Source organism: Saimiri boliviensis, chromosome 7 (assembly GCF_048565385.1).
Source record: "Saimiri boliviensis isolate mSaiBol1 chromosome 7, mSaiBol1.pri, whole genome shotgun sequence".
Taxonomy (NCBI): domain Eukaryota; kingdom Metazoa; phylum Chordata; class Mammalia; order Primates; family Cebidae; genus Saimiri; species Saimiri boliviensis.
The window spans coordinates 104280560-104424738 of NC_133455.1; positions in this window are offsets into that span (position 1 = coordinate 104280560).

Sequence of the window (144179 nt, forward strand, 5' to 3'; positions counted from 1 at the left end):
ACACATCAGTTTATCTTTGGAAGTTGAAAACACACATTGACAACCATTCTGCTAGATAGCTCCGTTTTGGTTTTAGAGCTAGATATTTCTCTTTACAGCCTGTTCTCCCTTAAACTCTGGAATCTCCAAACGCAGCTTTTAGAAGAAACGTGTTTCTACCTCGCTGAATCTAAACATAGATGCAACTTCCTAAAAGGTACCAACACACAGAAAATCTGTTTGTAGGAAGCGGGTTTTCTGTGTTTTAAACGCATTCTTAATGCTAACTCTTATATGCGTCTCTAGATCTGGAAATGACTGTTTCTACATTCCCCAAAGAGAGGGTTTTTAAACTGCTGCAAACACACATCAGTTTAACTCTAGAAGTTGAAAACACACAATGACAACCATTCTGCTAGATAGCTCCGTTTTGGTTTTAGAGCAAGATATTTCTCTTTACAGCCTGTTCTGTTTTCCACTCTGGAATTTCCAAACGAAGCTTTTAGAAGAAACGTGTTTCTACCTTGGTGAATCTAAACATAGATGCAACTTCCTAAAGGGAACCAACACACAGAAGATCAGTTTGTAGGAAGCGGGTTTTCTGCGTTTTAAACGCATTCCTCCTGTAACACTTATATGCGTCTCTAGGGCTGGAAATCACTGTTTCTACATTCTCCAAAGAAAGGGTTTCTGAACTGCTGCAAACACACATCAGTTTAACTCTGGAATTTGAATACACACATTGACAACGATTCTGCTAGATAGCTCCGTTTTGGTTTTAGAGCAAGATATTTCTCTTTACAGCTTGTTCTCTTTTCCAATCTGGAATGTCCAAATGCAGCTTTTAGAAGAAACGTGTTGCTACCTTGGTGAATCTAAACATAGATGCAACTTCCTAAAGGGAACCAACACACATAATATCAGTTTGTAGGAAGCGGGTCTTCTGTGTTTTAAACGCATTCTTACTGCTAACTCCTACATGCGTCTCTAGATCTGGAAATGACTGTTTCTACATTCTCCAAAGAAAGGGTTTCTGAACTGCTGCAAACACACATCAGTTTATCTCTGGAAGTTGAAAACACACATTGACAACCATTCTGCTAGATAGCTCCGTTTTGGTTTTAGAGCAAGATATTTCCCTTTAGAGCCTGTTCTCCCATAAACTCTGGAATGTCCAAACGCAGCTTTAAGAAGAAACGTGTTTCTACCTCGCTGAATGTAAACATAGATGCAACTTCCAAAAAGGAACCAACACACAGAGGATCAGTTTGTAGGAAGCGGGATTTTTGTGTTTTAAACGCATTCTTACTGCTAACACTTATATGCGTCTCTAGGGCTCGAAATGACTGCTTCTACATTCTCCAAAGAAAGGGTATCTGAACTGCTGCAAACACACATCAGTTTAACTCTGGAAGTTGAATACACACATTCACAACCATTCTGCTAGATAGCTCCATTTTGGTTTTAGAGCAAGGTATTTCTCTTTACAGCCTTTTCTCCCATGCACTCTGGAATGTATAAACGCAGATTTTAGAAGAAACGTGTTTCTACCTCGCTGAATGTAAACATAGATGCAACTTCCTAAAAGGAACCAATACACAGAAGATCAGTTTGTAGGAAGCGGGTTTTTTGTGTTTTAAACGCATTCTTACTGCTAACACTTATATGCGTCTCTAGGGCTCGAAATGACTGCTTCTATATTCTCCAAAGAAAGGGTTTCTGAACTGCTGCAAACACACATCAGTTTAACTCTGGAAGTTGAAAACACACATTGACAACCATTCTGCTAGATAGCTCCATTTTGGTTTTAGAGCTAGATATTTCTCTTTACAGCCTGTTTTCCCATACACTCTGGAATGTCCAAACGCAGCTTTTACAAGAAACCTGTTTCTAACTCGCTGAATCTAAACATAGATGCAACTTCCTAAAAGGAACCAACACACAGAAGATCAGTGTGTAGGAAGCAGGTCTTCTGTGTTTTAAACGCATTCTTACTGCTAACTCTTATATACGTCTCTAGATCTGGAAACGACTGTTTCTACATTCTCCAAAGAAAGGGTTTCTGAACTGCTGCAAACACACATCAGTTTAACTCTGGAAGTTGAAAACACACATTGACAAACATTCTGCTAGAAAACTCCGTTTTGGTTTTAGAGCAAGATATTTCCCTTTAGAGCCTGTTCTCCCATAAACTCTGGAATGTCGAAACGCAGCTTTAAGAAGAAACGTGTTTCTACCTCGCTGAATGTAAACATAGATGCAACTTCCAAAAAGGAACCAACACACAGAAGATCAATTTGTTGGAAGCGGGTTTTTTGTGTTTTAAACGCATTCTTACTGCTAACACTTATATGCGTCTCTAGGGCTCGAAATGACTGCTTCTACATTCTCCAAAGAAAGGGTTTCTGAACTGCTGCAAACACACATCAGTTTAACTCTGGAAGTTGAAAACACACATTGACAACCATTCTGCTAGATAGCTCCATTTTGGTTTTAGAGCTAGATATTTCTCTTTACAGCCTGTTTTCCCATACACTCTGGAATGTCCAAACGCAGCTTTTAGAAGAAACCTGTTTCTAACTCGCTGAATCTAAACATAGATGCAACTTCCTAAAAGGAACCAACATACAGAAGATCAGTGTGTAGGAAGCGGGTCTTCTGTGTTTTAAACGCATTCTTACTGCTAACTCTTATATGCGTCTCTAGATCTGGAAATGACTGTTTCTACATTCTCCAAAGAAAGGGTTTCTGAACTGCTGCAAACACACATCAGTTTAACTCTGGAAGTTGAATAAACACATTGACAAACATTCTCCCAGATAGCTCCGTTTTGGTTTTAGAGCAAGGTATTTTTCTTTACAGCCTGTTTTCCTATCCACTCTGGAATGTCCAAACGCAGCTTTTAAAAGAAACGTGTTTCTACCTCGCTGAAACTAAACATAGATGCAACTTCCTAAAGGGAAACAACACACAGAAAATCAGTTTGTAGGAAGCGGGTCTTCTGTGTTTTAAACGCATTCTTACTGCTAACTCTTATATGCGTCTCTAGATCGGGAAATGACTGTTTCTACATTCTCCAAAAAAAGGGTTTCTGAACTGCTGCAAACACACATCAGTTTAACTCTGGAAGTTGAAAACACACATTGACAATCAATCTGTTAGATAGCTCCGTTTTGGTTTTAGAGCAAGATATTTCCCTTTAGAGCCTGTTCTCCCATAAACTCTGGAATGTCCAAACGCAGCTTTAAGAAGAAACGTGTTTCTACCTCGCTGAATGTAAACATAGATGCAACTTCCAAAAAGGAACCAACACACAGAAGATCAGTTTGTAGGAAGCGGGTTTTTTTGGGTTTTAAAAGCATTCTTACTGCTAACACTTATATGCGTCTCTAGGGCTCGAAATGACTGCTTCTACATTCTCCAAAGAAAGGGTTTCTGAACTGCTGCAAACAAACATCAGTTTAACTCGGGAAGTTGAAAACACACATTGACAACCATTCTGCTAGATAGCTCCATTTTGGTTTTAGAGCTAGATATTTCTCTTTACAGCCTGTTTTCCCATACACTCTGGAATGTCCAAACGCAGCTTTTAGAAGAAACCTGTTTCTAACTCGCTGAATCTAAACATAGATGCAACTTCCTAAAAGGAACCAACACACAGAAGATCAGTGTGTAGGAAGCGGGTCTTCTGTGTTTTAAACGCATTCTTACTGCCAACTCTTATATGCGTCTCTAGATCTGGAAATGACTGTTTCTACATTCTCCAAAGAAAGGGTTTCTGAACTGCTGCAAACACACATCAGTTTAACTCTGGAAGTTGAATAAACACATTGACAAACATTCTCCCAGATAGCTCCGTTTTGGTTTTAGAGCAAGGTATTTTTCTTTACAGCCTGTTTTCCCATCCACTCTGGAATGTCCAAACGCAGCTTTTAGAAGAAACGTGTTTCTACCTCGCTGAAACTAAACATAGATGCAACTTCCTAAAGGGAAACAACACACAGAAAATCAGTTTGTAGGAAGCGGGTCTTCTGTGTTTTAAACGCATTCTTAATGCTAACTCTTATAAGCGTCTCTAGATCGGGAAATGACTGTTTCTACATTCTCCAAACAAAGGGTTTCTGAACTGCTGCAAACACACATCAGTTTAACTCTGCAAGTTGAAAACACACATTGACAACCATTCTGCTAGATAGCTCCGTTTTGGTTTTAGAGCTAGATATTTCTCTTTACAGACTGTTCTCCCTTAAACTCTGGAATCTCCAAACGCAGCTTTTAGAAGAAACGTGTTTCTACCTCGCTGAATCTAAACATAGATGCAACTTCCTAAAAGGTACCAACACACAGAAAATCTGTTTGTAGGAAGCGGGTTTTCTGTGTTTTAAACGCATTCTTAATGCTAACTCTTATATGCGTCTCTAGATCTGGAAATGACTGTTTCTACATTCCCCAAAGAGAGGGTTTCTAAACTGCTGCAAACACACATCAGTTTAACTCTAGAAGTTGAAAACACTCATTGACAAGCATTCTGCTAGATAGCTCCGTTTTGGTTTTAGAGCAAGATATTTCTCTTTACAGCCTGTTCTCTTTTCCACTCTGGAATGTCCAAACGCAGCTTTTAGAAGAAACGTGTTTCTACCTTGATGAATCTAAACATAGATGCAACTTCCAAAAGGGAACCAACACACAGAAGATCAGTTTGTAGGAAGCGGGTTTTCTGTGTTTTAAACGCATTCCTACTGCTAACTCTTATATGAGTCTCTAGATCTGTAAATGATTTTTTCTACATTCTCCAAAGAAAGGGTTTCTAAACTGCTGCAAACACACATCTGTTGAACTCTGGAAGTTGAAAACACACACTCAAAACCATTCTGCAAGATAGCTCCTTTTTGGTTTTAGAGCAAGATATTTCTCTTTACAGCCTGTTCTCTTTTCTACTCTGGAATGTGCAAACGCAGCTTTTAGAAGAAACGTGTTTCTACCTTGGTGAATCTAAACATAGATGCAACTTCCTAAAGGGAACCAACACACAGAAGATCAGTTTGTAGGAAGCGGGTCTTCTGTGTTAAACGCATTCTTACTGCTAACTCTTATATGCGTCTCTAGATCTGGAAATTACTGCTTCTACATTCTCCAAAGAAAGGGTTTCTGAACTGCTGCAAACACACATCAGTTTAACTCTGGAAGTTGAATACACACATTGGCAATCATTCTGCTAGATAGCTCCGTTTTGGTTTTGAGCAAGGTATTTCTCTTTACAGCCTGTTCTCCCATGCACTCTGGAATGTATAAACGCAGCTTTTAGAAGAAACGTGTTTCTACCTCGCTGAATGTAAACATAGATGCAACTTCCTAAAAGGAACCAAAACACAGAAGATCAGTTTGTAGGAAGCTTGTTTTTTGTGTTTTAAACGCATTCTTACTGCTAACACTTATATGCGTCTCTAGGGCTGGAAATGACTGTTTCTACATTCTCCAAAGAAAGGGTTGCTGAACTGCTGCAAACACACATCAGTTTAACTCTGGAAGTTGAAAACACACATTGACAATCATTCTGCTAGATAGCTCCGTTTTGGTTTTAGAGCAAGATATTTCCCTTTAGAGCCTGTTCTCCCATAAACTCTGGAATGTCCAAACGCAGCTTTTAGAAGAAACGTGTTTCTACCTCGCTGAATGTAAACATAAATGCAACTTCCAAAAAGGAACCAACACACAGAAGATCAGTTTGTAGGAAGCGGGATTTTTGTGTTTTAAATGCATTCTTACTGCTAACACTTATATGCGTCTCTAGGGCTCGAAATGACTGCTTCTACATTCTCCAAAAAAAGGGTTTCTGAACTGCTGCAAACACACATCAGTTTATCTCTGGAAGTTGAAAACACACATTGACAACCATTCTGCTAGATAGCTCCATTTTGGTTTTAGAGCTAGATATTTCTCTTTACAGCCTGTTTTCCCATACACTCTGGAATGTCCAAACGCAGTTTTTAGAAGAAACCTGTTTCTAACTCGCTGAATCTAAATATAGATGCAACTTCCTAAAAGGAACCAACACATAGAAGATCAGTGTGTAGGAAGCGGGTCTTCTGTGTTTTAAACGCATTCTTACTGCTAACCCTTATATGCGTCTCTAGATCTGGAAATGACTGTTTCTACATTCTCCAAAGAAAGGGTTTCTGAACTGCTGCAAACACACCTCAGTTTAACTCTGGAAGTTGAATAAACACATTGACAAACATTCTCCCAGATAGCTCCGTTTTGGTTTTAGAGCAAGGGATTTTTCTTTACAGCCTGTTTTCCCATCCACTCTGGAATGTCCAATGGCAGCTTTTAGAAGAAACGTGTTTCTAACTTGGTGAATCTAAACATAGATGCAACTTCCTAAAGGGAACCAACACACATAATATCAGTTTGTAGGAAGCGGGTCTTCTGTGTTTTAAACGCATTCTTACTGCTAACTCTTATATGCGTCTCTAGATCGGGAAATGACTGTTTCTACATTCTCCAAAGAAAGGGTTTCTGAACTGCTGCAAACACTCATCAGTTTAACTCTGGAAGTTGAATACACACATTGACAACGATTCTGCTAGATAGCACCGTTTTGGTTTTAGAGCAAGGTATTTCTCTTTACAGCCTGTTCTCCAATCCACTCTGGAATGTCTAAACGCAACTTTTAGAAGAAACGTGTTTCTACCTCTCTGAATGTAAACACAGATGCAACATCCAAAAAGGAACCAATTCACAGAAGATCAGTTTGTAGGAAGCGGGTTTTTTGTGTTTTAAATGCATTCTTACTGCTAACACTTATATGCGTCTCTAGGGCTTGAAATAACTGTTTCTACATTCCCCAAAGAGAGGGTTTCTAAACTGCTGCAAACACACATCAGTTTAACTCTAGAAGTTGAAAACACACATTGACAACCATTCTGCTAGATAGCTCCGTTTTGGTTTTAGAGCAAGATATTTCTCTTTACAGCCTGTTCTGTTTTCCACTCTGGAATGTCCAAAGGCAGCTTTTAGATGAAACGTGTTTCTACCTTGGTGAATCTAAACATAGATGCAACTTCCTAAAGGGAATCAACACACAGAAGATCAGTTTGTAGGAAGCGGGTTTTCTGTGTTTTAAACGCATTCCTACTGCTAAGTCTTATATGAGTCTCTAGGTCTGGAAATGATTGTTTCTACATTCTCCAAGGAAAGGGTTTCTGAACTGCTGCAAACACACATCAGTTTAACTCTGGAAGTTGAATACACACATTCACAACCATTCTGTAAGAGAGCTCCGTTTTGGTTTTAGAGCAAGGTATTTCTCTTTACAGCCTTTTCTCCCATGCACTCTGGAATGTATAAACGCAGCTTTTAGAAGAAACGTGTTTCTACTTCGCTGAATGTAAACATAGATGCAACTTCCTAAAAGGAACCAATACACAGAAGATCAGTTTGTAGGAAGCGGGTTTTTTGTGTTTTAAACGCATTCTTACTGCTAACACTTATATGCGTCTCTAGGGCTCGAAATGACTGCTTCTACATTCTCCAAAGAAAGGGTTTCTGAACTGCTGCAAACACACATCAGTTTAACTCTTGGATTTGAATAAACACATTGACAAACATTGTCCCAGATAGCTCCGTTTTGGTTTTAGAGCAAGGTATTTTTCTTTACAGCCTGTTTTCCCATCCACTATGGAATGTCCAAACGCAGCTTTTAGAAGAAACGTGTTTCTACCTCGCTGAAACTAAACATAGATGCAACTTCCTAAAGGGAAACAACACACAGAAAATCAGTTTGTAGGAAGCGGGTCTTCTGTGTTTTAAACGCATTCTTACTGCTAACTCTTATATGCGTCTCTAGATCGGGAAATGACTGTTTCTACATTCTCCAAAGAAAGGGTTTCTGAACTGCTGCAAACACACATCAGTTTAACTCTGGAATTTGAATACACACATTGACAACGATTCTGCTAGATAGCACAGTTTTGGTTTTAGAGCAAGGTATTTCCCTTTACAGCCTGTTCTCCAATCCACTCTGGAATGTCCAAACGCAACTTTTAGAAGAAACGTGTTTCTACCTTGGTGAATCTAAACATAGATTCATCTACCTAAAGGAACCAACACACAGAAGATCAGTTTGTAGAAAGCGGGTTTTTTGTGTTTTAAACGCATTCTTACTGCTAACACATATATGCGTCTCCAGGGCTGGAAATGACTGTTTCTACATTCTCCAAAGAAAGGGTTTCTGAACTGCTGCAGACACACATCAGTTTAACTCTGGAAGTTGAAAACACACATTGACAATCATTCTGCTAGATAGCTCCGTTTTGGTTTTAGAGCAAGATATTTCTCTTTACACCCTGTTCTCCCTTCCACTCTGGAATGTCCAAACGCAGCTTTTAGAAGAAACCTGCTTCTACCTTGGTGAATCTAAACATACATGCAACTTCCTAAAGGGAACCAACACACATAATATCAGTTTGTAGGAAGCGGGTCTTCTGTGTTTTAAACGCATTCTTACTGCTAACTCTTATATGCGTCTCTAGATCTGGAAATGACTGTTTCTACATTCTCCAAAGAAAGGGTTTCTGAACTGCTGCAAACACACATCAGTTTAACTCTGGAAGTTGCATATGGACATTGACAACCATTCTGCTAGATAGCTCCGTTTTCGTTTTAGAGCAAGGTATTTCTCTTTACAGCCTGTTCTCCCATCCAGTCTGGAATGTCCAAACGCAGCTTTTAGAAGAAACGTGTTTCTAACTCGCTGTATCTAAACTTAGGTGCAACTTCCTAAAAGGTACCATCACACAGAAAATCAGTTTGTAGTAAGCGGGTTTTTTGTGTTTTAAACGCATTCTTACTACTAACTCTTATATGCGTCTCTAGATCTGGAAATGACAGTTTCTACATTCTCCAAAGAAAGGGTTTCTGAACTGCTGCAAACACACATCAGTTTAACTCTGGCAGTTGAAAACACACATTGACAATCATTCTGCTAGATAGCTCCGTTTTGGTTTTAGAGCAAGATATTTCCCTTTAGAGCCTGTTCTCCCATAAACTCTGGAATGTCCAAACGCAGCTTTAAGAAGAAACGTGTTTCTACCTCGCTGAATGTAAACATAGATGCAACTTCCAAAAAGGAACCAACACACAGAAGATCAGTTTGTAGGAAGCGGGTTTTTTTGGGTTTTAAAAGCATTCTTACTGCTAACACTTATATGCGTCTCTAGGGCTCGAAATGACTGCTTCTACATTCTCCAAAGAAAGGGTTTCTGAACTGCTGCAAACAAACATCAGTTTAACTCGGGAAGTTGAAAACACACATTGACAACCATTCTGCTAGATAGCTCCATTTTGGTTTTAGAGCTAGATATTTCTCTTTACAGCCTGTTTTCCCATACACTCTGGAATGTCCAAACGCAGCTTTTAGAAGAAACCTGTTTCTAACTCGCTGAATCTAAACATAGATGCAACTTCCTAAAAGGAACCAACACACAGAAGATCAGTGTGTAGGAAGCGGGTCTTCTGTGTTTTAAACGCATTCTTACTGCCAACTCTTATATGCGTCTCTAGATCTGGAAATGACTGTTTCTACATTCTCCAAAGAAAGGGTTTCTGAACTGCTGCAAACACACATCAGTTTAACTCTGGAAGTTGAATAAACACATTGACAAACATTCTCCCAGATAGCTCCGTTTTGGTTTTAGAGCAAGGTATTTTTCTTTACAGCCTGTTTTCCCATCCACTCTGGAATGTCCAAACGAAGCTTTTGGAAGAAACGTGTTTCTACCTCGCTGAAACTAAACATAGATGCAACTTCCTAAAGGTAAACAACACACAGAAAATCAGTTTGTAGGAAGCGGGTCTTCTGTATTTTAAACGCATTCTTACTGCTAACTCTTATATGCGTCTCTAGATCGGGAAATGACTGTTTCTACATTCTCCAAAGAAAGGGTTTCTGAACTGCTGCAAACACACATCAGTTTAACTCTGGAAGTTGAATACACACATTCACATCCATTCTGTTAGAGAGCTCCGTTTTGGTTTTAGAGCAAGGTATTTCTCTTTACAGCCTGTTCTCCCATGCACTCTGGAATGTATAAACGCAGCTATTAGAAGAAACGTGTTCCTATCTCGCTGAATGTAAACATAGATGCAACTTCCTAAAAGGAACCAATACACAGAAGATCAGATTGTAGGAAGCGGGTTTTTTGTGTTTTAAACGCATGCTTACTGCTAACACTTATATGCGTCTCTAGGGCTGGAAATGACTGTTTCTACATTCTCCAAAGAAAGGGTTTCTGAACTGCTGCAAACACACATCAGTTTAACTCTGGAAGTTGAAGACACACATTGACAATCATTCTGCTAGATAGCTCCGTTTTGGTTTTAGAGCAAGATATTTCTCTTTACAGCTTGTTCTCTTTTCCACTCTGGAATGTCCGAACGCAGCTTTTAGAAGAAACGTGTTTCTACCTTCCTGAATCTAAACATAGATGCAACTTCCTAAAGGGAACCAACACACATAATATCAGTTTGTAGGAAGCGGGTCTTCTGTGTTTTAAACACATTCTTACTGCTAACTCATATATGCGTCTCTAGATCTGGAAATGACTGTTTCTACATTCTCCAAAGAAAGGGTTTCTGAACTGCTGCAAACACACATCAGTTTAACTCTGGAAGTTGAATATGCACATTGACAACCATTCTGCTAGATAGCTCCGTTTTGGTTTTAGAGCAAGGTATTTCTCTTTACATCCTGTTCTCCCATCCAGTGTGGAATGTCCAAACGCAGCTTTTAGAAGAAACGTGTTTCTAACTCGCTGAATCTAAACTTAGGTGCAACTTCCTAAAAGGTACCATCACACAGAAAATCAGTTTGTAGGAAGCGGGTTTTTTTGTGTTTTAAACGCATTCTTACTACTAACTCTCATATGCGTCTCTAGATCTGGAAATGACTGTTTCTACATTCTCCAAAGAAAGGGTTTCTGAACTGCTGCAAACACACATCAGTTTAACTCTGGAAGTTGAAAACACACATTGACAATCATTCTGCTAGATAGCTCCGTTTTGGTTTTAGAGCAAGATATTTCCCTTTAGAGCCTGTTCTCCCATAAACTCTGGAATGTCCAAACGCAGCTTTAAGAAGAAACGTGTTTCTACCTCGCTGAATGTAAACATAGATGTAACTTCCAAAAAGGAACCAAAACAGAGAAGATCAGTTTGTAGGAAGCGGGTTTTCTGTGTTTTAAACGCATTCCTAATGCTAACTCTTATATGCGTCTCTAGATCTGGAAATGACTGTTTCTACATTCTCCAAAGAAAGGGTTTCTGAACTGCTGCAAACACACATCAGTTTAACTCTGGCAGTTGAAAACACACATTGACAATCATTCTGCTAGATAGCTCCGCTTTGGTTTTAGAGCAAGATATTTCCCTTTAGAGCCTGTTCTCCCATAAACTCTGGAATGTCCAAACGCAGCTTTAAGAAGAAACGTGTTTCTACCTCGCTGAATGTAAACATAGATGCAACTTCCAAAAAGGAACCAACACACAGAAGATCAGTTTGTAGGAAGCGGGTTTTTTTGGGTGTTAAAAGCATTCTTACTGCTAACACTTATATGCGTCTCTAGGGCTCGAAATGACTGCTTCTACATTCTCCAAAGAAAGGGTTTCTGAACTGCTGCAAACAAACATCAGTTTAACTCGGGAAGTTGAAAACACACATTGACAACCATTCTGCTAGATAGCTCCATTTTGGTTTTAGAGCTAGATATTTCTCTTTACAGCCTGTTTTCCCATACACTCTGGAATGTCCAAACGCAGCTTTTAGAAGAAACCTGTTTCTAACTCGCTGAATCTAAACATAGATGCAACTTCCTAAAAGGAACCAACACACAGAAGATCAGTGTGCAGGAAGCGGGTCTTCTGTGTTTTAAACGCATTCTTACTGCCAACTCTTATATGCGTCTCTAGATCTGGAAATGACTGTTTCTACATTCTCCAAAGAAAGGGTTTCTGAACTGCTGCAAACACACATCAGTTTAACTCTGGAAGTTGAATGAACACATTGACAAACATTCTCCCAGATAGCTCCGTTTTGGTTTTAGAGCAAGGTATTTTTCTTTACAGCCTGTTTTCCCATCCACTCTGGAATGTCCAAACGAAGCTTTTGGAAGAAACGTGTTTCTACCTCGCTGAAACTAAACATAGATGCAACTTCCTAAAGGGAAACAACACACAGAAAATCAGTTTGTAGGAAGCGGGTCTTCTGTGTTTTAAACGCATTCTTACTGCTAACTCTTATATGCGTCTCTAGATCGGGAAATGACTGTTTCTACATTCTCCAAAGAAAGGGTTTCTGAACTGCTGCAAACACACATCAGTTTAACTCTGGAAGTTGAATACACACATTCACAACCATTCTGTTAGAGAGCTCCGTTTTGGTTTTAGAGCAAGGTATTTCTCTTTACAGCCTGTTCTCCCATGCACTCTGGAATGTATAAACGCAGCTATTAGAAGAAACGTGTTCCTATCTCGCTGAATGTAAACATAGATGCAACTTCCTAAAAGGAAACAATACACAGAAGATCAGTTTGTAGGAAGCGGGTTTTTTGTGTTTTAAACGCATTCTTACTGCTAACACTTATATGCGTCTCTAGGGCTGGAAATGACTGTTTCTACATTCTCCAAAGAAAGGGTTTCTGAACTGCTGCAAACACACATCAGTTTAACTCTGGAAGTTGAAGACACACATTGACAATCATTCTGCTAGATAGCTCCGTTTTGGTTTTAGAGCAAGATATTTCTCTTTACAGCTTGTTCTCTTTTCCACTCTGGAATGTCCGAACGCAGCTTTTAGAAGAAACGTGTTTCTACCTTCCTGAATCTAAACATAGATGCAACTTCCTAAAGGGAACCAACACACATAATATCAGTTTGTAGGAAGCGGGTCTTCTGTGTTTTAAACGCATTCTTACTGCTAACTCATATATGCGTCTCTAGATCTGGAAATGACTGTTTCTACATTCTCCAAAGAAAGGGTTTCTGAACTGCTGCAAACACACATCAGTTTAACTCTGGAAGTTGAATATGCACATTGACAACCATTCTGCTAGATAGCTCCGTTTTGGTTTTAGAGCAAGGTATTTCTCTTTACATCCTGTTCTCCCATCCAGTCTGGAATGTCCAAACGCAGCTTTTAGAAGAAACGTGTTTCTAACTCGCTGAATCTAAACTTAGGTGCAACTTCCTAAAAGGTACCATCACACAGAAAATCAGTTTGTAGGAAGCGGGTTTTTTGTGTTTTAAACGCATTCTTACTACTAACTCTCATATGCGTCTCTAGATCTGGAAATGACTGTTTCTACATTCTCCAAAGAAAGGGTTTCTGAACTGCTGCAAACACACATCAGTTTAACTCTGGAAGTTGAAAACACACATTGACAATCATTCTGCTAGATAGCTCAGTTTTGGTTTTAGAGCAAGATATTTCCCTTTAGAGCCTGTTCTCCCATAAACTCTGGAATGTCCAAACGCAGCTTTAAGAAGAAACGTGTTTCTACCTCGCTGAATGTAAACATAGATGCAACTTCCAAAAAGGAACCAAAACAGAGAAGATCAGTTTGTAGGAAGCGGGTTTTCTGTGTTTTAAACGCATTCCTAATGCTAACTCTTATATGCGTCTCTAGATCTGGAAATGACTGTTTCTACATTCTCCAAAGAAAGGGTTTCTGAACTGCTGCAAACACACATCAGTTTAACTCTGGCAGTTGAAAACACACATTGACAATCATTCTGCTAGATAGCTCCGTTTTGGTTTTAGAGCAAGATATTTCCCTTTAGAGCCTGTTCTCCCATAAACTCTGGAATGTCCAAACGCAGCTTTAAGAAGAAACGTGTTTCTACCTCGCTGAATGTAAACATAGATGCAACTTCCAAAAAGGAAACAACACACAGAAGATCAGTTTGTAGGAAGCGGGTTTTTTTGGGTTTTAAAAGCATTCTTACTGCTAACACTTATATGCGTCTCTAGGGCTCGAAATGACTGCTTCTACATTCTCCAAAGAAAGGGTTTCTGAACTGCTGCAAACAAACATCAGTTTAACTCGGGAAGTTGAAAACACACATTGACAACCATTCTGCTAGATAGCTCCATTTTGGTTTTAGAGCTAGATATTTCTCTTTACAGCCTGTTTTCCCATACACTCTGGAATGTCCAAACGCAGCTTTTAGAAGAAATCTGCTTCTAACTCGCTGAATCTAAACATAGATGCAACTTCCTAAAAGGAACCAACACACAGAAGATCAGTGTGCAGGAAGCGGGTCTTCTGTGTTTTAAACGCATTCTTACTGCCAACTCTTATATGCGTCTCTAGATCTGGAAATGACTGTTTCTACATTCTCCAAAGAAAGGGTTTCTGAACTGCTGCAAACACACATCAGTTTAACTCTGGAATTTGAATAAACACATTGACAAACATTCTCCCAGATAGCTCCGTTTTGGTTTTAGAGCAAGGTATTGTTCTTTACAGCCTGTTTTCCCATCCACGCTGGAATGTCCAAACGAAGCTTTTGGAAGAAACGTGTTTCTACCTCGCTGAAACTAAACATAGATGCAACTTCCTAAAGGGAAACAACACACAGAATATCACTTTGTAGGAAGCGGGTCTTCTGTGTTTTAAACGCATTCTTACTGCTAACTCTTATATGCGTCTCTAGATCGGGAAATGACTGTTTCTACATTCTCCAAAGAAAGGGTTTCTGAACTGCTGCAAACACACATCTGTTGAACTCTGGAAGTTGAAAACACACACTCACAACCATTCTGCTAGATAGCTTCTTTTTGGTTTTAGAGCAAGATATTTCTCTTCACAGCCTGTTCTCTTTTCCACTCTGGAATGTGCAAACGCAGCTTTTAGAAGAAACGTGTTTCTACCTTGGTGAATCTAAACATAGATGCAACTTCCTAAAGGGAACCAACACACAGAAGATCAGTTTGTAGGAAGCGGGTCTTCTGTGTTTTAAACGCATTCTTACTGCTAAATCTTATCTGTGTCTCTAGGGCTGGAAATGTCTGTTTCTACATTCTCCAGAGAAAGGGTTTCTGAACTGCTGCAAACACACATCAGTTTAACTCTGGAAGTTGAAAACACACATTGACAATCATTCTGCTAGATAGCTCCGTTTTGGTTTTAGAGCAAGATATTTCCCTTTAGAGCCTGTTCTCCCATAAACTCTGGAATGTCCAAACGCAGCTCTAAGAAGAAACGTTTTTCCACCTCGCTGAATGTAAACATAGATGCAACTTCCAAAAAGGAACCAAAACAGAGAAGATCAGTTTGTAGGAAGCGGGTTTTTTGTGTTTTAAACGCATTCTTACTGCTAACACTTATATGCGTCTCTAGGGCTCGAAATGACTGCTTCTACATTCTCCAAAGAAAGGGTTTCTGAACTGCTGCAAACACACATCAGTTTAACTCTGGAAGTTGAAAACACACATTGACAACCATTCTGCTAGATAGCTCCATTTTGGATTTAGAGCTAGATATTTCTCTTTACAGCCTGTTTTCCCATACACTCTGGAATGTCCAAACGCAGCTTTTAGAAGAAACCTGTTTCTAACTCGCTGAATCTAAACATAGATGCAACTTCCTAAAAGGAACCAACACACAGAAGATCAGTGTGTAGGAAGTGGGTCTTCTGTGTTTTAAACGCATTCTTACTGCTAACTCTTATATGCGTCTCTAGATCGGGAAATGACTGTTTCTACATTCTCCAAAGAAAGGGTTTCTGAACTGCTGCAAACACACATCGGTTTAACTCTGGAAGTTGAATAAACACACTGACAAACATTCTCCCAGATAGCTCCGTTTTGGTTTTAGAGCAAGGTATTTTTCTTTACAGCCTGTTTTCCCATCCACTCTGGAATGTCCAAACGCAGCTTTTAGAAGAAACGTGTTTCTACCTCGCAGAAACTAAACATAGATGCAACTTCCTAAAGGAAAACAACACACAGAAAATCAGTTTGTAGGAAGCGGGTTTTCTGTGTTTTAAACGCATTCTTAATGCTAACACTTATATGCGTCTCTAGATCTGGAAATGAATGTTTCTACATTCTCCAAAGAGAGGGTTTCTAAACTGCTGCAAACACACATCAGTTTAACTCTAGAAGTTGAAAACACACAATGACAACCATTCTGCTAGATAGCTCCGTTTTGGTTTTAGAGCAAGATATTTCTCTTTACAGCCTTTTCTGTTTTCCACTCTGGAATGTCCAAACGCAGCTTTTAGAAGAAACGTGTTTCTACCTTGGTGAATCTAAACATAGATGCAACTTCCTAAAGGGAACCAACACACAGAAGATCAGTTTGTAGGAAGCGGGTTTTCTGTGTTTTAAACGCATTCCTACTGCTAACTCTTATCTGAGTCTCTAGGTCTGGAAATGATTGTTTCTACATGCTCAAAAGAAAGGGTTTCTAAGCTGCTGCAAACACACATCTGTTGAACTCTGGAAGTTGAATACACACATTCACAACCATTCTGCTAGATAGCTCCCTTTTGGTTTTAGAGCAAGATACTTCTCTTACAGCCTGTTCTCTTTTCCACTCTGGAATGTCCAAACGCAGCTTTTAGAAGAAACGTGTTTCTACCTTGGTGAATCTAAACATAGATGCAACTTCCTAAAGGGAACCAACACACATAATATCAGTTTGTAGGAAGCGGGTCTTCTGTCTTTTAAACGCATTCTTAATGCTAACTCTTATATGCATCTCGAGATCTGGAAATGACTGTTTCTACATTCCCCAAAGAGAGGGTTTCTAAACTGCTGCAAACACACATCAGTTTAACTCTGGAAGTTGAATATGCACATTGACAACCATTCTGCTAGATAGCTCCGTTTTGGTTTTAGAGCAAGGTATTTCTCTTTACAGCCTGTTCTCCGATCCAGTCTGGAATGTCCAAACGCAGCTTTTAGAAGAAACGTGTTTCTAACTCGCTGAATCTAAACTTAGGTGCAACTTCCTAAAAGGTACCATCACACAGAAAATCAGTTTGTAGGAAGCGGGTTTTTTGTGTTTTAAACGCATTCTTACTACTAACTCTTATATGCGTCTCTAGATCTGGAAATGACTGTTTCTACATTCTCCAAAGAAAGGGTTTCTGAACTGCTGCAAACACTCATCAGTTTAACTCTGGAAGTTGAAAACACACATTGACAATCATTCTGTTAGATAGCTCCGTTTTGGTTTTAGAGCAAGATATTTCCCTTTAGAGCCTGTTCTCCCATAAACTCTGGAATGTCCAAACGCAGCTTTAAGAAGAAACGTGTTTCTACCTCGCTGAATGTAAACATAGATGCAACTTCCAAAAAGGAACCAACACACAGAATATCAGTTTGTAGGAAGCGGGTTTTTTGTGTTTTAAACGCATTCTTACTGCTAACACTTATATGCGTCTCTAGGGCTCGAAATGACTGCTTCTACATTCTCCAAAGAAAGGGTCTCTGAACTGCTGCAAACACACGTCAGTTTTACTCTGGAAGTTGAAAACACACATTGACAACCATTCTGCTAGATAGCTCCATTTTGGTTTTAGAGCTAGATATTTCTCTTTACAGCCTGTTTTCCCATACACTCTGGAATGTCCAAACGCAGCTTTTAGAAGAAACCTGTTTCTAACTCGCTGAATCTAAACATAGATGCAACTTCCTAAAAGGAACCAACACACAGAAGATCAGTGTGTAGGAAGCGGGTCTTCTGTGTTTTAAACGCATTCTTACTGCTAACTTTTATATGCGTCTCTAGATCTGGAAATGACTGTTTCTACATTCTCCAAAGAAAGGGTTTCTGAACTGCTGCAAACACACATCAGTTTAACTCTAAAAGTTGAATAAACACATTGACAAACATTCTCCCAGATAGCTCCGTTTTGGTTTTAGAGCAAGGTATTTTTCTTTACAGCCTGTTTTCCCGTCCACTCTGGAATGTCCAAACGCAGCTTTTAGAAGAAACGTGTTTCTACCTCGCTGAAACTAAACATAGATGCAACTTCCTAAAGGGAAACAACACACAGAAAATCACTTTGTAGGAAGCGGGTCTTCTGTGTTTTAAACGCATTCTTACTGCTAACTCTTATATGCGTCTCTAGATCGGGAAATGACTGTTTCTACATTCTCCAAAAAAAGGGTTTCTGAACTGCTGCAAACACACATCAGTTTAACTCTGGAAGTTGAATACACACATTGACAACGATTCTGCTAGATAGCACCGTTTTGGTTTTAGAGCAAGGTATTTCTCTTTAAAGCCTGTTCTCCAATCCACTCTGGAATGTCCAAACGCAACTTTTACAAGAAAAGTGTTTCTACCTCGCTGAATGTAAACACAGATGCAACATCCTAAAAGGAACCAATTCACAGAAGATCAGTTTGTAGGAAGCGGGTTTTTTGTGTTTTAAACGCATTCTTACTGCTGACACTTATATGCGTCTCTAGGGCTGGAAATGACTGTTTCTACATTCTCCAAAGAAACGGTTTCTGAACTGCTGCAAACACACATCAGTTTATCTCTGGAAGTTGAAAACACACATTGACAACCATTCTGCTAGATAGCTCCGTTTTGGTTTTAGAGCTAGATATTTCTCTTTACAGCCTGTTCTCCCTTAAACTCTGGAATTTCCAAACGCAGCTTTTAGAAGAAACGTGTTTCTACCTCGCTGAATCTAAACATAGATGCAACTTCCTAAAAGGTACCAACACACAGAAAATCTGTTTGTAGGAAGCGGGTTTCCTGTGTTTTAAACGCATTCTTAATGCTAACTCTTATATGCGTCTCTAGATCTGGAAATGACTGTTTCTACATTCCCCAAAGAGAGGGTTTCTGAACTGCTGCAAACACACATCAGTTTACCTCTGGAAGTTGAATACACACATTGACAACCATTCTGCTAGATAGCTCCGTTTTGGTTTTAGAGCAAGATATTTCTCTTTACAGCCTGTTCTCTTTTCCACTCTGGAATGTCCAAACGCAGCTTTTAGAAGAAACGTGTTTCTACCTTGGTGAATCTAAACATAGATGCAACTTCCTAAAGGGAACCAACACACAGAAGATCAGTTTGTAGGAAGCGGGTTTTCTGTGTTTTAAACGCATTCCTACTGCTAACTCATATATGAGTCTCTAGATCTGGAAATGATTTTTTCTACATACTCCAAAGAAATGGTTTCTAAACTGCTGCAAACACACATCTGTTGAACTCTGGAAGTTGAAAACACACACTCACAACCATTCTGCTAGATAGCTCCTTTTTGGTTTTAGAGCAAGATATTTCTCTTTACAGCCTGTTCTCTTTTCCACTCTGGAATGTGCAAACGCAGCTTTTAGAAGAAACGTGTTTCTACCTTGGTGAATCTAAACATAGATGCAACTTCCTAAAGGGAACCAACACACAGAAGATCAGTTTGTAGGAAGCGGGTCTTCTGTGTTAAACGCATTCTTACTAACTCTTATATGCGTCTCTAGATCTGGAAATGACTGTTTCTACATTCTCCAAAGAAAGGGTTTCTGAACTGCTGCAAACACACATTAGTTTAACTCTGGAAGTTGAATATGCACATTGACAACCATTCTGCTAGATAGCTCCGTTTTGGTTTTAGAGCAAGGTATTTCTCTTTACAGCCTGTTCTCCCATCCAGTCTGGAATGTCCAAACCCAGCTTTTAGAAGAAACGTTTTTCTAACTCGCTGAATCTAAACTTAGGTGCAACTTTTTAAAAGGTACCATCACACAGAAAATCAGTTTGTAGGAAGCGGGTTTTTTGTGTTTTAAACGCATTCTTACTACTAACTCTTATATGCGTCTCTAGATCTGGAAATGACTCTTTCTACATTCTCCAAAGAAAGGGTTTCTGAACTGCTGCAAACACACATCAGTTTAACTCTGGAAGTTGAAAACACACATTGACAATCATTCTGCTAGATAGCTCCGTTTTGGTTTTAGAGCAAAATATTTCCCTTTAGAGCCTGTTCTCCCATAAACTCTGGAATGTCCAAACGCAGCTTTAAGAAGAAACGGGTTTCTACCTCGCTGAATGTAAACATAGATGCAACTTCCAAAAAGGAACCAACACACAGAAGATCAGTGTGTAGGAAGCGGGTCTTCTGTGTTTTAAACGAATTCTTACTGCTAACTCTTATATGCGTCTCTAGATCTGGAAATGACTGTTTCTACATTCTCCAAAGAAAGGGTTTCTGAACTGCTGAAAACACACATCAGTTTAACTCTGGAAGTTGAATAAACACATTGACAAACATTCTCCCAGATAGCTCCGTTTTGGTTTTAGAGCAAGGTATTTTTCTTTACAGCCTGTTTTCCCATCCACTCTGGAATGTCCAAACGCAGCTTTTAGAAGAAACGTGTTTCTACCTCGCTGAAACTAAACATAGATGCAACTTCCTAAAGAGAAACAACACACAGAAAATCAGTTTGTAGGAAGCGGGTCTTCTGTGTTTTAAATGCATTCTTACTGCTAACTCTTATATGCGTCTCTAGATCGGGAAATGACTGTTTCTACATTCTCCAAAGAAAGGGTTTCTGAACTGCTGCAAACACACATCAGTTTAACTCTGGAAGTTGAATACACACATTGACAACGATTCTGCTATATAGCACCGTTTTGGTTTTAGAGGAAGGTATTTCTCTTTACAGCCTGTTCTCCAATCCACTCTGGAATGTCCAAACGCAACTTTTAGAAAAAACGTGTTTCTACCTTGGTGAATCTAAACATAGATGCATCTACCTAAAGGAACCAACACAAAGCATATCAGTTTGTAGAAACGGGTTTTTTGTGTTTTAAACGCATTCTTACTGCTAACAATTATATGCGTCTCTAGGGCTGGAAATCACTGTTTCTACATTCTCCAAAGAAAGGGTTTCTGAACTGCTGCAAACACACATTAGTTTAACTCTGGAAGTTGAAAACACACATTGCCAACCATTCTGCTAGATAGCTCCGTTTTGGTTTTAGAGCAAGATATTTCTCTTTACAGCTTGTTTTCTTTTGCACTCTGGAATGTCCAAACGCAGCTTTTAGAAGAAACGTGTTTCTACCTTGGTGAATCTAAACATAGATGCAACTTCCTAAAGGGAACCAACACACATAATATCAGTTTGTAGGAAGCGGGTCTTCTGCGTTTTAAACGCATTCTTACTGCTAACTCTTATATGCGTCTCTAGATCTGGAAATGACTGTTTCTACATTCTCCAAAGAAAGGGTTTCTGAACTGCTGCAAACACACATCAGTTTAACTCTGGAAGTTGAATATGCACATGGACAACCATTGTGCTAGATAGCTCCGTTTTGGTTTTAGAGCAAGGTATTTCTCTTTACAGCCTGTTCTCCCATAAACTCTGGAATGTCCAAACGCAGCTTTAAGAAGAAACGTGTTTCTACCTCGCTGAATGTAAACATAGATGCAACTTCCAAAAAGGAACCAACACAGAGAAGATCAGTTTGTAGGAAGCGGGTTTTTTGTGTTTTAAATGCATTCTTACTGCTAACACTTATATGCGTCTCTAGGGCTCGAAATGACTGCTTCTACATTCTCCAAAGCAAGGGTTTCTGAACTGCTGCAAACACACATCAGTTTAACTCTGAAAGTTGAATAAACACATTGACAAACATACTCCCAGATAGCTCCGTTTTGGTTTTAGAGCAAGGTATTTTTCTTTACAGCCTGTTTTCCCATCCACTCTGGAATGTCCAAACGCAGCTTTTAGAAGAAACCTGTTTCTAACTCGCTGAATCTATACATAGATGCAACTTCCTAAAAGGAACCAACACACAGAAGATCAGTGTGTAGAAAGTGGGTCTTCTGTGTTTTAAACGCATTCTTACTGCTAACTCTTACATTCGTCTCTAGATCTGGAAATGACTGTTTCTACATTCTCCAAAGAAAGGGTTTCTGAACTGCTGCAAACACACATCAGTTTATATATGGAAGTTGAATAAACACATTGACAAACATTCTCCCAGATAGCTCCGTTTTGGTTTTAGAGCAAGGTATTTTTCTTTACAGCCTGTTTTCCCATCCACTCTGGAATGTCCAAACGCAGCTTTTAGAAGAAACGTGTTTCTACCTCGCTGAAACTAAACATAGATGCAACATCCTAAAGGGAAACAACACACAGAAAATCAGTTTGTAGGAAGCGGGTCTTCTGTGTTTAAAAACGCATTCTTACTGCTAACTCTTATATGCGTCTCTAGATCAGGAAATGAATGTTTCTACATTCTCCAAGAAAAGGGTTTCTGAACTGCTGCAAACACACATCAGTTTAACTCTGGAAGTTGAATACACACATTGACAACGATTCTGCTAGATAGCACCGTTTTGGTTTTAGAGCAAGGTATTTCTCTTTACAGCCCGTTCTCCAATCCACTCTGGAATGTCCAAACGCAACTTTTAGAAGAAAAGTGTTTCTACCTCGCTGAATGTAAACACAGATGCAACATCCTAAAAGGAACCAATTCACAGAAGATCAGTTTGTAGGAAGCCGGTTTTTTGTGTTTTAAACGCATTCTTACTGCTAACACTTATATGCGTCTCTAGGGCTGGAAATGACTGTTTCTACATTCTCCAAAGAAAGGGTTTCTGAACTGCTGTAAACACACATCAGTTTATCTCTGGAAGTTGAAAACACACATTGACAACCATTCTGCTAGATAGCTCCGTTTTGGTTTTAGAGCTAGATATTTCTCTTTACAGCCTGTTCTCCCTTAAACTCTGGAATCTCCAAACGCAGCTTTTAGAAGAAACGTGTTTCTACCTCGCTGAATCTAAACATAGATGCAACTTCCTAAACGGTACCAACACACGGAAAATCTGTTTGTAGGAAGCGGGTTTTCTGTGTTTTAAACGCATTCTTAATGCTAACTCTTATATGCGTCTCTAGATCTGGAAATGACTGTTTCTACATTCCCCAAAGAGAGGGTTTCTAAACTGCTGCAAACACACATCAGTTTAAATCTAGAAGTTGAAAACACACATTGACAACCATTCTGCTAGATAGCTCCGTTTTGGTTTTAGAGCAAGGTAGTTCTCTTTACAGCCTGTTCTCCAATCCACTCTGGAATGTCCAAACGCAGCTTTTAGAAGAAACGTGTTTCTACCTCTCTGAATGTAAACACAGATGCAACATCCTAAAAGGAACCAATTCACAGAAGATCAGTTTGTAGGAAGCGGGTTTTTTGTGTTTTAAACGCATTCTTACTGCTAACACTTATATGCGTCTCTAGGGCTGGAAATGACTGTTTCTACATTCTCCAAAGAAAGGGTTTCTGGACTGCTGCAAACACACATCAGTTTATCTCTGGAAGTTGAAAACACACATTGACAACCATTCTGCTAGATAGCTCCGTTTTGGTTTTAGAGCAAGATATTTCTCTTTACAGCCTGTTCTCTTTTCCACTCTGGAATGTCCAAACGCAGCTTTTAGAAGAAACGTGTTTCTACCTTGGTGAATCTAAACATAGATGCAACTTCCTAAAGGGAACCAACACACAAAAGATCAGTTTGTAGGAAGCGGGTTTTCTGTGTTTTAAACGCATTCCTACTGCTAACTCTTATATGAGTCTCTAGGTCTGGAAATGATTGTTTCTACATTCTCCAAAGAAAGGGTTTCTGAGCTGCTGCAAACACACATCTGTTGAACTCTGGAAGTTGAAAACACACACTCACAACCATTCTGCTAGATAGCTCCTTTTTGGTTTTAGAGCAAGATATTTCTCTTTACAGCCTGTTCTCTTTTCCACTCTGGAATGTGCAAACGCAGCTTTTAGAAGAAACGTGTTTCTACCTTGGTGAATCTAAACATAGATGCAACTTCCTAAAGGGAACCAACACACAGAAGATCAGTTTGTAGGAAGCGGGTCTTCTGTGTTTTAAACGCATTCTTACTGCTAACTCTTATATGCGTCTCTAGATCTGGAAATTACTGCTTCTACATTCTCCAAAGAAAGGGTTTCTGAACTGCTGCAAACACACATCAGTTTAACTCTGGAAGTTGAAAACACACATTGACAATCATTTTGCTAGATAGCTCCGTTTTGGTTTTAGAGCAAGATATTTCTCTTTACACCCTGTTCTCCCTTCCACTCTGGAATGTCCAAATGCAGCTTTTAGAAGAAACGTGTTTCTACCTTGGTGAATCTAAACATAGATGCAACTTCCTAAAGAGAACCAACACACATAATATCAGTTTGTAGGAAGCGTGTCTTCTGTGTTTTAAACGCATTCTTACTGCTAACACTTATATGCGTCTCTAGATCTGGAAATGACTCTTTCTACATTCTCCAAAGAAAGGGTTTCTGAACTGCTGCAAACACACATCAGTTTAACTCTGGAAGTTGAATAAACACATTGACAAACATTCTCCCAGATAGCTCCGTTTTGGTTTTAGAGCAAGGTATTTTTCTTTACAGCCTGTTTTCCCATCCACTCTGGAATGTCCAAACGCAGCTTTTAGAAGAAACGTGTTTCTACCTCGCTGAAACTAAACATAGATGCAACTTCCTAAAGGGAAACAACAGACAGAAAATCAGTTTGTAGGAAGCGGGTCTTCTGTGTTTTAAACGCATTCTTACTGCTAACTCTTATATGCGTCTCTAGATCGGGAAATGACTGTTTCTACATTCTCCAAAGAAAGGGTTTCTGAACTGCTGCAAACACACATCAGTTTAACTCTGGAAGTTGAATACACACATTGACAACGATTCTGCTAGATAGCACCGTTTTGGTTTTAGAGCAAGGTATTTCTCTTTACAGCCTGTTCTCCAATCCACTCTGGAATGTCCAAACGCAGCTTTTAGAAGAAACGTGTTTCTACCTCTCTGAATGTAAACACAGATGCAACATCCTAAAAGGAACCAATTCACAGAAGATCAGTTTGTAGGAAGCGGGTTTTTTGTGTTTTAAACGCATTCTTACTGCTAACACTTATATGCGTCTCTAGGGCTGGAAATGACTGTTTCTACATTCTCCAAAGAAAGGGTTTCTGGACTGCTGCAAACACACATCAGTTTATCTCTGGAAGTTGAAAACACACATTGACAACCATTCTGCTAGATAGCTCCGTTTTGGTTTTAGAGCAAGATATTTCTCTTTACAGCCTGTTCTCTTTTCCACTCTGGAATGTCCAAACGCAGCTTTTAGAAGAAACGTGTTTCTACCTTGGTGAATCTAAACATAGATGCAACTTCCTAAAGGGAACCAACACACAAAAGATCAGTTTGTAGGAAGCGGGTTTTCTGTGTTTTAAACGCATTCCTACTGCTAACTCTTATATGAGTCTCTAGGTCTGGAAATGATTGTTTCTACATTCTCCAAAGAAAGGGTTTCTGAACTGCTGCAAACACACATCTGTTGAACTCTGGAAGTTGAAAACACACACTCACAACCATTCTGCTAGATAGCTCCTTTTTGGTTTTAGAGCAAGATATTTCTCTTTACAGCCTGTTCTCTTTTCCACTCTGGAATGTGCAAACGCAGCTTTTAGAAGAAACGTGTTTCTACCTTGGTGAATCTAAACATAGATGCAACTTCCTAAAGGGAACCAACACACAGAAGATCAGTTTGTAGGAAGCGGGTCTTCTGTGTTTTAAACGCATTCTTACTGCTAACTCTTATATGCGTCTCTAGATCTAGAAATTACTGCTTCTACATTCTCCAAAGAAAGGGTTTCTGAACTGCTGCAAACACACATCAGTTTAACTCTGGAAGTTGAAAACACACATTGACAATCATTCTGCTATATAGCTCCGTTTTGGTTTTAGAGCAAGATATTTCTCTTTACACCCTGTTCTCCCTTCCACTCTGGAATGTCCAAATGCAGCTTTTAGAAGAAACGTGTTTCTACCTTGGTGAATCTAAACATAGATGCAACTTCCTAAAGAGAACCAACACACATAATATCAGTTTGTAGGAAGCGTGTCTTCGGTGTTTTAAACGCATTCTTACTGCTAACACTTATATGCGTCTCTAGATCTGGAAATGACTCTTTCTACATTCTCCAAAGAAAGGGTTTCTGAACTGCTGCAAACACACATCAGTTTAACTCTGGAAGTTGAATAAACACATTGACAAACATTCTCCCAGATAGCTCCGTTTTGGTTTTAGAGCAAGGTATTTTTCTTTACAGCCTGTTTTCCCATCCACTCTGGAATGTCCAAACGCAGCTTTTAGAAGAAACGTGTTTCTACCTCGCTGAAACTAAACATAGATGCAACTTCCTAAAGGGAAACAACACACAGAAAATCAGATTGTAGGAAGCGGGTCTTCAGTGTTTAAAACGCATTATTACTGCTAACTCTTACATGCGTCTCTAGATCTGGAAATGACTGTTTCTACATTCTCCAAAGAAAGGGTTTCTGAACTGCTGCAAACAGACATCAGTTTAACTCTGGAAGTTGAATCCACACATTGACAACGATTCTGCTAGATAGCACTGTTTTGGTTTTAGAGCAAGGTATTTCTCTTTACAGCCTGTTCTCCAATCCACTCTGGAATGTCCAAACGCAACTTTTAGAAGAAAAGTGTTTCTACCTCGCTGAATATAAACACAGATGCAACATCCTAAAAGGAACCAATTCACAGAAGGTCAGTTTGTAGGAAGCGGGTTTTTTGTGTTTTAAACGCATTCTTACTGCTAACACTTATATGCGTCTCTAGGGCTGGAAATGACTGTTTCTACATTCTCCAAAGAAAGGGTTTCTGAACTGCTGCAAACACACATCAGTTTATCTCTGGAAGTTGAAAACACACATTGACAACCATTCTGCTAGATAGCTCCGTTTTGGTTTTAGAGCTAGATATTTCTCTTTACAGCCTGTTCTCCCTTAAACTCTGGAATCTCCAAACGCAGCTTTTAGAAGAAACGTGTTTCTACCTCGCTGAATCTAAACATAGATGCAACTTCCTAAAAGGTACCAACACACAGAAAATCTGTTTGTAGGAAGCGGGTTTTCTGTGTTTTAAACGCATTCTTAATGCTAACTCTTATATGCGTCTCTAGATCTGGAAATGACTGTTTCTACATTCCCCAAAGAGAGGGTTTCTAAACTGCTGCAAACACACTTCAGTTTAACTCTAGAAGTTGAAAACACACATTGGCAACCATTCTGCTAGATAGCTCCGTTTTGGTTTTAGAGCAAGATATTTCTCTTTACAGCCTGTTCTCTTTTCCACTCTGGAATGTCCAAACGCAGCTTTTAGAAGAAACGTGTTTCTACCTCGCTGAATATAAACATAGATGCAACTTCCTAAAAGGAACCAATACACAGAAGATCAGTTTGTAGGATGCGGGTTTTTTGTGTTTTAAACGCATTCTTACTGCTAACACTTATAGGCGTCTCTAGGGCAGGAAATGACTGTTTCTACATTCTCCAAAGAAAGGGTTTCTGAACTCCTGCAAACACACATCAGTTTAACTCTGGAAGTTGAAAACACACATTGACAATCATTCTGCTAGATAGCTCCGTTTTTGTTTTAGAGCAAGATATTTCTCTTTACACCCTGTTCTCCCTTCCACTCTGGAATGTCCAAACGCAGGTTTTAGAAGAAACGTGTTTCTACCTTGGTGAATCTAAACATAGATGCAACTTCCTAAAGGGAACCAACACACAGAAGTTCAGTTTGTAGGAAGCGGGTCTTCTGTTTTAAACGCATTCTTACTGCTTACTCTTATATGCGTCTCTAGATCTGGAAATTACTGCTTCTACATTCTCCAAAGAAAAGGTTTCTGAACTGCTGCAAACACACATTAGTTTAACTCTGGAAGTTGAATACACACATTGGCAACCATTCTGATAGATATCTCCGTTTTGGTTTTGAGCAAGGTATTTCTCTTTACAGCCTGTTCTCCCATGCACTCTGGAATGTATAAATGCAGCTTTTAGAAGAAACGTGTTTCTACCTCGCTGAATGTAAACATAGATGCAACTTCCTAAAAGGAACCAATACACAGAAGATCAGTTTGTAGGAAGCGGGTTTTTTGTGTTTTATACGCATTCTTACTGCTAACACTTATATGCGTCTCTAGGGATGGAAATGACTGTTTCTACATTCCCCAAAGAGAGGGTTTCTAAACTGCTGCAAACACACATCAGTTTAACTCTAGAAGTTGAAAACACACATTGACAACCATTCTGCTAGATAGCTCCATTTTGGTTTTAGAGCAAGATATTTCTCTTTACAGCCTGTTCTGTTTTCCACTCTGGAATGTCCAAACGCAGCTTTTAGAAGAAACGTGTTTCTACCTTGGTGAATCTAAACATAGATGCATCTACCTAAAAGAACCAACACACAGAAGATCAGTTTGTAGAAAGCGGATTTTTTGTGTTTTAAACGCATTCTTACTGCTAACACTTATATGCGTCTCTAGGGCTGGAAATCACTGTTTCTACATTCTCCAAAGAAAGGGTTTCTGAACTGCTGCAAACACACATCAGTTTAACTCTGGAAGTTGAAAACACACGTTGCCAACCATTCTGCTAGATAGCTCCGTTTTGGTTTTAGAGCAAGATGTTTCTCTTTACAGCTTGTTCTCTTTTCCACTCTGGAATGTCCAAACGCAGCTTTTAGAAGAAACGTGTTTCTACCTTGGTGAATCTAAACATAGATGCAACTTCTTAAAGGGAACCAACACACATAATATCAGTTTGTAGGAAGCGGGTCTCCTGTCTTTTAAACGCATTCTTACTGCTAACTCTTATATGCGTCTCTAGATCTGGAATTGACTGTTTCTAAATTCTCCAAAGAAAGGGTTTCTGAACTGCTGCAAACACACATCAGTTTAACTCTGAAAGTTGAATATGCACATTGACAACCATTCTGCTAGATAGCTCCGTTTTGGTTTTAGAGCAAGGTATTTCTCTTTACAGCCTGTTCTCCCATCCAGTCTGGAATGTCCAAACGCAGCTTTTAGAAGAAATGTGTTTCTAACTCGCTGAATCAAAACTTAGGTGCAACTTCCTAAAAGGTACCGTCACACAGAAAATCAGTTTGTAGGAAGCGGGTTTTTTGTGTTTTAAACGCATTCTTACTACTAACTCTTATACGCGTCTCTAGATCTGGAAATGACTGTTTCTACTTTCTCCAAAGAAAGGGTTTCTGAACTGCTGCAAACACACATCAGTTTAACTCTGGAAGTTGAAAACACACATTGACAATCATTCTGCTAGATAGCTCCGTTTTGGTTTTAGAGCAAGATATTTCCCTTTAGAGCCTGTTCTCCCATAAACTCTGGAATGTCCAAACGCAGCTTTAAGAAGAAACGTGTTTCTACCTCGCTGAATGTAAACATAGATGCAACTTCCAAAAAGGAAACAACACACAGATGATCAGTTTGTAGGAAGCGGGTTTTCTGTGTTTTAAACGCATTCTTACTGCTAACACTTATATGCGTCTCTAGAGCGCGAAATGACTGCTTGTACATTCTCCAAAGAAAGGGTTTCTGAACTGCTGCAAACACACATCAGTTTAACTCTGGAAGTTGAAAACACACATTGACAACCATGCTGCTAGATAGCTCCGTTTTGGTTTTAGAGCTAGATATTTCTCTTTACAGCCTGTTTTCCCATACACTCTGGAATGTCCAAACGCAGCTTTTAGAAGAAACCTGCTTCTAACTCGCTGAATCTAAACATAGATGCAACTTCCTAAAAGCAACCAACACACAGAAGATCAGTGTGTGGGAAGAGGGTCTTCTGTGTTTTAAACGCATTCTTACTGCTAACTCTTATATGCGTCTCTAGATCTGGAAATGACTGTTTCTACATTCTCCAAAGAAAGGGTTTCTGAACTGCTGCAAACACACATCAGTTTAACTCTGGAAGTTGAATAAACACATTGACAAACATTCTCCCAGATAGCTCCGTTTTGGCTTTAGAGCAAGGTATTTTTCTTTACAGCCTGTTTTCCCATCCACTCTGGAATGTCCAAACGCAGTTTTTAGAAGAAACATGTTTCTACCTCGCTGAAACTATACATAGATGCAACTTCCTAAAAGGTACCAACACACAGAAAATCTGTTTGTAGGAAGCGGGTTTTTTGTGTTTTAAACGCATTCTTACTACTAACTCTTATATGCATCTCTAGGCCTAGAAATGACTGTTTCTACATTCTCCAAACAAAGGGTTTCTGAACTGCTGCAAAAACACATCAGTTTAACTCTGGAAGTTGAAAACACACATTGACAACCATTCTGCTAGATTGCTCCGTTTTGGTTTTAGAGCAAGATATTTCTCTTTACACCCTGTTCTCCCTCCCACTCTGGAATGTCCAAACGCAGATTTTAGAAGAAACGTGTTTCTACCTTGGTGAACCTAATCATAGATGCAACTTCCTAAAGGGAACCAACACACCGAAGATCAGTTTGTAAGATGCGGGTCTTCTGTGTTTTAAACGCATTCTTACTAAAAACTCTTACATGTGTCTCTAGATCTGGAAATGACTGTTTATACATTCTCCAAAGAAAGGGTTTCTGAACTGCTGCAAACACACATCAGTTTAACTCTGGAAGTTGAAAACACACATTGACAACCATTCTGCTAGAGAGCTCCGTTTTGGTTTTAGAGCTAGATATTTCTCTTTACAGCCTGTTCTCCCTTAAACTCTCGAATGTCCAAACGCAGCTTTTAGAAGAAACGTGTTTCTACCTCGCTGAATCTAAACATAGATGCAACTTCCTAAAAGGTACCAACACACTGAAAATCAGTTTGTAGGAAGCGGGTTTTCTATGTTTTAAACGCATTCTTACTGCTAACTCTTATATGCGTCTCTAGATCTGGAAATTACTGTTTCTACATTCTCCAAAGAAAGGGTTTCTGTCAGTTTAATTCTAGAAGTTGAAAACACACATTGACAACCATTCTGCTAGATAGCTCCGTTTTGGTTTTAGAGCAAGATATTTCTCTTTACAACCTGTTCTCTTTTCCACTGTGGAATGTCCAAACGCAGCTTGTAGATGATACGTGTTTCTACCTTGATGAATCTAAACATAGATGCAATTTCCTAAAGGGAACCAACACACAGAAGATCAGTTTGTAGGAAGCGGGTCTTCTGTGTTTTAAACGCATTCTTACTGCTAACTCTTATATGTGTCTCTAGGGCTGGAAATGTCTGTTTCTACATTCTCCAAAGAAAGGGTTTCTGAACTGCTGCAAACACACATCAGTTTAACTCTGGAAGTTGAAAACACACATTGACAACCATTCTGCTAGATAGCTCCGTTTTGGTTTTAGAGCAAGATATTTCTCTTTACACCCTGTTCTCCCTTCCACTCTGGAATGTCCAAACGCAGCTTTTAGAAGAAACGTGTTTCTACATTGGTGAATCTATACAAAGATGCAACTTCCTAAAGGGAACCAACACACAGAAGATCAGTTTGTAGGAAGCGGGTCTTCTGTGTTTTAAACGCATTCTTACTGCTAACTCTTATATGCGTCTCTAGGGCTGTAAATTACTGTTTCTACATTCTCCAAAGAAAGGGTTTCTGAACTGCTGCAAACACACATCAGTTTATTTCTGGAAGTTGAATACACACATTGACAACCATTCTGCTAGATAGCTCCGTTTTGGTTTTAGAGCAAGGTATTTCTCTTTACATGCTGTTCTCCCATGCACTCTGGAATGTCCAAACGCAGCTTTTAGAAGAAACGTGTTTCTACCTCGCTGAATGTAAACATAGATGCAACTTCCTAAAAGGAAACAATACACAGAAGATCAGTTTGTAGGAAGCGGGTTTTTTGTGTTTTAAACGCATTCTTACTGCTAACTCTTATATGCGTCTATAGATCTGGAAGTGACTGTTTCTACATTCTCCAAAGAAAGGGTTTCTGAACTGCTGCAAACACATCAGTTTAACTCTGGAAGTTGAAAACACACATTGTCAACCATTCTGCTAGATAGCTCCGTACTGGTTTTAGAGCTAGATATTTCTCTTTAGAGCCTGTTCTCCCATCCACTCTGGAATGTCCAAACGCAGCTTTTAGAGGAAACGTGTTTCTAACTCGCTGAATCTAAACTTAGATGCAACTTCCTAAAAGGTACCAACACACAGAAGGTCAGTTTGTAGGAAGCGGGTTTTTTGTGTTTTAAACGCATTCTTACTACTAACTCTTATATGCATCTCTAGGCCTGGAAAAGACTGTTTCTACATTCTCCAATGAAAGGGTTTCTGAACTGCTGCAAACACACATCAGTTTAACTCTGGAAGTTGAAAACACACATTGACAACCATTCTGCTAGACAGCTCCGTTTTGGTTTTAGAGCAAGATATTTCTCTTTACACCCTGTTTTCCCTTCCACTCTGGAATGTCCAAACGCACCTTTTAGAAGAAACGTGTTTCTACCTTGGTGAACCTAATCATAGATGCAACTTCCTAAAGGGAACCAACACACAGAAGATCAGTTTGTAAGAAGCGGGTCTTCTGTGTTTTAAACGCATTCTTACTAATAACTCTTATATGTGTCTCTAGACCTGGAAATGACTGTTTCTACATTCTCCAAAGAAAGGGTTTCTGAACTGCTGCAAACACACATCAGTTTAACTCTGGAAGTTGAAAACACACATTGACAACTATTCTGCTAGATAGCTCCGTTTTGGTTTTAGAGCTAGATATTTCTCTTTACAGCCTGTTCTCCCTTAAACTCTGGAATGTCCAAACGCAGCTTTTAGAAGAAACGTGTTTCTACCTCGCTGAATCTAAACATAGATGCAACTTCCTAAAAGGTACCAACACACAGAAAATCAGTTTGTAGGAAGCGGGTTTTCTGTGTTTTAAACGCATTCCTACTGCTAACTCTTATATGCCTCTCTAGATCTGGAAATGACTGTTTCTACATTCTCCAAAGAAAGGGTTTCTGAACTGCTGCAAACACACATCAGTTTAATTGTAGAAGCTGAAAACACACATTGACAACCATTCTGCTAGTTAGCTCGGTTTTGGTTTTAGAGCAAGATATTTCTCTTTACAACCTGTTCTCTTTTCCACTCTGGAATGTCCAAACGCAGCTTTTAGATGAAACGTGTTTCTACCTCGCTGAATGTAAACGTAGATGCAACTTCCTAAAAGGAACCAATACACAGAAGATCAGTTTGTAGGAAGCGGGTTTTCTGTGTTTTAAACGCATTTTTTCTGCTAACACTTATATGCGTCTCTAGGGCTGGAAATGACTGTTTCTACATTCTCCAAAGAAAGGGTTTCTGAACTGCTGCAAACACATCAGTTTAACTCTGGGAGTTGAAAACACACATTGACAACCATTCTGCTAGATAGCTCCGTTTTGGTTATAGAGCCAGATATTTCTCTTTACAGCCTGTTCTCCCATCCACTCTGGAATGTCCAAACGCAGCTTTTAGAGGAAACGTGTTTCTAACTCGCTGAATCTAAACTTAGATGCAACTTCCTAAAAGGTACCAACACACAGAAAATCAGTTTGTAGGAAGCGGGTTTTCTGTGTTTTAAACGCATTCCTACTGCTAACTCTTATATACGTCTCTAGATCTGGAAATGACTGTTTCTACATTCTCCAAAGAAAGGGTTTCTACACTGCTACAAACACACATCTGTTTAACTCTGAAGTTGAAAACACACATTGACAACCATTCTGCTAGTTAGCTCCGTTTTGGTTTTAGAGCTGGATATTTCTCTTTACAGCCTGTTCTCCCATCCACTCTGGAATGTCAAAACGCAGCTTTTAGAAGAAACCTGTTTCTACCTCGCTGAATCTAAACATAGATGCAACTTCCTAAAAGGTACCAACACAAAGAAAATCAGTTTGTAGGAAGCGGGTTTTCTGTGTTTTAAACGCATTCTTACTGCTAACTCTTATATGCGTCGCTAGATCTGGAAATGACTGTTTCTACGTTTTCCAAAGAAAGTGTTTCTGAACTGCTGCAAACACACATCAGTTTAACTCTTGAAGTTGAAAACACACACTCACAAACATTCTGCTAGATAGCTCCGTTTTGATTTTAGAGCAAGATATTTCTCTTTACATCCTGTTCTCTTTTCCACTCTGGAATGCCCAAACGCAGCTTTTAGAAGAAACGTGTTTCTACCTTGGTGAATCTAAACATAGATGCAACTTCCTAAAGGGAACCAACACACAGAAGATCAGTTTGTAGGAAGCGGGTCTTCTGTGTTTTAAACGCGTTCTTACTGCTAACTCTTATATGCGTCTCTAGATCTGGAAATGACTGTTTCTACATTCTCCAAAGAAAGGGTTCCTGAACTGCTGCAAACACACATCAGTTTAACTCTGGAAGTTGAAAACACGTTGACAACCATTCTGCTAGATAGCTCTGTTTTGGTTTTAGAGCAAGATATTTCTCTTTACACCCTTTTCTCCCTTCCACTCTGGAATGTCCAAACGCAGCTTTTAGAAGAAACGTGTTTCTACCTTGGTGAATCTATACAAAGATGCAACTTCCTAAAGGGAACCAACACACAGAAGATCAGTGTGTAGGAAGCGGGTCTTCTGTGTTTTAAACGCATTCTTACTGCTAACTCTTATATGCGTCTATAGATCTGGAAGTGACTGTTTCTACATTCTCCAAAGTAAGGGTTTCTGAACTGCTGCAAACACACATCAGTTTAACTCTGGAAGTTGAATACACCCATTGACAACCATTCTGCTAGATAGCTCCGTTTTGGTTTTAGAGCTAGATATTTCTCTTTACATGCTGTTCTCCCATGCACTCTGGAATGTCCAAACGCAGCTTTTAGACGAAACGTGTTTCTACCTCGCTGAATGTAAACATAGATGCAACTTCCTAAAAGGAAACAATACACAGAAGATCAGTTTGTAGGAAGAGGGATTTTTGTGTTTTAAACGCATTCTTACTGCTAACTCTTATATGCATCTCTAGGGATGGAAATGACTGTTTCTACATTCTCCACAGAAAGGGTTTCTGAACTGCTGCAAACACATCAGTTTAACTCTGGAAGTTGAAAACACACATTGACAACCATTCTGCTAGATAGCTCCGTTTTGGTTTTAGAGCTGGATATTTCTCTTTACAGCCTGTTCTCCCATCCACTCTGGAATGTCAAAACGCAGCTTTTAGAAGAAACGTGTTTCTACCTCGCTGAATCTAAACATAGATGCAACTTCCTAAAAGGTACCAACACAAAGAAAATCAGTTTGTAGGAAGCGGGTTTTCTGTGTTTTAAACGCTTTCTTACTGCTAACTCTTATATGCGTCGCTAGATCTGGAAATGACTGTTTCTACATTTTCCAAAGAAAGGGTTTCTGAACTGCTGCAAACACACATCAGTTTAACTCTGGAAGTTGAAAACACACACTCACAAACATTCTGCTAGATAGCTCCGTTTTGGTTTTAGAGCAAGATATTTCTCTTTACATCCTGTTCTCTTTTCCACTCTGGAATGTCCAAACGCAGCTTTTAGAAGAAACGTGTTTCTACCTTGGTGAATCTAAACATAGATGCAACTTCCTAAAGGGAACCAACACACAGAAGATCAGTTTGTAGGAAGCGGGTCTTCTGAGTTTTAAACGCGTTCTTACTGCTAACTCTTATATGCGTCTCTAGATCTGGAAATGACTGTTTCTACATTCTCCAAAGAAAGGGTTTCTGAACTGCTGCAAACACACATCAGTTTAATTCTAGAAGTTGAAAACACACATTGACAACCATTCTGCTAGATAGCTCCGTTTTGGTTTTAGAGCAAGATATTTCTCTTTACACCCTGTTTTTCCTTCCACTCTGGAATGTCCAAACGCAGCTTTTAGAAGAAACGTGTTTCTAACTTGGTGAACCTAATCATAGATGCAACTTCCTAAAGGGAACCAACACACAGAAGATCAGTTTGTAAGAAGCGGGTCTTCTGTGTTTTAAACGCATTCTTACTAATAACTCTTATATGTGTCTCTAGATCTGGAAATGACTGTTTCTAAATTCTCCAAAGAAATGGTTTCTGAACTGCTGCAAACACACATCAGTTTAACTCTGGAAGTTGAAAACACACGTTTACAACTGTTCTGCTAGATAGCTCCGTTTTGGTTTTACAGCTAGATATTTCTCTTTACAGCTTTTTCTCCCTTAAACTCTGGAATGTCCAAACGCAGCTTTTAGAGGAAACGTGTTTCTACCTCGCTGAATCTAAACATAGATGCAACTTCCTAAAAGGTACCAACACACAGAAAATCAGTTTGTAGGAAGTGGGTTTTCTGTGTTTTAAACGCATTCCTACTGCTAACTCTTATATGCCTCTCTAGATCTGGAAATGACTGTTTCTACATTCTCCAAAGAAAGGGTTTCTGAACTGCTGCAAACACACATCAGTTTAATTCTAGAAGCTGAAAACACACATTGACAACCATTCTGCTAGTTAGCTCCGTTTTGGTTTTAGAGCAAGATATTTCTCTTTACAACCTGTTCTCTTTTCCACTCTGGAATGTCCAAACCCAGCTTTTAGATGAAACGTGTTTCTACCTTGGTGAATCTAAACATAGATGCAATTTCCTAAAGGGAACCAACGCACAGAAGATCAGTTTGTAGGAAGCGGGTCTTCTGTGTTTTAAACGCATTCTTACTGCTAACACTTATATGTGTCTCTAGGGCTGGAAATGACTGCTTCTACATTCTCCAAAGAAAGGGTTTCTGAACTGCTGCAAACACACATCAGTTTAACTCTGGAAGTTGAATACACACATTGACAACCATTCTGCTAGATAGCTCCGTTTTGGTTTTAGAGCAACGTACTTCTCTTTACAGCCTGTTCTCCCATGCACTCTGGAATGAATAAACGCAGCTTTTAGAAGAAACGTGTTTCTACCTCGCTGAATGTAAACATAGATGCAACTTCCTAAAAGGAACCAATACACAGAAGATCAGTTTGTAAAAAGCGGGTTTTCTGTGTTTTAAACGCATTCTTTCTGCTAACACTTATATGCGTCTCTAGGGCTGGAAATGACTGTTTCTACATTCTCCAAAGAAAGGGTTTCTGAACTGCTGCAAACACATCAGTTTAACTCTGGGAGTTGAAAACACACATTGACAACCATTCTGCTAGATAGCTCCGTTTTGGTTTTAGAGCTAGATATTTCTCTTTAGAGCCTGTTCTCCCATCCACTCTGGAATGTCCAAACGCAGCTTTTAGAGGAAACGTGTTTCTAACTCGCTGAATCTAAACTTAGATGCAACTTCCTAAAAGGTACCAACACACAGAAAATCAGTTTGTAGGAAGCGGGTTTTCTGTGTTTTAAACGCATTCCTACTGCTAACTCTTATATGCGTCTCTAGATCTGGAAATGACTGTTTCTACATTCTCCAAAGAAAGGGTTTCTAAACTGCTACAAACACACATCAGTTTAACTCTGAAGTTGAAAACACACATTGACAACCATTCTGCTAGTTAGCTCCGTTTTGGTTTTAGAGCTGGATATTTCTCTTTACAGCCTGTTCTCCCATCCACTCTGGAATGTCAAAACGCAGCTTTTAGAAGAAACGTGTTTCTTCCTCGCTGAATCTAAACATAGATGCAACTTCCTAATAGGTACCAACACAAAGAAAATCAGTTTGTAGGAAGCGGGTTTTCTGTGTTTTAAACGCATTCTTACTGCTAACTCTTATATGCGTCGCTAGATCTGGAAATGACTGTTTCTATATTTTCCAAAGAAAGGGTTTCTGAACTGCTGCAAACACACATCAGTTTAACTCTGGAAGTTGAAAACACACACTCACAAACATTCTGCTAGATAGCTCCGTTTTGGTTTTAGAGCAAGATATTTCTCTTTACATCCTGTTCTCTTTTCCACTCTGGAATGTCCAAACGCAGCTTTTAGAGGAAACGTGTTTCTACCTTGGTGAATCTAAACATAGATGCAACTTCCTAAAGGGAACCAACACACAGAAGATCAGTTTGTAGGAAGCGGGTCTTCTGTGTTTTAAACGCGTTCTTACTGCTAACTCTTATATGCGTCTCAAGATCTGGAAATGACTGTTTCTACATTCTCCAAAGAAAGGGTTTCTAAACTGCTGCAAACACACATCAGTTTAATTCTAGAAGTTGAAAACACACATTGACAACCATTCTTCTAGATAGCTCCGTTTTGGTTTTAGAGCAAGATATTTCTCTTTACACCCTGTTTTCCCTTCCACTCTGGAATGTCCAAACGCACCTTTTAGAAGAAACGTGTTTCTAACTTGGTGAACCTAATCATAGATGCAACTTCCTAAAGGGAACCAACACACAGAAGATCAGTTTGTAAGAAGCGGGTCTTCTGTGTTTTAAACGCATTCTTACTAATAACTCTTATATGTGTCTCTAGATCTGGAAATGACTGTTTCTACATTCTCCAAAGAAATGGTTTCTGAACTGCTGCAAACACACATCAGTTTAACTCTGGAAGTTGAAAACACACATTGACAACCATTCTGCTAGATAGCTCCGTTTTGGTTTTAGAGCTAGATATTTCTCTTTACAGCCTGTTCTCCCTTAAACTCTGGAATGTCCAAACGCAGCTTTTAGAAGAAATGTGTTTCTACCTCGCTGAATCTAAACATAGATGCAACTTCGTAAAAGGTACCAACACACAGAAAATCAGTTTGTAGGAAGCGGGTTTTCTTTGTTTTAAACGCATTCCTACTGCAAACTCTTATATGCCTCTCTAGATCTGGAAATGACTGTTTCTACATTCTCCAAAGAAAGGGTTTCTGAACTGCTGCAAACACACATCAGTTTAATTCTAGAAGCTGAAAACACACATTGACAACCATTCTGCTAGTTAGCTCCGTTTTGGTTTTAGAGCAAGATATTTCTCTTTACAACCTGTTCTCTTTTCCACTCTGGAATGTCCAAACGCAGCTTTTAGATGAAACGTGTTTCTACCTTGGTGAATCTAAACATAGATGCAATTTCCTAAAGGGAACCAACGCACAGAAGATCAGTTTGTAGGAAGCGGGTCTTCAGTGTTTTAAACGGATTCTTACTAATAACTCTTATATGCGTCTCTAGATCTGGAAATGACTGTTTCTACATTCTCCAAAGAAAGGGTTTCTGAACTGCTGCAAACACACATCAGTTTAACTCTGGAAGTTGAAAACACACATTGACAACCATTCTGCTAGATAGCTCCGTTTTGCTTTTAGAGCAAGATATTTCTCTTTACAGCCTGTTCTGCCTTCCACTCTGGAATGTCCAAACGCAGCTTTTAGAAGAAACGTGTTTCTAACTCGCTGAATCTAAACATAGATGCAACTTCCTAAAGGGAACCAACACACAGAATATCAGTTTGTAGGAAGCGGGTCTTCTGTGTTTTAAACGCATTCTTACTGCTAACTCTCATATGCGTCTTTAGATCTGGAAATGACTGCTTCTACATTCTCCAAAGAAAGGGTTTCTGAACTGCTTCAAACACACATCAGTTTAACTCTGGAAGTTGAATACACACATTGACAACCATTCTGCTAGAAAGCTCCGTTTTGGTTTTAGAGCAACGTACTTCTCTTTACAGCCTGTTCTCCCATGCACTCTGGAATGTATAAACGCAGCTTTTAGAAGAAACGTGTTTCTACCTCCCTGAATGTAAACATAGATGCAACTTCCTAAAAGGAACCAACACACAGAAGATCAGTTTGTAGGAAGCGGGTCTTCTGTGTTTTAAACGCATTCTTACTGCTAAATCTTATATGTGTCTCTAGGGCTGGAAATGTCTGTTTCTACATTCTCCAGAGAAAGGGTTAATGAACTGCTGCAAACACACTTCAGTTTAACTCTGGAAGTTGAAAACACACATTGACAACCATTCTGCTAGATAGCTCCGTTTTGGTTTTAGAGCAAGGTATTTCTCTTTACATGCTGTTCTCCCATGCACTCTGGAATGTCCAAACGCAGCTTTTAGAAGAAACGTGTTTCTACCTCGCTGAATGTAAACGTACATGCAGGTTCCTAAAAGGAAACAATACACAGAAGATCAGTTTTTAGGAAGCGGGTTTTTTGTGTTTTAAACGCATTCTTACTGCTAACACTTATATGCGTCTCTAGGGCTGGAAATGACTGTTTTTACATTCTGCAAAGAAAGGGCTTCTGAACTGCTGCAAACACACATCAGTTTATCTCTCGAAATTGAAAACACACATTGACAACCATTCTGCTAGATAGCTCCGTTTTGGTTTTAGAGCTAGATATTTCTCTTTACAGCCTGTTCTCCCATCCACTCTGGAATGTCCAAACGCAGCTTTTAGAGGAAACGTGTTTCTAACTCGCTGAATCTAAACTTAGATGCAGCTTCCTAAAAGGTACCAACACACAGAAGATCAGTTTGTAGGAAGCGGGTTTTTTGTGTTTTAAACGCATTCTTACTACTAACTCTTATATGCATCTCTAGGCCTAGAAATGACTGTTTCTACATTCTCCAAACAAAGGGTTTCTGAACTGCTGCAAAAACACATCAGTTTAACTCTGGAAGTTGAAAACACACATTGACAACCATTCTGCTAGATTGCTCCGTTTTGGTTTTAGAGCAAGATATTTCTCTTTACACCCTGTTCTCCCTCCCACTCTGGAATGTCCAAACGCAGCTTTTAGAAGAAACGTGTTTCTACCTTGGTGAACCTAATCATAGATGCAACTTCCTAAAGGGAACCAACACACCGAAGATCAGTTTGTAAGATGCGGGTCTACTGTGTTTTAAACGCATTCTTACTAATAACACTTACATGTGTCTCTAGATCTGGAAATGACTGTTTCTACATTCTCGAAAGAAAGGGTTTCTGAACTGCTGCAAACACACATCCGTTTAACTCTGGAAGTTGAAAACACCCATTGACAACCATTCTGCTAGAGAGCTCCGTTTTGGTTTTAGAGCTAGATATTTCTCTTTACAGCCTGTTCTCCCTGAAACTCTCGAATGTCCAAACGCAGCTTTTAGAAGAAACGTGTTTCTACCTCTCTGAATGTAAACACAGATGCAACATCCTAAAAGGAACCAATTCACAGAAGATCAGTTTGTAGGAAGCGGGTTTTTTGTGTTTTAAACGCATTCTTACTGCTAACACTTATATGCGTCTCTAGGGCTGGAAATGACTGTTTCTACATTCCCCAAAGAGAGGGTTTCTAAACTGCTGCAAACACACATCAGTTTAACTCTGGAAGTTGAATACACACATTGGCAACCATTCTGCTAGATAGCTCCGTTTTGGTTTTAGAGCAAGGTATTTCTCTTTACAGCCTGTTCTCCCATGCAATCTGGAATGTATAAACGCAGCTTTTAGAAGAAACGTGTTTCTACCTCGCTGAATGTAAACATAGATGCAGCTTCCTAAAAGGAACCAATACAGAGAAGATCAGTTTGTAGGAAGCGGGTTTTTTGTGTTTTAAACGCATTCTTACTGCTAACGCTTATATGCGTCTCTAGGGCTGGAAATGACTGTTTCTACATTCTCCAAAGAAAGGGTTTCTGAACTGCTGCAAACACATCAGTTTAACTCTGGAAGTTGAAAACACACATTGTCAACCATTCTGCTATATAGCTCCGTATTGGTTTTAGAGCTAGATATTTCTCTTTACACCCTGTTCTCCCATCCACTCTGGAATGTCCAAACGCAGCTTTTAGAGGAAACGTGTTTCTAACTCGCTGAATCTAAACTTAGATGCAACTTCCTAAAAGGTACCAACACACAGAAGATCAGTTTGTAGGAAGCGGGTTTTTTGTGTTTTAAACGCATTCTTACTACTAACTCTTATATGCATCTCTAGGCCTGGAAATGACTGTTTCTACATTCTCCAAAGAAAGGGTTTCTGAACTGCTGCAAACACACATCAGTTTAACTCTGGAAGTTGAAAACACACATTGACAACCATTCTGCTAGATAGCTCCGTTTTGGTTTTAGAGCAAGATATTTCTCTTTACACCCTGTTTTCCCTTCCACTCTGGAATGTCCAAACGCAGCTTTTAGAAGAAACGTGTTTCTCCCTTGGTGAACCTAATCATAGATGCAACTTCCTAAAGGGAACCAACACACAGAAGATCAGTTTGTAAGAAGCGGGTCTTCTGTGTTTTAAACGCATTCTTCCTAATAACTCTTATATGTGTCTCTAGATCTGGAAATGAGTGTTTCTACATTCTCCAAATAAAGGGTTTCTGAACTGCTGCAAACACACATCAGTTTAACTCTGGAAGTTGAAAACACACATTGACAACCATTCTGCTAGATAGCTCCGTTTTGGTTTTAGAGCAAGATATTTCTCTTTACAACCTGTTCCCTTTTCCACTCTGGAATGTCCAAACGCAGCTTTTAGATGAAACGTGTTTCTACCTTGGTGAATCTAAACATAGATGCAATTTCCTATAGGGAACCAACACACAGAAGATCAGTTTGTAGGAAGCGGGTCTTCTGTGTTTTAAACGCATTCTTATTGCTAACTCTTATATGTGTCTCTAGGGCTGGAAATGTCTGTTTCTACATTCTCCAGAGAAAGGGTTTCTGAACTGCTGCAAACACACATCAGTTTAACTCTGGAAGTTGAAAACACATTGACAACCATTCTGCTAGATAGCTCCGTTTTGGTTTTAGAGCAAGATATTTCTCTTTACACCCTGTTTTCCCTTCCACTCTGGAATGTCCAAATGCAGCTTTTAGAAGAAACGTGTTTCTACCTTGGTGAATCTATACAAAGATGCAACTTCCTAAAGGGAACCAACACACAGAAAATCAGTTTGTACGAAGCGGGTCTTCTGTGTTTTAAACGCATTCTTAATGCTTACTCCTATATGCGTCTATAGATCTGGAAGTGACTGTTTCTACATTCTCCAAAGAAAGGGTTTCTGAACTGCTGCAAACACACATCAGTGTATCTCTGGAAGTTGAATACACCCATTGACAACCATTCTGCAAGATAGCTCCGTTTTGGTTTTAGAGCATGGAATTTCTCTTTACATGCTGTTCTCCCATGCACTCTGGAATGTCCAAACGCAGCTTTTAGAAGAAACGTGTTTCTACCTCGCTGAATGTAAACATAGATGCAACTTCCTAAAAGGAAACAATACACAGAAGATCAGTTTGTAGGAAGTGGGATTTTTGTGTTTTAAACGCATTCTTACTGCTAACACTTATATGCGTCTCTAGGGCTGGAAATGACTGTTTCTACATTCTCCAAAGAAAGGGTTTCTGAACTGCTGCAAACTCACATCAGTTTAATTCTAGAAGTTGAAAACACACATTGACAACCATTCTGCTAGATAGCTCCGTTTTGGTTTTAGAGCAAGATATTTCTCTTTACAACCTGTTCTCTTTTCCACTCTGGAATGTCCAAACGCAGCTTTTAGATGAAACGTGTTTCTACCTTGATGAATCTAAACATAGATGCAATTTTCTAAAGGGAACCAACACACAGAAGATCAGTTTGTAGGAAGCGGGTCTTCTGTGTTTTAAACGCATTCTTACTGCTAACTCTTATATGTGTCTCTAGGGCTGGAAATGTCTGTTTCTACATTCTCCAGAGAAAGGGTTTCTGAACTGCTGCAAACACACATCAGTTTAACTCTGGAAGTTGAAAACACACATTGACAACCATTCTGCTAGATAGCTCCGTTTTGGTTTTAGAGCAAGATATTTCTCTTTGCACCCTGTTCTCCCTTCCACTCTGGAATGTCCAAACGCAGCTTTTAGAAGAAACGTGTTTCTACCTTGGTGAATCTATACAAAGATGCAGCTTCCTAAAGGGAACCAACACACAAAAGATCAGTTTGTAGGAAGCGGGTCTTCTGTGTTTTAAACGCATTCTTACTGCTAACTCTTATATGCGTCTCTAGATCTGGAAGTGACTGTTTCTACATTCTCAAAGAAAGGGTTTCTGAACTGCTGCAAACACACATCAGTTTAACTCTGGAAGTTGAATACACACATTGACAACCATTCTGCTAGATAGCTCCGTTTTGGTTTTAGAGCAAGGTATTTCTCTTTACATGCTGTTCTCCCATGCACTCTGGAATGTCCAAACGCAGCTTTTAGTAGAAACGTGTTTCTACCTCGCTGAATCTAAACATAGATGCAACTTCCTAAAAGGAAACAATACACAGAAGATCAGTTTGTAGGAAGCGGGTTTTTTGTGTTTTAAACGCATTCTTACTGCTAACACTTATATGCGTCTCTAGGGCTGGAAATGACTGTTTCTACATTCTCCAAAGAAAGGGTTTCTGAACTGCTGCAAACACATCCGTTTAACTCTGGAAGTTGAAAACACACATTGGCAACCATTCTGCTAGATAGCTCCGTTTTGGTTTTAGATCTTGATATTTCTCTTTACAGCCTGTTCTCCCATCCACTCTGTAATGTCCAAACGCAGCTTTTAGAGGAAACGTGTTTCTAACTCGCTGAATGTAAACTTAGATGCAACTTCCTAAAATGTACCAAAACACAGAAGATCAGTTTGTAGGAAGCTGGTTTTTTGTGTTTTAAACGCCTTCTTACTACTAACTCTTATATGCGTCTCTAGGGCTCGAAATGACTGTTTCTACATTCTCCAAAGAAAGGGTTTCTGAACTGCTGCAAACACACATCAGTTTAGCTCTGGAAGTTGAAAACACACATTGACAACCATTCTGCTAGATAGCTCCGTTTTGGTTTTAGAGCAAGATATTTCTCTTTACACCCTGTTCTCCCTTAAACTCTGGAATGTCCAAACGCAGCTTTTAGAAGAAACGTGTTTCTACCTCGCTGAATGTAAACATAGATGCAACTTCCTAAAAGCAAACAATACACAGAAGATCAGTTTGTAGGAAGCGGGTCTTCTGTGTTTTAAACGCATTCTTACTGCTAACTCTTATATGCGTCTATAGATCTGGAAGTGACTGTTTCTACATTCTCCAAAGAAAGTGTTTCTGAACTGCTGCAAACACACATCAGTTTAACTCTGGAAGTTGAAAACACACATTGACAACCATTCTGCTAGAGAGCTCCGTTTTGGTTTTAGAGCTAGATATTTCTCTTTACATGCTGTTCTCCCATACACTCTGGAATGTCCAAACGCAGCTTTTAGATGAAACGTGTTTCTACCTCGCTGAATCTAAACATAGATGAAACTTCCTAAAAGGAAACAATACACAGAAGATCAGTTTGTAGGAATCGGGATTTTTGTGTTTTAAACGCATTCTTACTGCTAACACTTATATGCATCTCTAGGGATGGAAATGACTGTTTCTACATTCTCCAAAGAAAGGGTTTCTGAACTGCTGCAAACACATCAGTTTAACTCTGGAAGTTGAAAACACACATTGACAACCATTCTGCTAGATAGTTCCGTTTTGGTTTTAGAGCTGGATATTTCTCTTTACAGCCTGTTCTCCCATCCACTCTGGAATGTCCAAACGCAGCTTTTAGAAGAAACGTGTTTCTACCTCGCTGAATCTAAACATAAATGCAACTTCCTAAAAGGTACCAAACACAAAGAAAATCAGTTTGTAGGAAGCGGGTTTTCTGTGTTTTAAACGCGTTCTTACTGCTAACTCTTATAAGCGTCGCAAGATCTGGAAATGACTGTTTCTACATTTTCCAAAGAAAGGGTTTCTGAACTGCTGCAAACACACATCAGTTTAACTCTGGAAGTTGAAAACACACACTCACAAACATTCTGCTAGATAGCTCCGTTTTGGTTTTAGAGCAAGATATTTCTCTTTACATCCTGTTCTCTTTTCCACTCTGGAATGTCCAAACGCAGCTTTTAGAAGAAACGTGTTTCTACCTTGGTGAATCTAAACATAGATGCAACTACCTAAAGAGAACCAACACACAGAAGATCAGTTTGTAGGAAGCGGGTCTACTGTGTTTTAAACGCGTTCTTACTGCGAACTCTTATATGCGTCTCTAGATCTGGAAATGACTGTTTCTACATTCTCCAAAGAAAGGGTTTCTGAACTGCTGCAAACACACATCAGTTTAATTCTAGAAGTTGAAAACACACATTGACAACCATTCTGCTAGATAGCTCCGTTTTGGTTTTAGAGCAAGATATTTCTCTTTACACCCTGTTTTCCCTTCAACTCTGGAATGTCCAAACGCAGCTTTTAAAAGAAACGTGTTTCTAACTTGGTGAACCTAATCATAGATGCAACTTCCTAAAGGGAACCAACACGCAGATCAGTTTGTAAGAAGCGGGTCTTCTGTGTTTTAAACGCATTCTTACTAATAACTCTTATATGTGTCTCTAGATCTGGAAATGACTGTTTCTACATTCTCCAAAGAAATGGTTTCTGAACTGCTGCAAACACACATCAGTTTAACTCTGGAAGTTGAAAACACACATTGACAACCATTCTGCTAGATAGCTCCGTTTTGGTTTTAGAGCTAGATATTTCTCTTTACAGCCTGTTCTCCCTTAAACTCTGGAATGTCCAAACGCAGCTTTTAGAAGAAACGTGTTTCTACCTCGCTGAATCTAAACATAGATGCAACTTCCTAAAAGGTACCAACACACAGAAAATCAGTTTGTAGGAAGCGGGTTTTCTGTGTTATAAACGCATTCCTACTGCTAACTCTTATATGCCTCTCTAGATCTGGAAATGACTGTTTCTACATTCTCCAAAGAAAGGGTTTCTGAACTGCTGCAAACACACATCAGTTTAATTCTAGAAGCTGAAAACACACATTGACAACCATTCTGCTAGTTAGCTCCGTTTTGGTTTTAGAGCAAGATATTTCTCTTTACAACCTGTTCTCTTTTCCACTCTGGAATGTCCAAACGCAGCTTTTAGATGAAACGTGTTTCTACCTTGGTGAATCTAAACATAGATGCAATTTCCTAAAGGGAACCAACGCACAGAAGATCAGTTTGTAGGAAGCGGGTCTTCTGTGTTTTAAATGCATTCTTACTGCTAACTCTTATATGTGTCTCTAGGGCTGGAAATGACTGCTTCTACATTCTCCAAAGAAAGGGTTTCTGAACTGCTGCAAACACACATCAGTTTAACTCTGGAAGTTGAATACACACATTGACAACCATTCTGCTAGATAGCTCCGTTTTGGTTTTAGAGCAACGTACTTCTCTTTACAGCCTGTTCTCCCATGCACTCTGGAATGTATAAACGCAGCTTTTAGAAGAAACGTGTTTCTACCTCGCTGTATGTAAACATAGATGCAACTTCCTAAAAGGAACCAATACACAGAAGATCAGTTTGTAAAAAGCGGGTTTTCTGTGTTTTAAACGCATTCTTTCTGCTAACACTTATATGCGTCTCTAGGGCTGGAAATGACTGTTTCTACATTCTCCAAAGAAAGGGTTTCTGAACTGCTGCAAACACATCAGTTTAACTCTGGGAGTTGAAAACACACATTGACAACCATTCTGCTAGATAGCTCCGTTTTGGTTTTAGAGCTAGATATTTCTCTTTACAGCCTGTTCTCCCATCCACTCTGGAATGTCCAAACGCAGCTTTTAGAGGAAACGTGTTTCTAACTCGCTGAATCTAAACTTAGATGCAACTTCCTAAAGGGTACCAACACACAGAAAATCAGTTTGTAGGAAGCGGGTTTTCTGTGTTTTAAACGCATTCCTACTGCTAACTCTTATATGCGTCTCTAGATCTGGAAATGACTGTTTCTACATACTCCAAAGAAAGGGTTTCTAAACTGCTACAAACACACATCAGTTTAACTCTGAAGTTGAAAACACACATTGACAACCATTCTGCTAGTTAGCTCCGTTTTGGTTTTAGAGCTGGATATTTCTCTTTACAGCCTGTTCTCCCATCCACTCTGGAATGTCAAAACGCAGCTTTTAGAGGAAACGTGTTTCTTCCTCGCTGAATCTAAACATAGATGCAACTTCTTAAAGGGTACCAACACAAAGAAGATCAGTTTGTAGGATGCGGGTTTTCTGTGTTTTAAACGCGTTCTTACTGCTAACTCTTATATGCGTCGCTAGATCTGGAAATGACTGTTTCTACATTTTCCAAAGAAAGGGTTTCTGAACTGCTGCAAACACACATCAGTTTAACTCTGGAAGTTGAAAACATACACTCACAAACATTCTGCTAGATAGCTCCGTTTTGGTTTTAGAGCAAGATATTTCTCTTTACATCCTGTTCTCTTTTCCTCTCTGGAATGTCCAAACGCAGCTTTTAGAGGAAACGTGTTTCTACCTTGGTGAATCTAAACGTAGATGCAACTTCCTAAAGGGAACCAACACACAGAAGATCAGTTTGTCGGAAGCGGGTCTTCTGTGTTTTAAACGCGTTCTTACTGCTAACTCTTATATATGTCTCTAGATCTGGAAATGACTGTTTCTACATTCTCCAAAGAAATGGTTTCTGAACTGCTGCAAACACACATCAGTTTAACTCTGGAAGTTGAAAACACACATTGACAACCATTCTGCTAGATAGCTCCATTTTGGTTTTAGAGCTAGATATTTCTCTTTACAGCCTGTTCTCCCTTAAACTCTGGAATGTCCAAACGCAGCTTTTAGAAGAAACGTGTTTCTACCTCGCTGAATCTAAACATAGATGCAACTTCCTAAAAGGTACCAACACACAGAAAATCAGTTTGTAGGAAGCGGGTTTTCTGTGTTTTAAACGCATTCCTACTGCTAACTCTTATATGCCTCTCTAGATCTGGAAATGACTGTTTCTACATTCTCCAAAGAAAGGGTTTCTGAACTGCTGCAAACACACATCAGTTTAATTCTTGAAGCTGAAAACACACATTGACAACCATTCTGCTAGTTAGCTCCGTTTTGGTTTTAGAGCAAGATATTTCTCTTTACAACCTGTTCTCTTTTTCACTCTGGAATGTCCAAACGCAGCTTTTAGATGAAACGTGTTTCTACCTTGGTGAATCTAAACATAGATGCAATTTCCTAAAGGGAACCAACGCACAGAAGATCAGTTTGTAGGAAGCGGGTCTTCTGTGTTTTAAACGCATTCTTACTGCTAACTCTTATATGTGTCTCTAGGGCTGGAAATGTCTGTTTCTACATTCTCCAGAGAAAGGGTTTCTGAACTGCTGCAAACACACATCAGTTTAACTCTGGAAGTTGAAAACACACATTGACAACCATTCTGCTAGATAGCTCCGTTTTGGTTTTAGAGCAAGATATTTCTCTTTACACCCTGTTCTCCCTTCCACTCTGGAATGTCCAAACGCAGCTTTTAGAAGAAACGTGTTTCTACCTTGGTGAATCTATACAAAGATGCAGCTTCCTAAAGGGAACCAACACACAAAAGATCAGTTTGTAGGAAGCGGGTCTTCTGTGTTTTAAACGCATTCTTACTGCTAACTCTTATATGCGTCTCTAGATCTGGAAGTGACTGTTTCTACATTCTCAAAGAAAGGGTTTCTGAACTGCTGCAAACACACATCAGTTTATCTCTGGAAGTTGAATACACACATTGACAACCATTCTGCTAGATAGCTCCGTTTTGGTTTTAGAGCAAGGTATTTCTCTTTACATGCTGTTCTCCCATGCACTCTGGAATGTCCAAACGCAGCTTTTAGTAGAAACGTGTTTCTACCTCGCTGAATGTAAACATAGATGCAACTTCCTAAAAGGAAACAATACACAGAAGATCAGTTTGTAGGAAGCGGGTTTTTTGTGTTTTAAACGCATTCTTACTGCTAACACTTATATGCGTCTCTAGGGCTGGAAATGACTGTTTCTACATTCTCCAAAGAAAGGGTTTCTGAACTGCTGCAAACACATCAGTTTAACTCTGGAAGTTGAAAACACACATTGGCAACCATTCTGCTAGATAGCTCCGTTTTGGTTTTAGAGCTTGATATTTCTCTTTACAGCCTGTTCTCCCATCCACTCTGTAATGTCCAAACGCAGCTTTTAGAGGAAACGTGTTTCTAACTCGCTGAATGTAAACTTAGATGCAACTTCCTAAAATGTACCAAAACACAGAAGATCAGTTTGTAGGAAGCTGGTTTTTTGTGTTTTAAACGCCTTCTTACTACTAACTCTTATATGCGTCTCTAGGGCTCGAAATGACTGTTTCTACATTCTCCAAAGAAAGGGTTTCTGAACTGCTGCAAACACACATCAGTTTAACTCTGGAAGTTGAAAACACACATTGACAACCATTCTGCTAGATAGCTCCGTTTTGGTTTTAGAGCAAGATATTTCTCTTTACACCCTGTTCTCCCTTCCACTCTGGAATGTCCAAACGCAGGTTTTAGAAGAAACGTGTTTCTACCTCGCTGAATCTAAACATAGATGCAACTTCCTAAAAGGTACCAACACACAGAAAATCAGTTTGTAGGAAGCGGGTATTCTGTGTTTTAAACGCATTCTTACTGCTAACTCTTATATGCGTCTCTAGATCTGGAAATGACTACATTCTCCAAAGAAAGGGTTTCTGAACTGCTGCAAACACACATTAGTTTAATTCTAGAAGTTGAAAACACACATTGACAACCATTCTGCTAGATAGCTCCGTTTTGGTTTTAGAGCAAGATATTTCTCTTTACACCCTGTTCTCTTTTCCACTGTGGAATGTAAAAACGCAGCTTTTAGATGAAACGTGTTTCTACCTTGGTGAATCTAAACATAGTTGCAACTTCCTAAAGGGAACCAACACACAGAAGATCAGTTTGTAGGAAGCGGGTCTTCTGTGTTTTAAACGCATTCTTACTGCTAAATCTTATATGTGTCTCTAGGGCTGGAAATGTCTGTTTCTACATTCTCCAGAGAAAGGGTTTCTGAACTGCTGCAAACTCACTTCAGTTTAACTCTGGAAGTTGAAAACACACATTGACAACCATTGTGCTAGATAGCTCCGTTTTGGTTTTAGAGCAAGATATTTCTCTTTACATGCTGTTCTCCCATGCACTCTGGAATGTCCAAACGCAGCTTTTAGAAGAAACGTGTTTATACCTCGCTGAATGTAAACATAGATGCAACTTCCTAAAAGGAACCAATACACAGAAGATCAGTTTGTAGGAAGCGGGTTTTTTGTGTTTTAAACGCATTCTTACTGCTAACACTTACATGCGTCTCTAGGGCTGGAAATGACTGTTTCCACATTCTGCAAAGAAATGGTTTCTGAACTGCTGCAAACACACATCAGTTTATCTCTGGAAGTTGAAAACACACATTGACAACCATTCTGCTAGATAGCTCCGTTTTGGTTTTAGAGGTAAATATTTCTCTTTACAGCCTGTTCTCCCATCCAATCTGGAATGTCCAAACGCAGCTTTTAGAAGAAACGTGTTTCTAACTCCCTGAATCTAAACTTAGATGCAACTTCCTAAAAGGTACCAACACACAGAAAATCAGTTTGTAGGAAGCGGGTTTTTTGTGTTTTAAACGCATTCTTACTACTAACTCTTATATGCGTTTCTAGATCTGGAAATGACTGTTTCTACATTCTCCAAAGAAAGGGTTTCTGAACTGCTGCAAACACACATCAGTTTAACTCTGGAAGTTGAAAACACACATTGACAACCATTCGGCTAGATAGCTCCGTGTTGGTTTTAGAGCAAGATATTTCTCTTTACACCCTGTTCTCCCATCCACTCTGGAATGTCCAAACGCAGCTTTTAGAAGAAACGTGTTTCTAACTCGCTGAATCTAAACATAGATGCAACTTCCTAAAAGGTACCAACACAAGGAATATCAGTTTGTAGGAAGCTGGTTTTTTGTGTTTTAAACACATTCTTACTACTAACTGTTATCTGCGTCTCTAGGGCTGGAAATGACTGTTTCTACATTCTCCAAAGAAAGGGTTTCTGAACTGCTGCAAACACACATCAGTTTAATTCTAGAAGTTGAAAACACACATTGACAACCATTCTGCTAGATAGCTCCGTTTTGGTTTTAGAGCAAGATATTTCTCTTTACAACCTGTTCTCTTTTCCACTCTGGAATGTCCAAACGCAGCTTTTAGATGAAACGTGTTTCTACCTTGATGAATCTAAACATAGATGCAATTTCCTAAAGGGAACCAACACACAGAAGATCAGTTTGTAGGAAGCGGGTCTTCTGTTTTTTAAACGCATTCTTACTGCTAACTCTTATTTGTGTCTCTAGGGCTGGAAATGTCTGTTTCTACATTCTCCAGAGAAAGGGTTTCTGAACTGCTGCAAACACACATCAGTTTAACTCTGGAAGTTGAAAAGACACATTGACAACCATTCGGCTAGATAGCTCCGTTTTGGTTTTAGAGCAAGATATTTCTCTTTACACCCTGTTCTCCCTTCCACTCTGGAATGTCCAAACGCAGCTTTTAGAAGAAACGTGTTTCTACCTTGGTGAATCTATACAAAGATGCAACTTCCTAAAGGGAACCAACACACAGAATATCAGTTTGTAGGGAGCGGGTCTTCTGTGTTTCAAACGCATTCTTACTGCTAACTCTTATATGCGTCTCTAGATCTGGAAGTGACTGTTTCTACATTCTCCAAAGAAAGGGTTTCTGAACTGCTGCAAACACACACCAGTTTAACTCTGGAAGTTGAAAACACACATTGACAACCATTCTGCTAGTTAGCTCCGTTTTGGTTTTAGAGCAAGATATTTCTCTTTACAGCCTGTTCTCCCTTCCACTCTGGAATGTCCAAACGCAGCTTTTAGAAGAAACGTGTTTCTACCTTGGTGAACCTAATCATAGATGCAACTTCCTAAAGGGAACCAACACACAGAAGATCAGTTTGTAAGAAGCGGGTCTTCTGTGTTTTAAACGCATTCTTACTAATAACTCTTATATGCGTCTCTAGATCTGGAAATGACTGTTTCTACATTCTCCAAAGAAAGGGTTTCTGAACTGCTGCAAACACACATCACTTTAACTCTGGAAGTTGAATACACACATTGACAACCATTCTGCTAGATAGCTCCGTTTTGGTTTTAGAGCTAGATCTTTGTCTTTACAGCCTGTTCTCACATCCACTCTGGAATGTCCAAACGCAGCTTTTAGAAGAAACGTGTTTCTACCTCGCTGAATTTAAACATAGATGCAACTTCCTAAAAGGTACCAACACACAGAAAATCAGTTTGTAGGAAGCGGTTTTACTGTGTTTTAAACGCATTCCTACTGCTAAATCTTATATGCGTCTCTAGATCAGGAAATGACTGTTCGTACATTCTCCAAAGAAAGGTTTTCTTAACTGCTGCAAACTCACATCAGTTTAACTCTGGAAGTTGAAAACACACATTGACAACCATTCTGCTAGATAGCTCCGTTTTGGTTTTAGAGCACGATATTTCTCTTTACACCCTGTTCTCCCTTCCACTCTGGAATGTCCAAACGCAGCTTTTAGAAGAAACGTGTTTCTACCTCGCTGAATCTAAACATAGATGCAACTTCCTAAAAGGTACCAACACACAGAAAATCAGTTTGTAGGAAGCGGGTCTTCTGTGTTTTAAACGCATTCTTACTGCTAACTCTTATATGCGTCTCTAGATCTGGAAATGACTAAATTCTCCAAAGAAAGGGTTTCTGAACTGCTGCAAACACACATTAGTTTAATTCTAGAAGTTGAAAACACACATTGACAACCATTCTGCTAGATAGCTCCGTTTTGGTTTTAGAGCAAGATATTTCTCTTTACAACCTGTTCTCTTTTCCACTGTGGAATGTAAAAACGCAGCTTTTAGATGAAACGTGTTTCTTCCTTGGTGAATCTAAACATAGATGCAACTTCCTAAAGGGAACCAACACACAGAAGATCAGTTTGTAGGAAGCGGGTCTTCTGTGCTTTAAACGCATTCTTACTGCTAAATCTTATATGTGTCTCTAGGGCTGGAAATGTCTGTTTCTACATTCTCCAGAGAAAGGGTTTCTGAACTGCTGCAAACACACATCAGTTTAACTCTGGAAGTTGAAAACACACATTGACAACCATTCTACTAGATAGCTCCGTTTTGGTTTTAGAGCAAGTTATTTCTCTTTACATGCTGTTCTCCCATGCACTCTGGAATGTCCAAAAGCAGCTTTTAGAGGAAACGTGTTTATACCTAGCTGAATGTAAACATAGATGCAACTTCCTAAAAGGAACCAATACACAGAAGATCAGTTTGTAGGAAGCGGGTTTTTTGTGTTTTAAACGCATTCTTACTGCTAACACTTACATGCGTCTCTAGGGCTGGAAATGACTGTTTCCACATTCTGCAAAGAAAGGGTTTCTGAACTGCTGCAAACACACATCAGTTTATCTCTGGAAGTTGAAAACACACATTGACAACCATTCTGCTAGATAGCTCCGTTTTGGTTTTAGAGGTAAATATTTCTCTTTACAGCCTGTTCTCCCATCCAATCTGGAATGTCCAAACGCAGCTTTTAGAAGAAACGTGTTTCTACCTCGCTGAATCTAAACATAGATGCAACTTCCTAAAAGGTACCAACACACGGAAAATCAGTTTGTAGGAAGCGGGTCTTCTGTGTTTTAAACGCATTCTTCCTGCTAACTCTCATATGCATCTCTAGATCTGGAAATGACTGTTTCTATATTCTCCAAAGAAAGGGTTTCTGAACGGCTGCAAAAACACATCAGTTTAACCCTGGAAGTTGAAAACACACATTGACAACCATTCTGCTAGATAGCTCCGTTTTGGTTTTAGAGAAAGATATTTCTCTTTACATCCTGTTCTCCCTTCCACTCTGGAATGTCCAAACGCAGCTTTTAGAAGAAACGTGTTTCTACCTCGCTGAATCTAAACATAGATGCAAATTCCTAAAAGGTACCAACACACGGAAAATCAGTTTGTAGGAAGCGGGTCTTCTGTGTTTTAAACGCATTCTTCCTGCTAACTCTCATATGCGTCTCTAAGGCTGGAAATGACTCTGTCTACATTCTCCAGAGAAAGGGTTTCTGAACTGCTGCAAACACACATCAGTTTAACTCTGGAAGTTGAATACACACATTGAAAACCATTCTGCTAGATAGCTCCGTTTTGGTTTTTTAGCTAGATATTTCTCTTTACAGCCTGTTCTCCATCCACTCTGGAATATCCAAACGCAGCTTTTAGAAGAAACGTGTTTCTAACTCGCTGAATCTAAACATAGATGCAACTTCCTAAAAGGTACCAACACAAGGAATATCAGTTTGTAGGGAGCGGGTCTTCTGTGTTTCAAACGCATTCTTACTGCTAACTCTTATATGCGTCTCTAGATCTGGAAGTGACTGTTTCTACATTCTCCAAAGAAAGGGTTTCTGAACTGCTGCAAACACACACCAGTTTAACTCTGGAAGTTGAAAACACACATTGACAACCATTCTGCTAGATAGCTCCGTTATGGTTTTAGAGCAAGATATTTCTCTTTACAGCCTGTTCTCCCTTCCACTCTGGAATGTCCAAACGCAGCTTTTAGAAGAAACGTGTTTCTACATCGGTGAACCTAATCATAGATGCAACTTCCTAAAGGGAACCAACACACAGAAGATCAGTTTGTAAGAAGCGGGTCTTCTGTGTTTTAAACGCATTCTTACTAATAACTCTTATATGCGTCTCTAGATCTGGAAATGACTGTTTCTACATTCTCCAAAGAAAGGGTTTCTGAACTGCTGCAAACACACATCAGTTTAACTCTGGAAGTTGAAAAGACACATTGACAACCATTCTGCTAGATAGCTCCGTTTTGATTTTAGAGCAAGATATTTCTCTTTACACCCTGTTCTCCCTTCCACTCTGGAATGTCCAAACGCAGCTTTTAGAAGAAACGTGTTTCTACCTTGGTGAATCTAAACATAGATGCAACTTCCTAAAGGGAACCAACACACAGAAGACCAGTTTGTAGGAAGCGGGTCTTTTGTGTTTTAAACGGATTCTTACTGCTAAGTCTCTTATGCCTCTCTAGATCTGGAAATGACTGTTTCTACATTCTCCAAAGAAAGGGTTTCTGAACTGCTGTAAACACACATCAGTTTAATTCTGGAAGTTGAATACACACGTTGACAACCATTCTGCTAGATAGCTCCGTTTTGGTTTTAGAGCAAGGTATTTCTCTTTATAGCCTGTTCTCCCTTAAACTCTGTAATGTCCAAACGCAGCTTTTAGAAGAAACGTGTTTCTACCTCGCTGAATCTAAACTTAGATGCAACTTCCTAAAGGGAACCAACACACAGAAGATCAGTTGGTAGGAAGCGGGTCTCTTGTGTTTTAAACGCATTCTTACTGCTAACTCTTTTATGCGACTCTAGGGCTGGAAATGACTGTTTCTACATTCTCCAACGAAAGGGTTTCTGAACTGCTGCAAGCACACATCAGTTTAACTCTGGAAGTTGAATAAACACATTGACAACCATTCTGCCAGATAGCTCCGTTTTGGTTTTAGAACAAGGTATTTCTCTTTACACTGTTCTTCCATCCACTCTGGAATGTCCAAACGCAGCTTTTAGAAGAAGCGTGTTTCTACCTCGCGGAATGTAAACATAGATGCAACTTCCTAAAAGGAACCAACACACAGAAGATCAGTTTGTAGGAAGCGGTTCTTCTGTGTTTTAAACGCATTCTTACTGCGAACTCTTATACGCGTCTCTAGGGCTGGAAATGACTGTTTCTACATTCTCCAAAGAAAGGATTTCTGAACTACTGCAAACACATATCAGTTTAACTCTGGAAGTTGAAAACACACATTGACAACCATTCTGCTAGATAGCTCCTTTTTGGTTTTCGAGCAAGATGTTTCTCTTTACAGCCTGTTCTCCCATCCACTCTGGAATGTCCAAACGCAGCTTTTAGAAGAATCGTGTTTCTAACTCGCTGAATCTAAACTTAGATGCAACATTCTAAAAGGTACCAATACACAGAAAATCAGTTTGTAGGAAGCGGGTTTTTTGTGTTTTAAACGCATTCTTACTACTAACTCTTATTGGCGTCTCTAGACCTGGAAATGACTGTTTCTACATTCTCCAAAGAAAGGGTTTCTGAACTGCTGCAAACACACATCAGTTTAACTCTGGAAGTTGAAAACACACATTGACAAACATTCTGCTAGATAGCTACGTTTTGGTTTTAGAGCAAGATATTTCTCTTTTTTTTTTTTTTTTTTTTTTTACTTTTTTTTTTTTTATTGCATTTTAGGTTTTGGGGTGCATGTGATGAACATGCAAGATTGTTGCATAGGTACACACATGGCAGTGTGCTTTGCTGCCTTCCGTCCCCTCACCTGTATCTGTCATTTCTCCCCATGCTATCTCTTCCCACCTCCCCACCCCCCGCCCCTCCCCCATTTCCCCCCAACAGACCCCAGTGTGTAGTGCTCCCCTCCCTGTGTCCATGTGTTCTCATTGTTCAACACCCGCCTATGAGCGAGAATATACGGTGTTTGATTTTCTGCTCTTGTGTCAGTTTGCTGAGAATGATGGTTTCCAGGTTCATCCATGTCCCTATAAAGGACGTGAACTCATCGTTTTTGATGGCTGCATAATATTCCATGGTGTATATGTACCACATTTTCCCTATCCAGTCTATCATCGTTGGGCATTTGGGTTGGTTCTAGGTCTTTGCTATTGTAAACAGTGCTGCAATGAACATTCGTGTGCACGTGTCCTTGTAGTAGAATGATTTATAATCCTTTGAATATATACCCAGTAATGGGATTGCTGGGTCAAATGGGATTTCTATTTTTAAGTCCTTGAGGAATCGCCACACTATCTTCCACAATGGTTGAATTAATTTACATTCCCACCAACAGTGTAAAAGTGTTCCTATTTCTCCACATCCTCTCCAGCATCTGTTGTTTCCCGATTTTTTAATGATCGCCATTCTTATTGGTGTGAGATGGTATCTCAACATGGTTTTGATTTGCATTTCTCTGATGACCAGTGATGATGAGCATTTTTTCATATGTTTGTTGGCCTCCTGTATGTCTTCTTTTGTAAAGTATCTGTTCATATCCTTTGCCCATTTTTGAATGGGCTTGTTTGTTTTTTTCTTGTAGATCTGCTTTAGTTCTTTGTAAATTCTGGATATCAGCCCCTTGTCAGATGGGTAGACTGCAAAAATTTTTTCCCATTCTGTTGGTAGCCGATTCACTCTACTGACTGTTTCTTTTGCCGTGCTGAAGCTGTGGAGTTTGATTAGGTCCCATTTGTCTATTTTGGCTTTTGTTGCCATTGCTTTTGGCGTTTTGGTCATGAAGTCCTTGCCTACACCTATGTCCTGAATGGTTTTGCCTAGATTTTCTTCTAAGGTTTTTATGGTATTAGGTCTGATGTTTAAGTCTTTAATCCATCTGGAGTTAATTTTGGTGTAAGGTGTCAGGAAGGGGTCCTGTTTCTGCTTTCTGCACATGGCTAGCCAGTTTTCCCAACACCATTTATTAAACAGGGAGTCCTTTCCCCATTGCTTGTTTTTGTCAGGTTTGTCGAAGATCAGATGGTTGTGGGTATGTTGTATTTCCTGTGAGGCCTCTGTTCTGTTCCATTGGTCTATATCTCTGTTTTGGTACCAGTACCATGCTGTTTTGATTACTGTAGCCTTGTAGTATAGTTTGAAGTCCGGTAGTGTGATGCCTCCCACTTTGTTCTTTTTGCTTAGAATTGACTTGGCTATGCGGGCTCTCTTTTGGTTCCATATGAAGTTTAAGGTGTTTTTTTCCAGTTCTGTGAAGAAGGTCATTGGTAGCTTGATGGGAATAGCATTGAATCTGTAAATTACTTTGGGCAGTATGGCCATTTTCACGATGTTGATTCTTCCTAACCATGAACATGGAATGTTTCTCCATCTGTTTGTATCCTCTCTTATTTCGTTGAGCAATGGCTTGTAGTTCTCCTTGAAGAGGTCCTTTACGTTCCTTGTTAGTTGTATTCCTAGGTACTTTATTCTCTTTGTAGCAATTGTGAATGGCAGTTCGTTCTTGATTTGGCTCTCTTGAAGTCTATTACTGGTGTATAGGAATGCTTGTGATTTTTGCACGTTGATTTTGTATCCTGAAACTTTGCTGAAGTTGTTTATCAGTTTCAGGAGATTTTGGGCTGAGATGATGGGGTCTTCCAGATATACAATCATGTCATCTGCAAATAGAGACAATTTGATTTCCTCCTTTCCAATTTGGATACCCTTTATTTCTTTTTCTTGCCTGATTGCTCTGGCTAGAACTTCCAGTACTATATTGAATAGGAGTGGTGAGAGAGGGCATCCTTGTCTAGTGCCAGATTTCAAAGGGAATGCTTCCAGTTTTTGCCCATTCAGTATGATATTGGCTGTTGGTTTGTCGTAAATAGCTTTTATTGTTTTGAGATACGTTCCGTCAATACCTAGTTTATTGAGGGTTTTTAGCATAAAGGGTTGTTGAATTTTGTCAAAAGCCTTCTCTGCATCAATCGAGATAATCATGTGGTTTTTGTCTTTGGTTCTGTTTATGTGGTGAATTACGTTTATGGACTTGCGTATGTTGAACCAGCCTTGCATCCCCAGGATGAATCCTACTTGATCATGGTGGATGAGATTTTTGATATGCTGTTGCAATCGGTTTGCCAGTATTTTATTGAAGATTTTTGCATCTATGTTCATCATGGATATTGGCCTGAAATTTTCTTTTCTTGTTGAGTCTCTGCCGGGTTTTGGTATCAGGATGATGTTTGTCTTGTAAAATGATTTGGGAAGGATTCCCTCTTTTTGGATTGTCTGGAATAGTTTCAGAAGGAATGGTATCAGCTCCTCCTTGTATGTCTGGTAGAATTCAGCTGTGAACCCATCTGGACCTGGGCTTTTTTTGGGTGGTAGGCTCTTTATTGCTGCCTCGACTTCAGACCATGTTATTGGTCTATTCAGGGTTTCGGCTTCTTCCAGGTTTAGGCTTGGGAGGTTGCAGGTGTCCAGGAATTTATCCATTTCTTCCAGGTTTACTAGTTTATGTGCATAGAGTTGTTTGTAATAATCTCTGATGATGGTTTGGATTTCTGTGGAATCTGTGGTGATATCCCCTTTATCGTTTTTTATTGCATCAATTTGGTTATTCTCTCTTTTCTTTTTTATTAATCTGGCTAGTGGTCTGTCTATTTTGTTGATCTTTTCAAAAAACCAGCTCCTGGATTTATTGATTTTTTGAAGAGTTTTTTGTGTCTCTATTTCCTTCAGTTCTGCTCTGATCTTAGTTATTTCCTGTCTTCTGCTAGGTTTTGAGTTTTTTTGATCTTGCTCCTCTAGCTCTTTCAATTTTGATGATAGGGTGTCAATTTTAGATCTCTCCTTTCTTCTCATGTGGGCACTCATTGCTATATATTTTCCTCTAGAGACTGCTTTAAATGTGTCCCAGAGATTCTGGTATGTTGTGTCTTCGTTCTCATTGGTTTCGAAGAACATCTTTATTTCTGCCTTCATTTCATTGTTTATCCAGTCAACATTCAAGAGCAAGTTGTTCAGTTTCCATGAAGCTGTGCGGTTCTGAGTTAGTTTCTGCATTCTGAGTTCTAACTCGATTGCACTGTGGTCTGAGAGACTGTTTGTTATGATTTCTGTTCTTTTGCATTTGCTGAGGAGTGATTTATTGCCAATTATGTGGTCAATTTTAGAGTAGGTGTGATGTGGTGCTGAGAAGAATGTATATTCTGTGGATTTGGGGTGGAGAGTTCTGTAAATGTCTATTAGGTTTGCTCGTTCCAGGTCTGTGTTCAGGTCCTGGATATCCTTGTTGATTTTCTGTCTGGTTGATCTGTCTAATATTGACAATGGGGTGTTAAAGTCTCCCACTATTATTGTGTGGGAGTCTAAGTCTCTTTGTAAGTCATTAAGAACTTGCCTTATGTATCTGGGTGCTCCTGTATTGGGTGCATATATATTTAGGATCGTTAGCTCTTCTTGTTGCAGTGATCCTTTTACCATTATGTAATGTCCTTCTTTGTCTCTTTTGATCTTTGTTGCTTTAAAGTCTATTTTATCAGAGATGAGAATTGCAACTCCTGCCTTTTTTTGCTCTCCATTTGCTTGGTAGATCTTCCTCCATCCCTTTATTTTGAGCCTTTGTGTATCCTTGCATGTAAGATGGGTTTCCTGGATACAGCACACTGATGGGTTTTGGCTTTTTATCCAATTTGCCAGTCTGTGTCTTTTGATTGGGGCATTTAGTCCATTGACATTTAGGGATAGTATTGTTATGTGTGAATTTGATGCTGTCATTTTGATGCTTCCTGGCTGTTTTGTTGGTTAGTTGATGCAGATTCTTGATTGTGTTGCTGCTTTTTTACAATTTGGTGTGTTTTTGGAGTGGGCTGGTACTGGTTGTTCCTTTATATGTGTAGAGCCTCTTTCAGGAGTTCTTGTAGAGCAGGTTTGGTGGTGATGAAATCTCTGAGTGCTTGCTTGTTCACAAAGGATTTTAATTTTCCTTCACTTATGAAGCTGAGTTTGGCTGGATAGGAGATTCTGGGTTGAAAGTTCTTTTCTTTAAGGATGTTGAATATTGGCCCCCAGTCTCTTCTGGCTTGTAGGGTTTCTGCTGAGAGATCTGCTGTGAGTCTAATGGGCTTCCCTTGGTGGGTAACCCGACCTTTCTCTCTGGCTGCCCTTAGCATTTTCTCTTTCATTTCAACCCTGGTGAATCTGACGATTATGTGCCTTGGGGTTGCTCTTCTTGAGGAATATCTCTGTGGTGTTCTCTGTATTTCCTGGATTTGAATATTGGTCTGCCTTGCTAGGTTGGGGAAGTTTTCCTGGATAATATCCTGAAGAGTATTTTCCAGCTTGGATTCATTCTCTTCATCACATTCAGGTACACCTATCAGACGTAGATTAGGTCTTTTTACATAGTCCCACATTTCTTGAAGATTTTGTTCATTCCTTTTTGCGCTTTTTTCTCTGTTCTTGCCTTCTCTTTTTATTTCATTGAGTTGGTCTTCGACCTCTGATATCCTTTCTTCTGCTTGGTCAATTCGGCTGTTGAAGCTTGTGCATGCTTCACGAAGGTCTCGTGTTGCGTTTTTCAGCTCCATCAATTCACTTATCTCCTCTCTATGCTGTCCATTCTCGTCAGCAGTTCGTCCAATCTTTTTTCAAGGTTCCTATTTTCTTTGCGATGGGTTAGAACATGTTCTTTTAGCTCATTGTAGTTTCTTACTACCCATCTTCTGAAGTCTGCTTCTGTCATTTCATCACCCTCCTTCTCCATCCGGTCTGGTTCCCTTGCTGGTGAGGAGTTGTGATCACTTTTAGGAGGAGAGGTGTTCTGGTTTCGGGAGTTTTCATCCTTTTTACGCTGGTTTCTACCCATTTTTGTGGGTTTATCCACCTGTTGTCTGTCTCTGTCCCAGGGAGTTGGAGCTTTATGAGTTTCCGTTGCACTACTGCCTTTTTTGATTTTTTTTTTTCAGGTCGGACCCGCCCAGCTAGCAGCACGCCTAGCCTCTGCCTGCCCGCAGGGGCTTTGCTGAGCTGCTCAAGATATTTCTCTTTACACCCTGTTCTGCCTTCCACTCTGGAATGTCCAAACGCAGCTTTTAGAAGAAACGTGTTTCTACCTTGCTGATTCTAAACATAGATGAAACTTCCTAAAAGGTACCAACACACAGAAAATCAGTTTGTAGGAAGCGGGTTTTCTGTGTTTTAAACGCATTCTTACTGCTAACTCTTATATGCGTCTCTAGATTTGGAAATGACTGTTTCTACATTCTCCAGAGAAAGGGTTTCTGAACTGCTGCAAAGACACATCAGTTTAACTCCGGAAGTTGAAAACACGCATTGACAACCATTCTGCTAGATAGATCCGTTTTGGTTTTAGAGCAAGGTATTTCTCTTTACAGCCTGTTCTCCTATCCACTCTGGAATGTCCAAACGCAGCTTTTAGAAGAAACGTGTTTCTACCTCGCTGAATGTAAACACAGATGCAACTTCCTAAAAAGAACCAATGCACAGAAGATCAGTTGGTAGCAGGCGGGTTTTTGGGGTTTTAATCGCATTCTTACTGCTAACACTTATATGCGTCTCTAGGGCTGGAAATGACTGCTTCTACATTCTCCAAAGAAAGGGTTTCTGAACTGCTGCAAACACACATCACTTTAACTCTGGAAGTTGAAAGCACACATTGACAACCATTCTGCTTGATAGCTCCTTTTTGGTTTTAGAGCAAGATATTTCTCTTTACAGCCTGTTCTGCCATCCACTCTGGAATGTCCAAACGCAGCTTTTAGAAGAATCGTGTTTCTACCTCGCTGAATCTAAACATAGATGAAACTCCCTAAAAGGTACCAACACACAGAAAATCAGTTTGTAGGAAGCGGGTTTTCTGTGTTTTAAACGCATTCTTACTGCTAACTCTTATATGCGTCTCTAGATCTGCAAATGACTTTTTCTACATTCTCCAAAGAAAGGATTTCTGAACTGCTGCAAAGACACATCAGTTTAACTCTGGAAGTTGAATAAACACATTGACAAACATTCTGCGAGATAGCTCCGTTTTGGTTTTAGAACAAGGTATTTCTCTTTACACTGTTCTCCCATCCACTCTGGAATGTCCAAACGCAGCTTTTAGAAGAAATGTGTTTCTACCTTGGTTAATCTAAACATACATGCAACTTCCTAAAGGGAACCAACACACAGAAGATCAGTTTGTAGGAAGCGGGTCTTCTGTGTTTTAAACGCATTCTTACTGCTAACTCTTATATGCGTCTCTAGGGCTGGAAATGACTGTTTCTACATTCTCCAAAGAAAGGGTTTCTGAACTGCTGCAAACACACATCAGTTTAACTCTGGATGTTGAAAACACACATTGACAACCATTCTGCTAGATAGCTCCTTTTTGGTTTTCGAGCAAGATGTTTCTCTTTACAGACTGTTCTCCTATCCACTCTGGAATGTCCAAACGCAGCTTTTAGAAGATTCGTGTTTCTAACACGCTGAATCTAAACTTAGATGCAACATTCTAAAAGGTACCAATACACAGAAAATCAGTTTGTAGGAAGCGGGTTTTTTGTGTTTTAAACGCATTCTTACTACTAACTCTTATTGCCGTCTCTAGACCTGGAAATGACTGTTTCTACATTCTCCAAAGAAAGGGTTTCTGAACTGCTGCAAACACACATCAGTTTAACTCTGGAAGTTGAAAACACACATTGACAAACATTCTGCTAGATAGCTCCGTTTTGGTTTTAGAGCAAGATATTTCTCTTTACACCCTGTTCTCCCTTCCACTCTGGAATGTCCAAACGCAGCTTTTAGAAGAAACGTGTTTCTACCTTGCTGATTCTAAACATAGATGAAACTTCCTAAAAGGTACCAACACTCAGAAAATCAGTTTGTAGGAAGCGGGTTTTCTGTGCTTTAAACGCATTCTTACTGCTAACTCTTATAAGCGTCTCTAGATTTGGAAATGGCTGTTTCTACATTCTCCAGAGAAAGGGTTTCTGAACTGCTGCAAAGACACATCAGTTTAACTCTGAAAGTTGAAAACACGCATTGACACCCATTCTGCTAGATAGCTCCGTTTTGGTTTTAGAGCAAGGTATTTCTCTTTACAGCCTGTTCTCCCATCCACTCTGGAATGTCCAAACGCAGCTTTTAGAAGAAACGTGTTTCTACCTCGCTGAATGTAAACACAGATGCAACTTCCTAAAAAGAACCAATGCACAGAAGATCAGTTTGTTGCAGGTGGGTTTTTGGGGTTTTAAACGCATTCTTACTGCTAACACTTATATGCGTCTCTAGGGCTGGAAATGACTGTTTCTACATTCTCCAAAGAAAGGGTTTCTGAACTGCTGCAAACACACATCACTTTAACTCTGGAAGTTGAAAACACACATTGACAACCATTCTGCTTGATAGCTCCTTTTTGGTTTTAGAGCAAGATATTTCTCTTTACAGCCTGTTCACCCATCCACTCTGGAATGTCCAAACGCAGCTTTTAGAAGAATCGTGTTTCTAACTCGTTGAATCTAAACTTAGATGCAACTTTCGAAAAGGTACCAATACACAGAAAATCAGTTTGTAGGAAGCGGGTTTTTTGTGTTTTAAACGCATTCTTACTACTAACTCTTATATGCGTCTCTAGATCTGGAAATGACTGTTTCTACATTCTCAAAAGAAAGGGTTTCTGAACTGCTGCAAAGACACATCAGTTTAACTCTGGAAGTTGAAAACACACGTTGACAAACATTCTGCTAGACAGCTCCGTTTTGGTTTTAGAGCAAGATATTTCTCTTTACACCCTGTTCTCCCTTCCACTCTGGAATGTCCAAAAGCAGCTTTTAGAAGAAACGTGTTTCTACCTTGCTGATTCTAAACATAGATGAAACTTCCTAAAAGGTACCAACACACAGAAAATCACTTTGTAGGAAGCGGATTTTCTGTGTTTTAAACGCATTCTTACTGCTAACTCTTATATGCGTCTCTAGATCTGGAAATGACTGTTTCTACATTCTCCAGATAAAGGGTTTCTGAACTGCTGCAAACGCACATCAGTTTATCTCTGAAAGTTGAAAACACACATTGACAACCATTCTGCTGGATAGCTCCATTTTGGTTTTAGAGCAAGATATTTCTCTTTACACCCTGTTCTCCCTTTCACTCTGGAATGTCCAAACGCAGCTTTTAGAAGAAACGTGTTTCTACCTTGGTGAATCTAAACATAGATGCAACTTCCTAAAGGGAACCAACACACAGAAGATCAGTTTGTAGGAAGCGGGTCTTCTGTGTTTTAAATGCATTCTTACTGCTAAATCTTATATGCGTCTCTAGGGCTGGAAATGACTGTTTCTACATTCTCCAGAGAAAGGGATTCTGAACTGCTGCAAACACACATCAGTTTAACTCTGGAAGTTGAAAACACACATTGACAAACATTCTGCTAGACAGCTCCGTTTTGGTTTTAGAGCATGGTATTTCTCTTACAGCCTGTTCTCCCATCCACTCTGGAATGTCCAAACGCAGCTTTTAGAAGAAACGTGTTTCTACCTCGGTGAATCTAAACATAGATGAAACTCCCTAAAAGGTACCAACACACAGAAAATCAGTTTGTAGGAAGAGGGTTATCTGTGTTTTAATCGCATTCTTACTGCTAACTTTTATATGCGTCTCTAGATCTGGAAATGACTGTTTCTACATTCTCCAAAGAAGGGGTTTCTGAACTGCTGCAAACACACATCAGTTTAACTCTGGAAGTTAAAAACACGCATTGACAACCATTCTGCCGGATATCTCCGTTTTGGTTTTAGAACAAGGTATTTCTCTTTACACTGTTCTCCCATCCACTCTGGAATGTCCAAACGCAGCTTTTAGAAGAAACGTGTTTCTACCTTGGTGAATCTAAACATAGATGCAACTTCCTAAAGGGAACCAACACACAGAAGATCAGTTTCTGGAAGCGGTTCTTCTGTGTTTTAAACGCATTCTTACTGCTAACTCTTATATGCGTCTCTAGGGCTGGAAATGACTGTTTCTACATTCTCCAAAGAAAGTGTTTCTGAAATGCTGCAAACACACATCAGTTTACCTCTGGAAGTTAAATACACACATTGACAACCATTCTGCTAGATAACAACGTTTTGGTTTTAGAGAAAGGTATTTCTCTTTACAGCCTGTTCTCCCATCCACTCTGGAATGCCCAAACACAGCTTTTAAAAGAAACGTATTTCTACCTTGATGAATCTAAACATAGATGCAACTTCCTAAAGGGAACCAACACACAGAAGATCAGTTTGTAGGAAGCGGGACTTCTGTGTTTTAAACGCATTATTACTGCTAACTCTTATGTGCGTCTCTAGGGCTGGAAATGACTGTTTCTACATTCTCCAAAGAAAGGGTTTCTGAACTGCTGCAAACACACATCAGTTTAACTCTGGAAGTTGAATACACACATTGACAACCATTCTGCTAGATAGCACCGTTTTGGTTTTAGAGCAAGGTATTTCTCTTTACAGCCTGTTCTCCCATCCACTCTGGAATGTCCAAACGCAGCTTTTAGAGGAAACGTGTTTCTACCTCGCTGAATGTAAACACAGATGCACCTTCCTAAAAGGAACCAATAGAGAGAAGATCAGTTTGTAGGAAGCGGGTTTTTTGTGTTTTAAACGCATTCTTACTGCTAACACTTATATGCGTCTCTAGGGCTGGAAATGACTGTTTCTACATTCTCCAAAGAAAGGGTTTCTGAACTGCTGCAAACACACAGCAGTTTAACTCTGGAAGTTGAAAACACACATTGACAAACACTCTGCTAGATAGCTCCATTTTGGTTTTAGAGCTAGATATTTCTCTTTACAGCCTGTTCTCCCATCCACTCTGGAATGTCCAAACGCAGCTTTTAGAAGAAACGTGTTTCTACATTGGTGAATCTAAACATAGATGCAACTTCCTAATAGGAACCAACACACAGAAGATCAGTTTGTAGGAAGCGGGTCTTCTGTGTTTTAAACCCATTCTTACTGCTAACTCCTATATGCGTCTTTAGGGCTGGAAATGACTGTTTTTACATTATCCAAAGAAAGGGTTTTTGAACTGCTGCAAACACACGTCAGTTTAACTCTGGAAGTTGAAAACACACTTTGACAACCATTCTGCTAGATAGCTCCGTTTTGGTTTTAGAGCAAGTTATTTCTCTATACAGCCTGTTCTCCCATCCACTCTGGAATGTCCAAACGCAGCTTTTAGAAGAAACGTGTTTCTACCTTGGTGAATCTAAACATAGCTGCAACTTCTTAAAGGGAACCCACACACAGAAGATCAGTTTGTAGGAAGCGGGTCTTCTGGGTTTTAAACGCTTTCTTACTGCTAACTCTTATATGCGTCTCTAGGGCTGGAAATGACTGTTTCTTCATTCTCCAGAGACAGGGTTTCTGAACTGCTGCAAACACACCTCACTTTAACTCTGGAAGTTGAAAACACACATTGACAACCATTCTGCTAGATAGCTCCGTTTTGGTTTTAGAGCTAGATATTTCTCTTTACAGCCTGTTCTCTTTTCCACTCTGGAATGTCCAAACGCAGCTTTTAGAAGAAACGTGTTTCTACCTTGGTGAATCTAAACATAGATGCAACTTCCTAAAGGGAACCAACTAACAGAAGATCAGTTTGTAGGAAGCGGGTCTTCTGTGTTTTAAACGTATTCTTACTGATAACTCTTATATGCGTCTCTAGGGCTGGAAATGACTGTTTCTACATTCTCCAAAGAAAGGGTTTCTGAACTGCTGCAAACACACACCAGTTTAACTCTGGAAGTTGAATACACACGTTGACAACCATTCTGCTAGATAGCTCCGTTTTGGTTTTAGAGCAACGTATTTCTCTTTACAGCCTGTTCTCCCATCCACTATGGAATGTCCAAACGCAGCCTTTCGAAGAAACCTGTTTCTACCTCGCTGAATCTAAACATAGATCCAACTTCCTAAATGGTACCAACACACAGAAAATCAGTTTGTAGGAAGCGGGTCTTCTGTGTTTTAAACGCATTCCTACTGCTAACTCTTATATGCGTCTCTAGATCTGGAAATGACTGTTTCTACATTCTCCAAAGAAAGGATTTCTGAACTGCTGCAAAGACACATCAGTTTAACTCTGGAAGTTGAAAACACACATTGACAACCATTCTGCTAGATAGCTCCATTTTGGTTTTCGAGCAAGATGTTTCTCTTTACAGACTGTTCTCCTATCCACTCTGGAATGTCCAAACGCAGCTTTTAGAAGATTCGTGTTTCTAACACGCTGAATCTAAACTTAGATGCAACATTCTAAAAGGTACCAATACACAGAAAATCAGTTTGTAGGAAGCGGGTTTTTTGTGTTTTAAACGCATTCTTACTACTAACTCTTATTGCCGTCTCTAGACCTGGAAATGACTGTTTCTACATTCTCCAAAGAAAGGGTTTCAGAACTGCTGCTAACACACATCAGTTTAACTCTGGAAGTTGAAAACACGCATTGACAAACATTCTGCTAGATAGCTCCGTTTTGGTTTTAGAGCAAGATATTTCTCTTTACACCCTGTTCTCCCTTCCACTCTGGAATGTCCAAACGCAGCTTTTAGAAGAAACGTGTTTCTACCTTGGTGAATCTAAACATAGATGCAACTTCCTAAAGGGAACCAACACACAGAAGATCAGTTTGTAGGAAGCGGGTCTTCTGTGTTTTAAATACATTCTTACTGCTAAATCTTATATGCGTCTCTAGGGCTGGAAATGACTGTTTCTACATTCTCCAGAGAAAGGGATTCTGAACTGATGCAGACACACATCAGTTTAACTCTGGAAGTTGAAAACACACATTGACAAACATTCTGCTAGACAGCTCCGTTTTGGTTTTAGAGCATGGTATTTCTCTTACAGCCTGTTCTCCCATCCACTCTGGAATGTCCAAACGCAGCTTTTAGAAGAAACGTGTTTCTACCTCGGTGAATCTAAACATAGATGAAACTCCCTAAAAGGTACCAACACACAGAAAATCAGTTTGTAGGAAGAGGGTTATCTGTGTTTTAATCGCATTCTTACTGCTAACTTTTATATGCGTCTCTAGATCTGGAAATGACTGTTTCTACATTCTCCAAAGAAGGGGTTTCTGAACTGCTGCAAAAACACATCAGTTTAACTCTGGAAGTTAAAAACACGCATTGACAACCATTCTGCCAGATATCTCCGTTTTGGTTTTAGAACAAGGTATTTCTCTTTACACTGTTCTCCCATCCACTCTGGAATGTCCAAACGCAGCTTTTAGAAGAAACGTGTTTCTACCTTGGTGAATCTAAACATAGATGCAACTTCCTAAAGGGAACCAACACACAGAAGATCAGTTTCTGGAAGCGGTTCTTCTGTGTTTTAAACGCATTCTTACTGCTAACTCTTATACGCGTCTCTAGGGCTGGAAATGACTGTTTCTACATTCTCCAAAGAAAGTTTTTCTGAAATGCTGCAAACACACATCAGTTTACCTCTGGAAGTTAAATACACACATTGACAACCATTCTGCTAGATAACACCGTTTTGGTTTTAGACAAAGGTATTTCTCTTTACAGCCTGTTCTCCCATCCACTCTGGAATGCCCAAACGCAGCTTTTAAAAGAAACGTATTTCTACCTTGATGAATCTAAACATAGATGCAACTTCCTAAAGGGAACCAACACACAGAAGATCAGTTTGTAGGAAGCGGGACTTCTGTGTTTTAAACGCATTATTACTGCTAACTCTTATGTGCGTCTCTAGGGCTGGAAATGACTGTTTCTACATTCTCCAAAGAAAGGGTTTCTGAACTGCTGCAAACACACATCAGTTTAACTCTGGAAGTTGAATACACACATTGACAACCATTCTGCTAGATAGCACCGTTTTGGTTTTAGAGCAAGGTATTTCTCTTTACAGCCTGTTCTCCCATCCACTCTGGAATGTCCAAACGCAGCTTTTAGAGGAAACGTGTTTCTACCTCGCTGAATGTAAACACAGATGCACCTTCCTAAAAGGAACCAATAGAGAGAAGATCAGTTTGTAGGAAGCGGGTTTTTTGTGTTTTAAACGCATTCTTACTGCTAACACTTATATGCGTCTCTAGGGCTGGAAATGACTGTTTCTACATTCTCCAAAGAAAGGGTTTCTGAACTGCTGCAAACACACAGCAGTTTAACTCTGGAAGTTGAAAACACACATTGACAAACACTCTGCTAGATAGCTCCATTTTGGTTTTAGAGCTAGATATTTCTCTTTACAGCCTGTTCTCCCATCCACTCTGGAATGTCCAAACGCAGCTTTTAGAAGAAACGTGTTTCTACATTGGTGAATCTAAACATAGATGCAACTTCCTAATAGGAACCAACACACAGAAGATCAGTTTGTAGGAAGCGGGTCTTCTGTGTTTTAAACCCATTCTTACTGCTAACTCCTATATGCGTCTTTAGGGCTGGAAATGACTGTTTTTACATTATCCAAAGAAAGGGTTTTTGAACTGCTGCAAACACACGTCAGTTTAACTCTGGAAGTTGAAAACACACTTTGACAACCATTCTGCTAGATAGCTCCGTTTTGGTTTTAGAGCAAGTTATTTCTCTATACAGCCTGTTCTCCCATCCACTCTGGAATGTCCAAACGCAGCTTTTAGAAGAAACGTGTTTCTACCTTGGTGAATCTAAACATAGCTGCAACTTCTTAAAGGGAACCCACACACAGAAGATCAGTTTGTAGGAAGCGGGTCTTCTGGGTTTTAAACGCTTTCTTACTGCTAACTCTTATATGCGTCTCTAGGGCTGGAAATGACTGTTTCTTCATTCTCCAGAGACAGGGTTTCTGAACTGCTGCAAACACACCTCACTTTAACTCTGGAAGTTGAAAACACACATTGACAACCATTCTGCTAGATAGCTCCGTTTTGGTTTTAGAGCTAGATATTTCTCTTTACAGCCTGTTCTCTTTTCCACTCTGGAATGTCCAAACGCAGCTTTTAGAAGAAACGTGTTTCTACCTTGGTGAATCTAAACATAGATGCAACTTCCTAAAGGGAACCAACTAACAGAAGATCAGTTTGTAGGAAGCGGGTCTTCTGTGTTTTAAACGTATTCTTACTGATAACTCTTATATGCGTCTCTAGGGCTGGAAATGACTGTTTCTACATTCTCCAAAGAAAGGGTTTCTGAACTGCTGCAAACACACACCAGTTTAACTCTGGAAGTTGAATACACACGTTGACAACCATTCTGCTAGATAGCTCCGTTTTGGTTTTAGAGCAACGTATTTCTCTTTACAGCCTGTTCTCCCATCCACTATGGAATGTCCAAACGCAGCCTTTCGAAGAAACCTGTTTCTACCTCGCTGAATCTAAACATAGATCCAACTTCCTAAATGGTACCAACACACAGAAAATCAGTTTGTAGGAAGCGGGTCTTCTGTGTTTTAAACGCATTCCTACTGCTAACTCTTATATGCGTCTCTAGATCTGGAAATGACTGTTTCTACATTCTCCAAAGAAAGGATTTCTGAACTGCTGCAAAGACACATCAGTTTAACTCTGGAAGTTGAAAACACACATTGACAACCATTCTGCTAGATAGCTCCATTTTGGTTTTCGAGCAAGATGTTTCTCTTTACAGACTGTTCTCCTATCCACTCTGGAATGTCCAAACGCAGCTTTTAGAAGATTCGTGTTTCTAACACGCTGAATCTAAACTTAGATGCAACATTCTAAAAGGTACCAATACACAGAAAATCAGTTTGTAGGAAGCGGGTTTTTTGTGTTTTAAACGCATTCTTACTACTAACTCTTATTGCCGTCTCTAGACCTGGAAATGACTGTTTCTACATTCTCCAAAGAAAGGGTTTCAGAACTGCTGCTAACACACATCAGTTTAACTCTGGAAGTTGAAAACACGCATTGACAAACATTCTGCTAGATAGCTCCGTTTTGGTTTTAGAGCAAGATATTTCTCTTTACACCCTGTTCTCCCTTCCACTCTGGAATGTCCAAACGCAGCTTTTAGAAGAAACGTGTTTCTACCTTGGTGAATCTAAACATAGATGCAACTTCCTAAAGGGAACCAACACACAGAAGATCAGTTTGTAGGAAGCGGGTCTTCTGTGTTTTAAATACATTCTTACTGCTAAATCTTATATGCGTCTCTAGGGCTGGAAATGACTGTTTCTACATTCTCCAGAGAAAGGGATTCTGAACTGATGCAGACACACATCAGTTTAACTCTGGAAGTTGAAAACACACATTGACAAACATTCTGCTAGACAGCTCCGTTTTGGTTTTAGAGCATGGTATTTCTCTTACAGCCTGTTCTCCCATCCACTCTGGAATGTCCAAACGCAGCTTTTAGAAGAAACGTGTTTCTACCTCGGTGAATCTAAACATAGATGAAACTCCCTAAAAGGTACCAACACACAGAAAATCAGTTTGTAGGAAGAGGGTTATCTGTGTTTTAATCGCATTCTTACTGCTAACTTTTATATGCGTCTCTAGATCTGGAAATGACTGTTTCTACATTCTCCAAAGAAGGGGTTTCTGAACTGCTGCAAAAACACATCAGTTTAACTCTGGAAGTTAAAAACACGCATTGACAACCATTCTGCCAGATATCTCCGTTTTGGTTTTAGAACAAGGTATTTCTCTTTACACTGTTCTCCCATCCACTCTGGAATGTCCAAACGCAGCTTTTAGAAGAAACGTGTTTCTACCTTGGTGAATCTAAACATAGATGCAACTTCCTAAAGGGAACCAACACACAGAAGATCAGTTTCTGGAAGCGGTTCTTCTGTGTTTTAAACGCATTCTTACTGCTAACTCTTATACGCGTCTCTAGGGCTGGAAATGACTGTTTCTACATTCTCCAAAGAAAGTTTTTCTGAAATGCTGCAAACACACATCAGTTTACCTCTGGAAGTTAAATACACACATTGACAACCATTCTGCTAGATAACACCGTTTTGGTTTTAGACAAAGGTATTTCTCTTTACAGCCTGTTCTCCCATCCACTCTGGAATGCCCAAACGCAGCTTTTAAAAGAAACGTATTTCTACCTTGATGAATCTAAACATAGATGCAACTTCCTAAAGGGAACCAACACACAGAAGATCAGTTTGTAGGAAGCGGGACTTCTGTGTTTTAAACGCATTATTACTGCTAACTCTTATATGCGTCTCTAGGGCTGGAAATGACTGTTTCTACATTCTCCAAAGAAAGGGTTTCTGAACTGCTGCAAACACACATCAGTTTAACTCTGGAAGTTGAATACACACATTGACAACCATTCTGCTAGATAGCACCGTTTTGGTTTTAGAGCAAGGTATTTCTCTTTACAGCCTGTTCTCCCATCCACTCTGGAATGTCCAAACGCAGCTTTTAGAGGAAACGTGTTTCTACCTCGCTGAATGTAAACACAGATGCACCTTCCTAAAAGGAACCAATAGAGAGAAGATCAGTTTGTAGGAAGCGGGTTTTTTGTGTTTTAAACGCATTCTTACTGCTAACACTTATATGCATCTCTAGGGCTGGAAATGACTGTTTCTACATTCTCCAAAGAAAGGGTTTCTGAACTGCTGCAAACACACAGCAGTTTAACTCTGGAAGTTGAAAACACACATTGACAAACACTCTGCTAGATAGCTCCATTTTGGTTTTAGAGCTAGATATTTCTCTTTACAGCCTGTTCTCCCATCCACTCTGGAATGTCCAAACGCAGCTTTTAGAAGAAACCTGTTTCTACATTGGTGAATCTAAACATAGATGCAACTTCCTAATAGGAACCAACACACAGAAGATCAGATTGTAGGAAGCGGGTCTTCTGTGTTTTAAACCCATTCTTACTGCTAACTCCTATATGCGTCTTTAGGGCTGGAAATGACTGTTTTTACATTATCCAAAGAAAGGGTTTTTGAACTGCTGCAAACACACGTCAGTTTAACTCTGGAAGTTGAAAACACACATTGACAACCATTCTGCTAGATAGCTCCGTTTTGGTTTTAGAGCAAGTTATTTCTCTATACAGCCTGTTCTCCCATCCACTCTGGAATGTCCAAACGCAGCTTTTAGAAGAAACGTGTTTCTACCTTGGTGAATCTAAACATACATGCAACTTCCTAAAGGGAACCAACACACAGAAGATCAGTTTGTAGGAAGCGGGTCTTCTGGGTTTTAAACGCATTCTTACTGCTAACTCTTATATGCGTCTCTAGGGCTGGAAATGACTGTTTCTACATTCTCCAAAGATAGGGTTTCTGAACTGCTGCAAACACACATCAGTTTAACTCTGGAAGTTGAAAACACACATTGACAACCATTCTGCTAGATAGCTCCTTTTTGGTTTTCGAGCAAGATGTTTCTCTTTACAGACTGTTCTCCTATCCATTCTGGAATGTCCAAACGCAGCTTTTAGAAGATTCTTGTTTCTAACACGCTGAATCTAAACTTAGATGCAACATTCTAAAAGGGACCAATACACAGAAAATCAGTTTGTAGGAAGCGGGTTTTTTGTGTTTTAAACGCATTCTTACTACTAACTCTTATTGGCGTCTCTAGACCTGGAAATGACTGTTTCTACATTCTCCAAGGAAAGGGTTTCTGAACTGCTGCAAACACACATCAGTTTAACTCTGGAATTTGAAAACACACATTGACAAACATTCTGCTAGATAGCTCCGTTTTGGTTTTAGAGCAAGATATTTCTCTTTACACCCTGTTCTCCCTTCCACTCTGGAATGTCCAAACGCAGCTTTTAGAAGAAACGTGTTTCTACCTTGCTGATTCTAAACATAGATGAAACTTCCTAAAAGGTACCAACACACAGAAAATCAGTTTGTAGGAAGCGGGTTTTCTGTGCTTTAAACGCATTCTTACTGCTAACTCTTATAAGCGTCTCTAGATTTGGAAATGACTGTTTCTACATTCTCCAGAGAAAGGGTTTCTGAACTGCTGCAAAGACACATCAGTTTATCTCTGAAAGTTGAAAACACGCATTGACACCCATTCTGCTAGATAGCTCCGTTTTGGTTTTAGAGCAAGGTATTTCTCTTTACAGCCTGTTCTCCCATCCACTCTGGAATGTCCAAACGCAGCTTTTAGAAGAAACGTGTTTCTACCTCGCTGAATGTAAACACAGATGCAACTTCCTAAAAAGAACCAATGCACAGAAGATCAGTTTGTTGCAGGCGGGTTTTTGGGGTTTTAAACGCATTCTTACTGCTAACACTTATATGCGTCTCTAGGGCTGGAAATGACTGTTTCTACATTCTCCAAAGAAAGGGTTTCTGAGCTGCTGCAAACACACATCACTTTAACTCTGGAAGTTGAAAACACACATTGACAACCATTCTGCTTGATAGCTCCTTTTTGGTTTTAGAGCAAGATATTTCTCTTTACAGCCTGTTCACCCATCCACTCTGGAATGTCCAAATGCAGCTTTTAGAAGAATCGTGTTTCTAACTCGCTGAATCTAAACTTAGATGCAACTTTCTAAAAGGTACCAATACACAGAAAATCAGTTTGTAGGAAGCGGGTTTTTTGTGTTTTAAACGCATTCTTACTACTAACTCTTATATGCGTCTCTAGATCTGGAAATGACTGTTTATACATTCTCAAAAGAAAGGGTTTCTGAACTGCTGCAAACACACATCACTTTAACTCTGGAAGTTGAGAACACACGTTGACAAACATTCTGCTAGATAGCTCCGTTTTGGTTTTAGAGCAAGATATTTCTCTTTACACCCTGTTCTCCCTTCCACTCTGGAATGTCCAAACGCAGCTTTTAGAAGAAACGTGTTTCTACCTTGCTGATTCTAAACATAGATGAAACTTCCTAAAAGGTACCAACACACAGAAAATCACTTTGTAGGAAGCGGATTTTCTGTGTTTCAAACGCATTCTTACTGCTAACTCTTATATGCGTCTCTAGATCTGGAAATGACTGTTTCTACATTCTCCAGAGAAAGGGTTTCTGAACTGCTGCAAACACACATCAGTTTATCTCTGGAAGTTGAAAACACACATTGACAACCATTCTGCTGGATAGCTCCATTTTGGTTTTAGAGCAAGATATTTCTCTTTACACCCTGTTTTCCCTTCCACTCTGGAATGTCCAAACGCAGCTTTTAGAAGAAACGTGTTTCTACCTTGGTGAATCTAAACATAGATGCAACTTCCTAAAGGGAACCAACACACAGAAGATCAGTTTGTAGGAAGCGGGTCTTCTGTGTTTTAAATGCATTCTTACTGCTAAATCTTATATGCGTCTCTAGGGCTGGAAATGACTGTTTCTACATTCTCCAGAGAAAGGGATTCTGAACTGCTGCAAACACACATCAGTTTAACTCTGGAAGTTGAAAACACACATTGACAAACATTCTGCTAGACAGCTCCGTTTTGGTTTTAGAGCATGGTATTTCTCTTACAGCCTGTTCTCCCATCCACTCTGGAATGTCCAAACGCAGCTTTTAGAAGAAACGTGTTTATACCTTGGTGAATCTAAACATAGATGCAACTTCCTAAAGGGAACCAACACACAGAAGATTAGTTTCTGGAAGCGGTTCTTCTGTGTTTTAAACGCATTCTTACTGCTAACTCTTATATGTGTCTCTAGGGCTGGAAATGACTGTTTCTACATTCTCCAAAGAAAGTGTTTCGGAAATGCTGCAAACACACCTCAGTTTAACTCTGGAAGTTAAATACACACATTGACAACCATTCTGCTGGATCACACCGTTTTGGTTTTAGAGAAAGGTATTTCTCTTTACAGCCTGTTCTCCCATCCACTCTGGAATGCCCAAACGCAGCTTTTAAAAGAAACGTATTTCTACATTGATGAATCTAAACAATGATGCAACTTCCTAAAGGGAACCAACACACAGAAGATCAGTTTGTAGGAAGCGGGACTTCTGTGTTTTAAACGCATTCTTACTGCTAACTCTTATATGCGTCTCTAGATCTGCAAATGACTTTTTCTACATTCTCCAAAGAAAGGATTTTTGAACTGCTGCAAAGACACATCAGTTTAACTCTGGAAGTTGAATAAACACATTGACAAACATTCTGCGAGATAGCTCCGTTTTGGTTTTAGAGCAAGTTATTTCTCTATACAGCCTCTTCTCCCATCCACTCTGGAATGTCCAAACGCAGCTTTTAGAAGAAACGTGTTTCTACCTTGGTGAATCTAAACATAGCTGCAACTTCTTAAAGGGAACCCACACACAGAAGATCAGTTTGTAGGAAGCGGGTCTTCTGGGTTTTAAACGCTTTCTTACTGCTAACTCTTATATGCGTCTCTAGGGCTGGAAATGACTGTTTCTTCATTCTCCAGAGACAGGGTTTCTGAACTGCTGCAAACACACCTCACTTTAACTCTGGAAGTTGAAAACACACATTGACAACCATTCTGCTAGATAGCTCCGTTTTGGTTTTAGAGCTAGATATTTCTCTTTACAGCCTGTTCTCTTTTCCACTCTGGAATGTCCAAACGCAGCTTTTAGAAGAAACGTGTTTCTACCTTGGTGAATCTAAACATAGATGCAACTTCCTAAAGGGAACCAACTAACAGAAGATCAGTTTGTAGGAAGCGGGTCTTCTGTGTTTTAAACGTATTCTTACTGATAACTCTTATATGCGTCTCTAGGGCTGGAAATGACTGTTTCTACATTCTCCAAAGAAAGGGTTTCTGAACTGCTGCAAACACACACCAGTTTAACTCTGGAAGTTGAATACACACGTTGACAACCATTCTGCTAGATAGCTCCGTTTTGGTTTTAGAGCAACGTATTTCTCTTTACAGCCTATTCTCCCATCCACTATGGAATGTCCAAACGCAGCCTTTCGAAGAAACGTGTTTCTACCTCGCTGAATCTAAACATAGATCCAACTTCCTAAATGGTACCAACACACAGAAAATCAGTTTGTAGGAAGCGGGTCTTCTGTGTTTTAAACGCATTCCTACTGCTAACTCTTATATGCGTCTCTAGATCTGGAAATGACTGTTTCTACATTCTCCAAAGAAAGGATTTCTGAACTGCTGCAAAGACACATCAGTTTAACTCTGGAAGTTGAAAACACACATTGACAACCATTCTGCTAGATAGCTCCATTTTGGTTTTCGAGCAAGATGTTTCTCTTTACAGACTGTTCTCCTATCCACTCTGGAATGTCCAAACGCAGCTTTTAGAAGATTCGTGTTTCTAACACGCTGAATCTAAACTTAGATGCAACATTCTAAAAGGTACCAATACACAGAAAATCAGTTTGTAGGAAGCGGGTTTTTTGTGTTTTAAACGCATTCTTACTACTAACTCTTATTGCCGTCTCTAGACCTGGAAATGACTGTTTCTACATTCTCCAAAGAAAGGGTTTCAGAACTGCTGCTAACACACATCAGTTTAACTCTGGAAGTTGAAAACACACATTGACAAACATTCTGCTAGATAGCTCCGTTTTGGTTTTAGAGCAAGATATTTCTCTTTACACCCTGTTCTCCCTTCCACTCTGGAATGTCCAAACGCAGCTTTTAGAAGAAACGTGTTTCTACCTTGCTGATTCTAAACATAGATGAAACTTCCTAAAAGGTACCAACACTCAGAAAATCAGTTTGTAGGAAGCGGGTTTTCTGTGCTTTAAACGCATTCTTACTGCTAACTCTTATAAGCTTCTCTAGATTTGGAAATGACTGTTTCTACATTCTCCAGAGAAAGGGTTTCTGAACTGCTGCAAAGACACATCAGTTTAACTCTGAAAGTTGAAAACACGCATTGACACCCATTCTGCTAGATAGCTCCGTTTTGGTTTTAGAGCAAGGTATTTCTCTTTACAGCCTGTTCTCCCATCCACTCTGGAATGTCCAAACGCAGCTTTTAGAAGAAACGTGTTTCTACCTCGCTGAATGTAAACACAGATGCAACTTCCTAAAAAGAACCAATGCACAGAAGATCAGTTTGTTGCAGGCGGGTTTTTGGGGTTTTAAACGCATTCTTACTGCTAACACTTATATGCGTCTCTAGGGCTGGAAATGACTGTTTCTACATTCTCCAGAGAAAGGGTTTCTGAACTGCTGCAAACACACATCAGTTTATCTCTGGAAGTTGAAAACACACATTGACAACCATTCTGCTGGATAGCTCCATTTTGGTTTTAGAGCAAGATATTTCTCTTTACACCCTGTTCTCCCTTCCACTCTGGAATGTCCAAACGCAGCTTTTAGAAGAAACGTGTTTCTACCTTGGTGAATCTAAACATAGATGCAACTTCCTAAAGGGAACCAACACACAGAAGATCAGTTTGTAGGAAGCGGGTCTTCTGTGTTTTAAATACATTCTTACTGCTAAATCTTATATGCGTCTCTAGGGCTGGAAATGACTGTTTCTACATTCTCCAGAGAAAGGGATTCTGAACTGATGCAGACACACATCAGTTTAACTCTGGAAGTTGAAAACACACATTGACAAACATTCTGCTAGACAGCTCCGTTTTGGTTTTAGAGCATGGTATTTCTCTTACAGCCTGTTCTCCCATCCACTCTGGAATGTCCAAACGCAGCTTTTAGAAGAAACGTGTTTCTACCTCGGTGAATCTAAACATAGATGAAACTCCCTAAAAGGTACCAACACACAGAAAATCAGTTTGTAGGAAGAGGGTTATCTGTGTTTTAATCGCATTCTTACTGCTAACTTTTATATGCGTCTCTAGATCTGGAAATGACTGTTTCTACATTCTCCAAAGAAGGGGTTTCTGAACTGCTGCAAAAACACATCAGTTTAACTCTGGAAGTTAAAAACACGCATTGACAACCATTCTGCCAGATATCTCCGTTTTGGTTTTAGAACAAGGTATTTCTCTTTACACTGTTCTCCCATCCACTCTGGAATGTCCAAACGCAGCTTTTAGAAGAAACGTGTTTCTACCTTGGTGAATCTAAACATAGATGCAACTTCCTAAAGGGAACCAACACACAGAAGATCAGTTTCTGGAAGCGGTTCTTCTGTGTTTTAAACGCATTCTTACTGCTAACTCTTATACGCGTCTCTAGGGCTGGAAATGACTGTTTCTACATTCTCCAAAGAAAGTTTTTCTGAAATGCTGCAAACACACATCAGTTTACCTCTGGAAGTTAAATACACACATTGACAACCATTCTGCTAGATAACACCGTTTTGGTTTTAGACAAAGGTATTTCTCTTTACAGCCTGTTCTCCCATCCACTCTGGAATGCCCAAACGCAGCTTTTAAAAGAAACGTATTTCTACCTTGATGAATCTAAACATAGATGCAACTTCCTAAAGGGAACCAACACACAGAAGATCAGTTTGTAGGAAGCGGGACTTCTGTGTTTTAAACGCATTATTACTGCTAACTCTTATATGCGTCTCTAGGGCTGGAAATGACTGTTTCTACATTCTCCAAAGAAAGGGTTTCTGAACTGCTGCAAACACACATCAGTTTAACTCTGGAAGTTGAATACACACATTGACAACCATTCTGCTAGATAGCACCGTTTTGGTTTTAGAGCAAGGTATTTCTCTTTACAGCCTGTTCTCCCATCCACTCTGGAATGTCCAAACGCAGCTTTTAGAGGAAACGTGTTTCTACCTCGCTGAATGTAAACACAGATGCACCTTCCTAAAAGGAACCAATAGAGAGAAGATCAGTTTGTAGGAAGCGGGTTTTTTGTGTTTTAAACGCATTCTTACTGCTAACACTTATATGCATCTCTAGGGCTGGAAATGACTGTTTCTACATTCTCCAAAGAAAGGGTTTCTGAACTGCTGCAAACACACAGCAGTTTAACTCTGGAAGTTGAAAACACACATTGACAAACACTCTGCTAGATAGCTCCATTTTGGTTTTAGAGCTAGATATTTCTCTTTACAGCCTGTTCTCCCATCCACTCTGGAATGTCCAAACGCAGCTTTTAGAAGAAACCTGTTTCTACATTGGTGAATCTAAACATAGATGCAACTTCCTAATAGGAACCAACACACAGAAGATCAGATTGTAGGAAGCGGGTCTTCTGTGTTTTAAACCCATTCTTACTGCTAACTCCTATATGCGTCTTTAGGGCTGGAAATGACTGTTTTTACATTATCCAAAGAAAGGGTTTTTGAACTGCTGCAAACACACGTCAGTTTAACTCTGGAAGTTGAAAACACACATTGACAACCATTCTGCTAGATAGCTCCGTTTTGGTTTTAGAGCAAGTTATTTCTCTATACAGCCTGTTCTCCCATCCACTCTGGAATGTCCAAACGCAGCTTTTAGAAGAAACGTGTTTCTACCTTGGTGAATCTAAACATACATGCAACTTCCTAAAGGGAACCAACACACAGAAGATCAGTTTGTAGGAAGCGGGTCTTTTGGGTTTTAAACGCATTCTTACTGCTAACTCTTATATGCGTCTCTAGGGCTGGAAATGACTGTTTCTACATTCTCCAAAGATAGGGTTTCTGAACTGCTGCAAACACACATCAGTTTAACTCTGGAAGTTGAAAACACACATTGACAACCATTCTGCTAGATAGCTCCTTTTTGGTTTTCGAGCAAGATGTTTCTCTTTACAGACTGTTCTCCTATCCATTCTGGAATGTCCAAACGCAGCTTTTAGAAGATTCTTGTTTCTAACACGCTGAATCTAAACTTAGATGCAACATTCTAAAAGGGACCAATACACAGAAAATCAGTTTGTAGGAAGCGGGTTTTTTGTGTTTTAAACGCATTCTTACTACTAACTCTTATTGGCGTCTCTAGACCTGGAAATGACTGTTTCTACATTCTCCAAGGAAAGGGTTTCTGAACTGCTGCAAACACACATCAGTTTAACTCTGGAATTTGAAAACACACATTGACAAACATTCTGCTAGATAGCTCCGTTTTGGTTTTAGAGCAAGATATTTCTCTTTACACCCTGTTCTCCCTTCCACTCTGGAATGTCCAAACGCAGCTTTTAGAAGAAACGTGTTTCTACCTTGCTGATTCTAAACATAGATGAAACTTCCTAAAAGGTACCAACACACAGAAAATCAGTTTGTAGGAAGCGGGTTTTCTGTGCTTTAAACGCATTCTTACTGCTAACTCTTATAAGCGTCTCTAGATTTGGAAATGACTGTTTCTACATTCTCCAGAGAAAGGGTTTCTGAACTGCTGCAAAGACACATCAGTTTATCTCTGAAAGTTGAAAACACGCATTGACACCCATTCTGCTAGATAGCTCCGTTTTGGTTTTAGAGCAAGGTATTTCTCTTTACAGCCTGTTCTCCCATCCACTCTGGAATGTCCAAACGCAGCTTTTAGAAGAAACGTGTTTCTACCTCGCTGAATGTAAACACAGATGCAACTTCCTAAAAAGAACCAATGCACAGAAGATCAGTTTGTTGCAGGCGGGTTTTTGGGGTTTTAAACGCATTCTTACTGCTAACACTTATATGCGTCTCTAGGGCTGGAAATGACTGTTTCTACATTCTCCAAAGAAAGGGTTTCTGAGCTGCTGCAAACACACATCACTTTAACTCTGGAAGTTGAAAACACACATTGACAACCATTCTGCTTGATAGCTCCTTTTTGGTTTTAGAGCAAGATATTTCTCTTTACAGCCTGTTCACCCATCCACTCTGGAATGTCCAAATGCAGCTTTTAGAAGAATCGTGTTTCTAACTCGCTGAATCTAAACTTAGATGCAACTTTCTAAAAGGTACCAATACACAGAAAATCAGTTTGTAGGAAGCGGGTTTTTTGTGTTTTAAACGCATTCTTACTACTAACTCTTATATGCGTCTCTAGATCTGGAAATGACTGTTTATACATTCTCAAAAGAAAGGGTTTCTGAACTGCTGCAAACACACATCACTTTAACTCTGGAAGTTGAGAACACACGTTGACAAACATTCTGCTAGATAGCTCCGTTTTGGTTTTAGAGCAAGATATTTCTCTTTACACCCTGTTCTCCCTTCCACTCTGGAATGTCCAAACGCAGCTTTTAGAAGAAACGTGTTTCTACCTTGCTGATTCTAAACATAGATGAAACTTCCTAAAAGGTACCAACACACAGAAAATCACTTTGTAGGAAGCGGATTTTCTGTGTTTCAAACGCATTCTTACTGCTAACTCTTATATGCGTCTCTAGATCTGGAAATGACTGTTTCTACATTCTCCAGAGAAAGGGTTTCTGAACTGCTGCAAACACACATCAGTTTATCTCTGGAAGTTGAAAACACACATTGACAACCATTCTGCTGGATAGCTCCATTTTGGTTTTAGAGCAAGATATTTCTCTTTACACCCTGTTTTCCCTTCCACTCTGGAATGTCCAAACGCAGCTTTTAGAAGAAACGTGTTTCTACCTTGGTGAATCTAAACATAGATGCAACTTCCTAAAGGGAACCAACACACAGAAGATCAGTTTGTAGGAAGCGGGTCTTCTGTGTTTTAAATGCATTCTTACTGCTAAATCTTATATGCGTCTCTAGGGCTGGAAATGACTGTTTCTACATTCTCCAGAGAAAGGGATTCTGAACTGCTGCAAACACACATCAGTTTAACTCTGGAAGTTGAAAACACACATTGACAAACATTCTGCTAGACAGCTCCGTTTTGGTTTTAGAGCATGGTATTTCTCTTACAGCCTGTTCTCCCATCCACTCTGGAATGTCCAAACGCAGCTTTTAGAAGAAACGTGTTTCTACCTTGGTGAATCTAAACATAGATGCAACTTCCTAAAGGGAACCAACACACAGAAGATTAGTTTCTGGAAGCGGTTCTTCTGTGTTTTAAACGCATTCTTACTGCTAACTCTTATATGTGTCTCTAGGGCTGGAAATGACTGTTTCTACATTCTCCAAAGAAAGTGTTTCTGAAATGCTGCAAACACACCTCAGTTTAACTCTGGAAGTTAAATACACACATTGACAACCATTCTGCTGGATCACACCGTTTTGGTTTTAGAGAAAGGTATTTCTCTTTACAGCCTGTTCTCCCATCCACTCTGGAATGCCCAAACGCAGCTTTTAAAAGAAACGTATTTCTACATTGATGAATCTAAACAATGATGCAACTTCCTAAAGGGAACCAACACACAGAAGATCAGTTTGTAGGAAGCGGGACTTCTGTGTTTTAAACGCATTCTTACTGCTAACTCTTATATGCGTCTCTAGATCTGCAAATGACTTTTTCTACATTCTCCAAAGAAAGGATTTTTGAACTGCTGCAAAGACACATCAGTTTAACTCTGGAAGTTGAATAAACACATTGACAAACATTCTGCGAGATAGCTCCGTTTTGGTTTTAGAGCAAGTTATTTCTCTATACAGCCTCTTCTCCCATCCACTCTGGAATGTCCAAACGCAGCTTTTAGAAGAAACGTGTTTCTACCTTGGTGAATCTAAACATAGCTGCAACTTCTTAAAGGGAACCCACACACAGAAGATCAGTTTGTAGGAAGCGGGTCTTCTGGGTTTTAAACGCTTTCTTACTGCTAACTCTTATATGCGTCTCTAGGGCTGGAAATGACTGTTTCTTCATTCTCCAGAGACAGGGTTTCTGAACTGCTGCAAACACACCTCACTTTAACTCTGGAAGTTGAAAACACACATTGACAACCATTCTGCTAGATAGCTCCGTTTTGGTTTTAGAGCTAGATATTTCTCTTTACAGCCTGTTCTCTTTTCCACTCTGGAATGTCCAAACGCAGCTTTTAGAAGAAACGTGTTTCTACCTTGGTGAATCTAAACATAGATGCAACTTCCTAAAGGGAACCAACTAACAGAAGATCAGTTTGTAGGAAGCGGGTCTTCTGTGTTTTAAACGTATTCTTACTGATAACTCTTATATGCGTCTCTAGGGCTGGAAATGACTGTTTCTACATTCTCCAAAGAAAGGGTTTCTGAACTGCTGCAAACACACACCAGTTTAACTCTGGAAGTTGAATACACACGTTGACAACCATTCTGCTAGATAGCTCCGTTTTGGTTTTAGAGCAACGTATTTCTCTTTACAGCCTGTTCTCCCATCCACTATGGAATGTCCAAACGCAGCCTTTCGAAGAAACGTGTTTCTACCTCGCTGAATCTAAACATAGATCCAACTTCCTAAATGGTACCAACACACAGAAAATCAGTTTGTAGGAAGCGGGTCTTCTGTGTTTTAAACGCATTCCTACTGCTAACTCTTATATGCGTCTCTAGATCTGGAAATGACTGTTTCTACATTCTCCAAAGAAAGGATTTCTGAACTGCTGCAAAGACACATCAGTTTAACTCTGGAAGTTGAAAACACACATTGACAACCATTCTGCTAGATAGCTCCATTTTGGTTTTCGAGCAAGATGTTTCTCTTTACAGACTGTTCTCCTATCCACTCTGGAATGTCCAAACGCAGCTTTTAGAAGATTCGTGTTTCTAACACGCTGAATCTAAACTTAGATGCAACATTCTAAAAGGTACCAATACACAGAAAATCAGTTTGTAGGAAGCGGGTTTTTTGTGTTTTAAACGCATTCTTACTACTAACTCTTATTGCCGTCTCTAGACCTGGAAATGACTGTTTCTACATTCTCCAAAGAAAGGGTTTCAGAACTGCTGCTAACACACATCAGTTTAACTCTGGAAGTTGAAAACACACATTGACAAACATTCTGTTAGATAGCTCCGTTTTGGTTTTAGAGCAAGATATTTCTCTTTACACCCTGTTCTCCCTTCCACTCTGGAATGTCCAAACGCAGCTTTTAGAAGAAACGTGTTTCTACCTTGCTGATTCTAAACATAGATGAAACTTCCTAAAAGGTACCAACACTCAGAAAATCAGTTTGTAGGAAGCGGGTTTTCTGTGCTTTAAACGCATTCTTACTGCTAACTCTTATAAGCTTCTCTAGATTTGGAAATGACTGTTTCTACATTCTCCAGAGAAAGGGTTTCTGAACTGCTGCAAAGACACATCAGTTTAACTCTGAAAGTTGAAAACACGCATTGACACCCATTCTGCTAGATAGCTCCGTTTTGGTTTTAGAGCAAGGTATTTCTCTTTACAGCCTGTTCTCCCATCCACTCTGGAATGTCCAAACGCAGCTTTTAGAAGAAACGTGTTTCTACCTCGCTGAATGTAAACACAGATGCAACTTCCTAAAAAGAACCAATGCACAGAAGATCAGTTTGTTGCAGGCGGGTTTTTGGGGTTTTAAACGCATTCTTACTGCTAACACTTACTTATATGCGTCTCTAGGGCTGGAAATGACTGTTTCTACATTCTCCAGAGAAAGGGTTTCTGAACTGCTGCAAACACACATCAGTTTATCTCTGGAAGTTGAAAACACACTTTGACAACCATTCTGCTGGATAGCTCCATTTTGGTTTTAGAGCAAGATATTTCTCTTTACACCCTGTTCTCCCTTCCACTCTGGAATGTCCAAACGCAGCTTTTAGAAGAAACGTGTTTCTACCTTGGTGAATCTAAACATAGATGCAACTTCCTAAAGGGAACCAACACACAGAAGATCAGTTTGTAGGAAGCGGGTCTTCTGTGTTTTAAATACATTCTTACTGCTAAATCTTATATGCGTCTCTAGGGCTGGAAATGACTGTTTCTACATTCTCCAGAGAAAGGGATTCTGAACTGATGCAGACACACATCAGTTTAACTCTGGAAGTTGAAAACACACATTGACAAACATTCTGCTAGACAGCTCCGTTTTGGTTTTAGAGCATGGTATTTCTCTTACAGCCTGTTCTCCCATCCACTCTGGAATGTCCAAACGCAGCTTTTAGAAGAAACGTGTTTCTACCTCGGTGAATCTAAACATAGATGAAACTCCCTAAAAGGTACCAACACACAGAAAATCAGTTTGTAGGAAGAGGGTTATCTGTGTTTTAATCGCATTCTTACTGCTAACTTTTATATGCGTCTCTAGATCTGGAAATGACTGTTTCTACATTCTCCAAAGAAGGGGTTTCTGAACTGCTGCAAAAACACATCAGTTTAACTCTGGAAGTTAAAAACACGCATTGACAACCATTCTGCCAGATATCTCCGTTTTGGTTTTAGAACAAGGTATTTCTCTTTACACTGTTCTCCCATCCACTCTGGAATGTCCAAACGCAGCTTTTAGAAGAAACGTGTTTCTACCTTGGTGAATCTAAACATAGATGCAACTTCCTAAAGGGAACCAACACACAGAAGATCAGTTTCTGGAAGCGGTTCTTCTGTGTTTTAAACGCATTCTTACTGCTAACTCTTATACGCGTCTCTAGGGCTGGAAATGACTGTTTCTACATTCTCCAAAGAAAGTTTTTCTGAAATGCTGCAAACACACATCAGTTTACCTCTGGAAGTTAAATACACACATTGACAACCATTCTGCTAGATAACACCGTTTTGGTTTTAGACAAAGGTATTTCTCTTTACAGCCTGTTCTCCCATCCACTCTGGAATGCCCAAACGCAGCTTTTAAAAGAAACGTATTTCTACCTTGATGAATCTAAACATAGATGCAACTTCCTAAAGGGAACCAACACACAGAAGATCAGTTTGTAGGAAGCGGGAATTCTGTGTTTTAAACGCATTATTACTGCTAACTCTTATATGCGTCTCTAGGGCTGGAAATGACTGTTTCTACATTCTCCAAAGAAAGGGTTTCTGAACTGCTGCAAACACACATCAGTTTAACTCTGGAAGTTGAATACACACATTGACAACCATTCTGCTAGATAGCACCGTTTTGGTTTTAGAGCAAGGTATTTCTCTTTACAGCCTGTTCTCCCATCCACTCTGGAATGTCCAAACGCAGCTTTTAGAGGAAACGTGTTTCTACCTCGCTGAATGTAAACACAGATGCACCTTCCTAAAAGGAACCAATAGAGAGAAGATCAGTTTGTAGGAAGCGGGTTTTTTGTGTTTTAAACGCATTCTTACTGCTAACACTTATATGCATCTCTAGGGCTGGAAATGACTGTTTCTACATTCTCCAAAGAAAGGGTTTCTGAACTGCTGCAAACACACAGCAGTTTAACTCTGGAAGTTGAAAACACACATTGACAAACACTCTGCTAGATAGCTCCATTTTGGTTTTAGAGCTAGATATTTCTCTTTACAGCCTGTTCTCCCATCCACTCTGGAATGTCCAAACGCAGCTTTTAGAAGAAACCTGTTTCTACATTGGTGAATCTAAACATAGATGCAACTTCCTAATAGGAACCAACACACAGAAGATCAGATTGTAGGAAGCGGGTCTTCTGTGTTTTAAACCCATTCTTACTGCTAACTCCTATATGCGTCTTTAGGGCTGGAAATGACTGTTTTTACATTATCCAAAGAAAGGGTTTTTGAACTGCTGCAAACACACGTCAGTTTAACTCTGGAAGTTGAAAACACACATTGACAACCATTCTGCTAGATAGCTCCGTTTTGGTTTTAGAGCAAGTTATTTCTCTATACAGCCTGTTCTCCCATCCACTCTGGAATGTCCAAACGCAGCTTTTAGAAGAAACGTGTTTCTACCTTGGTGAATCTAAACATACATGCAACTTCCTAAAGGGAACCAACACACAGAAGATCAGTTTGTAGGAAGCGGGTCTTCTGGGTTTTAAACGCATTCTTACTGCTAACTCTTATATGCGTCTCAGGGGCTGGAAATGACTGTTTCTACATTCTCCAAAGATAGGGTTTCTGAACTGCTGCAAACACACATCAGTTTAACTCTGGAAGTTGAAAACACACATTGACAACCATTCTGCTAGATAGCTCCTTTTTGGTTTTCGAGCAAGATGTTTCTCTTTACAGACTGTTCTCCTATCCATTCTGGAATGTCCAAACGCAGCTTTTAGAAGATTCTTGTTTCTAACACGCTGAATCTAAACTTAGATGCAACATTCTAAAAGGGACCAATACACAGAAAATCAGTTTGTAGGAAGCGGGTTTTTTGTGTTTTAAACGCATTCTTACTACTAACTCTTATTGGCGTCTCTAGACCTGGAAATGACTGTTTCTACATTCTCCAAGGAAAGGGTTTCTGAACTGCTGCAAACACACATCAGTTTAACTCTGGAATTTGAAAACACACATTGACAAACATTCTGCTAGATAGCTCCGTTTTGGTTTTAGAGCAAGATATTTCTCTTTACACCCTGTTCTCCCTTCCACTCTGGAATGTCCAAACGCAGCTTTTAGAAGAAACGTGTTTCTACCTTGCTGATTCTAAACATAGATGAAACTTCCTAAAAGGTACCAACACACAGAAAATCAGTTTGTAGGAAGCGGGTTTTCTGTGCTTTAAACGCATTCTTACTGCTAACTCTTATAAGCGTCTCTAGATTTGGAAATGACTGTTTCTACATTCTCCAGAGAAAGGGTTTCTGAACTCCTGCAAAGACACATCAGTTTATCTCTGAAAGTTGAAAACACGCATTGACACCCATTCTGCTAGATAGCTCCGTTTTGGTTTTAGAGCAAGGTATTTCTCTTTACAGCCTGTTCTCCCATCCACTCTGGAATGTCCAAACGCAGCTTTTAGAAGAAACGTGTTTCTACCTCGCTGAATGTAAACACAGATGCAACTTCCTAAAAAGAACCAATGCACAGAAGATCAGTTTGTTGCAGGCGGGTTTTTGGGGTTTTAAACGCATTCTTACTGCTAACACTTATATGCGTCTCTAGGGCTGGAAATGACTGTTTCTACATTCTCCAAAGAAAGGGTTTCTGAGCTGCTGCAAACACACATCACTTTAACTCTGGAAGTTGAAAACACACATTGACAACCATTCTGCTTGATAGCTCCTTTTTGGTTTTAGAGCAAGATATTTCTCTTTACAGCCTGTTCACCCATCCACTCTGGAATGTCCAAATGCAGCTTTTAGAAGAATCGTGTTTCTAACTCGCTGAATCTAAACTTAGATGCAACTTTCTAAAAGGTACCAATACACAGAAAATCAGTTTGTAGGAAGCGGATTTTTTGTGTTTTAAACGCATTCTTACTACTAACTCTTATATGCGTCTCTAGATCTGGAAATGACTGTTTATACATTCTCAAAAGAAAGGGTTTCTGAACTGCTGCAAACACACATCACTTTAACTCTGGAAGTTGAGAACACACGTTGACAAACATTCTGCTAGATAGCTCCGTTTTGGTTTTAGAGCAAGATATTTCTCTTTACACCCTGTTCTCCCTTCCACTCTGGAATGTCCAAACGCAGCTTTTAGAAGAAACGTGTTTCTACCTTGCTGATTCTAAACATAGATGAAACTTCCTAAAAGGTACCAACACACAGAAAATCACTTTGTAGGAAGCGGATTTTCTGTGTTTCAAACGCATTCTTACTGCTAACTCTTATATGCGTCTCTAGATCTGGAAATGACTGTTTCTACATTCTCCAGAGAAAGGGTTTCTGAACTGCTGCAAACACACATCAGTTTATCTCTGGAAGTTGAAAACACACATTGACAACCATTCTGCTGGATAGCTCCATTTTGGTTTTAGAGCAAGATATTTCTCTTTACACCCTGTTTTCCCTTCCACTCTGGAATGTCCAAACGCAGCTTTTAGAAGAAACGTGTTTCTACCTTGGTGAATCTAAACATAGATGCAACTTCCTAAAGGGAACCAACACACAGAAGATCAGTTTGTAGGAAGCGGGTCTTCTGTGTTTTAAATGCATTCTTACTGCTAAATCTTATATGCGTCTCTAGGGCTGGAAATGACTGTTTCTACATTCTCCAGAGAAAGGGATTCTGAACTGCTGCAAACACACATCAGTTTAACTCTGGAAGTTGAAAACACACATTGACAAACATTCTGCTAGACAGCTCCGTTTTGGTTTTAGAGCATGGTATTTCTCTTACAGCCTGTTCTCCCATCCACTCTGGAATGTCCAAACGCAGCTTTTAGAAGAAACGTGTTTCTACCTTGGTGAATCTAAACATAGATGCAACTTCCTAAAGGGAACCAACACACAGAAGATTAGTTTCTGGAAGCGGTTCTTCTGTGTTTTAAACGCATTCTTACTGCTAACTCTTATATGTGTCTCTAGGGCTGGAAATGACTGTTTCTACATTCTCCAAAGAAAGTGTTTCTGAAATGCTGCAAACACACCTCAGTTTAACTCTGGAAGTTAAATACACACATTGACAACCATTCTGCTGGATCACACCGTTTTGGTTTTAGAGAAAGGTATTTCTCTTTACAGCCTGTTCTCCCATCCACTCTGGAATGCCCAAACGCAGCTTTTAAAAGAAACGTATTTCTACATTGATGAATCTAAACATAGATGTAACTTCCTAAAGGCAACCAACACACAGAAGATCAGTTTGTAGGAAGCGGGACTTCTGTGTTTTAAACGCATTCTTACTGCTAACTCTTATATGCGTCTCTAGATCTGCAAATGACTTTTTCTACATTCTCCAAAGAAAGGATTTTTGAACTGCTGCAAAGACACATCAGTTTAACTCTGGAAGTTGAATAAACACATTGACAAACATTCTGCGAGATAGCTCCGTTTTGGTTTTAGAGCAAGTTATTTCTCTATACAGCCTCTTCTCCCATCCACTCTGGAATGTCCAAACGCAGCTTTTAGAAGAAACGTGTTTCTACCTTGGTGAATCTAAACATAGCTGCAACTTCTTAAAGGGAACCCACACACAGAAGATCAGTTTGTAGGAAGCGGGTCTTCTGGGTTTTAAACGCTTTCTTACTGCTAACTCTTATATGCGTCTCTAGGGCTGGAAATGACTGTTTCTTCATTCTCCAGAGACAGGGTTTCTGAACTGCTGCAAACACACCTCACTTTAACTCTGGAAGTTGAAAACACACATTGACAACCATTCTGCTAGATAGCTCCGTTTTGGTTTTAGAGCTAGATATTTCTCTTTACAGCCTGTTCTCTTTTCCACTCTGGAATGTCCAAACGCAGCTTTTAGAAGAAACGTGTTTCTACCTTGGTGAATCTAAACATAGATGCAACTTCCTAAAGGGAACCAACTAACAGAAGATCAGTTTGTAGGAAGCGGGTCTTCTGTGTTTTAAACGTATTCTTACTGATAACTCTTATATGCGTCTCTAGGGCTGGAAATGACTGTTTCTACATTCTCCAAAGAAAGGGTTTCTGAACTGCTGCAAACACACACCAGTTTAACTCTGGAAGTTGAATACACACGTTGACAACCATTCTGCTAGATAGCTCCGTTTTGGTTTTAGAGCAACGTATTTCTCTTTACAGCCTGTTCTCCCATCCACTATGGAATGTCCAAACGCAGCCTTTCGAAGAAACGTGTTTCTACCTCGCTGAATCTAAACATAGATCCAACTTCCTAAATGGTACCAACACACAGAAAATCAGTTTGTAGGAAGCGGGTCTTCTGTGTTTTAAACGCATTCCTACTGCTAACTCTTATATGCGTCTCTAGATCTGGAAATGACTGTTTCTACATTCTCCAAAGAAAGGATTTCTGAACTGCTGCAAAGACACATCAGTTTAACTCTGGAAGTTGAAAACACACATTGACAACCATTCTGCTAGATAGCTCCATTTTGGTTTTCGAGCAAGATGTTTCTCTTTACAGACTGTTCTCCTATCCACTCTGGAATGTCCAAACGCAGCTTTTAGAAGATTCGTGTTTCTAACACGCTGAATCTAAACTTAGATGCAACATTCTAAAAGGTACCAATACACAGAAAATCAGTTTGTAGGAAGCGGGTTTTTTGTGTTTTAAACGCATTCTTACTACTAACTCTTATTGCCGTCTCTAGACCTGGAAATGACTGTTTCTACATTCTCCAAAGAAAGGGTTTCAGAACTGCTGCTAACACACATCAGTTTAACTCTGGAAGTTGAAAACACACATTGACAAACATTCTGTTAGATAGCTCCGTTTTGGTTTTAGAGCAAGATATTTCTCTTTACACCCTGTTCTCCCTTCCACTCTGGAATGTCCAAACGCAGCTTTTAGAAGAAACGTGTTTCTACCTTGCTGATTCTAAACATAGATGAAACTTCCTAAAAGGTACCAACACTCAGAAAATCAGTTTGTAGGAAGCGGGTTTTCTGTGCTTTAAACGCATTCTTACTGCTAACTCTTATAAGCTTCTCTAGATTTGGAAATGACTGTTTCTACATTCTCCAGAGAAAGGGTTTCTGAACTGCTGCAAAGACACATCAGTTTAACTCTGAAAGTTGAAAACACGCATTGACACCCATTCTGCTAGATAGCTCCGTTTTGGTTTTAGAGCAAGGTATTTCTCTTTACAGCCTGTTCTCCCATCCACTCTGGAATGTCCAAACGCAGCTTTTAGAAGAAACGTGTTTCTACCTCGCTGAATGTAAACACAGATGCAACTTCCTAAAAAGAACCAATGCACAGAAGATCAGTTTGTTGCAGGCGGGTTTTTGGGGTTTTAAACGCATTCTTACTGCTAACACTTACTTATATGCGTCTCTAGGGCTGGAAATGACTGTTTCTACATTCTCCAGAGAAAGGGTTTCTGAACTGCTGCAAACACACATCAGTTTATCTCTGGAAGTTGAAAACACACTTTGACAACCATTCTGCTGGATAGCTCCATTTTGGTTTTAGAGCAAGATATTTCTCTTTACACCCTGTTCTCCCTTCCACTCTGGAATGTCCAAACGCAGCTTTTAGAAGAAACGTGTTTCTACCTTGGTGAATCTAAACATAGATGCAACTTCCTAAAGGGAACCAACACACAGAAGATCAGTTTGTAGGAAGCGGGTCTTCTGTGTTTTAAATACATTCTTACTGCTAAATCTTATATGCGTCTCTAGGGCTGGAAATGACTGTTTCTACATTCTCCAGAGAAAGGGATTCTGAACTGATGCAGACACACATCAGTTTAACTCTGGAAGTTGAAAACACACATTGACAAACATTCTGCTAGACAGCTCCGTTTTGGTTTTAGAGCATGGTATTTCTCTTACAGCCTGTTCTCCCATCCACTCTGGAATGTCCAAACGCAGCTTTTAGAAGAAACGTGTTTCTACCTCGGTGAATCTAAACATAGATGAAACTCCCTAAAAGGTACCAACACACAGAAAATCAGTTTGTAGGAAGAGGGTTATCTGTGTTTTAATCGCATTCTTACTGCTAACTTTTATATGCGTCTCTAGATCTGGAAATGACTGTTTCTACATTCTCCAAAGAAGGGGTTTCTGAACTGCTGCAAAAACACATCAGTTTAACTCTGGAAGTTAAAAACACGCATTGACAACCATTCTGCCAGATATCTCCGTTTTGGTTTTAGAACAAGGTATTTCTCTTTACACTGTTCTCCCATCCACTCTGGAATGTCCAAACGCAGCTTTTAGAAGAAACGTGTTTCTACCTTGGTGAATCTAAACATAGATGCAACTTCCTAAAGGGAACCAACACACAGAAGATCAGTTTCTGGAAGCGGTTCTTCTGTGTTTTAAACGCATTCTTACTGCTAACTCTTATACGCGTCTCTAGGGCTGGAAATGACTGTTTCTACATTCTCCAAAGAAAGTTTTTCTGAAATGCTGCAAACACACATCAGTTTACCTCTGGAAGTTAAATACACACATTGACAACCATTCTGCTAGATAACACCGTTTTGGTTTTAGACAAAGGTATTTCTCTTTACAGCCTGTTCTCCCATCCACTCTGGAATGCCCAAACGCAGCTTTTAAAAGAAACGTATTTCTACCTTGATGAATCTAAACATAGATGCAACTTCCTAAAGGGAACCAACACACAGAAGATCAGTTTGTAGGAAGCGGGAATTCTGTGTTTTAAACGCATTATTACTGCTAACTCTTATATGCGTCTCTAGGGCTGGAAATGACTGTTTCTACATTCTCCAAAGAAAGGGTTTCTGAACTGCTGCAAACACACATCAGTTTAACTCTGGAAGTTGAATACACACATTGACAACCATTCTGCTAGATAGCACCGTTTTGGTTTTAGAGCAAGGTATTTCTCTTTACAGCCTGTTCTCCCATCCACTCTGGAATGTCCAAACGCAGCTTTTAGAGGAAACGTGTTTCTACCTCGCTGAATGTAAACACAGATGCACCTTCCTAAAAGGAACCAATAGAGAGAAGATCAGTTTGTAGGAAGCGGGTTTTTTGTGTTTTAAACGCATTCTTACTGCTAACACTTATATGCATCTCTAGGGCTGGAAATGACTGTTTCTACATTCTCCAAAGAAAGGGTTTCTGAACTGCTGCAAACACACAGCAGTTTAACTCTGGAAGTTGAAAACACACATTGACAAACACTCTGCTAGATAGCTCCATTTTGGTTTTAGAGCTAGATATTTCTCTTTACAGCCTGTTCTCCCATCCACTCTGGAATGTCCAAACGCAGCTTTTAGAAGAAACCTGTTTCTACATTGGTGAATCTAAACATAGATGCAACTTCCTAATAGGAACCAACACACAGAAGATCAGATTGTAGGAAGCGGGTCTTCTGTGTTTTAAACCCATTCTTACTGCTAACTCCTATATGCGTCTTTAGGGCTGGAAATGACTGTTTTTACATTATCCAAAGAAAGGGTTTTTGAACTGCTGCAAACACACGTCAGTTTAACTCTGGAAGTTGAAAACACACATTGACAACCATTCTGCTAGATAGCTCCGTTTTGGTTTTAGAGCAAGTTATTTCTCTATACAGCCTGTTCTCCCATCCACTCTGGAATGTCCAAACGCAGCTTTTAGAAGAAACGTGTTTCTACCTTGGTGAATCTAAACATACATGCAACTTCCTAAAGGGAACCAACACACAGAAGATCAGTTTGTAGGAAGCGGGTCTTCTGGGTTTTAAACGCATTCTTACTGCTAACTCTTATATGCGTCTCAGGGGCTGGAAATGACTGTTTCTACATTCTCCAAAGATAGGGTTTCTGAACTGCTGCAAACACACATCAGTTTAACTCTGGAAGTTGAAAACACACATTGACAACCATTCTGCTAGATAGCTCCTTTTTGGTTTTCGAGCAAGATGTTTCTCTTTACAGACTGTTCTCCTATCCATTCTGGAATGTCCAAACGCAGCTTTTAGAAGATTCTTGTTTCTAACACGCTGAATCTAAACTTAGATGCAACATTCTAAAAGGGACCAATACACAGAAAATCAGTTTGTAGGAAGCGGGTTTTTTGTGTTTTAAACGCATTCTTACTACTAACTCTTATTGGCGTCTCTAGACCTGGAAATGACTGTTTCTACATTCTCCAAGGAAAGGGTTTCTGAACTGCTGCAAACACACATCAGTTTAACTCTGGAATTTGAAAACACACATTGACAAACATTCTGCTAGATAGCTCCGTTTTGGTTTTAGAGCAAGATATTTCTCTTTACACCCTGTTCTCCCTTCCACTCTGGAATGTCCAAACGCAGCTTTTAGAAGAAACGTGTTTCTACCTTGCTGATTCTAAACATAGATGAAACTTCCTAAAAGGTACCAACACACAGAAAATCAGTTTGTAGGAAGCGGGTTTTCTGTGCTTTAAACGCATTCTTACTGCTAACTCTTATAAGCGTCTCTAGATTTGGAAATGACTGTTTCTACATTCTCCAGAGAAAGGGTTTCTGAACTCCTGCAAAGACACATCAGTTTATCTCTGAAAGTTGAAAACACGCATTGACACCCATTCTGCTAGATAGCTCCGTTTTGGTTTTAGAGCAAGGTATTTCTCTTTACAGCCTGTTCTCCCATCCACTCTGGAATGTCCAAACGCAGCTTTTAGAAGAAACGTGTTTCTACCTCGCTGAATGTAAACACAGATGCAACTTCCTAAAAAGAACCAATGCACAGAAGATCAGTTTGTTGCAGGCGGGTTTTTGGGGTTTTAAACGCATTCTTACTGCTAACACTTATATGCGTCTCTAGGGCTGGAAATGACTGTTTCGACATTCTCCAAAGAAAGGGTTTCTGAGCTGCTGCAAACACACATCACTTTAACTCTGGAAGTTGAAAACACACATTGACAACCATTCTGCTTGATAGCTCCTTTTTGGTTTTAGAGCAAGATATTTCTCTTTACAGCCTGTTCACCCATCCACTCTGGAATGTCCAAATGCAGCTTTTAGAAGAATCGTGTTTCTAACTCGCTGAATCTAAACTTAGATGCAACTTTCTAAAAGGTACCAATACACAGAAAATCAGTTTGTAGGAAGCGGGTTTTTTGTGTTTTAAACGCATTCTTACTACTAACTCTTATATGCGTCTCTAGATCTGGAAATGACTGTTTATACATTCTCAAAAGAAAGGGTTTCTGAACTGCTGCAAACACACATCACTTTAACTCTGGAAGTTGAGAACACACGTTGACAAACATTCTGCTAGATAGCTCCGTTTTGGTTTTAGAGCAAGATATTTCTCTTTACACCCTGTTCTCCCTTCCACTCTGGAATGTCCAAACGCAGCTTTTAGAAGAAACGTGTTTCTACCTTGCTGATTCTAAACATAGATGAAACTTCCTAAAAGGTACCAACACACAGAAAATCACTTTGTAGGAAGCGGATTTTCTGTGTTTCAAACGCATTCTTACTGCTAACTCTTATATGCGTCTCTAGATCTGGAAATGACTGTTTCTACATTCTCCAGAGAAAGGGTTTCTGAACTGCTGCAAACACACATCAGTTTATCTCTGGAAGTTGAAAACACACATTGACAACCATTCTGCTGGATAGCTCCATTTTGGTTTTAGAGCAAGATATTTCTCTTTACACCCTGTTTTCCCTTCCACTCTGGAATGTCCAAACGCAGCTTTTAGAAGAAACGTGTTTCTACCTTGGTGAATCTAAACATAGATGCAACTTCCTAAAGGGAACCAACACACAGAAGATCAGTTTGTAGGAAGCGGGTCTTCTGTGTTTTAAATGCATTCTTACTGCTAAATCTTATATGCGTCTCTAGGGCTGGAAATGACTGTTTCTACATTCTCCAGAGAAAGGGATTCTGAACTGCTGCAAACACACATCAGTTTAACTCTGGAAGTTGAAAACACACATTGACAAACATTCTGCTAGACAGCTCCGTTTTGGTTTTAGAGCATGGTATTTCTCTTACAGCCTGTTCTCCCATCCACTCTGGAATGTCCAAACGCAGCTTTTAGAAGAAACGTGTTTCTACCTTGGTGAATCTAAACATAGATGCAACTTCCTAAAGGGAACCAACACACAGAAGATTAGTTTCTGGAAGCGGTTCTTCTGTGTTTTAAACGCATTCTTACTGCTAACTCTTATATGTGTCTCTAGGGCTGGAAATGACTGTTTCTACATTCTCCAAAGAAAGTGTTTCTGAAATGCTGCAAACACACCTCAGTTTAACTCTGGAAGTTAAATACACACATTGACAACCATTCTGCTGGATCACACCGTTTTGGTTTTAGAGAAAGGTATTTCTCTTTACAGCCTGTTCTCCCATCCACTCTGGAATGCCCAAACGCAGCTTTTAAAAGAAACGTATTTCTACATTGATGAATCTAAACATAGATGCAACTTCCTAAAGGCAACCAACACACAGAAGATCAGTTTGTAGGAAGCGGGACTTCTGTGTTTTAAACGCATTCTTACTGCTAACTCTTATATGCGTCTCTAGATCTGCAAATGACTTTTTCTACATTCTCCAAAGAAAGGATTTTTGAACTGCTGCAAAGACACATCAGTTTAACTCTGGAAGTTGAATAAACACATTGACAAACATTCTGCGAGATAGCTCCGTTTTGGTTTTAGAACAAGGTATTTCTCTTTACACTGTTCTCCCATCCACTCTGGAATGTCAAAACGCAGCTTTTAGAAGAAACGTGTTTCTACCTTTGTTAATCTAAACATACATGCAACTTCCTAAAGGGAACCAACACACAGAAGATCAGTTTGTAGGAAGCGGGTCTTCTGGGTTTTAAACGCATTCTTACTGCTAACTCTTATATGCGTCTCTAGGGCTGGAAATGACTGTTTCTACATTCTCCAAAGAAAGGGATTCTGAACTGCTGCAAACACACATCAGTTTAACTCTGGAAGTTTAATACACACACTGACAACCATTCTGCTAGATACCACCGTTTTGGTTTTAGAGCAAGGTATTTATCTTTACAACCTGTTCCCCCATCCAGTCTGGAATGTCCAAACGCAGCTTTTAGAAGAAACGTGTTTCCACCTCGCTGAATGTAAACACAGATGCAACTTCCTAAAAGGAACCGATACACAGAAGATCAATTTGTAGGAGGTGGGTTATTTGTGTTTTAAACGCATTCTTACTGCTAACACTTATATGCGTCTCTAGGGCTGGAAATGACTGTTTCTACATTCTCCAAAGAAAGGGTTTCTGAACTGCTGCAAACACACATCAGTTTAACTCTGGAAGTTGAAAACACACATTGACAACCATTCTGCTAGATAGCTCCGTTTTGGTTTTAGAGCTAGATAATTCTCTTTACAGCCTGTTCTCTTTTCCACTCTGGAATGTCCAAACGCAGCTTTTAGAAGAAACGTGTTTCTACCTTGGTGAATCTAAACATAGAGGCAACATCCTGAATGGAACCAACACACAGAAGATCAGTTTGTAGGAAGCGGGTTTTCTGCGTTTTAAACGCATTCTTACTGCTAACTCTTATATGCGTCTCTAGATCTGCAAATGACTGTTTCTACATTCTCCAAAGAAAGGGTTTCTGAACTGCTGCAAACACACATCACTTTAACTCTGGAAGTTGAATACACACATTGACAACCATTCTGCTAGATAGCTCCGTTTTGATTTTAGAGCAAGATATTTCTCTTTACACCCTGTTCCCCCTTCCACTCTGGAATGTCCAAACGCAGCTTTTAGAAGAAACGTGTTTCTACCTTCGTGAATCTAAACATAGATGCAACTTCCTTAAGGGAACCAACACACAGAAGATCAGTTTGTAGGAAGCGGGTCTTTTGTGTTTTAAACGCATTCTTACTGCTAACTCTTATATGCCTCTCTAGATCTGGAAATGACTGTTACTACATTCTCCAAAGAAAGGGTTTCTGAACTGCTGTAAACACACATCAGTTTAATTCTGGAAGTTGAATACACACGTTGACAACCATTCTGCTAGATAGCTCCATTTTGGTTTTAGAGCAAGGTATTTCTCTTTACAGCCTGTTCTCCCTTAAACTCTGGAATGTCCAAACGCAGCTTTTAGAAGAAACGTGTTTCTACATCGCTGCATCTAAACTTAGATGCAACTTCCTAAAATGAACCAATACACAGAAGATCAGTTTGTAGGAAGCAGGCTTTTTGAGTTTTAAACGCATTCTTACTACTTACTCTTATATGCGTCTCTAGATCTGGAAATGACTGTTTCTACATTCTCCAAAGAAATGGTTTCTGAACTGTTGCAAACACACATCAGTTTAACTCTGGAAGTTGAATACACCCGTTGACAACCATTCTGCTAGATAGCTCCGTTTTGGTTTTAGAGCAAGGTATTTCTCTTTACAGCCTGTTCTCCCATCCACTCTGGAATGTCCAAACGCAGCTTAGAGAAGAAACGTGTTTCTACCTCGCTGAATCTAAACATAGATGCAACTTCCTAAAAGGTACCAACATACAGATAATCAGTTTGTAGGAAGCGGGTTTTCTGTGTTTTAAACGCATTCCTACTGCTAACTCTTATATGCGTCTCTAGATCTGGAAATGACTGTTTCTACATTCTTTAAAGAAAGGGTTTCTAAACTGCTGCAAACACACATCAGTTTAAATCTGGAAGTTGAAAACACACATTGACAACCATTCTGCTAGATAGCTTCGTTTTGGTTTTAGAGCAAGATATTTCTCTTTACAGCCTGTTCTCTTCTCCACTCTGGAATGTCGAAACGCAGATTTAGAAGAAACGTGTTTCTACCTTGGTGAATCTAAATATAGATGCAACTTCCTAAAGGGAACCAACACACAGAAGATCAGTTTGTAGGAAGCGGTCTTCTGTGTTTTAAACGCATTCTTACTGCTAACATTTATATGCGTCTCTAAGGCTGGAAATCACTGTTTCTACATTCTCCAGAGAAAGGGTTTTTGAACTGCTGCAAACACACATCAGTTAAACTCTGGAAGTTGAAAACACACATTGACAACCATTCTGCTATATAGCTCCGTTTTGGTTTTAGAGCAAGGTATTTCTCTATACAGCCTATTCTCCCATCCACTCTGGAATGTCCAAACGCAGCTTTTAGAAGAAACGTGTTTCTACCTCGCTGAATCTAAACATAGATGAAACTCCCTAAAAGGTACCAACACACAGAAAATCAGTTTGTAGGAAGCGGGTTTTTTGTGTTTTAAACGCATTCTTACTGCTAACTCTTATATGCGTCTCTAGATCTGGAAATGACTGTTTCTACATTCTCCAAAGAAAGGGTTTCTGAACTGCTACAAAGACACATCAGTTTAACTCTGGAAGTTGAATAAACACATTGACAACCATTCTGCCAGATAGCTCCGTTTTGGTTTTAGAACAGGGTATTTCTCTTTACACTGTACTCCCATCCACTCTGGAATGTCCACACGCAGCTTTTAGAAGAAACATATTTCTACCTTGATGAATCTAAACATAGATGCAACTTCCTAAAGGGAACCAACACACAGAAGATCAGTTTGTAGGAAGCGGGACTTCTGTGTTTTAAACGCATTCTTACTGCTAACTCTTATATGCGTCTCTAGGGCTGGAAATGACTGTTTCTACATTCTCCAAAGAAAGGGTTTCTGAACTGCTGCAAACACACATCAGTTTAACTCTGGAAGTTGAATACACACATTAACAACCATTCTGTTAGATAGCTCCGTTTTGGTTTTAGAGCAAGGTATTTCTCTTTACAGCCTGTTTTCCCTTAAACTCTGGAATGTCCAAACGCAGCTTTTAGAAGAAACGTGTTTCTACCTCGCTGCATCTAAACTTAGATGCAACTTCCTAAAACGAACCAATACACAGAAGATCAGTTTGTAGGAAGCGGGTTTTTTGAGTTTTAATCTCATTCTTACTACTTACTCTTATATGCGTCTCTAGATCTGGAAATGACTGTCTCTACATTCTCCAAAGAAAGGGTTTCTGAACTGCTGCAAACACACATCAGTTTAACTCTGGAAGTTGAAAGCACACATTGACAACCATTCTGCTAGATAGCTCCATTTTGGTTTTAGAGCAAGATATTTCTCTTTACAGCCTGTTCTCTTCTCCACTCTGGAATGTCGAAACGCAGATTTAGAAGAAACGTGTTTCTACCTTGGTGAATCTAAATATAGATGCAACTTCCTAAAGGGAACCAACACACAGAAGATCAGTTTGTAGGAAGCGGTCTTCTGTGTTTTAAACGCATTCTTACTGCTAACATTTATATGCGTCTCTAAGGCTGGAAATCACTGTTTCTACATTCTCCAGAGAAAGGGTTTCTGAACTGCTGCAAACACACATCAGTTAAACTCTGGAAGTTGAAAACACACATTGACAACCATTCTGCTATATAGCTCCGTTTTGGTTTTAGAGCAAGGTATTTCTCTATACAGCCTATTCTCCCATCCACTCTGGAATGTCCAAACGCAGCTTTTAGAAGAAACGTGTTTCTACCTCGCTGAATCTAAACATAGATGAAACTCCCTAAAAGGTACCAACACACAGAAAATCAGTTTGTAGGAAGCGGGTTTTTTGTGTTTTAAACGCATTCTTACTGCTAACTCTTATATGCGTCTCTAGATCTGGAAATGACTGTTTCTACATTCTCCAAAGAAAGGGTTTCTGAACTGCTACAAAGACACATCAGTTTAACTCTGGAAGTTGAATAAACACATTGACAACCATTCTGCCAGATAGCTCCGTTTTGGTTTTAGAACAGGGTATTTCTCTTTACACTGTACTCCCATCCACTCTGGAATGTCCACACGCAGCTTTTAGAAGAAACATATTTCTACCTTGATGAATCTAAACATAGATGCAACTTCTAAAGGGAACCAACACACAGAAGATCAGTTTGTAGGAAGCGGGACTTCTGTGTTTTAAACGCATTCTTACTGCTAACTCTTATATGCGTCTCTAGGGCTGGAAATGACTGTTTCTACATTCTCCAAAGAAAGGGTTTCTGAACTGCTGCAAACACACATCAGTTTAACTCTGGAAGTTGAATACACACGTTGACAACCATTCTGCTAGATAGCTCCGTTTTGGTTTTAGAGCAAGGTATTTCTCTTTACAGCCTGTTTTCCCTTAAACTCTGGAATGTCCAAACGCAGCTTTTAGAAGAAACGTGTTTCTACCTCGCTGCATCTAAACTTAGATGCAACTTCCTAAAAGGAACCAATACACAGAAGATCAGTTTGTAGGAAGCGGGTTTTTTGAGTTTTAATCGCATTCTTACTACTTACTCTTATATGCGTCTCTAGATCTGGAAATGACTGTCTCTACATTCTCCAAAGAAAGGGTTTCTGAACTGCTGCAAACACACATCAGTTTAACTCTGGAAGTTGAAAGCACACATTGACAACCATTCTGCTAGATAGCTCCATTTTGGTTTTAGAGCAAGATATTTCTCTTACAGTCTATTCTCTTTACCACTCTGGAATGTCCAAACGCAGCTTTTAGAACAAACGTGTTTCTACCTTGGTGAATCTAAACATAGATGCAACTTCCTAAAAGGAACCAATACACAGAAGATCAGTTTGTAGGAAGCCGGTTTTTTGTGTTTTAAACGCATTCTTACTGCTAACACTTACATGGGTCTCTAGGGTTGGAAATGACTGTTTCTACATTCTCCAAAGAAAGGGTTTCTGAACTGCTGCAAAAACACATCAGTTTAACTCTGGAAGTTGAATACACACACTGACGACCATTCTGCTAGATAGCACCGTTTTGGTTTCAGAGATATATATTTCTCTTTAAACCCTGTTCTCCCTTCCACTATGGAATGTCCAAACGCAGCTTTTAGAAGAAACGTGTTTCTAACTTGCTGAATCTAAACATAGATGCAACTTCCTAAAAGGTACCAACACACAGAAAATCAGTTTGTAGGAAGCGGGTTTTCTGTGTTTTAAACTCATTCCTACTGCTAACTCTTATATGCGTCTCTAGATCTGGAAATAATGGTTTCTACATTCTACAAAGAAAGGTTTTCTGAACTGCTGCACACACATCAGTTTAACTCTGGAAGTTGAATAAACACATTGACAGCCATTCTGCCAGATAGCTCCGTTTTGGTTTTAGAACAAGTTATTTCTCTTTACACTGTTCTCCCACTCACTCTGGAATGTCCAAACGCAGCTTTTAGAAGAAACGTGTTTCTACCTCGCTGAATGTAAACATAGATGCAACTTCCTAAAAGGAACCAACACACAGAAGATCAGTTTGTAGGAAGCGGGTCTTCTGTGTTTTTAACGCATTCTTACTGCTAACTCTTATAGGCATCTCTAGGGCTGGAAATGACTGTTTCTACATTCTCCAAAGATAGCGTTTCTGAACTGCTGCAAAGACACATGAGTTTAACTCTGGAAGTTGAAAACACACATTGACAACCATTCTGCTAGATAGCTCCATTTTGGTTTTAGAGCTAGATATTTCTCTTTACAGCCTGTTCTCTTTTCCACTCTGGAATGTCCAAACGCAGCTTTTAGAAGAATCGTGTTTGTAACTTGGTGAATCTAAACATAGATGCAACTTCCTAAAGGGAACCAATACACAGAAGATCAGTTTGTAGGAAGCGTGTCTTCTGTGTTTTAAACGCATTCTTACTGCTAACTCTTACATTCGCCTGTAGGGCTGGAAATGACTGTTTCTACATTCTCCAGAGAAAGGGTTTCTGAACTGCTGCAAACACAAATCAGTTTAACTCTGGAAGTTCAAAACACACATTGACAACCATTCTGCTAGATAGCTCCGTTTTGGTTTTAGAGCAAGATATTTCTCTTTACACCCTGTTTTCCCTTCCACTCTGGAATGTCCAAACGCAGCTTTTAGAAGAAACGTGTTTCTAACTTGCTGAATCTAAACATAGATGCAACTTCCTAAAAGGTACCAACACACAGAAAATCAGTTTTTAGGAAGCGGGTTTTCTGTGTTTTAAACGCATTCTTACTGCTAACTCTTATATGCATCTCTAGATCTGGAAATGACTGTTTCTACATTCTCCAACGAAAGGGATTCTGAACTGCTGCAAACACACATCAGTTTAACTCTGGAAGTTGAATAAACACATTGAAAACCATTCTGCCAGATAGCTCCGTTTTGGTTTTAGAACAAGGTATTTCTCTTTACACTGTTCTCCCATCCACTCTGGAATGTCCAAACGCAGCTTTTAGAAGAAACGTGTTTCTACCTCGCGGAATGTAAACATAGATGCAACTTCCTAAAAGGAACCAACACACAGAAGATCAGTTTGTAGGAAGCGGGTCTTCTGTGTTTTAAACGCATTCTTACTGCTAACTCTTATACGCGTCTCTAGGGCTGGAAATGACTGTTTCTACATTCTCCAAAGAAAGGGTTTCTGAACTGCTGCAAACACACATCAGTTTAACTCTGGAAGTTGAAAACACACATTGACAACCATTCTGCTAGATAGCTCTTTTTGGTTTTAGAGCAAGATACTTCTCTTTTCAGCCTGTTCTCCCATCCACTCTGGAATGTTCAAACGCAGCTTTTAGAAGAAACGTGTTTCAAACTCGCTGAATCTAAACTTAGATGCAACTTCCTAAAATGTACCAACACACAGAAAATCAGTTTGTAGGAAGCGGGTTTTTTGTGTTTTAAACGCATTCTTACTACTAACTCTTATATGCGTCTCTAGATCTGGAAATGACTGTTTCTACATTCTCCAAAGAAAGGGTTTCTGAACTGCTGCAAACACACATCAGTTTACCTCTGGAAGTTGAATACACACATTGACAACCATTCTGCTAGATAGCTCCGTTTTGGTTTTAGAGCTAGATATTTCTCTTTACAGCCTGTTCTCCCATCAACTCTGGAATGTCCAAACGCAGCTTTTAGAAGAAACGTGTTTCTACCTCGCTGAATCTAAACTTAGATGCAACTTCCTAAAAGGTACCAACACACAGAAAATCAGTTTGTAGGAAGTTGTTTTTTTGTGTTTTAAACGCATTCTTAATACTAACTCTTATATGCGTCTCTGGATCAGGAAATGATTGTTTCTAAATTCTCCAAAGAAAGAGTTTCTGAACTGCTGCAAACACACATCAGTTTAACTCTGGAAGTTCAAAACACACATTGACAACCATTCTGCTAGATAGCTCCGTTTTGGTTTTAGAACAAGGTATTTCTCTTTACACTGTTCTCCCATCCACTCAGGAATGTCCAAACGCAGCTTTTAGAAGAAACGTGTTTCTACCTCGCGGAATGTAAACATATTTGCAACTTCCTAAAAGGAACCAACACACAGAAGATCAGTTTGTAGGAAGCGGGTCTTCTGTGTTTTAAACGCATTCTTACTGCTAACTCTTATACTCGTCTCTAGGGCTGGAAATGACTGTTTCTACATTCTCCAAAGAAAGGGTTTCTGAACTGCTGCAAACACACATCAGTTTAACTCTGGAAGTTGAAAACACACATTGACAACCATTCTGCTAGATAGCTCTTTTTGGTTTTAGAACTAGATACTTCTCTTTACAGCCTGTTCTCCCATCCACTCTGGAATGTCCAAAGGCAGCTTTTAGAAGAAACGTGTTTCAATCTCGCTGAATCTAAACTTAGATGCAACTTCCTAAAAGGTACCAACACACAGAAAACCAGTTTGTAGGAAGCGGGTTTTTTGTGTTTTAAACGCATTCTTACTACTAACTCTTATATGCGTCTCTAGATCTGGAAATGACTGTTTCTACATTCTCCAAAGAAAGGGTTTCTGAACTGCTGCAAACACACATCAGTTTAACTCTGGAAGTTGAAAACACACATTGACAACCATTCTGCTAGATAGCTCCGTTTTGGTTTTAGAGCTAGATATTTCTCTTTACACCCTGTTCACTTTTCCACTCTGGAATGTCCAAACGCAGCTTTTAGAAGAAACGTGTTTCTACCTTGGTGAATCTAAACATAGATGCAACTTCCTAAAGGGAACCAACACACAGAAGATCAGTTTGTAGGAAGCGGGTCTTCTGTGTTTTAAACGCATTCTTACTGCTAACACTTATATACGTCTCTAGGGCTGGAAATGACTGTTTCTACATTCTCCAAAGAAAGGGTTTCTGAACTGCTGCAAACACACATCAGTTTAACTCTGGAAGTTGAATACACACATTGACAACCATTCTGCTAGAAAGCACCGTTTTGGTTTTAGAAAGAGGTATTTCTCTTTACAGCCTGTTCTCCCATCCACTCTGGAATGTACAAACGGAGCTTTTAGAAGAAACGTGTTACTACCTGGCTGAATGTAAACACAGATGCAACTTCCTAAAAGGAACCAATACACAGAAGATCAGTTTGTAAGAAGCGGGATTTTTGTGTTTTAAACGCATTCTTACTGCTAACCCTTATATGCGTCTCTAGGGATGAAAATGACTGTTTCTACATTCTCCAAAGAAAGGGTTTCTAAACTGCCGCAAACACACATCAGTTTAACTCTGGAAGTTGAAAACACACATTGACAACCATTCTGCTAGATAGCTCCGTTTTCGTTTTAGAGCAAGATATTTCTCTTTACAGTCTGTTCTCTTTTCCACTCTGGAATGTGCAAAGGCAGCTTTTAGAAGAAACGTGTTTCTACCTTGGTGAATCTAAACATAGATGCAACTTCCTAAAGGGAACCAACACACAGAAGATCAGTTTGTAAGAAGCGGGTCTTCTGTGTTTTAAACGCTTTCTTACTGCTAACTCTCATATGCGTCTCTAGATCTGGAAATGACTGTTTCTACATTCTCCAAAGAAAGGGTTACTGAACTGCTGAAAACACACATCAGTTTAACTCTGGAAGTTGAATACACACATTGACAACCATTCTGCTAGATAGCTCCGTTTTGGTTTTAGAGCAAGGTATTTCTCTTTACACTGTTTTCCCTTCCACTCTGGAATGTCCAAACGCAGCTTTTAGAAGAAACGTGTTTCTACCTCGCTGAATGTAAACATAGATGCAACTTCCTAAAAGGAACCAAAACACAGAAGATCAGTTTGTAGGAAGCGAGTCTTCTGTGTTTTTAACGCATTCTTACTGCTAACTCTTATATGCGTGTCGAGGGCTGGAAATGACTGTTTCTACATTCTCCAGAGAAAGGGTTTCTGAACTGCTGCAAACACATATCAGTTTAACTCTGGAGGTTGAAAACACACATTGACAACCATTCTGCTAGATAGCTCCGTTTTGGTTTTAGAGCAAGATATTTCTCTTTACAGCCTGTTCTCCCTTCCACTCTGGAATGTCCAAATGCAGCTTTTAGAAGAAACGTGTTTCTACCTTAGTGAATCTAAACATAGATGCAACTTCCTAAAGGGAACAAACACACAGAAGATCAGTTTGTAGGAAGCAGGTCTTCTGTGTTTTAAAGGCATTCTTACTGCTAACTCTTACATGCGTTTCTAGATCTGGAAATGACTGTTTCTACATTCTCCAAGGAAAGGGTTTCTGAACAGCTGCAAACACACATCAGTTTAACTCTGGAAATTGAATAAACACATTGACAACCATTCTGCTAGATAGCTCCGTTTTGGTTTTAGAGCTAGATATTTCTCATTACAGCCTGTTCTCCAATCCACTCTAGAATGTCCAAACGCAGCTTTTAGAAGAAACGTGTTTCTACCTCGCTGAATCTAAACATAGATGCAACTTCCTAAAAGGAACCAACACACAGAAGATCAGTTTGTAGGAAGCAGCTCTTCTGTGTTTTAAACGCATTCTTACGGCTAACACTTATATGCGTCTCTTGGGCTGCAAATGACTGTTTCTACATTCTCCAAAGAAAGGGTTTCTGAACTGCGGCAAACACACATCAGTTTAACTCTGGAAGTTGAATACACACATTGACAACCATTCTGCTAGATAGCTCCGTTTTGGTTTTAGAGCAAGGTATTTCTCTTTACAGCCTGTTCTCCCATCCACTCTGGAATGTCCAAACGCAGCTTTTGGAAGAAACGTGTTTCTACCTCTCTGAATGTAAACATAGATGCAACTTCCTAAAAGGAACCAATACACAGAAGATCAGGTGGTAGGAAGCGGTTCTTCTGTGTTTTAAACGCATTCTTACTGCTAACACTTATATGCGTCTCTGGGGCTGGAAATGACTGTTTCTACATTCTCCAAAGGAAGGGTTTCTGAACTGCTGCAAACACACATCAGTTTAACTCTGGAAGTTGAAAACACACATTGACAACCATTATGCTATATTGCTCCGTTTTGGTTTTAGAGCAGGATATTTCTCTTTACAGCCTGTTCTCTTTTCCACTCTGGAATGTCCAAATGCAGCTTTTAGAAGAAACGTGTTTCTATCTTGGTGAATCTAAACATAGATGCAACTTCCTAAAGAGAATCAACACACAGAAGATCAGTTTGTAGGAAGCGGTCTTCTGTGTTTTAAACGCATGCTTACTGCTAACTCTTATATGCGTCTCTAGAACTGGAAATGACTGTTTCTACATTCTCCAAAGAAAGGGTTTCTGAACTGCTACAAACACACATCAGTTTAACTCTGGAAGTTGAAAACACACATTGACAACCATTCTGCTAGATAGCTCCGTTTTGGTTTTAGAGCAAAGTATTTCTCTTTACATCCTCTTCTCCCATCCACTCTGGAATGTCCAAACGCAGCTTTTAGAAGAAACGTGCTTCTACCTCGCTGAATCTAAACATAGATGCAACTTCCTAAAAGCTACAAACACACAGAAAATCAGTTTGTAGGAAGCAGCTCTTCTGTGTTTTAAACGCATTCTTACTGCTAACTCTTATATGCGTCTCTAGATCTGGAAATGACTGTTTCTACATTCTCCAAAGAAAGGGTTTCTGAACTGCCGCAAACACACATCAGTTTAACTCTGGAAGTTGAATACACACATTGAAAACCATTCTGCTAGATAGCTCCGTTTTGGTCTTAGAACAAGGTATTTCTCTTTACACTGTTCTCCCATCCACTCTGGAATGTCCAAACGCAGCATTCAGAAGAAACGTGTTCCTACCTCGCTGAATGTAAACATAGATGCAACTTCCTAAAAGGAACCAACACACAGAAGATCAGTTTGTAGGAAGCGGGTCTTCTGTGTTTTAAACGCATTCTTACTACTAACTCTTATATGCGTCTCTAGGGCTGGAAATGATTATTTCTACAGTCTCCAAACAAAGGGTTTTGAACTGCTGCAAACACACATCAGTTTTACCCTGGAAGTTGAAAACACACGTTGACAACCATTCTGATAGATAGCTCCGTTTTGGTTTTAGAGCAAGATATTTCTCTTTACACCCTGTTCTCCCTTCCACTCTGGAATGTCCAAACGCAGCTTTTAGAAGAAACGTGTTTCTACCTTGGTGAATCTAAACATAGATGCAACTTCCTAAAGGGAACCAACACACAGAAGATCAGTTTGTAGGAAGCGGGTCTTCTGTGTTTTAAACTCATTCTTACTGCTAACTCTTATATGCGTCTCTAGATCTGGAAATGACTGTTTCTACATTCTCCAAAGAAAGGGTTACTGAACTGCTGAAAACACACATCAGTTTAACTCTGGAAGTTGAATACACACATTGACAACCATTCTGCTAGATAGCTCCGTTTTTGTTTTAGAGCAAGGTATTTCTCTTTACACTGTTTTCCCTTCCACTCTGGAATGTCCAAACGCAGCTTTTAGAAGAAACGTGTTTCTACCTCGCTGAATGTAAACATAGATGCAACTTCCTAAAAGGAACCAAACCACAGAAGATCAGTTTGTAGGAAGCGAGTCTTCTGTGTTTTTAACGCATTCTTACTGCTAACTCTTATATGCGTGTCGAGGGCTGGAAATGACTGTTTCTACATTCTCCAGAGAAAGGGTTTCTGAACTGCTGCAAACACATATCAGTTTAACTCTGGAGGTTGAAAACACACATTGACAACCATTCTGCTAGATAGCTCCGTTTTGGTTTTAGAGCAAGATATTTCTCTTTACAGCCTGTTCTCCCTTCCACTCTGGAATGTCCAAACGCAGCTTTTAGAAGAAACGTGTTTCTACCTTGGAGAATCTAAACATAGATGCAACTTCCTAAAGGGAACCAACACACAGAAGGTCAGTTTGTAGGAAGCGGGTCTTCTGTGTTTTAAACGCATTCTTACTGCTAACTCTTATATGCGTCTTTAGATCTGGAAATGACTGTTTCTACATTCTCCAAAGAAAGGGTTACTGAACTGCCGAAAACACACATCAGTTTAACTCTGGAAGTTGAATACACACATTGACAACCATTCTGCTAGGTAGCTCCGTTTTGGTTTTAGAACAAGGTATTTCTCTTTACACTGTTCTCCGATCCACTCTGGAATGTCCAAACGCACCTTTTAGAAGAAACGTGTTTCTACCTCGCTGAATGTAAACATAAATGCAACTTTCTAAAATTAACCAACACACAGAAAATCAGTTTGTAGGAAGCGGGTCTTCTCTGTTTTAAACGCATTCTTACTGCTAACTCTTATATGCGTCTCTAGGGAAGGAAATGACTGTTTCTACATTCTCCAAAGAAAGGGTTTCTGAACTGCTGCAAACAGACATCAGTTTAACTCTGGAAGTTGAATACACACATTGACAACCATTCTGCTAGATAGCTCCGTTTTGGTTTTAGAACAAGGTATTTCTCTTTACAGCCTGTTCTCCCATCCACTCTGGAATGTACAAACGCAGCTTTTAGAAGAAACGTGCTTCTACCTCGCTGAATCTAAACATAGATGCAACTTCTTAAAAGCTACCAACACACAGAAAATCAGTTTGTAGGAAGCGGGTCTTCTGTGTTTTAAACGCATTCTTACTGCTAACTCTTATATGCGTCTCTAGATCTGGAAATGACTGTTTCTACATTCTCCAACGAAAGGGTTTCTGAACTGCTGCAAACACCCATCCGTTTAACTCTGGAAGTTGAATACACAGTTTGACAACCATTCTGGTAGATAGCTCCGTTTTGGTTTTAGAACAAGGTATTTCTCTTTACACTGTTCTCCCTTCCACTCTGGAATGTCCAAACGCAGCTTTTAGAAGAAACGTGTTTCTACCTCACTGAATTTAAACATAGATGCAACTTCCTAAAAGGAACCAACGCACAGAAGATCAGTTTGTAGGAAGCGGGTCTTCTGTGTTTTAAACGCATTCTTACTGCTAACTCTTATATGCGTCTCTAGATCTGGAAGTGACTGTTTCTACATTCTTCAAAGAAAGGGTTTCTGAACTGCTGCAAACACATATCAGTTTAACTCTGCAAGTTGAATACACACATTGACAACCATCCTGCTATATAGCTCCGTTTTGGTTTTAGAGCAAGGTATTTCTCTTTACAGCCTGTTCTCCCATCCACTCTGGAATGTCCAAACACAACTTTTAGAAGAAACGTGTTTCTACCTCGCTGAATCTAAACATAGATGCAACTTCCTAAAAGGTACCAACACACAGAAAATCCGTTTGTAGGAAGCGGGTCTTCTGTGTTTTAAATGCATTCTTACTGCTAACCCTTATATGCGTCTCTAGGGCTGAAAATTACTGTTTCTACATTCTCCAAAGAATGGGTTTCTGAACTGCTGCAAACACACATCAGTTTAACTCTGGATGTTGAAAACACACATTGACAACCATTCTGCTAGATAGCTCCGTTTTGGTTTTAGAGCAAGGTATTTCTCTTTACACTGTTCTCCCTTCCACTCTGGAATGTCCAAACGCAGCTTTTAGAAGAAACGTGTTTCTACCTCACTGAATTTAAACATAGATGCAACTTCCTAAAAGGAACCAACGCACAGAAGATCAGTTTGTAGGAAGCGGGTCTTCTGTGTTTTAAACGCATTCTTACTGCTAACTCTTATATGCGTCTCTAGATCTGGAAGTGACTGTTTCTACATTCTTCAAAGAAAGGGTTTCTGAACTGCTGCAAACACATATCAGTTTAACTCTGCAAGTTGAATACACACATTGACAACCATCCTGCTATATAGCTCCGTTTTGGTTTTAGAGCAAGGTATTTCTCTTTACAGCCTGTTCTCCCATCCACTCTGGAATGTCCAAACACAACTTTTAGAAGAAACGTGTTTCTACCTCGCTGAATGTAAACATAGATGCAACTTCCTAAAATCAAGCAACACACAGAAGATCAGTTTGTAGGAAGCGGGTCTTCTGTGTTTTAAATGCATTCTTACTGCTAACCCTTATATGCGTCTCTAGGGCTGAAAATTACTGTTTCTACATTCTCCAAAGAATGGGTTTCTGAACTGCTGCAAACACACATCAGTTTAACTCTGGATGTTGAAAACACACATTGACAACCATTCTGCTACATAGCTCCGTTTTGGTTTTAGAGCAAGATATTTCTCTTTACACCCTGTTCTCCCTTCCACTCTGGAATGTCCAAACGCAGCTTTTAGAAGATACGTGTTTCTACCTTGGTGAATCTAAACATAGATGCAACTTCCTAAAGGGAACCAACACACAGAAGATCAGTTTGTAGGAAGCGGGTCTTCTGTTTTTTAAACGCATTCTTACTGCTAACTCTTTTATGCGTCTCTAGATCTGGAAATGACTGTTTCTACATTGTCCAAAGAAAGGGTTTCTGAACTGCTGCAAACACACATCAGTTTAACTCTGCAAGTTGAATACACACATTGAAAACCATTCTGCTACATAGCTCCGTTTTGGATTTAGAACAAGCTATTTCTCTTTACACTGTTCTCCCTTCCACTCTGGAATGTCCAAACACAGCTTTTAGAAGAAACGTGTTTCGACCTCGCTGAATTTAAACGTAGATGCAACTTCCTAAAAGGAACCAACACACAGAAAATAAGTTTGTAGGAAACGGGTCTTCTGTGTTTTAATCGCATTCTTACTGCTTACTCTTATATGCGTCTCTAGGGCTGGAAATGACTTTTTCTACATTCTCCAGAGAAAGGGTTTCTGAACTGCTGCAAACACACATCAGTTTAACTCTGGAAGTTGAAAACACACATTGACAACCATTCTGCTAGATAGCTCCGTTTTGGTTTTAGAGAAAGATATTTCTCTTTAAAGCCTGTTCTCCCTTCCACTCTGGAATGTCCAAATGCAGCTTTTTGAAGAATCGTGTTTCTGCCTTGGTGAATCTAAACATAGATGCAACTTCCTAAAAGGAACCAACACACAGAAGATAAATTTGTAGGAAGCGGGTCTTCTGTGTTTTAAACGCATTCTTACTGCAAACTCTTATATGCGTCTCTAGATCTGGAAATGACTGTTTCTACATTCTCAAAAGAAAGGGTTTCTGAAGTGCTACAAACGCACATCAGTTTAACTCTGGATGTCGAATACACACATTGATAACCATTCTGCTAGACAGGTCCGTTTTGGTTTTAGAGCAAGGTATTTCTCTTTACACCCTCTTCTCCCATCCACTCTAGAAGGTCCAAAAGCAGCTTTTAGAAGAAACGTGTTTCTACCTCGCTGAATCTAAACATAGATGCAACTTCCTAAAAGGTACCAACACACAGAAAATGAGTTTGTAGGAAGCGGGTTTTCTCTGTTTTAAACGCATTCTTCCTGCTAACTCTTATATGCGTCTCTAGATCTGGAAATGACTGTTTCTACATTTCTCAAAGAAAGGGTTTCTGAACTGCTGCAAACACACATCAGTTTAACTCTGGAAGTTGAATACACACATTGCCAACCATTCTGCTAGATAGCTCCGTTTTGGTTTTAGAACAATGTATTTCTCTTGACACTGTTCTCCCATCCACTCTGGAATGTCCAAACGCAGCTTTTACAAGAAACGTGTTTCTACCTCGCTGAATATAAACATAGATGCAACTTCCTAAAAGCAACCAACACACAGAAGATCAGTTTGTAGGAAGCGGGTCTTCTGTGTTTTGAACGCATTCTTACTGCTAACCCTTATATGCGTCTCTAGGGCTGAAAATGACTGTTTCTACATTCTACAAAGAAAGGGTTTCTGAACTGCTGAAAACACACCTCAGTTTAACTCTGGATGTTGAAAACACACATTGACAACCATTCTGCTAGATAGCTCCGTTTTGGTTTTAGAGCAAGATATTTCTCTTTATACCCTGTTCTCCCTTCAACTCTAGAATATCCAAACGCAGCTTTTAGAAGATACGTGTTTCTACCTTGGTGAATCTAAACATAGATACAACTTCATAAAGGGAACCAATACACAGAAGATCAGTTTGTAGGAAGCAGGTCTTCTGTGTTTTAAACGCATTCTTACTGCTAACTCTTATATACGTCTCTAGATCTGGCAATGACTGTTTCTACATTTTTCAAAGAAAGGGTTTCTGAACTGCTGCAAACACACATCAGTTTAACTCTGGAAGTTGAATACACACATTGACAACCATTCTTCTACATAGCTCCGTTTTGGTTTCAGAGCAAGGTATTTCTCTTTACAGCATGATATCCCATCCACTCTGGAATGTCCAAACGCAGCTTTTAGAAGAAACGTGTTTCTACCTCGCTGAATCTAAACTTAGATGCAACTTCCTAAAAGGTACCAACACACAGAAGATCAGTTTGTAGGAAGCGGGTTTTCTGTGTTTTAAACGCATTTTTAATACTAACTATTATTGGCGTCTCTAGATCTGGAAATGACTGTTTCTACATTCTCCAAAGAAAGGGTTTCTGAACTTCTGCAAACACACATCAGTTTAACTCTGGAAGTTGAATAAACACATTGACAACCATTCTGCTAGATAGCTCCGTTTTGGTTTTAGAACAAGGTATTTCTCTTTACACTGTTCTCCCCTCCACTCTGCAATGTACAAACGCAGCTTTTAGAAGAAACATGTTTCTACCTCGCTGAATTTTAACATAGATGCAACTTCCTAAGGAACCAACACACAGAAGATCAGTTTGTAGGAAGCGGGTCTTCTGTGTTTTAAACGCATTCTTACTGCTAACTCTTATATGCGTCTCTAGATCTGGAAGTGACTGTATCTACATTCTCCAAGGAAAGGGTTTCTGAACTGCTGCAAACACACATCAGTTAAACTCTGCAAGTTGAATACACACATTGACAACCATTCTGCTATATAGATCCGTTTTGGTTTTAGAGCAAGGTATTTCTCTTTACAGCCTGTTCTCTTTTCCATTCTGGAATGTCCAAACGCAGCTTTTAGAAGAAACGTGTTTCTACCTTGGTGAATCTAAACATAGATGCAACTTCCTAAAGAGAACCAACACACAGAAGATCAGTTTGTAGGAAGCGGGTCTTCTGTGTTTTAAGCGCATTCTTACTGCTAACTCTTATATGCGTCTCTAGATCTGTAAATGACTGTTTCTACATTCTCCAAAGAAAGGGATACTGAACTGCTGAAAACACACATCAGTTTAACTCTGAAAGTTGAATACACACATTGACAACCATTCTGCTAGGTAGCTCCGTTTTGGTTTTAGAACAAGGTATTTATCTTTACACTGTTCTCCGATCCACTCTGGAATGTCCAAACGCAGCTTTTAGAAGAAAGGTGTTTCTAACTCGCTGAATGTAAACATAAATGCAACTTCCTAAAATTAACCAACACACAGAAGATCAGTTTGTAGGAAGCGGGTCTTCTATGTCTTAAACGCATTCTTACTGCTAACTCTTATATGCGTCTCTAGGGCAGGAAATGACTGTTTCTACATTCTCCAAAGAAAGGGTTTCTGAACTGCTGCAAACACACATCAGTTTAACTCTGGAAGTTGAAAACACACATTGACAACCATTCCGCTAGATAGATCCGTTTTGGTTTTAGAGCTAGATATTTCTCTTTACACCCTGTTCACTTTTCCACTCTGGAATGTCCAAACGCAGCTTTTAGAAGAAACGTGTTTCTACCTTGGTGAATCTAAACATTGATGCAACTTCCTAAAGGGAACCAACACACAGAAGATCAGTTTGTAGGAAGCGGGTCTTCTGTGTTTTAAACGCATTCTTACTACTAACTCTTATATGCGTCTCTAGGGCTGGAAATGACTGTTTCTACATTCTCCGGAGAAAGGGTTTCTGAACTGCTGCAAACTCACATCAGTTTAACTCTGGAAGTTGAAAACACACATTGACAATCATTCTGCTAGATAGCTCCGTTTTGTTTTAGAGCAAGATATTTCTCTTTACAGCCTGTTCTCACTTAAATTCTGGAATGTCCAAACGTAGCTTTTAGAAGAAATGTATTTCTACCTTGCTGATTCTAAAGATAGATGAAACTTCCTAAAAGGTACCAACACACAGAAAATCAGTTTGTAGGAAGCGGGTTTTCTGTGTTTTAAACGCATTCTTACTGCTAACTCTTATATGCGTCTCTACATCTGGAAATGACTGTTTCTACATTCTCCAGAGAAAGGGTTTCTGAACTGCTGCAATCACACATCAGTTTAACTCTGGAAGTTGAAAACACACATTGACAACTATTCTGCTAGATAGCTCCGTTTTGGTTTTAGAGCAAGGTATTTCTCTTTACAGCCTGTTCTCCCATCCACTCTAGAATGTCCAAACGCAGCTTTTAGAAGAAACGTGTTTCTGCCTTGGTGAATCTAAACATGGATGCAACTTCCTAAGGGGAACCAACACACAGAAGGTCAGTTTGTAGGAAGCGGGTCTTCTGTGTTTTAAGCGCATTCTTACTGCTAACACTTATATACGTCTCTAGGGCTGGAAATGACTGTTTCTACATTCTCCAAAGAAAGGGTTTCTGAACTGCTGCAAACACACATCAGTTTAACTCTGGAAGTTGAATAGACACATTGACAACCATTCTGCTAGAGGGCACCGTTTTGGTTTTAGAAAGTGGTATTTCTCTTTACAGCCTGTTCTCCCATCCACTCTGGAATGTACAAACGGAGCTTTTAGAAGAAACGTGTTTCTACCTCGCTGAATGTAAACACAGATGCAACTTCCTAAAAGGAACCAATACACAGAAGATCAGTTTGTAGGAAGTGGGTTTTTTGTGTTTTAAACGCATTCTTACTGCTAACCCTTATATGCGTCTCTAGGGATGAAAATGACTGTTTCTACATTCTCCAAAGAAAAGGTTTCTAAACTGCTGCAAACACACATCAGTTTAACTCTGGAAGCTGAAAACACACATTGACAACCATTCTGTTGGATAGCTCCGTTTTCGTTTTAGAGCAAGATATTTCTCTTTACAGCCTGTTCTCCCATCCACTCTGGAATGTCCAAACGCAGCTTTTAGAAGAAACGTGTTTCTACCTCGCTGAATCTAAACATAGATGCAACTTCCTAAAAGGTACCAACACACAGAAAATCAGTTTTTAGGAAGTGGGTTTTTTTGTGTTTTAAACGCATTCTTAGTACTAACTCTTATATGTGTCTCTGGATCTGGAAATGACTGTTTCTACATTCTCCAAAGAAAGGGTTTCTGAACTGCTGCAAACACACATCAGTTTAACTCTGGAAGTTGAAAACACACATTGACAACCATTCTGCTAGATAGCTTTGTTTTGGTTTTAGAGCTAGATATTTCTCTTTACATCCTGTTCTCTTTTCCACTCTGTAATGTCCAAACGGAGCTTTTAGAAGAAACGTGTTTCTACCTTGGTGAATCTAAACATACATGCAACTTCCTAAAGGGAACAGACACACAGAAGATCAGTTTGTAGGAAACGGGTCTTCTGTGTTTTAAACGCATTCTTACTGCTAACTCTTATATGCGTCTCTAGGGCTGGAAATGACTGTTTCTACATTCTCCAGAGAAAGGGTTTCTGAACTGCTGCAAACACACATCAGTTTAACTCTGGACGTTGAAAACACACATTGACAACCATTCTGCTAGATAGCTCCGTTTTGGTTTTATAACAAGATATTTCTCTTTACAGCCTGTTCTCCCATCCACTCTGGAATGTCCAAACGCAGCTTTTAGAAGAAACGTGTTTCTACCTCGCGGAATGTAAACATAGATGCAACTTCCTGAAAAGAACCAAAACACAGAAGATCAGTTTGTAGGAAGCAGGTCTTCTGTGTTTTAAACGCATTCTTCCTGCTAACTCTTATACGCGTCTCTAGGGCTGGAAATGACTGTTTCTACATTCTCCAAAGAAAGGGTTTCTGAACTGCTGCAAACACACACCAGTTTAACTCTGGAAGTTGAAAACACACATTGACAACCATTCTGCTAGATAGCTCCTTTTTGGTTTTAGAGCAAGATATTTCTCTTTACAGCCTATTCTCCCATCCACTCTGGAATGTCCAAACGCAGCTTTTAGAAGAAACGTGTTTCTAACTCGCTGAATCTAAACGTAGATGCAACTTCCTGAAAGGTACCAACACACAGAAAATCAGTTTGTAGGTAGCGGTTTTTTTGTGTTTTAAACGCATTCTTACTACTAACTCTTATATGCGTCTCTAGATCTGGAAATGACTGTTTCTACATTCTCCAAAGAAAGGGTTTCTGAACTGCTGCAAACACACATCAGTTTAACTCTGGTAGTTGAAAACACACATTGACAACCATTCTGCTAGATAGCTCCGTTTTGGTTTTAGAGCAAGATATTTCTCTTTACACCCTGTTCTCCCTTCCACTCTGGAATGTCCAAACGCAGCTTTTAGAAGAAATGTGTTTCTACCTTGCTGATTCTAAACATAGATGAAACTTCCTAAAAGGTACCAACACACAGAAAATCAGTTTGTAGGAAGCGGGTTTTCTGTGTTTTAAACGCATTCTTACTGCTTACTCTTATGTGCGTCTCTAGATCTGGAAATGACTGTTTCTACATTCTCCAGAGAAAGGGTTTCTGAACTGCTGCAATCACACATCAGTTTAACTCTGGAAGTTGAAAACACGCATTGACAACCATTCTGCTAGATAGCTCCGTTTTGGTTTTAGAGCAAGGTATTTCTCTTTACAGCCTGTTCTCCCATCCACTCTGGAATGTCCAAACGCAGCTTTTAAAAGAAACGTGTTTCTACCTCGCTGAATCTAAACATAGATGAAACTCCCTAAAAGGTACCAACACACAGAAAATCAGTTTGTAGGAAGCGGGATTTCTGTGTTTTAAACGCATTCTTACTGCTAATTCTTATATGCGTCTCTAGATCTGGAAATGACTGTTTCTACATTCTCCAAAGAATGGGTTTCTGAACTGCTGCAAAGACACATCAGTTCAACTCTGGAAGTTGAATAAACACATTGACAACCATTCTGCCAGATAGCTCCGTTTTGGTTTTAGAACAAGGTATTTCTCTTTACACTGTACTCCCATCCACTCTGGAATGTCCTAACGCAGCTTTTAGAAGAAACGTGTTTCTACCTTGGTGAATCTAAACATAGATGCAACTTCCTAAAGGGAACCAACACACAGACGATCAGTTTTTAGGAAGCGGGTTTTCTGTGTTTTAAACGCATTCCTACGGCTAAGTCTTATATGCGTCTCTAGATCTGGAAAATATTGTTTCTACATTCTCCAAAGAAAGGGTTTCAGAACTGCTGCAAACACACATCAGTTTAACTCTGGAAGTTGAAAACACACATTGACAACCATTCTGCTAGATAGCTCCGTTTTGGTTTTAGAGCGAGATATTTCTCTTTACAGCCTGTTCTCTTTTCCACTCTGGAAGGTCCAAACGCAGCTTTTAGAAGAAACGTGTTTCTACCTTTGTGAATCTAAACATAGATGCAACTTCCTAAAGGTAACCAACACACACAAGATCAGTTTGTAGGAAGCGGGTCTTCTGTGTTTTAAACGCGTGCTTACTGCTAACTCTTATATGCGTCTCTAGGGCTTGAAATGACTGTTTCTATATTCTCCAAAGAAAGGGTTTCTGAACTGCTGCAAATACACATCAGTATAACTCTGGAAGTTGAATACACACATTGACAACCATTCTGCTTGATAGCTCCGTTTTGGTTTCAGAGCAAGGTATTTCTCTTTACAGGCTGTTCTCCCATCCACTCTGGAATGTCCAAACGCAGCTTTTAGAAGAAACGTGTTTCTACCTCGCTGAATCTAAACATAGACGCAACTTCCTAAAAGGTAACAACACACAGAAAACCAGGTTTTAGGAAGCAGGTTTTCTGTCTTTTAAATGCATTCTTACTGCTAACTCTTATATGCGTCTCTAGATCTGGAAATGACTGTTTCTACATTCTCCAAAGAAAGGGTTTCTGAACTGCTGCAAACACACATCAGTTTAACTCTGGAAGTTGAAAACACACATTGACAACCATTCTGCTAGATAGCTCTTTTTGGTTTTAGAACAAGGTATTTCTCTTTACACTGTTCTCCCTTCCACTCTGGAATGTCCAAACGTAGCTTTTAGAAGAAACGTGTTTCTACCTTCGTGAATCTAAACATAGATGAAACTTCCTAAAGGGAACCGACACACAGAAGTTCAGTTTGTAGGAAGCGGCTCTTCTGTGTTTTAAACGCGTGCTTACTGCTAACTCTTATATGCGTCTCTAGATCTGAAAATAACTGTTTCTACATTCTCCAAAGAAAGGGTTTCTGAACTGCTACAAACACACATCAGTTTAACTCTGGAAGTTGAAAACACACATTGACAACCATTCTGCTAGACAGCTCCATTTCGGTTTTAGAGCAAGGTATTTCTCTTTAAATCCTGTTCTCCCATCCACTCTGGAATGTCCAAAAGCAGCTTTTAGAAGAAACGTGCTTCTACCCCGCTGAATCTAAACATAGATGCAACTTCCTAAAAGCTACCAACACACAGAAAATCAGTTTGTAGGAAGCAGCTCTTCTGTGTTTTAAACCCATTCTTACTGCTAACTCTTATATGCGTCTCTAGATCTGGAAATGACTGTTTCTACATTGTCCAAAGAAAGGGTTTCTGAACTGCCGCAAACACACATCAGTTTAACCCTGGAAGTTTAATACACACATTGAAAACCATTCTGCTAGATAGCTCCGTTTTGGTTTTAGAACAAGGTATTTCTCTTTACACTGTTCTCCCATCCACTCTGGAATATCCAAACGCAGCTTTTAGAAGAAACGTGTTTCTACCACGCTGAATGTAAACTTAGATGCAACTTCCTAAGAGGAACCAACACACAGAAGATCAGTTTGTAGGAAGCGGGTCTTCTGTGTTTTAAACGCATTCTTACTGCTAACTCTTATATGCGTCTCTAGGGCTGGAAATGATTATTTCTACAGTCTCCAAAGAAAGGGTTTCTGAACTGCTGCAAACACACATCAGTTTAACTCTGGAAGTTGAATACACACATTGACAACCATTCTGCTAGATAGCTCCGTTTTGGTTTTAGAGCAAGGTATTTCTCTTTACACTGTTTTCCCTTCCACTCTGGAATGTCCAAACGCAGCTTTTAGAAGAAACGTGTTTCTACCTCGCTGAATGTAAACATAGATGCAACTTCCTAAAAGGAACCAAAACACAGAAGATCAGTTTGTAGGAAGCGAGTCTTCTGTGTTTTTAACGCATCCTTACTGCTAACTCTTATATGCTTCTCGAGGGCTGGAAATGACTGTTTCTACATTCTCCAGAGAAAGGGTTTCTGAACTGCTGCAAACACACATCAGTTTAACTCTGGAAGTTGAAAACACACAGTGACAACCATTCTGCTAGATGTATCCGTTTTGGTTTTAGAGAAAGACATTTCTCTTTACAGTCTGTTCTCTTTTCCACTCTGGCATGTCCAAACGCAGCTTTTAGAAGAAACGTGTTTCTACCTTGGTGAATCTAAACATAGATGCAACTTCCTAAAGGGAACCAACGCACAGAAGATCAGTTTGTAGGAAGCAGGTCTTCTGTGTTTTAAACGCATTCTTACTGCTAACTCTTACATGGGTTTCTAGATCTGGAAATGACTGTTTCTACATTCACCAAGGAAAGGGTTTCTGAACAGCTGCAAACACACATCAGTTTAACTCTGGAAGTTGAATAAACACATTGACAACCATTCTGCTAGGTAGCTCCGTTTTGGTTTTAGAGCTAGATATTTCTCATTACAGCCTGTTCTCCAATCCACTCTAGAATGTCCAAACGCAGCTTTTAGAAGAAACGTGTTTCTACCTCGCTGAATCTAAACATAGGTGCAACTTCCTAAAGGGAACCAACACACAGAAGATCAGTTTGTAGGAAGCAGCTCTTCTGTGTTTTAAACGCATTCTTACGGCTAACACTTATATGCGTCTCTAGGGCTGGAAATGACTGTTTCTACATTCTCCAAAGAAAGGGTTTCTGAACTGCGGCAAACACACATCAGTTTAACTCGGGAAGTTGAATACACACATTGACAACCATTCTGCTAGATAGCTCCGTTTTGGTTTTAGAGCAAGGTATTTCTCTTCAGAGCCTGTTCTCCCATCCACTCTGGAATGTCCAAACGCAGCTTTTTTGAAGAAACGTGTTTCTACCTCTCTGAATGTAAACATAGATGCAACTTCCTAAAAGGAACCAACACACAGAAGATCAGTTTGTAGGAAGCGGGTCTTCTGTGTTTTAAACGCATTCTTACTACTAACTCTTATATGCGTCTCTAGGGCTGGAAATGATTATTTCTACAGTCTCCAAACAAAGGTTTTCTGAACTGCTGCAAACACACATCAGTTTAACCCTGGAAGTTGAAAACACACGTTGACAACCATTCTGATAGATAGCTCCGTTTTGGTTTTAGAGCAAGATATTTCTCTTTACACCCTGTTCTCCCTTCCACTCTGGAATGTCCAAACGCAGCTTTTAGAAGATACGTGTTTCTACCTTGGTGAATCTAAACATAGATGCAACTTCCTAAAGGGAACCAACACACAGAAGATCAGTTTGTAGGAATCGGGTCTTCTGTGTTTTAAACGCATTCTTACTGCTAACTCTTATATGCGTCTCTAGATCTGGAAATGACTGTTTCTACATTCTCCAAAGAAAGGGTTTCTGAACTGCTGCAAACACACATCAGTTTAACTCTGGAAGTTGAAAACACACATTGACAACCATTCTGCTAGATATCTCCGTTTTGGTTTTAGAACAAGTTATTTCTCTTTACAGCCTGTTCTCTTTTCCACTCTGGAATGTCCAAACGCAGCTTTTAGAAGAAACGTGTTTCTACCTTGGTGAATCTAAACATAGATGCAACTTCCTAAAGGGAACCAACACACAGAAGATCAGTTTGTAGGAAGCGGGTCTTCTGTGTTTTAAACGCATTCTTACTGCTAACTCTTATATGCGTCTTTAGATCTGGAAATGACTGTTTCTACATTCTCCAAAGAAAGGGTTACTGAACTGCTGAAAACACACATCAGTTTAACTCTGGAAGTTGAATACACACATTGACAACCATTCTGCTAGGTAGCTCCGTTTTGGTTTTAGAACAAGGTATTTCTCTTTACACTGTTCTCCGATCCACTCTGGAATGTCCAAACGCACCTTTTAGAAGAAACGTGTTTCTACCTCGCTGAATGTAAACATAAATGCAACTTCCTAAAATTAACCAACACACAGAAAATCAGTTTGTATGAAGCGGGTCTTCTGTGTTTTAAACGCATTCTTACTGCTAACTCTTATATGCGTCTCTAGGGCAGGAAATGACTGTTTCTACATTCTCCAAAGAAAGGGTTTCTGAACTGCTGCAAACACACATCAGTTTAACTCTGGAAGTTGAATACACACATTGACAACCATTCTGCTAGATAGCTCCGTTTTGGTTTTAGAACAAGGTATTTCTCTTTACAGCCTGTTCTCCCATCCACTCTGGAATGTACAATCGCAGCTTTTAGAAGAAACGTGCTTCTACCTCGATGAATCTAAACATAGATGCAACTTCCTAAAAGCTACCAACACACAGAAAATCAGTTTGTAGGAAGCGGGTCTTCTGTGTTTTAAACGCATTCTTACTGCTAACTCTTATATGCGTCTCTAGATCTGGAAATGACCGTTTCTACATTCTCCAACGAAAGGGTTTCTGAACTGCTGCAAACACCCATCAGTTTAACTCTGGAAGTTGAATACACACTTTGACAACCATTCTGCTAGATAGCTCCGTTTTGGTTTTAGAACAAGGTATTTCTCTTTACACTGTTCTCCCTTCCACTCTGGAATGTCCAAACGCAGCTTTTAGAAGAAACGTGTTTCTACCTCACTGAATTTAAACATAGATGCAACTTCCTAAAAGGAACCAACGCACAGAAGATCAGTTTGTAGGAAGCGGGTCTTCTGTGTTTTAAACGCATTCTTACTGCTAACTCTTATATGCGTCTCTAGATCTGGAAGTGACTGTTTCTACATTCTTCAAAGAAAGGGTTTCTGAACTGCTGCAGACACATATCAGTTTAACTCTGCAAGTTGAATACACACATTGACAACCATCCTGCTATGTAGCTCCGTTTTGGTTTTAGAGCAAGGTATTTCTCTTTACAGCCTGTTCTCCCATCCACTCTGGAATGTCCAAACGCAACTTTTAGAAGAAACGTGTTTCTACCTCGCTGAATGTAAACATAGATGCAACTTCCTAAAAGGTACCAACACACAGAAAATCAGTTTGTAGGAAGCGGGTTCTCTGTGTTTTAAACGCATTATTACTGCTAACTCTTATATGCTTCTCTAGATCTGGAAAAGACTGTTTCTACATTCTCCAAAGAAAGGGTTTTTGAAGCCGGGCGCGGTGGTTCAAGCCTGTAATCCCAGCACTTTTGGAGGCTGAGGCGGGTTAATCATGAGGTCGAGAGATCGAGACCATCCTGGTCAACATGGTGAAACCCCTTCTCTACTAAAAATACAAAAAAATTAGCTGGGCATGGTGGCACGTGCCTGTAATCCCAGCTACTCGGGAGGCTGAGGCAGGAGAATTGTCTGAAACCAGGAGGCGGAGGTTGCGGTGAGCCGAGATCGCGCCATTGCACTCCAGCCTGGGTAATAAGAGCGAAAACTCCGCCTCAAAAAAAAAAAAAAAAAAAAGAAAGGGTTTTTGAACTGCTGCAAACACACATCAGTTTAATTCTTGAAGTTGAATACACACATTGACAACCATTCTGCTAGATAGCTCCGTTTATGTTTCAGAACAAGGTATTTCTCTTTACACTGTTCTCCCATCCACTCTGGAATGTCCAAACGCAGCTTTTAGAAGAAACGTGTTTCTAACTTGGTTAGAATAGATGCAACTTCCTAAAGGGAACCAACACATAAGATCAGTTTTTAGGAAGCGGGTCATCTGTGTTTTAAATGCATTCTTACTGCTAACTCTTATATGCGTCTCTAGATCTGGAAATGACTGTTTCTACATTCTCCAAAGAAAGGGTTTCTGAACTGCTGCAAACACACATCAGTTTAACTCTGGATGTTGAATACACACATTGACAACCATTCTGCTAGATACCTCCGTTTTGGTTTTAGAACAAGGTATTTCTCTTTACACTGTTCTCCGATCCACTCTGGAATGTCCAAACGCAGCTTTTAGAAAAAACGTGTTTCTACCTCGCTGAATGTAAACATAGATGCAACTTCCTAAAAGGAACCAACACACAGAAGATCAGTTTGTAGGAAGCGGGTCTTCTGTGTTTTAATCGCATTCTTACTGCTAACCCTTATATGCGTCTCTAGGGCTGAAAATGACTGTTTCTACATACTCCAGAGAAAGGGTTTCTGAACTGCTTCAAAGACACATCAGTTTACCTCTGGAAGTTGAATTTACACATTGACAACCATTCCTCTAGATAGCTCCGTTTTGGTTTTAGAGCAAGGTATTTCTCTTTACAGCCTGTTCTCCCTTCCACTCTGGAATGTCCAAACGCAGCTTTTAGAAGAAACGTGTTTCTACTTGGTGAATCTAAACATAGATGCAACTTCCTAAAGGGAACCAACTCACAGAAGATCAGATTGTAGGAAGCGGGTCTTCTGTGTTTAAAACGCATTCTTACTACTAACTCTTATATGGGTCTCTAGATCTGGAAATGACTGTTTCTACATTCTCCAAAGAAAGAGTTTATGAACTGCTGCAAACACACATCAGTTTAACTCTTGAAGTTGAATACACACATTGACAACCATTCTGCTAGATAGCTCCGTTTTGGTTTTAAAACAAGGTATTTCTCTTTACACTGTTCTCCCATCCACTCTGGAATTCCCAAACGCAGCTTTTAGAAGAAACGTGTTTCTACCTCGCTGAATGTAAACATAGATGCAACTTCCTAAAATCAACCAACAAACAGAAGATCAGTTTGTAGGAAGCGGGTCTTCTGTGTTTTAAAAGCATTCTTACTGCTAACCCTTATATGCGTCTCTAGGGCTGAAAATTACTGTTTCTACATTCTCCAAAGAATGGGTTTCTGAACTGCTGCAAACACACATCAGTTTAACTCTGGATGTTGAAAACACGCATTGACAACCGTTCTGCTACATAGCTCCGTTTTGGTTTTAGAGCAAGATATTTCTCTTTACACCCTGTTCTCCCTTCCACTCTGGAATGTCCAAACGCAGCTTTTAGAAGATACGTGTTTCTACCTTGGTGAATCTAAACATAGATGCAACTTCCTAAAGGGAACCAACACACAGAAGATCAGTTTGTAGGAAGCGGGTCTTCTGTTTTTTTAAACGCATTCTTACTGCTAACTCTTATATGCGTCTCTAGATCTGGAAATGACTGTTTCTACATTGTCCAAAGAAAGGGTTTCTGAACTGCTGCAAACACACATCAGTTTAACTCTGCAAGTTGAATACACACATTGAAAACCATTCTGCTACATAGCTCCGTTTTGGATTTAGAACAAGCTATTTCTCTTTACACTGTTCTCCCTTCCACTCTGGAATGTCCAAACACAGCTTTTAGAAGAAACGTGTTTCTACCTCGCTGAATTTAAACGTAGATGCAACTTCCTAAAAGGAACCAACACACAGAAAATCAGTTCGTAGGAAGCGGGTCTTCTGTGTTTTAATCGCATTCTTACTGCTTACTCTTATATGCGTCTCTAGGGCTGGAAATGACTTTTTCTACATTCTCCAGAGAAAGGGTTTCTTAACTACTGCAAACACACATCAGTTTAACTCTGGAAGTTGAAAACACACATTGACAACCATTCTGCTAGATAGCTCCGTTTTGGTTTTAGAGAAAGATATTTCTCTTTAAAGCCTGTTCTCCCTTCCGCTCTGGAATGTCCAAATGCAGCTTTTTGAAGAATCGTGTTTCTACCTCGCTGAATCTAAACATAGATGCAACTTCCTAAAAGGAACCAACACACAGAAGATAAATTTGTAGGAAGAGGGTCTTCTGTGTTTTAAACGCATTCTTACTGCAAACTCTTATATGCGTCTCTAGATCTGGAAATGACTGTTTCTACATTCTCAAAAGAAAGGGTTTCTGAACTGCTACAAACGCACATCAGTTTAACTCTGGAAGTCGAATACACACATTGACAACCATTCTGCTAGACAGGTCCGTTTTGGTTTTAGAGCAAGGTATTTCTCTTTACAGCCTGTTCTCCCATCCTCTCTAGAATGTCCAAACGCAGCTTTTAGAAGAAACGTGTTTCTAACCTGGTGAATTTAACATAGATGCAACTTCCTAAAGGGAACCAACACATAAGATCAGTTTTTAGGAAGCGGGTCATCTGTGTTTTAAACGCATTCTTACTGCTAACTCTTATATGCGTCTCTAGATCTGGAAATGACTGTTTCTACATTCTCCAAAGAAAGGGTTTCTGAACTGCTGCAAACACACATCAGTTTAACTCTGGATGTTGAATACACACATTGACAACCATTCTGCTAGATACCTCCGTTTTGGTTTTAGAACAAGGTATTTCTCTTTACACTGTTCTCCAATCCACTCTGGAATGTCCAAACGCAGCTTTTAGAAAAAACGTGTTTCTACCTCGCTGAATGTAAACATAGATGCAACTTCCTAAAAGGAACCAACACACAGAAGATCAGTTTGTAGGAAGCGGGTCTTCTGTGTTTTAATCGCATTCTTACTGCTAACCCTTATATGCGTCTCTAGGGCTGAAAATGACTGTTTCTACATTCTCCAAACAAAGGGTCTCTGAACTGCTGCAAACACACATCAGTTTAACTCTGGAAGTTGAAAATACACATTGACAACCATTCTGCTAGATAGCTGCTTTTTGGTTTTAGAGCAAGATATTTCTCTTTACACCCTGTTCTCCCTTCCACTCTAGAATGTCCAAACGCAGCTTTTAGAAGAAACGTGTTTCTACCTTGGTGAATCTAAACAGAGATGCAACGTCCTAAAGGGAACCAACACACAGAAGATCAGTTTGTAGGAAGCAGGTCTTCTGTGTTTTAAACGCATTCTTACTGCTAACTCTTATATGCGTCTCTAAATCTGGAAATGACTGTTTCTACATTATCCAAAGAAAGGGTTTCTGAACTGCTACAAACACACATCAGTTTAACTCTGGAAGTTGAATACACACATTGACAACCATTCTGCTAGATAGCTCCGTTTTGGTTTTAGAGCAAGGTATTTCTCTTTATAGCCTGTTCTCCCATCCACTCTGGAATGTCCAAACGCAGCTTTTAGAAGAAACGTGCTTCTACCTCGCTGAATCTAAACATAGATGCAACTTCCTAAAAGCTACCAACACACAGAAATTAAGTTTGTAGGAAGCAGCTCTTCTGTGTTTTAAACGCATTCTTACTGCTAACTCTTATATGGGTCTCTAGATCTGGAAATGACTGTTTCTACATTCTCCAAAGAAAGGGTTTCTGAACTGCTGCAAACACGCATCAGTTTAACCCTGGAAGTTGAATACACACATTGAAAAGCATTCTGCTAGATAGCTCCGTTTTGGTTTTAGAACAAGGTATTTCTCTTTACACTGTTCTCAGATCCACTCTGGAATGTCCAAATGCAGCTTTTAGAAGAAACGTGTTTCTACCTCGCTGAATGTAAACATAGCTGCAACTTCCTAAAAGGAACCAACACACAGAAGATCAGTTTGTAGGAAGCGGGTCTTCTGTGTTTTAAACGCATTCTTACTGCTAACTCTTATATGTGTCTCTAGGGCTGGAAATGACTGTTTCTACATACTCCAGAGAAAGTGTTTCTGAACTGCTGCAAAGACACATCAGTTTACCTCTGGAAGTTGAATTTACACATTGACAACCATTCCTCTAGATAGCTCCGTTTTGGTTTTAGAGCAAGGTATTTCTCTTTACAACCTGTTCTCCCTTCCACTCTGGAATGTCCAAACGCAGCTTTTAGAAGAAACGTGTTTCTACCTTGGTGAATCTAACCATAGATGCAACTTCCTAAAGGGAACCAACACACAGAAAATCAGTTTGTAGGAAGCGGGTCTTCTGTGTTTAATCGCATTCTTACTGCTTACACTTATATGCGTCTCTAGGGCTGGAAATGACTTTTTCTACATTCTCCAGAGAAAGGGTTTCTGAACTGCTGCAAACACACATCAGTTTAACTCTGGAAGTTGAAAACACACATTGACAACCATTCTGCTAGATAGCTCCGTTTTGGTTTTAGAGAAAGATATTTCTCTTTAAAGCCTGTTCTCCCTTCCACTCTGGAATGTCCAAATGCAGCTTTTTGAAGAATCGTGTTTCTACCTTGGTGAATCTAAACATAGATGCAACTTCCTAAAAGGAACCAACACACAGAAGATAAATTTGTAGGAAGCGGGTCTTCTGTGTTTTAAACGCATTCTTACTGCAAACTCTTATATGCGTCTCTAGATCTGGAAATGACTGTTTCTACATTCTAAAAAGAAAGGGTTTCTGAACTGCTACAAACGCACATCAGTTTAACTCTGGATGTCGAATACACACATTGATAACCATTCTGCTAGACAGGTCCGTTTTGGTTTTAGAGCAAGGTATTTCTCTTTACACCCTGTTCTCCCATCCACTCTAGAATGTCCAAACGCAGCTTTTAGAAGAAACGTGTTTCTATCTCGCTGAATCTAAACATAGATGCAACTTCCTAAAAGGTACCAACACACAGAAAATGAGTTTGTAGGAAACGGGTTTTCTCTGTTTTAAACGCATTCTTCCTGCTAACTCTTATATGCGTCTCTAGATCTGGAAATGACTGTTTCTACATTTTTCAAAGAAAGGGTTTCTGAACTGCTGCAAACACACATCAGTTTAACTCTGGAAGTTGAATACACACATTGCCAACCATTCTGCTAGATAGCTCCGTTTTGGTTTTAGAACAATGTATTTCTCTTTACACTGTTCTCCCATCCACTCTGGAATGTCCAAACGCAGCTTTTACAAGAAACGTGTTTCTACCTCGCTGAATATAAACATAGATGCAACTTCCTAAAAGCAACCAACACACAGAAGATCAGTTTGTAGGAAGCGGGTCTTCTGTGTTTTGAACGCATTCTTACTGCTAACCCTTATATGCGTCTCTAGGGCTGAAAATGACTGTTTCTACATTCTACAAAGAAAGGGTTTCTGAACTGCTGAAAACACACCTCAGTTTAACTCTGGATGTTGAAAACACACATTGACAACCATTCTGCTAGATAGCTCCGTTTTGGTTTTAGAGCAAGATATTTCTCTTTATACCCTGTTCTCCCTTCAACTCTAGAATATCCAAACGCAGCTTTTAGAAGATACGTGTTTCTACCTTGGTGAATCTAAACATAGATACAACTTCATAAAGGGAACCAACACACAGAAGATCAGTTTGTAGGAAGCAGGTCTTCTGTGTTTTAAACGCATTCTTACTGCTAACTCTTATATGCGTCTCTAGATCTGGCAATGACTGTTTCTACATTTTTCAAAGAAATGGTTTCTGAACTGCTGCAAACACACATCAGTTTAACTCTGGAAGTTGAATACACACATTGACAACCATTCTTCTAGATAGCTCCGTTTTGGTTTCAGAGCAAGGTATTTCTCTTTACAGCCTGATCTCCCATCCACTCTGGAATGTCCAAACGCAGCTTTTAGAAGAAACGTGTTTCTACCTCGCTGAATCTAAACTTAGATGCAACTTCCTAAAAGGTACCAACACACAGAAGATCAGTTTGTAGGAAGCGGGTTTTCTGTGTTTTAAACGCATTTTTAATACTAACTCTTATTGGCGTCTCTAGATCTGGAAATGACTGTTTCTACATTCTCCAAAGAAAGGGTTTCTGAACTTCTGCAAACACACATCAGTTTAACTCTGGAAGTTGAATACACACATTGACAACCATGCTGCTAGATAGCTCCGTTTTGGTTTTAGAACAAGGTATTTCTCTTTACACTGTTCTCCCTTCCACTCTGCAATGTACAAACGCAGCTTTTAAAAGAAACATGTTTCTACGTCGCTGAATTTTAACATAGATGCAACTTCCTAAGGAACCAACACACAGAAGATCAGTTTGTAGGAAGCGGGTCTTCTGTGTTTTAAACGCATTCTTACTGCTAACTCTTATATGCGTCTCTAGATCTGGAAGTGACTGTATCTACATTCTCCAAGGAAAGGGTTTCTGAACTGCTGCAAACACACATCAGTTAAACTCTGCAAGTTGAATACACACATTGACAACCATTCTGCTATATATATCCGTTTTGGTTTTAGAGCAAGGTATTTCTCTTTACAGCCTGTTCTCCCATCCACTCTGGAATGCCCAAACGCAACTTTTAGAAGAAACGTGTTTCTACCTCGCTGAATCTAAACATAGATGCAACTTCCTAAAAGGTACCAAAACACAGAAAATCAGTTGGTAGGAAGCGGGTTTTCTGTGTTTTAAACGCATTCTTACTGCTAACTCTTATATGCTTCTCTAGATCAGGAAAAGACTGTTTCTACATTCTATAATGAAAGGGTGTCTGAACTGCTGCAAACACACATCAGTTTAACTCTTGAAGTTGAATACACACATTGACAACCATTCTGCTAGATAGCTCCGTTTTGGTTTCAGAACAAGGTATTTCTCTTTACACTGTTCTCCCATCCACTCTGGAATGTCCAAATGCAGCTTTTAGAAGAAACGTGTTTCTAACTCGCTGAATGTAAACATAGATGCAACTTCCTGAAAGGAACCAACACACAGAAGATCAGTTTGTAGGAAACGGGTCTTCCGTGTTTTAAACGCATAGTTACTGCGAACTCTTATATGCATCTCTAGGGCTGGAAATGAATGTTTCTACATTCTCCAAAGAAAGGGTTTCTGAACTGCTGAAAACACACATCAGTTTAACTCTGGAAGTTGAAAACACACATTGACAACCATTCCGATAGATAGCTCCGTTTTGGTTTTAGAGCAATATATTTCTCTTTACAGCCTGTTCTCTTTTCCACTCTGGAATGTCCAAACGCAGCTTTTAGAAGAAACGTGTTTCTACCTTGGTGAATCTAAACATAGTTGCAACTTCCTAAAGGGAACCAACACACAGAAGATCAGTTTGTAGGAAGCGGGCCTTCTGTGTTTTCAACGCATTCTTACTGCTAACTCTTACATGCGTCTCTAGATCTGGAAATGACTGTTTCTACATTCTCCAAAGAAAGGGTTTCTGAACTGCTGCAAACACACATCAGTTTAACTCTGGAAGTTGAATACACACATTGACAACCATTCTGCTAGATAGCTCCGTTTTGGTTTTAGAGCAAGATATTTCTCTTTACAGCCTGTTCTCCCATCCACTATGGAATGTCCAAACGCAGCTTTTAGAAGAAACGTGGTTCTACCTCGCTGAATATACACATAGATCCAACTTCCTAAAAGGAAGCAATACACAGAAGATCAGTTTGTAGGAAGCAGCTCTTCTGTGTTTTAAACGCATTCTTACTGCAAACTCTTATATGTTTCTCTAGATCTGGAAATGACTGTTTCTACATTCTCCAAAGAAAGGGTTTCTGAACTGCTGCAAGCACACATCAGTTTAACTCTGGAAGTTGAATACACACATTGACAACCATTCTGCTAGATAGCTCCGTTTCGGTTTTAGAGCATGGTATTTCTCTATACACTGTTCTCCCATCCACTCTGGAATGTCCAAACGCAGCTTTTAGAAGAAACGTGTTTCTACCTCGCTGAATGTAAACATAGATGCAACTTCCTAAACGGAACCAACACACAGAAGACCAGTTTGTAGGAAGCGGGTCTTCTGTGTTTTAAACGCATTCTTACTGCTAACTCTTTTATGCATCTCTACATCTGGAAATGGCTGTTTCTACATTCTCCAAAGAAAGGATTTCTAAACTGCTGCAAACACACATCAGTTTAACTCTGGAAGTTGAATAAACACATTGACAACCATTCTGCTAGATAGCTCCGTTTTGGTTTTGGAGCAAGATATTTCTCTTTACAGCCTGTTCTCCCATCCACTCTGGAATGTCCAAACGCAGCTTTTAGAAGAAACGTGTTTCTACCTCGCTGAATGTAAACATAGATGAAACTTCTTAAAAAGAACCAACACACAGAAGATCAGTTTTTAGGAAGCGGCTCTTCTGTGTTTTAAACGCATTCTTACTGCTAACTCTTATATGTGTCTCTAGATCCGGAAATGACTGTTTCTACATTCTCCAAAGAAAGGGTTTCTGAACTGCTGCAGACACACATAAGTTTAACTCTGGAAGCTGAATACACACATTGACAACCATTCTGCTAGATAGCTCCATTTTTTCTGTGTTTTAAACGCATTCTTTTTTTTTTTTCTTTCTTTCTTTTTTTTTTATTGCATTTTAGGTTTTGGGGTACATGTGATGAACATGCAAGGTTGTTGCATAGGTACACACATGGCAGTGTGCTTTGCTGCCTTCCGTCCCCTCACCTGTATCTGTCATTTCTCCCCATGCTATCTCTTCCCACCTCCCCACCCCCCGCCCCTCCCTCTTTTCCCCCCAACAGACCCCAGTGTGTAGTGCTCCTTTCCCTGTGTCCATGTGTTCTCATTGTTCAACACCCGCCTATGAGCGAGAATATACGGTGTTTGATTTTCTGCTCTTGTGTCAGTTTGCTGAGAATGATGGTTTCCAGGTTCATCCATGTCCCTATAAAGGACGTGAACTCATCGTTTTTGATGGCTGCATAATATTCCATGGTGTATATGTACCACATTTTCCCTATCCAGTCTATCATCGTTGGGCATTTGGGTTGGTTCCAGGTCTTTGCTATTGTAAACAGTGCTGCAATGAACATTCGTGTGCACGTGTCCTTGTAGTAGAATGATTTATAATCCTTTGGATATATACCCAGTAATGGGATTGCTGGGTCAAATGGGATTTCTATTTTTAAGTCCTTGAGGAATCGCCACACTGTCTTCCACAATGGTTGAATTAATTTACATTCCCACCAACAGTGTAAAAGTGTTCCTATTTCTCCACATCCTCTCCAGCATCTGTTGTTTCCCGATTTTTTAATGATCGCCATTCTAATTGGTGTGAGATGGTATCTCAATGTGGTTTTGATTTGCATTTCTCTGATGACCAGTGATGATGAGCATTTTTTCATATGTTTGTTGGCCTCCTGTATGTCTTCTTTTGTAAAGTATCTGTTCATATACTTTGCCCATTTTTGAATGGGCTTGTTTGTTTTTTTCTTGTAGATCTACTTTAGTTCTTTGTAGATTCTGGATATCAGCCCCTTGTGAGATGGGTAGACTGCAAAAATTTTTTCCCATTCTGTTTGTTGTCGATACTGCGAACTCTTACATGCGTCTCTAGATCTGGAAATGACTGTTTCTACATTCTCCAAAGAAAGGGTTTCTGAACTGCTGCAAACACACATCAGTTTAACTCTGGAAGTTGAATACACACATTGACAACCATTCTGCTAGATAGCTCCGTTTTGGTTTTAGAGCAAGGTATTTCTCTTTACAGCCTGTTCTCCCATCCACTCTGGAATGTCCAAACGCAGCTTTTAGAAGAAACGTGTTTCTACCTCGCTGAATCTAAACACAGATGCAACTTCCTAAAAGGTACCAACACACAGAAAATCAGTTTGTAGGAAGCGGGTTTTCTGTGTTTTAAACGCATTCTTACTATTAACTCTTATATGCGTCTCTAGATCTGGAAATGACTGTTTCTACATTCTCCAAAGAAAGGGTTTCTGAACTGCTGCAAACACACATCGGTTTAACTCTGGAAGTTGAATACACACATTGACAACCATTCTGCTAGATAGCTCCGTTTCGTTTTTAGAGCAAGGTATTTCTCTTTAGAGCCTGTTCTCTTTTCCACTCTGGAATGTCCAAACGCAGGTTTTAGAAAAAACGTGTTTCTACCTCGCTGAATATAAACATAGATGCAACTTCCTAAAAGGAACCAACACACAGATGATCAATTTGTAGGAAGCGGGTCCTCTGTGTTTTAAACGCATTCTTACTGCTAACTCTTATATGCGTCTTAGGGCTAGAAATGACTGTTTCTACATTCTCCAAAGAAAGGGTTTCTGAACTGCTGCAAACACACATCAGTTTAGCTCTGGAAGTTGTATACACACATTGACAACCATTGTGTTAGATAGCTCCGTTTTGGTTTTAGAGCAAGGTATTTCTCTTTACAGCCTGTTCTCCCTTCCACTCTGGAGTGTCCAAACGCAGCTTTTAGAAGAAACGTGTTTCTACCTTGGTGAATCTAAACATAGATGCAACTTCCTAAAGGGAACCAACACACAGAAGATCAGTTTGTAGGAAGCGGGTCTTCTGTGTTTTAAACGCATTTTTACTGCTAACTCTTACATGCGTCTCTAGATCTGGAAATGACTGTTTCTACATTCTCCAGAGAAAGGGTTTCTGAACTGCTGCAAACACACATCAGTTTAACTCTTGAATTTGAATGCACACATTGAGAACCATTCTGCTAGATAGTTCCGTTTTGGTTTTAGAACAAGGTATTTGTCTTTACACTGTTCTCCCATCCACTCTGGAATGTCCAAACGCAGCTTTTAGAAGAAACGTGTTTCTACCTCGCTGAATGTAAACATAGATGCAACTTCCTAAAGGGAACCAACACACAGAAAAGCAGTTTGTAGGAAGCGGGTCTTCTGTGTTTTAAAAGCATTCTGACTGCTAACACTTATATGCGTCTCTAGGGCTCGAAATGACTGTTTCTACATTCTTCAAAGAAAGGGTTTCTGAACTGCTGCAAACACACATCAGTTTAACTCTGGAAGTTGAAAAAACACATTGACAACCATTCTGCTAGATAGCTCCGTTTTGGTTTTAGAGCACTATAATTATCTTTACAGCCTGTTCTCCCATCCACTCTGGAATGTCCAAACACAGCTTTTAGAAGAAACGTGTTTCTAACTCGCTGAATCTAAAATTAGATGCAACTTCCTAAATGGTACCAACACAGAGAAAATCAGTTTCTAGTAAGCGGGTTTTCTGTGTTTTAAACGCATTCTTACTATTAACTCTTATATGCGTCTCTAGATCTGGAAATGAGTGTTTCTACATTCTCCAAAGAAAGGGTTTCTGAACTGCTTCAAACACACATCAGCTTAACTCCGGAAGGTGAATACAATCATTGACAACCATTCGGCTAGATAGCTCCGTTTCGGTTTTAGAGCAAGGTATTTCTCTTTACAGCCTGTTCTCCCATCCACTCTGGAATGTCCAAACGCAGCTTTTAGAAGAAACGTGTTTCTACCTCGCTGAATCTAAACATTGAAGCAACTTCCTAAAAGGAACCAACACACAGAATATCAGTTTGTAGGAAGCGGGTGTTCTGTGTTTTAAATGCATTCTTACTGCTACCTATTATATGCGTCTCTAGATCTGGAAATGACTTTTTCTACATTCTCCAAAGAAAGGGTTTCTGAACTGCTGCAGACACACATCAGTTTACCTCTGGAAGTTGAATAGACACATTGACAATCATTCTGCTAGATAGCTCCGTTTTGGTTTTAGAGCAAGGTATTTATCCTTACACTGTACTCCCATCCAATCTGGAATGTCCAAACGCAGCTTTTAGAAGAAACGTGTTTCTACCTCGCTGAATGTAAACATAGATGTAACTTCCTAAAAGGAGCCAACACACAGATGATCAATTTGTAGGAAGCGGGTCCTCTGTGTTTTAAACGCATTTTTACTGCTAACTCTTATATGGGTCTCTAGATCTGGAAATGACTGTTTCTACATTCTCCAAAGAAAGGGTTTCTGAACTGCTGCAAACACACATCAGTTTAAATCTGGAAGTTGAGTACACGCATTGACAACCATTCTGCTAGATAGCTCCGTTTTGGTTTTAGAGCAAGGTATTTATCTTTACAGCCTGTTCTCCCATCAACTCGAATGTCCAAATGCAGCTTTTAGAAGAAACGTGTTTCTACCTCGCTGAATCTAAACATAGATGCAACTTCCTAAAAGGAACCAACACACAAAAGATCAGTTTGTACGAAGCCGGTCTTCTGTGTTTTAATCGCATTCCTACTGCTAACTCTTATATGCGTCTCTAGATCTGGAAATGACTGTTTCTACATTCTCTAAAGAAAGAATTTCTGAACTGCTGCAAACAAACATCAGTTTAACTCTGGATGTTGAATACACACATTGACAACCATTCTGCCAGATAGCTCCGTTTTCGTTTTAGAGCACGGTGTTTCACTTTACAGCCTGTTCTCCCATCCACTCTGGAATGTCCAAACGCAGCTTTTAACACACACGTGTTTCTACCTCGCTGAATATAAACATAGATAAACCTTCCTAAAAGGAAACAACACACAGAAGATCAGTTTGTAGAAAGCCGGTCTTCTGTGTTTTAAACGCATTCTTATTGCTAACTCTTATATGCGTCTCTAGACCTGGAGATGACTGTTTCTACTTTCTCCAAAGAAAGGGTTTCTGAACTCCTACAAACACACATCAGTTTAACTCTGGAAGTTGAATACACACATTGACAACCATTCTGATAGATAGCTCCGTTTTGGTTTTAGAGCAATGTATTTCTCTTTACAGCCTGTTCTCTCAACCACTCTGAAATGTCCTAACGCAGCTTTTAGAAGAAACGTGTTTCTAACTCGCTGAATCTAAACATAGATGCAACTTCCTAAAAGGAACCAACACACAGAAGATCAGTTTGTAGGAAGTGGGTCTTCTGTTTTTTAAACGCATTCTTACTCCTAACACTTATATGCGTCTCTAGATCTGGAAATGACTGTTTGTACATTCTCCAAGATACGGTTTCTGAACTGCTGCAAACACACATCAGTTTAACTCTGGAAGTTGAATACACCCATTGACAACCATTCTGCTACATAGCTCCTATTTGGTTTTAGAGCAAGGTATTTCTCTTTACAGCCTGTCCTCCCATTCATTCTGGAATGTCCAAACGCAGGTTTTAGAAGAAACGTGTTTCTACCTCGCTGAATCTAAACATAAATGCAACTTCCTAAAAGGAACGAACACACAGAAGATCAGTTTGTAGGAAGCGGGTCTTCTGTGTTTTAAACGCATTCTTACTGCTAACACTTATATGCGTCTCTAGATCTGGAAATGACTGTTTCTACATTCTCCAGAGAAAGGGTTTCTGAACTGCTGCAAACACACATCAGTATAACTCTGGAAGTTGAATACACTCATTGACAACCATTCTGCTAGATTGCTCCGTTTTGGTTTTAGAGCAAGGTATTTCTTTTTACAGCCGGTTCTCCCATCCACTCTGGAATGTCCAAACGCAGCTTTTAGAAGAAACGTGTTTCTACCTCCCTGAATCTAAACATAGATGCAACTTCCTAAAAGGAACCAACACACAGAAGATCAGTTTGTAGGAAGCGGGTCTTCTGTGTTTAAAACGCATTCTTACTGCTAACTCTTATATGCGTCTCTAGATCTGGAAATGACTGTTTCTACATTCTCCAAAGAAAGAATTTCGGAACTACTGCAAACACACATCAGTTTAACTCTGGAAGATGAATACACCCATTGCAACCATTCTGCTAGATAGCTCCGTTTTCGTTTTAGAGCAAGGTATTTCCTTTACAGCCTGTTCTCCCATCCACTCTGGAATGTCCAAACGCAGCTTTTAGAAGAAACGTGTTTCTACCTCGCTGAATCTGAACATAGATGCAACTTCCTAAAAGGATCCAACACACAAAAGAACAGTTTGTAGGAAACGGTTCTTCTGTGTTTTAAACGCATTCTTACTGCTAACTCTTATATGTGTCTCCAGATTTGGAAACGACTGTTTCTACATTCTCCAAAGAAAGGGTTTCTGAACTGCTGCAAACACACTTCAGTTTAACTCTGGAAGTTGAATACACACATTGACAACCATTCTGCTAGATAGCTCCGTTTTGGTTTTAGAACAAGGTATTTATCTTAACAGCCTATTCTCCCATCAACTCGAATGTCCAAATGCAGCTTTTAGAAGAAACGTGTTTCTACCTCGCTGAATCTAAACACAGATGCAACTTCCAAAAAAGGACCAACACACAAAAGATCAGTTTGTACGAAGCCTGTCTTCCGTGTTTTAAACGCATTCCTACTGCTAACTCTTATATGTGTCTCTAGATCTGGTATCGACTGTTTCTACATTCTCTAAAGAAAGAATTTCTGAACTGATGAAAACACACATCAGTTTAACTCTGGATGTTGAATACACACATTGACAACCATTCTGCTAGACAGCTCTATTTTGGTTTTAGAGCAAGGTATTTCTCTTTACAGCCTATTCTCCCATTTACTCTGGAATGTCCAAACGCAGCATTTAGAAGAAACGTGTTTCCACCTCGCTTTATCTAAACATTGATGCAACTTCCTAAAAGGAACCAACACACAGAAGATCAGTTTGTAGGAAGCGGGTCTTCTGTGTTTTAAACGGATTCTTACTGCTAACTCTTATATGTGTGTACAGATCTGGAAACGACTGTTTCTACATTCTCCAAAGAAAGTGTTTCTGAACTGCTGCAAACACACTTCAGTTTAACTCTGGAAGTTGAATACACACATTGACATCCATTCTGGTAGATAGCTCCGTTTTGGTTTTAGAGCAAGTTATTTATGTTTACATCCTGTTCTCCCATCGACTCTGGAATGTCCAAACGCAGCTTATAGAAGAAACGTGTGTCGACCTCGCTGAATCTAAACATAGATGCAACTTCCTAAACGGAACCAACACAGAGAAGATCAGTTTGCAGTAAGCAGGTATTCTGTTTTTTAAACCCATTCTTACTCCTAACGCTTATATGCGTCTCTAGTTCTTGAAATGACTGTTTCTACATTCTCCAAATAAAGCGTTTCTGAACTGCTGCAAACACACATCAGTTTAACTCTGGAAGTTGAATACACCCATTGACAACCATTCTGCTAGATAGCTTCTTTCTCGTTTTAGAGCAAGGTATTTCTCTTTACAGCCTGTTCTCCCACCCACTCTGGAATGTCCAAACGCAGCTTTTAAAAGAAACGTGTTTCTACCTCGCTGAATCTAAACATAGATGCAACTTCCTAAAAGGAACCAACACACAGAAGATCAGTTTGTAGGAAGCGGGTCTTCTGTGTTTTAAACGCATTCTCACTGCTAACTCTTATATGCGTCTCTAGATATGGAAATGACTGTTTCTACATTCTCCAAAGAAAGGGTTTCTGAACTGCTGCAAACACACATCAATTTAACTCTGGAAGTTGAATACACACATTGACAACCATTCTGCTTGATAGCTTCGTTTTGGTTTTAGAGCAAGGTATTTCTCTTTACAGCTGTTCTCTCATCCACTCTGGAATGTCCAAACGCAGCTTTTAGAAGAAACGTGTTTCTAATTCGCTGAATCTAAACATAGATGCAACTTCCTAAAAGGAACCGACGCATAGAAGATCAGTTTGAAGGAAGCGGGTCTTCTGTGTTTTGAACGCATTCTTACTGCTAACTCTTATATGCGTCTCTAGATCTGCATATGACTGTTTCTACATTCTCCAAAGAAAGGGTTTCTGAACTGCTGCAAACACAGATCAGTGTAACTCTGGAAGTTGAATACACACATTGACAACCATTCTGCTAGATAGCTCCGTTTTCGTTTTAGAGCAAGATATTTCTCTTTACAGCCTGTTCTCCCATCCACTTTGGAATGTCCAAACGCAGCTTTTAGAAGACACGTGTTTCTACCTCGCAGAATATAAACATAGATGAAACTTTCTAAAAGGAAACAACACACAGAATATCAGTTTGTAGGAAGCGGGTCTTCTGTGTTTTAAACGCATTCTTATTGCTAACTCTTATATGTGTCTCTAGATCTGGAAATGACTGTTTCTACATTGTCCAAAGAAAGGGTTTCTGAACTCCTACAAACACACATCAGTTTAACTCTGGAAGTTGAATACACACTTCGACAACCATTCTGATAGAGAGCTCCGTTTTGGTTTTAGAGCAAGGTATTTCTCTTTACAGCCGGTTCTCCATCCGACTCTGGAACGTCCAAATGCAGCTTTTAGAAGAAACGTGTTTCTACCTCTCTGAATCTAAACATAGATGCAACTTCCTAAAAGGAACCAACACTCAGAAGATCAGTTTGTAGGAAACGGGTTTCTGTGTTTTAAAGGCATTCTTACTGCTAACTCTTATATGCGTCTCTTGATCTGAAAATGACTGTTTCTACGTTCTCCAAAGAAAGGGTTTCTGAACTGCTGCAAACACACTTCAGTATAACTCTGGAAGTTGAATACACACATTGACACCATACTGCTAGATAGCTCCGTTTTTTTTTTTTTTTTATAGCATGGTATTTCTCTTTACAGCCTGTTCTCCCATCCACTCTGCAATGTCGAAACGCAGCTTTTAGAAGAAACGTGTTTCTACCTCGCTGAATCGAAATATAAATGCAACTTCCTAAAAGGAACCAACACACAGAAGATCAATTTGTAGGAAGCGGGTCTTCTGTGTTTTAAACGCATTCTTACCGCTAACTCTTATATGTGACTCTACATCTGGAAATGACTGTTTCTACATTCTCCATAGAAAGGGTTTCTGAACTGCTGCAAACACACATCAGTTTAACTCTGGAAGTTGAATACACACATTCACAACCATTCTGCTAGATAGCTCCTTTTTGGTTTTAGAGCAAGGTATTTCTCTTTACAGCTGGTTCTCCCATCTACTCTGGAATGTCCTAACGCAGCTTTGAGAAGACACGTGTTTCTTCCTCCCTGAATATAAACATAGATGCAACTTCCTAAAAGGAAACAACACACAGAAGATCAGTTTGTAGGAAGTGGGTCTTCTGTGTTTTAAACGCATTCTTACTGCTAACTCCTATATTCGTCTCTAGATCTGGAAATGACTGTTTCTACGTTCTCCAAAGAAATGGTTTCTCAACTGCTGGAAACACACATCAGTTTAACTCTGGAAGTTGAATACACACATTGACAACCATTCTGCTAGATAGCTCCGTTTTGGTTTTTGAGCAAGTTATTTCTCTTTACAGCCTGTTCTCCCATCCACTCTGCAACGTCCAATGCAGCTTTTTCAAGAAACGTGTTTCTACCTCGCTGAATCTAAACATAGATGCATCTTCTTAAAACGAACCAACACACAGCAGATGAGTTTGTAAGAAGCGGGTCTTCTGTGTTTTAAACGCGTTCTTACTGCTAACTCTTATATGCGTCTCTAGCGCTGGAAATGACTGTTTCTACATTCTCCAAAGAAAGGGTTTCTGAACTGCTGCAAACACACATCAGTTAAACTCTGGAAGTTGAATACACACATTGACAACCATTCTGCTTGATCGCTCCGTTTTGGTTTTAGAACAATGTATTTCTCTTTACACTGTTCTCCCATCCACTCTGGAATGTCCAAACGCAGCTTTTAGAAGAAACGTGTTTCTACCTCGCTGAATCTAAACATAGATGCAACTTCCTAAAAGGAACCAACACACAGAAGAACAGTTTGTAGGAAGCGGGTCTTCTGAGTTTTAAACGCATTCTTACTGCTAACACTTATATGCGTCTCTAGATCTGGAAATGACTGTTTCTACATTCTCCAAAGAAAGGGTTTCTGAACTGCTGCA